The sequence below is a fragment of the Centruroides vittatus genome, unplaced genomic scaffold (genome assembly GCF_030686945.1).
Source record: "Centruroides vittatus isolate TY-2023 unplaced genomic scaffold, ASM3068694v2 scaffold_1014, whole genome shotgun sequence".
NCBI classification, from domain to species: Eukaryota; Metazoa; Arthropoda; class Arachnida; order Scorpiones; family Buthidae; genus Centruroides; species Centruroides vittatus.
Window position 1 is genome coordinate 95 of NW_027122665.1, and position 144,179 is coordinate 144,273.

General features: G+C 32.9%; 5 protein-coding genes across 8 annotated transcripts; 4 read left to right on the forward strand and 1 right to left on the reverse strand.

Annotated features, from left to right (window-relative positions):
• The first annotated feature begins 6,239 nt into the window (after positions 1–6,239).
• LOC136986133 (glypican-6-like) lies at positions 6,240–33,618 on the forward strand. The gene is made up of 9 exons (XM_067283600.1): positions 6,240–6,485; positions 18,039–18,197; positions 20,785–20,987; positions 21,691–21,879; positions 23,569–23,734; positions 26,453–26,583; positions 31,563–31,837; positions 31,921–32,096; positions 33,297–33,618. The coding sequence occupies exons 1-9, from the start codon at positions 6,326–6,328 to the stop codon at positions 33,500–33,502; spliced, it is 1,665 nt and encodes a 554-aa protein (XP_067139701.1). The 5' UTR covers positions 6,240–6,325; the 3' UTR covers positions 33,503–33,618.
• Positions 33,619–38,595: 4,977 nt separating this feature from the next.
• CSN6 (COP9 signalosome subunit 6) lies at positions 38,596–75,999 on the reverse strand. Its single transcript, XM_067283648.1, has 9 exons — positions 75,792–75,999; positions 66,838–66,969; positions 63,439–63,527; positions 63,317–63,379; positions 57,340–57,387; positions 57,107–57,221; positions 53,277–53,470; positions 51,699–51,767; positions 38,596–38,756 (listed from the first exon to the last, which is right to left on the reverse strand). The coding sequence occupies exons 1-9, from the start codon at positions 75,940–75,942 to the stop codon at positions 38,685–38,687; spliced, it is 933 nt and encodes a 310-aa protein (XP_067139749.1). The 5' UTR covers positions 75,943–75,999; the 3' UTR covers positions 38,596–38,684.
• Positions 76,000–76,217: 218 nt separating this feature from the next.
• Positions 76,218–90,830, forward strand: MED11 (mediator complex subunit 11). The gene is made up of 3 exons (XM_067283649.1): positions 76,218–76,324; positions 88,027–88,167; positions 90,548–90,830. Exons 1-3 carry the CDS (start codon positions 76,249–76,251, stop codon positions 90,712–90,714), a joined length of 384 nt encoding a protein of 127 aa, XP_067139750.1. The 5' UTR covers positions 76,218–76,248; the 3' UTR covers positions 90,715–90,830.
• Positions 90,831–102,342: 11,512 nt separating this feature from the next.
• On the forward strand, positions 102,343–103,591 carry LOC136986157 (uncharacterized). The gene is made up of 5 exons (XM_067283641.1): positions 102,343–102,524; positions 102,598–102,714; positions 102,797–102,957; positions 103,064–103,412; positions 103,514–103,591. The coding sequence occupies exons 1-5, from the start codon at positions 102,354–102,356 to the stop codon at positions 103,589–103,591; spliced, it is 876 nt and encodes a 291-aa protein (XP_067139742.1). The 5' UTR covers positions 102,343–102,353.
• A 2,335-nt stretch (positions 103,592–105,926) lies between these two features.
• LOC136986153 (profilin-like) lies at positions 105,927–135,090 on the forward strand. 4 transcript variants are annotated; one of them, XM_067283637.1, is made up of 4 exons: positions 105,927–106,161; positions 127,888–127,969; positions 134,052–134,149; positions 134,231–135,090. In XM_067283637.1, the coding sequence occupies exons 1-3, from the start codon at positions 106,039–106,041 to the stop codon at positions 134,147–134,149; spliced, it is 303 nt and encodes a 100-aa protein (XP_067139738.1). In that variant the 5' UTR covers positions 105,927–106,038; the 3' UTR covers positions 134,231–135,090. The 4 variants fall into 4 exon arrangements, with proteins under 4 accessions (XP_067139738.1, XP_067139737.1, XP_067139734.1 ...); XM_067283636.1 differs by having other exon boundaries at positions 105,928–106,161; positions 134,219–135,090; XM_067283633.1 differs by having other exon boundaries at positions 105,929–106,161; positions 127,888–128,062; positions 134,219–135,090.
• The last annotated feature ends 9,089 nt before the right edge of the window (positions 135,091–144,179 follow it).

Below are 144,179 nucleotides of genomic sequence, written 5' to 3' on the forward strand. Positions count from 1 at the left end.
AAGTTCACTTTTTTCTTATTTTGTGTTAAGATTGAAGAAATTTTACAAATAGAAAGTATAATTAACTCATAAACTGTCAGAATGCCGGAATGCATTTATATTTATTAATTTAAGCCTGCTTATTAGTTTTTTTTTGTTTATATGTCTCAAAAATAAATAATTGTTGAACTGCGGGCTTTGTAGTAATCCTCAATTGATACGTTCTGAAGTGATTCCAACAGAGGTTTTAAAAATTTGTATATATATATATATTTACAGAAATTTTGCGAAAAACAATTCCTTACTACCACCTGCAGTGAATTATCTGGCAGAGTGAGAGCTCTGTATTCTCGCGATTATTATGAGCACAATTGCAATTGAATAAAATAACAATGTGGAACGTTTAACCTTTACCATAATACTACACATTCTATCTTTTTCTCCTGGTTTCAATGACCGGCCAAATCCCAATTAATTTCAAATAAGTTATTGCAGCTTTTTTGACAACGCGATTTTCTCGCTCGGTGTTATCGCTGTGCTGTCTCGCGATCATAACACGATAAGAAATTTAATACTTTTGATTCTGATGAAACCGTGTTGTAGTTTACTTTGCTTTTTTACAGACACACTACGGTGACATTATTCAATACTTGGCAGATTATTCATTACTTTATTCAGTTGGGACGCTATTTACAAATTTAATACTTTCAATTTTGCAACAATTAAAATCTATGTTTATTACGTAGCAATACCATTTAGTAATTGTGACCCGAACATTTATTTGGCTATTTTATCAATATTTTTTTAATTATTAAAAACAAAATTATAGACTTCATTACTGTCAATACTAGTTGTTAAATTTAAAAGAAAACATTCCCCCGAGTGCAAAAACAATTTGTTAGTCATTTAACTCACTACTGACAGATAAGGGAGTTTTTGAAAACAAAGTAATAAAACGATTAGCACTTTGTTGTCGTTCAAAGTGGGGGACTAGTAGAATCTATTACTTTCGCGGGAGAAAATAAAAAAAGCTTTACTCCCCTAAAGTTGAAAGATAATACAATCCTGTAAAATTTAACAAATCTGATGTGAATAACTGAAATTAAAATTATTTATAAATTGTGCATATGTCACACTTCCTTTTGTGAATTTGTGAGCTGCGAGTTAACTCAAGGATTTTCCTGTAATCGCCTATTATCTACATTTATACTACGTTATAATTTATAATTTATTTTGTTCGTAACCAATCCCTTTAATCAAGAATGTCAGAATCATTTGTTTGGAAATATTTCGTTAAGGATTTGAAACAAGAATTTGCAACCTGTAATGAATGTAAAACACAGATAAAGTGTAAAGGTTTTTCAACAAGCGGCCTTATCAGACATCTGCGTAACAAGCATAATATTGACAAATTATCTGTCACTAGTACTAAGCGTACAGCCGAGGAAACTGGAGAAACTAGCAGTAAGCGATTAGCCTCTCAACAAACCTTACCATCGCTTTTTATTAAAAAAGAAACGTGTGAAGAAATAGTAACAAAACTTGCGACTTTAGATGGCATCTCTATCAACTCTATTACAAAAAGTGAGTTCATCAGAAAATCATTGACAGACAGAGGATACACTTTACCAAAAAATCCATCAGATGTAATGGATCTCATCCATTCGCATTACAAACAAATCAAACAACGATTATGTTCTGAAATTGATAGCCAAATAAATGGAGGATCAAGGTTTAGTTTATCCTTGGATGAATATACTTCACTAAACAATCGCCGGTATTTAAATATAAACATACACAAAAGTGACGGAACATTTTGGAACTTAGGAATGGTGAAGATTTCCAATGTTCTACCTGCAGAAACTGCTGTCCAAGTAATCAAAGAAAAGTTAAAAGAATTTCACATATCTTTAGAAAAACACGTGGTGGCTTGTGTTACTGATGGTGCAGCTGTAATGGTGAAATTTGGAAGGTTAATTGAATGTGAGCATCAGTTATGTTATGCACACGGAATTCATTTAGCGGTATGTGATGTTTTGTACCAAAAGTCAACCACTTCAGTAGCAGTCCCTCTTTCTGAAGAAATTCAAACTGAAGATGAAGAGCGCAATGACGATATTGAGAAAGATGAAGAAGACTTTAGTTATAGTATTGATTTTGAAAGTGTTTTGTGTGAGCGTTTGGCTGAAGATCCTTTCGATATAGATATTTCATTTGAATTACATGACACACTAGGTAATGAAATCGTCTGTTCTCAAATCATTAATAAGGTTAGAAAAATAGCAAAATTTTTTCGCAAATCACCTTTAAAGAATAACATCTTACAAAAATACGTTGAACAGGAACATGGGAAAAATTTGCACTTATTTCTGGATTCCAAAACCCGATGGAATAGCCTTTTAGCCATGTTAGAGCGATTTATTAAAATAAGATCATCCATATCGAAAGCAATCATTGACTGTAATAAAGATACGGACAATTTTGATCTTGACAAACAAGAAGTTACTGTAATTCGTGACATCGTGGCATCACTGCAGCCATTAAAAGCTGGAGCAGAAAAGCTTGGCAACAGAGGATCGACTTTACTTTCATCGGAAGGTATTTTTTCTTTTATTATAAATGAGTTAAATCAACTAAACACACCTTTTTCAAGAAGACTAAAAGAGTCGTTTATTCGACGCATAGCAGAGAGAAGAAATGTAAAACTGACTGGCCTCATACAATATCTCAATAGTGGAAAGAATTATGGAAAAGTTTCAACTTTCCCAAGTGAAAAAAGTTTGCCAGCCTTACCAACCAAGACTATGTTAATTTTATCAGCAAAACAGATGTTAGATCGTCTTTTTGAAGTATCTACTGATTCTACTTCCGGTGATACAGATCAACTACCAGATGTCGCAAGCTCATCTGCAATGACTTTAGCTGAAAAGCTTGATGCTGCTATCAAAGAAGCTGAGATAGACAGATCAAGAAAAGTGGACAACAAAAGCAGTACTGAAACGCGTCTCGAGAACGAAATAGAAATCTTTGAGGCTACAGGTGAAAAAACACACAACATCTGTCTTCTGTTAAATGCGTTAAAAACGATTCCACCCACATCGATTGAATCAGAAAGGGCATTCTCGGCAGCAGGACTTTTTATTACCAAATTAAGAACCAGATTGAGTGATCGGAGTATCGACCATCTTTGTTTCTTAAAATCTCATTATAAAAATTTACAGTAATATTTGTATTATGTTTTATTTAAATAAAAAATATCATTTTCTAAGTTAGAAGTTTGATCAAAGTTCAGTTTTTTTTCTTTAAATTTTTAACTCAATTCGTAGGCAATTTTTGTTATAAGCAGTTTCGAACAAACTTTAACAAATTTTTTTTTATTTGTGAATTTTCTACGTAATTCAAAGGTATTTTTAATACATATTTTACACATCATTATTAATACGATTTTGGAGGTTGTAGAACACTTAAATTACTTTAAAAAATGAAAAATAATGATATCATTCGATTTCAAGATATTTTTTATATTTTAAAAATAATTTATTATATCCCGGGATTCCCGGGAAACAGTTCACTTTTATCCCGGAATCCCGGGACAAGCAAAAGACCGGGAAATAAGAAACCCTATTTGTCATAGAATCGAGTTTGTTTCTCATTTCCCGGTATTTTGCTTGTCCCGGGATACGATTAATTATTTTCAAGATATACAAAATATCACGAAATCAAGTGATATGATTATTTTTAATTTTTTAAAGTAATTTAAAACGTTCCGCAACCTCCAAAATCATATTAATAATGCCGTGTAAGATATATATTAAAAATTTCCTTTGAATTACGTATACATTTTCACATATGGAAAAAAGTTTGCTAGAAACTGCATACAACAAAATGCTTTGAATTGAGTTGAAAATTTGAAAAAAAATTGAACTTAGATCTAACTTCTAACTTAAAAGGTAATTTTCGTTTTTTAAATAAAACATAATACGAAATATTATTGTAAATTTTTATAATAAGATTTTAAAAAGCAAAGATGGTCAATTCTCCAATCACACGATCTGGTTCTTATTTAATTAATAAAAAGTCTTGCTACCAAGCAGCGCCGGATTAAGCCTCTAGCGGGCCCTAGACAAAATTTAAATCGGGGCCCCATTTAAATAAGTTGCATCTAAACAAATCTTATATAAAGTGACATTAGCGTAGCTAGCATGGGTGACACCCGGTGCGGATATCGTAGTGTCACCCATAACTTTTTAACTCTTTTATAAAACACTGTTTTTTTTTTTTTAACTCTTTCCGCCCTGTGGGCACTAAGAGGGCCTCTTTTAGTAGGCCCATTATGGGTTCGGCCAGGCCCACAATGGGGCTGCCGGGTGGTGAGGGACGGGGCCCGACATATCCGAACGGACCACCCCCCGAAAAATTCCTGGGGATTTTTCGACCCGTTCGGATTCGATCCCGGGTCCCCCAGAGCGGTAGGCTACCACCTTGACCGCTCGGCCATCCGGCCTTTATATAAAACACTGTTGAATTGTAATATCTTCGCACTCGAGCAACTTGAACGCTATATCGAATATGCGATGTCGCGACGTATAGGTGTAGATTTAGAAAATAAATCATAACCATCCATACATCAGTACTACCACTTTGTAATGGCTAGTCGAGCGGAGCTTAGTAAGAATTGTTAAATACAGCTTTTTCTGTCCTATCGAATTTCGAATTCGAAACAGAGCAGTCTTCTGCACTGAAGCCGGGCCACTCCGGATTACGGGCTCTAGACATTCTCCAATCACACGATGTAGTTCTAATGAAAAATCTTGCTACCAAGAATTCCCTTGCCGATTCAATCGATGTGGGTGGAATCGTTTTTAATGCATTTAAGAGAAGACGGATGTTATGTGTTTTTTCAGATTGTATTACTGCTCTCTAGTATTCTCGATTTGTCTAACTCGGCTGGTTTAAAATGAAAAGATCGCTAAAAATTGAAAGTTAATTTTTACGTTATTTTTTTTTATTTCTTGTAAAAATTTCTGTAGCGTAACGTAAGAAACGAAATATTTTTAAATAATAGCTATGGGCGTCCGTCGTGGCCGTTTTTGGCATACACCCAAAATTAAATAATTTTGGGTTTTTTTCAATAATTAAATAAAAATTTATTGATATAGTTATTTGTCTCTAAGCTTTGGCTCTTGTAAAATTTTCGGCAGATGCCTGTGCAACCAGAAAAACGAAAAGCACATTCTTTGAGATAAATATTTTTGTGTGTGTGTGTGTGTGTGTGTTATTAATTACAATTTTCATCCATGTCATCACAAATGACCCCCATTTCTTTACGGGTAATCATTCTTATTAGTAATTTTATGCAAATCTGAAGACAAAGGAAATGTTAGCAATCGAATGGCAAAATGGGCCGTTAAAATGTTCAAAAGGAGAAAAATACAAATAAATAATCTTTGTCCGGAAACAATTAACTTAAAATATCTCAGACTCTTGCTGATAGCCAATAACTTTTACAGAAAAATAAAATTCAAGAGCAAAGTTTTGGTTTGGACCGAAAGGATTGAGTCGCGTTTTGATCAGAAAATCGAGTTTTTCTGTCAATTAATTGTTTTTACTAGTAACATGCAGATATGCCTGGTTTTGCCTTGCCCAGCCGAAAAGTAAAAAGGCTAAACGTTAAAATGAAAACCACATTACAGGTTTGCTTATTTTAGCCTATTATTGTTAAGTTATAACTAAATATCAAGATCAAGGGGAAGAGCGAGTATTCACGTTTCATACAAGTCTGTATTTTGCTCAGAGTACCATGAAAAATGTGGTACCGATCGGGCAAAGAACTCGAATTATTAAGAAAGATGAAATCGAGGAAGTGATGGACTCCTTAGGTACTGTACAGTAGTTTTGTTATAAGGTCCTGTGTGTGTATGTGTTTTATGAGTTTATCATAAAGCCACTTATTCTTTCGGAGGTGCAAAATGTATACATTTTACACGTTCACTGAAGTTTTAAACGCATATTATCGTCTTTTCTATGAAATTTGAGGTCTCAATGGCTGTCTACTGTGCCTATTGATTTGGTGCAATCAGTCAAAAACCGTACTGGGTGCAGGAAACGATGCAACTTCCGACTGCGCGATTGGTCCGAATGATACAAACGTGGTTTTTTTCAAATCCACGAATTAAAAGTCGCGTACGTAACCCGATACGACGAGTGCCAGTTGACGAGTCCAAGGCCTCTTACTTGAATTGAAGCTTCCTACATTCGTCGCTAGATGGCGCAGTGCAGGTAGCGGGTAGAGAAATCTCACGCTTTGGATGTTGACGAGCGTGGAGATATTTGGAATGTGTTTAAAATGTGTTCGTACGCTTTGCATTATTTATATTTATGTTGTCTCTTAATGAATTATTTATATTTTACCGTTCGGAGTTACGAACAGAACTGCTCTGTCATAAAGTATATATACGATCCTAAGGATCTTCCCAGTCAAGATATACCTGAGAAACCCATTCCAGGTAACCTTTATTTACTATTTTCTTTTTATCGAATGACAACGATGCGTGCAAGCAAGAAATGAGAATAAATATAAAAGAAAAATATCTCGTATTTAAAAAAAAAAATCATTAATTATGTATGAATTTAGTTTGACATAAATCACTTACGGCATTAAAAATAATTTTACCGTGTCGATTCGTTTTAATTCAGCAAACGTTATGGTAAAATTGCAGTTCCGAATGAGAAGTTTGGGTTAGATGTAAACTCCGAACGGGGAGTTTTCCACCCCACAAAATTGTAGACTGCCCCGTACGAGCGAAATATCAAAAGAACCGTACCCGTACGTGCAACCTCTTGCCAGATGTTTGCCTCTGAAGGTAGGTTTTTACCGCGTACCGGCGTACTCCCTATTCTTCGTTCTCAGGGCTCGCCGTCGCTCGCACTTCGGTACCTGCACCGCCTAAACTATATAACGTCGAGTATTCTGCGAACGGTCGAGCGGGCTACTCGAAGCCGGTTCGGTTGCGTGGGGTAAATAGTTAAATGTGATAATTTTAGTGGAATGTTGCAACTCCTGATTACGTGCAACGTAAAAGTAACTGATTTTGTGAAGAGTTCGTATAGAGGTATGGTTCCTTTGACTGTTTTACTCCTATGGATACGGTCTACGGCTCTGATAAAGTTCCGACCGTCTCGTTCGGAGATGTGATTGTACTGAAGTTCGAACCCCACTAAATGACTGAAAATCTTACAGAGGATCGTGCGTAGACTGTCTGTTCCTTTGACTTTTTTACTTCTATGGATGTGGTTACGGTTCCGGTGAGGTCTCGATCGCCTGTATTTTGTACTCGTATCTGTATGCAAATTCTCAAAAATTGATTTCTGCCCAAAACTTGTTAAATGTGTCATAAATTGAAGCTATATTTATTATCTACACATTGAAAGTTAAAATATTAATTAGTGTTTAAGTATATCCTGTTATCAAATTCATTAAAAATTTATTGTGATGATTTAGGTAGAAATGTGGCTATGTATAAAGATGATATTGACCTTTGTCCTACAAGTTATGCTTATATAAACAAAAGAATTATGGTCTAGATGCATGTGCCTAGCTTTGTCATTGGTTTACAGCAGTGGTTCCCAAAGTATGTGCTCCGGCACCACAAAATGTTATAAAATTTTTATACTGTTAGAACTTAATATACTTGTTAGAATTTGTATAATGTAGTTGTTAGAATTTGACATAGGACACCTTGGGAAAATCTGTATTTAGCAAGGGTGCCGAGAATCAAAAAAGTTTGGGAACCACTGGTTTACAGTGAAATGGATAAGTGCCACAGATAATAAAGCTAGATTTTCTAACCTTCTATATTTAAATGTTTAAAGAAAAATACTAAATTTGTTAGTTATTGGGATAACTTTACTACAGAAAGATATAGTATATTCTTGGTAATAAAACACAGTATAAAAAAAACCTCATTGACAAGTTTCTTGTTGTTATGCATTATAAATAACGTTACCTTACCCTCCAAAAAATTATATATCATTCAACTGTTTGAGAATCTAATAGCATAGGATCCTAGTATTTCTTGCTTAACTGCTAAAAGAATTTGTTCTGTTTTTGCTACTTTAACTCCTTTATCATTTACTTTACTGCCAATCAATGTGCTGTGTGAAGAAGCTTTAGGGGCAGACTTATGAAATCATTTTTTGTCAGTTAGATTAATGTATTATAATTTTCTGAATTGAAAAAAAATTAATTTTATTAGAAGAATAATTAATATCCTTATAAACAAAACTTTCGACATCAAAGAGTCTTTAATTTTTAATGTTAAGAAAATAAATGCAACTTATGTGAATCACTCTGTCAACATACTGAAACATCATCTCTTTTGAGAAAACGTTTTTTTTTTTAACTCACAAGAAGCCAAAGAAGATTATTTTAATTAAAACTTAGCATTTAAATAATTCTTTTCGAGTTTCTAGGGGAGGGCAGCTGCCCCCTCCTGCCCCCTTGATGCCCTTACTTAAGTATACTGCTTAAGAAACAACAGAGCTTATATTTCTTGGAGTATGAGACACTAAGCCCTTGCAGGTTCCATTTGAAGACACAAATCCAAAAATAATTTGTATATAATTTTTTCCCGATAATTATATTTTTACTGATATGTTTAAATATAAATGTTTTAATATTTTGAAATGTAAAGAATAATACTGAACTAAACTCAATGCAATAAGACACTTTATTTCTCCAACAATGGTTTTATTTTTGGATGTCTTAAACATCCATCTTCATATAAAAATGGTTATTGAATACAGTTTAAATGTAATTAAAAATGAAGGTTCTAAATTAATTACATTTAAATTTATATTTAAAGATATTAAATGTAATTACATTTAAACGTGTAGAATGTACGATACATTCTATTAGCGTAAATTCATTTTACTGTATATGTTATACTGCACTACAAGAAACTCGAGGATATGTCAACTAGACACGGTTTGACCTCGATTGATAAAACACAAAACATTTAATACTTTTAATTAGAAATAATAATCTAATTTTGTCATTGGTTGCTGCAGAAGTATAGAAACCTGCACACAATAAGGCAAAAGGACACATTTGACATAGGTTTCCTGGTTATGTGTAAGCTTTTGTAGCATGTTTAATGTTTTATTTTCTCATATAATTAAAAGAATTTGAATTTCTTTTTGCCCGAAGTTTCATGTACAGTACCTTTCCATAATCCTGACATTTATCATTGTAATTTTTATATAGTAAAATTTTTTAGTAATTTTTATCAAATTAATTTATAGTGAATCTCCAATAATCTGAATGACTCCAGACTGAGCCCTGATAAACCTTTACAAAAACCAGTTATAAGAGAGAAAAGCATTTATAAGTCTCATTTAATAGTATTAATGTATTTAATCTTATATGTACCGGTAATCATTAGTGAAGATTGTTTTCTAATTTATTAATGTCCATCTGTATGTCCATCCATCCATTCTTTATTAATCTTAAGAATGGAGAGGGATACCTTATATAAGATATAGCATTCCTATGTTTCCGATACAATATTACTTCTTGTGAGATGTTAAATTTCAAAGCCCATCCTAGCATTTAGTACTTTGTTATTTCACAGCAAACTGGATCAGAGGCCTGTGTGCTGATAATTTCAGCTAGTTTTTTGTTAGATGCGGGAATTGAAGATATGACATGCTGTATATATGCAGATATCTCTTCTGCTAATTCATTCTCTTCGACTGCTTTCGCTGGGCTCCTGAACAGAGTGTTTGCGACTATTAATTCTTTACTTGGAGTATTGTATATTGATATTGCATCAAATGCATGTTGATCCTTTATAGTCTAGATGTTAGTGTTACGGCTAACGGGAATCTTAGCCAAGTACAAGTTCAGGGTTGTCGATACTCGAGAGTCCATACCCCAAGGTTCGAATCTATTCTGGGGTATATGTTCGTTCTTGCTCCGCACTCATCAATGTCCTAACAACAAGGGACCAAGTAACAAACTGTCTGAACCTACCGGTTCCTCTCGTACCGTGCAGGATTACTATCGCAACGACTTCCGTTGCCGCGGCTAGGGGTCTTCCGCCTTAGGGGTGTTTAGTCATAATCCCACGAACAATAGGTTTGCACCACTAGCCACTCGAAGAAGCACATGTACCAAGTGTCCGTTACAGTTAGACTATCCAAATCTTTTTGTCTGAGGTTTAAGGTCAGTCTCTATAGATATGGTTTTTCCTACAATAAAATTGATAATCTGTTACAAGACCATGCTATGACCAAAGCTTCCTTTTTGATCTATGTATAGCATCTTTCACTGGAAGACAAGTTTCTTGAAGCATATTCTATGGGCCTGTATTTTCCATTTTCTTGTTTCTGTAAAAGTACACTACTTAGTCCCATTGAAGAAACATCAACCAATACATTTGTTTCCTTGGATACATCGCATAGTGCTAAGACAGGAGGTCTTGACATTTCCTTAATTTTTGTAAATGCCCCATCCTGGGTGTCATTCACTCCACGTATTTTCGTAACAGTTTGTAAAGAAGCTGAGACACAGTTGCTAAATTTGGCACAAACTTAGCTAGAAAATTTACCATACCCAAAAATCTTTTCAGGTCAGATGTGTTGTATGGCTTAGGTAATCCACTATTGCCTGAATTAATGTTTTATTAGGAACAATTCCCTCCTTAGAAACAACACAATCCAGCACTCTCTCTCTCTCTCCCTGCATGCCATATCAGAACATCCTGACTAGGGATTGCAATCCAGCTGGATTTTTGCTGGATTGAAATCATTCCAGCTGGATCCAGCGCGGATGTATTTTTGCTGCAATAAAGTGTTATCTGTCTGTCTATCCTGCAATTTATGTTTTTTTTTTTTTTTTTTAATGAAATGAAAACATTTTAAAAAAATACTTAAGAAGCTTTTATTATTTAGACTGGTCACTATAAATCAGTAAAACTTCTTACACATGTAGGTAGTAAACTTAAGTTTGGTTCGGTTTAACACTTGAGATAGAGATAATTAACTTTAAATGTTTAGTTAGATTATAATTATAATGCAATCTTTAAGTTAAATAATAGCAAAGGTAATTCTACTAATTAATTTATATTAATATATTATAATAATGTAAAGATGGATAATCAGTGGCTAAGTGACTATCAGTCTTACCAGTTTTCATATATAGGCTCTACATATTAGTCTGTAGTTATTTATCAGTCCAGCAAAATTTAATAAAATAATAACGTTTTCAATCGTTTTTAACGATCTTCCTCGGTTACAAAAAAAAATAGAACATTAAATATAGAACATAAAATGTGTTCGGAATAAATATAAAAATTAACGGAAAACGCCCAAACGGACAAAATATAGATAAATAAACAAAATAAATAGCGGAAAAAATATATACAGGGTGTTTTTTTTTAAACTGACGGTACTCAGAAACGTCTGTAGAGCAATCTAACAGCCGGACTGTCGCCAAATTTGGGAGAGTGACTAAGGATGACATGGAAAAGAGATAGAATTTAGGTACTACTTTTTTTCTTCGCGGAATCTTCCGCGAAGAAAAAAGTAGTATTTAAATTCGCCAGTAGAGGAGGATTTGGCGCTGTTGTAGCGAAAAAGCTACCAGCACTTCACTGAAGAAAGGGTCATCAGTCGCTTTTTTCCACTTGCATGGCCGCCTCGCTCCTCGGATCTAACCCCATGTTACTTTTTCCTGTGGGGTTACTTAAAGTCCAAGGTCTATCTTGGTAGTGTCCCAAACTTGATGACTTTGAAGGACAACATTTCTCGAACTGTGATGAACATTCCTGCGGACATGTTACGTTCGGCCATAGAGAACACGGTGTTCAGGATGCAATGAGTTGTCCAGCAGGACGGTGATCACATTGAAGAAGGGAGAAGGTTATTTGCTGATTAATTAAACTTTCGTTATTACACTGAAACCGCTGTCCGATTATTCATTCCGTGTGTTTGTTAATTGCAGCTGGATTTCATGCAGATTCTTAGCTGTTTTGCTACAACAGCGCCAAATCCACCCCTACCGGCAAATTTGGGTACTACTTTTTTCTTCGCGGAATCTCTTTCCCATGTCGTCCTTAGTCACTCTCCCAAATTTGGCGACAGTCCGGCTGTTAGATTGCTCTACAGATGTCTCTGAGTACCGTCAGTTTAAAAAAAAAAAACACCCTGTATATAAAATCCAACGAAACCAGCATTGTCCATGTTAATAACAGCATCTCTATGGTTTATACAACCAGTTGTCATGTGCGCCTTGCAGATTTCCAATCTCTAAAGATGTTTGACCGTTTGCCTATTCGTCGTCGTTTTTATAATTGCCGCTTGATCCCATTGGACGTTAACATCCTTCTGTCTTGCGTATGATGCCAGCGCAGTGTTGTCAAGGTTCTTACTGATTGTATATTTGTGCTCTTGAGCCTTTGTTTTAAACTGCGCATCGTTGCACCCACATAAACAAGCTTGGAATTGAAACGTTGGTTGTGTAAAGGCACCGAATATATACCCGTTGTTGAATTCCGATCCTCTTTCTTTTTATCGTTTCTTAAAAGTTTGAAAACAGTGGAATTACGTCGGTATACAATACGAAAATTATCAGACCTGGCAGTACATCTATGTATCTTGTTTTAAAAAAATGGGATGTAATTAAGCACTATTATTTTTATATTTATTCCAAACACATTTTATGTTCTATAGTTAATGTTGTATTTTTTTGTAACTGAGGAAGATCGTTAAAAGCGAATACGTTATTATTTTATTAAATTTTGCTGGATTGATTAAGGTATAGTTTATTTATAAGTAATTTAATTATTAGTGTTAGTAAAGTAGTGAGTAAGTAATTAGTAGCAGTCTAGTAGTTAGCAAAGCGGCAACGCGATGACGTAGACTTTTGCGCAATTATTTAGAAAGTTAATTGAGTATTTGCGGATCCGCAGCGCTGGATCCAGCACCAAGTGCTGGATCCAGCAGGCCGAAGAATGCGCTGGATCCAGCTGGATTGCTGGATGAGGGATCCAGCAATTGCAATCCCTAATCCTGATGTCAGCGAGCACCTGGCACAGGTTAATAAGTGGTTAGTAACGCGCCAAGGTGTATCCTGGGGAAAGTTACAATCAGAGTGGTTCCCCATTGCTTTCTCTGGAGCGCAGTGTTACGCGAGGGAAAAGAATGCCTTCCGGGAGGTCTTGTAAAATCCAGCACTAGTATAGACGTTTTTCTAAATTCACATTTTTCAGAATTGAGTGTTCACCCTGCACTCTACATTTTCTGTAACACTGCTTCAAGACATTTATCATGTTCCTGCATATTACCACCATAAATTATGACATCATCATAATGGCATATGACTCCCTTGACTCCAGTAATTGATTTACATTTATGGCATATGGCACTGTTTACTTTAATTTGATATCAAACATTCACTTAGTGTTACCCAGACCAATAAATTATTTTGAAAACTTGTATTATCCAAATGTCCTATCTTGGGATGTAACTGAAAATAACTGTCGAACAAGTCTCAGTTTCTCTGAAGCACGGAAACTTAATAGTACTTAGCCTCAGATACAACAAAGAAGGCTTTTGTCACAGTCTTATTCTTTGCACTTACTTTGACTGAGATTATTCCAGTAGCATTCAACTTGGTTCCACCTGTACCTACATTAAACAAATGTAGGTATGGGTTTCTTAGATTGTCTTAGCCTTCCCGGGAAAACATGTTTTTATATGTAGTCTCTGGCAGAACACTCACATCAGTTTCAGTATCCATTTTTATAGGGCCGGATTTACCAATCCAGGGACCCTGGGCACAAATTTGGTAGGGGTCCCCCCTTTAAGAGTAGGCAAATTTGATGATTTAGAAAGTTTACACAAAATACTGTACTTTCAATTAGATTTGAACTAGGAAGTTGTAAATTTCATTTAAAAATAAGGTTATTGTAAACATACATATATTTTATAGCGTAAAACTAATTATTTTAATTTAACTGAAAAATACCTATGTGAAATTTTTTCCCGAAATTTTCCGATGTTTCATAGGTTTTTTCCTGGGTTTGGTTTTCTCTGCCTGTTGCCCTCATGATTAGGCCACACTACACTGTCGCGGTAATAGAAAAAAAATTATGTTTAAACATAATTTTTTTTAGTTTTGTGGGGGCCCTGGGCACAGGCCCCAAATGCCCTTATGTAAATCTGGCCCTGCACCTTTAATAGTTGTATTCAGAATTTTCATCTTAGTCTGCCATCTCTCCATTATTCCAATCATGCACTTCTCCCACAAAATTCTTCAGAACCTTATTGTAAATATCCACTACATGGACATTTTTCATTTTTCTCCAGAGACACACACTGGTGTAATGCTTGCATTTACGACATGTTGCATCTCTTGCTGAACACTTTGCTTTTTCATGCACTTCTGTACGACTCAGTTCAGTTACAGCTCGGTTATTTTTATTGAGTAAAATACCAAAAAAAGGTACGACTGCATCATTTACACAACACAACTTGTTTGTATGTACATAGTTTGTTACCACTTATTTCCCTCCTCAATCTTATGTTTAGGCTGCCTGCTACTTAGAGTTTATAGCATTCACAGTATAAGAGAGAGATCTATCTAGTTTCTCCAAGAGATTTTTATCCATAAGCAAACACAAAACCCGATAAATTTGTAAAGCCAAACAACCACCGGATTACATCAGGCTACTTTAGATTTTTATCTGCAGTACCTACCATAAGTTGATTCCACACAGCCTAATCAACAAAATCTGGCAGGAAATTGCAATTTTGAGCTCTTGAATGCAGATGTCACAAAATCTTCTACACTTTCCCCCTCCTCCTGTTTACAAGTGTGGAAGCAGTTTTGCTCATATATAACATTCTTTGAAGGCACAAAGTGCTTTCAAAACTTTGATAATTCTTAATACAAAGAGATTGCTATTAGCCTTTGGTATAATTAAATTAATTAAAAATCTACTAATGTGAGGTAGATAATAAGGACTTTCATACCAGTGATAATAAGCACAAACACCCAGGTGTCAATGGAGTACATTTAATAAAACAAAAAGGGATGTACATTAAAATCAATTACATGAGTAATTAACATGAAATAACCAAAATGCATTTCGGACTATCGAACTAGTCCCTCTTCAGTTGGTATCTCCTCTCTTCCCAACTGAAGAGGGACTATTCCTATAGTCTAAAATGCATTTTGGTTATTTCATGTTAATTACTCATGTAATTGATTTTAATGTACATCCCTTTTTGTTTTATTAAATGTACTCCAATTTGTACTATAATAAGTACAAATTGGACTTATTAATAATGTACTTTGTACATTATGATAACAGATATGTATCACAGGTATGATAAGTCCTTATTATCTACCTCACATTACTAGATTTTTAATTAATTTAATTTGATAATACTGTTAGGAAACTTGCCTCCTTGACATCAGTAGGTTTAAACGAATGAAACACTTGTTCTGCCTGTGGTCCCATTAAATAGGTAAGAGAATTAATCTGTTCCAAATCCAGCCTGGCAGATAAACAACTGACTGAACAAAACCTCTGGAAGTAGAGGTTCAATCGCTCCCAGTCACATACTCTGAACATAAATCGTCAGACACAGAAATCTGGTATAGAGCATGTCCAATCTCCCTTCACCCTGTCACCATGTGATGTTTGTCGTATCAACTGTCAAGTTCAATATTTTAGAAATGATCTTTAATCTCTAAATACAAGTAGATTCAACATAATTAAGTTAACAAATCCAACTCTCAGGTTTACCGTCTCGGCTGCCTGGATGTCTTTCTGCCAAAACGTCCTAGCCTCTCACCCCTTCATCTCTACAACATTACATGAAGAGTGTGACTAAGGTTAGTTGCGCACACAGTTTTCTTTATTGAAACAAAACTTAATGTTTTTTTGAGATGTAGAGATTGAAAGAAACTGAATTTTGAAAAAAAATCCAAGTAATTCCTAATGATAAGATAGAAGTTGTATTTCAGGAAGCTTTGAATGTTTTGTGAGAGTTTGGAAAAGCCATTATTAAATAAAAACTCCCAATATGATAGTAAATACTTTGTTATACTACAACATCATAAATTTTTATTTTATTACAGAATGAAAAATCTGCTCTGATACAACAGAAATTGATGTAATTATAGTTTAGATTAAGCATTATATTCAGAAGATAAATGCTTTTTAAAATGTAATTACAGATTAGTCTTAGAGTCTTTAGATCAGCAGTTCGTAACCTTTTTAGTGGTCAGCACCCCTTGAATATGAAAATAAGCTCTTGCACCCCCTTAAAAAATGTGTGTATATTTTTTATTTAAGAAAAAAACATTTATTGCATAAACAAATGCCTGTGTTTATTTACAATATATATTACTACTAGCTGACCCGGCCACGCGTTGTTGTGGCTCAAAATGTATCTATTATAAATGTATAACACTTCCCCTGTGGGGGGAATTTCAAAAAATCCCTTCTTAGTGTACATTCTCTTGACGTACAGTACCTATTAAAACGCAATCAAACCCGCGTGCAAAATAGTATAAATAGAAGCCGAGTTCTTCACAGTAAGCCTTAATCCTGTCCCTTTCCCTGCTGAGGAATATCGAAAAATCCCTTTTTAGTGTATATTCTGTTGACGTAGCCTATTAAAACGCAATTAAAAACGCAAAAAACCGCATGCAAAATAGTATAAATAGAAGCCGAGTTCTTCACAGTAAGCCTTAATCCTGTCCCTCTCTCCCCAGTGGGGGGAATTTCGACATGTATATTATATAAAAACACGTGTGTATTCGAATGCAATGTTGGTGTCAAAATTTCAAAGGAATCGGTAGGAACAAACGAACGTTATATTTTATTTATATAGATAGATAGAAAATGATCTGCTTTAGTCAATTCTCACAGCAAAACATAATGCCTCACAGAAAAGCAAACTTAGGTCGTCGGAAGTTAGTGCCATCTGTTGGACATAAAAGCCTTAATCCATATATAAATATATTTTTGAAAGGGGGGAAATGGTGGTCTTCACATATGCCAGAAACCTTTGCGGGAATGTATTAAACAACTTCCCAAAGTTTCATGGCAATCGGATAAATGGTGTGGTAATGCATGAAGGACAGACAGACATACATTCGTTTTATATATATAGATATAACAATAAAAAGCAATATTTAAATTTTAATGGCTAGGTTGTTGTTTTTTATTCATAATAATTCTATTAAAATGCTCTTTTTTGAAAGAGCCACGCATAAATCATCAGATGCATTTAAGCGATTTCTGGCTTTTGTTTTGATGTGCAAAAGTGCTGAAAATCCCATTTCACAATGGTAGATGGTGGCAAATGGTAAAAGTGTCTTTAGTGTTGCTTTTGCCAGTTGTGGATAAGCTTCTAACTGTTTATACCAGAACTGTACTAAGTCTAGTTTTTCAAACTTCATTTCCATATGCACATTAGCTATTTTTTTTTTTTTTCTTTTTAATTTTTGAAATTTCTCTCACACTCCTGAGGGTGCACACACCCCATGTTAAGAACTACTGCTTTAGAGGCACTAAGAGAGCCTTTTTGGCAAACCCATTATAGATTTGGCTAGGTCCGCAACAGGTGGCTGGATGGTGACAAACGGGACTTATCCGGTGGACTACTGCTCATAAAAGTCCTGGAATTTTTTGATTTGATCCAGGTCCCCAGAGCAGTAGGTTGCCGACTTAGTCGCTCGGGCATCTGACCATCAGTAATTAGAAATTAGAAAACATTAAAATTTATAATCGGGAATTATATTGAAAGTTTGAGACTCTACAATTAATTTTTGTCAGAATATCAAGTATAAAGAATGGTTTTATGTTCTTCATATTTGTTATTCCATCATTTGTGTAATTAAAAATTTTTTATTTTTTAAACTATAGAGAAAACTGATAGATAAAGATTGATTTGATATTGTACTAAAAAAATATTTTAACTTAGAAACTGTTTTAATTAAAAAAAAAATAAATTGCACTTAATATATTTTATTGTCATAGGTTATCAGCTGAAAATATGCACTCAGGAATTAAGTTGCTGTACAAATAACATGGAATACAAACTTGCTACGTTAGCTCGAATCAAATTTGACCAAAAATTCAAGAAAATTATCACAAAACTGAAGAATTTATTTATTGAACAGACGTACGAAGTCGATGGTGAGGATTTGTATTTTTGATTTTCTGTTGTATCTATGCATTTCTATTTTTTATTTTGTATTATGTAATAAAATAGAATAGTATATATAAATATATCTTTTTCTATTGTATCATTTAGTTTATTTTAGCCAAGACAAGTTTTACAGATCATTGACTTTATTGATGTTTTACATAAAGATAAAAAAAATACACTTTACTCTTGCTAATCCAGCCATTCCATGCTCAGAGGGATGCCAGATTACCAAGCGTAACCTGTAAGCTCCAAGAAGAATCGCTACTCTTCGGTACTGATTCTTCTTGGAGCTGGCAGGCAAATAATACGGTTCACCGATGTGCAATACTGTACATAAATGAAGCCCAGGTAAGCAGAGAAAAGGACCTGACATGATTAACATTTTTGTGGAAATGGAAGTGTATACAATAGTTGTCACACTAGAATTGGTTTTCTGATAAATGAGAGGTTAGATTATTAAGGTCTGGATTAGCAAAAGTGTACATAATACAAATTAATGGTCAATAATCAATAAATTAAAACCACTAAAAAACCTAGTACCCAGCTGAGTAAAAGAAATAAGTGCGAACATTTTTGCCCGTGTCGAAAGGGCATCATCGGGCAAACTAATCCCCCGTTGTTTCAGCAGCTGGGAAATTAGTTTGCCCGATGATGCCCATTCAACACTGGCAAAAACATTAGCACTTACTTCTTTTACTCTGCTGGATGTTAGGTTTTTTTTTTTTAGTGGTATTAATTCAAGTATACCCAGTTTTTGAGTGATAGTATTCTTAATCAATAAAGTTTTTACATTAGAAATTTATCGTAATTTTCTAAAGTTTATATCAGAATATATTAATACTACTACTCAGACGTCTGAAATGCAGTACAGTTTTAATTCTCAAATGTTTTTGATCATCTTAAATAACCTTCTTTGGGACAGAAATAAACAAATTTCAATTTACAAAGAACAAAAGCTGAAATGTCTTCTGGAACAAGTTGAAATTTGTTTTTTTCTGTTGCAAAGAAGGTCGTTTGAGACAACCAAAAGCGTTTGGAAATGAACTTTCTAGTAATTTATGAAATCACTTTTACAATTTTTTGAATTTGTAAGATTTAAAAATTATTTGGTTTAATAGTAATTCAATTCTGTTACCATTTGTTATACAGGCAACTCCTGCTTATAGATTGTCTTTTAGTTTTTGGCATCCAAACTACATATAATGGATGTATTTCTCAATATGATATTTTTTGGCTGATATCTTTCTAAGAAAACTTTATATTTATGTTTATTTTCACACGTTTAAAAAAAAACAATGTGTGGTTTCAATTATATTGATATGATATGATTAAACGCAGCGGCGTAGCTAGCATGGGTGGCACCCGGTGCGGATATCGTTGTGTCACTCTTTTTAATTCTTTTATAAAACACTATTGAATCGTATTATCTTCGCACTCGAGCAACTCGAATGCTATATTGAAAATGCGATGTCGCGACGTATAAGTTTAGATTTACAAAATAAATCATAACCATACATCAGTACTGCCACCTATAAAAATTCACAAAACTGTAGTGATTCCATAACTGCCCCTTGTAAACATTTTAATCTGGAGTAATTATTTATTTCATAGCTTACGTGCATTTATAAATTATCACAATTTATAAATTAAATTACAGTAGAGCATTGATTATCCGACCCCCGATTAACCGACTTATCGGTTAACCGACCGCGTTCTAGTCGGCAAATTCAAATGTCCGCTAGTGATGTGGCGCTACAATATTTGGTTATGTCTTGGCTACTTTAATATTATTTTTGTTAAATTTTTGCATGTTTTAGCTGGCAGCACTGGCTCGACCATGAAAGGGAGGCTAGTATTTAAACCAGGTCTAATACACTATACTAATAATGTATTTTTTCTTTTCGGTTATCTGACTTTTCAGTTATCCGACCAACTCCAGTCCCCAATTAAATCGGATAATCGATGCTCTACTGTATTTAATATAGATAACTTGGTTAAAATGGCTTCAAGTCTAAGTGATTTATCGTTGAAAACATTGTGATGGTTTGTTTCAGTTTTTATTTTTTCCACGGTCGAGTGTCACCCCTAAATGGGTGACACCCGGTGCGGGCCACCCCCACTGCCCCCTATAGCTACACCACTGATTAAACGCTGGAGTTTTTTGTTCTATTACAGTTAATTTGGACAATAAAATCAAGAAACATTCCATATTTTTTCAAAATTTATGGAAAGCCTACTTTATTGAAGTAATATTAATAAATCCTGCATTCCTTGGCACTTTCGTATTGATAAAATTTATTTTCGGGGGCACAAACATAAACAGTTCTCAAAGTCTTTGAAAGCTGGTTTGGAATTTTAAAAACATTATGCATTATTCCAAAATTTTCTCTTTAAATTAACCTTGTGTAGAGAATTTATTGATCTTTCATGTTTATTAACGTAATTTGACTTTTTAAATATTAAATAAATTAATATATCAAGTACACCCTACACATTTTATATAAGTAATATATTTTAGAATAATATATATATATATATTTTATCAGTAATGTTTGAAAATTAATTTGATTACAGAATTTTTTAGAGAACTACTTAAAACCTCCAAGAGAGACTTTCATGAAATGTTTTTGAGGACTTATGGCTTAATTTATGATACAAATTCATATATATTTCAAGATATGTTTGAAGATCTTGAAAGGTATTACATGACGGGGAGAATAAACTTAGATAAAGCTATGGTACATTTCTTTCAAAGATTATACAAAAAGATGTTTCAGGTGAGTTTTTATTAAAATTAATTCTAAATATGTTTAGAAATGAACTTACTTTTATTATTTATTTACCAGTTGTTTGTTCAGTTTACCCGTAACAAACTAAAATTGAGTTTTACCTGGCGTAGTTCTGCAATCCTTTGTTAGCCTAATATTTTAGACTGAAGCTTGGTACGCCAAGTTTATCTTATGTTCGACAAATCCAATTGAAGAAATTAGTACTTCTCGACTTCTGGTTGGACTTTCTCATCCGAGTCGAGATGAACTAATTTCCTCGTTAACTTTAAATAATTTTTGGCCGGCATCGCCGACGTAATGCTAAAATTTATAAAGTTGTATTACATTGATGATGCTAACTGGAAATTATTTACAGTTAACGAAGAAAGTAGTACATCTGAACTTAAAGTAAGATAAACTCAATGTATTCAGCTTCAGTTCAGAACATTAAGCTATTGAAGGATTGTAAAACTATGCTAGGTAAACTAGGGATTCTTGCATGGTAAATTAGAATTTTAAAATTTAAAATACATTAGTTCCAGATTTAAGGAATAATTTTTTTATTGGGATTTTAAATAAAAAGCTCAGATTATTTCTTGTGAAATTACATCACTAGATTTCTTGGTAATATCTCAATATCATATAAGTTATTTAGAAAAGAAGTTTAATTATTAAATCTTATAATTGCTAAAATGTTTATTTTCAATTTTAGGTGTTAAATAGTCAATATCAGTTTAGCGAGTCATATCTAAAATGTATTGGTGCATATATGGATGATATGAAACCTTTCGGAGACATTCCAGACAAATTAACTGTAGAAGTCAAGAAATCTTTCATCGCAATTCGAGCCTTTGTTCAAGCATTAAGAATAGGACACGAAGTAGCAAAGAACATGTTAAAAGTAAATATTCAAATTATCAAAATTTTCTCTTAATATAATAGATGATTAGATATTGTTACTTATTGCTGTATTTAGCAAAAATATTGGTTAATAAATATCCAAAGACTTAAAAATTTATTCACTCTTTTATTGAAATTTTAAATTTAAATGAAAAATTTGTTTTACTAGTTAAATAAACAGAATATCAAATTAACAGTATGCAAACCATTTAAGTCTCCAAAGTATACTTATATCAAACAATTATACTTATAATGTCTATATCCACCTTTGAAGGAAAAATTAATGCAAAGAATTTTAAATTTAAAAACAGACATATGTTATTTAAACACATGTAGGAGGGAAGAAATACAATTGTCGACATTGCAACTGCCATATGGCATTCAATAATGTTGTATGTGGTTAGTTATACAGTAATTGTCAGTTTATATAAATATTGTATTTTTATTTATTAGATTTTTTTATATGTGTTTTAATTATAATACCTTGATGTTGAAAGTATATATGAATCTGACTGAAGAGGATTGTCGAATAAGCCAAAATGCATTCTGGGACATCATGCGTTAATGAATAAAAATATGGGTGTTTGATGAATCCGTACTCATAACAATAAGGCGAATGAGGCTCATAGTTATTGTGAGAAGCCGGAGGTTACAGGTTAAAACTGTCAAGCCTTCTTGCGGCATTGGGACGGCTAGGCCCGCTCACTGTGTCGGGGGATGGCTATGTAAATTATAGGAGATAAGAAATCGGGAAATTTTTGTCTCTTGTCAAGACCTGACACCAGTTAAGATAATTATTCGCATCTTAACTCGTGATTAGAAAGATGCTTGATTACACATCACATAGGAGGGGTTCGAGGATCGAGTGGGGAGAGTTGTAGATAAGTCGGTAGGGGTCCAATTTCAGAAGAATGACAAGTCAATAGACAGGTTAATAAATATCAAAAAGTTTAATAAACAAAAATAAAGTAAGGATGGATTACAAAGGATTAAATATATCTAGTTCAACAAACTAGCTACTATATCTACATCGACTGAGAGAGAGCATTTACATAAATTAGTTCAAGCATAATACCTGTTTCCGTTCGATGGATCTTTCGGTGATAGGTGATGAGTGTTGATGAGAGGGTCGAGGTCCGAAGACAGACGAGGGCTTAGCCTACTAGCTTCTAGGAGTGTCCATTCTGAGATTGAGATCTATGTCCTTTTTATCTTGGGACCCTTTTAATCAGGTGGCTGCTTTTTATCCATATGACAGGATATTCATCCTGACTCAAGTTGACAGCTGTTCATCAAAATGGGTGATAAAATCTCGCCCCGGGAAGCCGATAGTGGAAAAAGGGAAGTTTGATTTCCCTTTTTCTTGTTTTTTCTCACCAACATACAAAAATGTGTCATTTTAACAAACAAAATAATATTTTAGTTTTTGCATTATTTAATAAATTTGTTCCCTGTCTCCAGAATCTCATGTTATTTATTACTAATTAATTGATAATACAGATTAGAAGCTTATATTGAAGAAGAAGAGAAACCTATCCTGTTCACAACTGCAAATTAAATAAGATGATATTAAATTTTCAAGTCAAAATTTTTGCATCATATAATAGTGAATGTTGAAACATAAATATTATCCAAAATATATAAAAAGTTATTTATATTAATTGCATTTACATTTTTGATACTATTTCAGGCAGAATTAGCTCTCGAATGCAGTAAAGCTTTAATGAAAATGACCCACTGTTCTCATTGTCAAGGACTTCCATATTTAAAACCTTGTGGTAATTATTGTTTGCATGTAATGAAAGGTTGTCTTACTTATCACATGGAAATACACTTAAGCTGGAATGAATATATAGGTATGTTATTGGAAATTATTATTATATTTATGATAAGACTTGTGTTTTTCATTTAATGCACTTAATATATTTATTTTTGTAAACAAATAATTGGAATAATGTGATTTTACCAGTTGCAGATCTAGGTGAAGAAAGTATAAGAAATTTTTTAACACAAATAGACAGTATCATCTCCTTAACTTTGGATATAAACATTGGACTTATTGAGATCTCTTGTGTCCACTCATGATGAAAGAACCTTACCTTGCCGACAATGACATATGATAGGAAATCAGATTATCCTCCAGTTACAAAGCATGTAGTCAATCTAACAAATTTTTGTAAAACTGACTCCATGCTCCAATCTGTCAGATATTTTATTGCCTCAAAGTGTTTCACTTTAATAGTGTAGATCAGAGATTCTCAAATGTGACTGCCAACTCAATTCTGCATGATTCTCCAATCTGTGGAGCCAGTTTATAACTTTCTGATGAAATATCATTAAAATTGCCGTTTTGGACAGTTTTCAACTGAATTTCATCCAGAATAGTACTATCTTAAATGTGAAGTAAATGTGGAAACTATTGCAAGAGATTATTATTATGTATTCCCATAGTGTGACTACAAGTCATTTTCTGTAGCCACGGAAAAGTGTTTTCCGAGAATTCCTGGTCCAGTTAATATTGTGAGATGTTAAGTTAGTTTCTAATGGGTCATGGGCAGAAATAATATACCCTTATAAACAAAATACAAGTTTATTAAAAACAACAAAACACATACAGAAATACTCCACAAGACCCAGGATATCAGCCAATGGAATTTCAACCGTACAATAATGCACCCCGACAAACTTATCTTGGACTATGACTAATAACTAAGAATAACAAACTCAAAACTGACAATATGCAACCATAATATTAATATATTTTATCTTATCCTATATATTAATATTAGACTAAAATTAAAAATTATTACCAAAACTAAAGCTAGTACAAAATCAACCAGTACCGGGAGATGGCAACTTAGACAATACCATGAGAACAGTTCTGGATGACAACAGGTAGAAACGTCCTTTAGCCAGAGAAGTATTTGCACCAAAAAAAGACAAATTGAAATCTGGAATACCAAGCAGAAAGATAGAATCTCCTTTCCCAGTTTACTTATCTAGTTCTTGAAGGTGATCCTTTGTCTTTATCCTCCATGTGTCGGTTATGGCTCCAAAGACCTTAACATAACATGCTTTCTTTCGACGGCCTTCTTCTCTGGCCCATCAAAGTCTTCTCTTTCTAAAAGAGGGAACTCACCTTTGACTTGGCTCATCTCTTGTCCAAAAGTAAAGTTCTCCTTCCTCCACTTCCTGGGACTACTTTCAAAACTTATCTGACTGATCCTTCCCAATTGGACAGGAAGTGGGGAAACTTCAGAGTTAAAATTACACAAAGAAACATGAATAGACAAGCTATTCCAAGACCATAAATATATGGAGTAGACAAAAAATATATATATATATATATATATATATATATATATAAGTAAAATAAAATACAAGGCGTACTGCCACAATATGAAAAAAATCTAGCCGAAAGAAATCTGCTAAACATAAGATCTATTTCAATTGAAGAGATCGTCTGTCTTATGTTGTTAGATTTTATAAAATTAAAATTAATTCACATTTTTCTTTGACATTAATGTTTTTCACTTACTGTTTACAATGTTAATATTTATTAATGAATAATTGATGTGTATGCATATTATTTTAATTTACTGATATAAAAATGCATTCATAAAGATTTTATATTTACTTTTTCTCAGATAGACAGTCTGTTACATTGCTTAATTTGATTTAAAGGATACCTAGCCTATGGTTAATAGATGTAGTTATTTACCAAACCACAACAGTTACTTCAATTGTTAAATATTTTTCTTACTACAATGAATTGCTAGTAACAAAACTGATGTTCTGTTCTCATTTTTATAAAAGTGTCCAGAATTTTGGTAATGCCAGTGGAACTGTCTGTGTTACATAAAATCAATTAATTTTTTTACTTTATGTACTCCTTTCTACACACTAACATTTTTCCTATCATTTTGACGTCTTTTGGCTGGTGTCCAAGCCACCGCATGACATACTGGGAAAATTTCCTATCACCCAAGTCCTTTGATGGAAGCCATGACCAAACGAATGATAATTGCAAAGTGACAAATCTAGACTGTAGGCCGGGTGAACCAGAATTTCCCAATCAAGTCTGTCAATCATTGCCACCACGTGCAGCTGTGTGCTCTGACACCAGCAGAAAGACTTCTATTCTGTAGGTGTAGCATTGTTGCCAAAACAATGGAAGAAGTATCAATCTGTGGATTGGGAGTACCTAGAGAAAGAAACATAAATTGGAACTATCAATATATTACACATACAGTTCCATCTCCTTTTTTGAAATTCTGGACAGAAGTTGAACCATTCTTGTATTAATATTTATCACCATTTAATTTTGTATTTATTTTCTGGAAACTGAAACATATAATTGAAAAATCAAATTGTTTTCAATTATAAATATCAATAATAAATTTTATTACTATTTTTTTTTTTTCTTTCAATATAAGTTACTTATTGATTCATTACATTTCCTAAGAGATTATCATCTTAACAGTAATTTTCTATGAAAAAAAAATTATACAATTGTGAATTTGTAATTATTTTCATTTAAGAAATGCTAATATATAATTTAAATTATTCTTTAGAGTTGTTATTAATGCTGGCGACACGTCTGGAGAATTCATTTAACATAGAATCGGTGGTTGATCCGATAGACATCAAAATATCGGATGCTATTATGAATTTTCAAGAAAATGGAGCAGTTGTTTCTCGAACGGTAGGTTATTATGTTATACGGAGTGTACCAAAAGTTCTTTAAGTTTTGAAAATTATTTCCTAACATGTTGAAAAAAGTGACAGAAGAGAGCATCACTGATTTACATGCGATGATCTTCAAAGTGTTTTAGGTGGGTAACTGTAGTATAGTCCACTGTAAAGTGGAAAATGTGACCATGTCAAATATAGTGCTTAATCCAAAACAGAAAGTTACACATTTGAAAGGCTTATTTTGACACAAAATCTGGTTAAAGTTTACCTAGGGAACCCCAATGGCCGCGCTTCCGGTCGCCATTTTGTTTGCTGTACTACGCACGCGTACTATGTTCAAAAAATTATGCAAATTAGTTAGTATGTATAATTTTTTGAAAAAATAATAATTACATTAATAAAAAATAAATGTTTTAAGATTGTTTTATATTTCATAGCTAGCTGAATTTGCAAAATAAACTGTTATTCACATGTTTGACGCTCTGTCATACATTTCCTTTCTGTTTTTTTTCTCGCTTTTCCTTGATTTGCGATCCCTATCGCTGATGTTTCTCTTTTTACTTGATATTTTTACACATTTTTTAGTTTCGCCACACGAATATGCCTTACTTTTTTTTTTCCCTTCTTACACTCGCCGCTTTGTGAAGCAGCTGGAACGGACTCCGGTTCTTTCCATTTCGGCTTGATTTCGGCACGTTGCATCACGAAAAGTAGACGGAATAAAAACTTACCTATTTACTATTAAAAATAGCAGAAAGTAGCATTTTTTCTTCAAAAATGTTTAACTGGTGGGGAAAAAACCACTCGCAGCAGTCGAACCGTCACGAAAAACAAAAAATTTGCATACAATAGCATTATTTAAAAATTGCGCCACCTACACCGAATTTCTAACATCACCTGCCGTCGAGATTACCGGAAGCGCGGCCATTGGGGTTCCTTAGGTAAACTTTAACCCAAAATCTTACTAACAGTACATGAAGATTTTGAAGAAAAATTTCCAAACGATAAAACACTAAGTAATTCTACTTTGAATGAACATGTTTGAAACCTCTGTGCATCCTGAATCGATTTTTTGATCACTACATCATTTTTGGCCATCTCAATCCCCAGACTTAACTTCACCATATAGCTTTTTTATGAGGCTGTCTAAAAGATACAGTTCATGTAAATAATTTCTGCAATTTGGATGACTTTAAACACAACATTTCAGTAAGCATAGTGGATGTTGTGCCAACAGTATTAGGATGCATGAGTAGGAACGTATGTCGTCAAGTGATCTCCATTTCCAGATGGAAGATGGACGCTCCCAGCATCAATTTTAAAATTTTTGATTCTAGCTAATGTTTATATATGTGCTTTGTTCATTTGCACTTTGTATGCAGATCATGTTTTATTAACAAAAAAAATTTGACAGATCAAATAAAGGAACTTTTGGTACACCCTGCATAATTATTTTAAAAGTTAAAAATAATGTATTATTGTAGGAATTATAGATATTGTAAAAAATGGAAATGATATTAGATTTAAAAGAGAATTTTTTAATACATAAATATGGGAATAATAATTAAATAACTTTTGAAAAAATTAAGATTAGACTCTTAATGGAATATAGTATGATTTATTATATGAGTTGACATTTTGGTTTACGGGTGGTTGACTTAAAATAATGTTAGCTTCTGACTGACTGGTCGTAAGCTGGATGCTTGTATATTTTTACTGTTTTCTTTGCATTTTATGTATATTTTTTCTCTCTCTCTACACGTATTCAACCACTTTCTTAGTTAACCAATTTTACAACCTTTTTATTATCTTTTCTGAACATTTTGTAGATATTTTTTATTACAATATTTTAACTGTTTTTTGTCATTTTTACATTTTATAGGTTAAAACCAAATCTTGTGCACACTTTAATTGGTTTAATATTTGTAAAACATACAAAAAATAGAAAATCTTTTAATGACTGTTTATGCTTGTCTATGGATCTTTGATGTTGTCATCAACAGCAGCACTTGAGATAGCCAGAGGGTTTTCAGACAGAAATTTCATGATACGGCTAAAAAGTATCTTTACATATTGTTTGATGTTCAGATGTATTCCCTCAAAATGTGTGAGAAGTTTATTTAGTTGAGAAAAACCTTCTAATAACCTCTTAGTGATAAATTCCTTCCATGCACTAGCAATGCTTTTGATACATTTAAAAATATTGTACACTTTCCAAAATTCTTGCAATGATAGTTCTAGGTTGGCATCTGTTGTGGCTATTGCTTTGGCAAAGATGGTGGAGATAGTTCAGTTTAAATGTGGTAATCAAACATTGTCCATGGACTGAATGAATGGAATTACATTTGGCAGCAAATAAACTACTTTTTCATCATGATGGAAGTTGTCTAAATGAAGTGGATGTTTAAATGCATTATCTAAGAGCAATAAATTTTGAAAGAAATTTCTAAGTAATATTCATGAATTTGAAGTGTAAATCAATTCAAGAATCAGTCTTCAAATGATGCTGCATTATCCATACTTTAAGGTTGGAATGGAAATAGATGGGCAGCGTATATTTGTTCACATTCTTGAATGCACATTGGTCCCTCAAGAATGTGAACACTCAGAATGATAAATTAGAAAATGCTTTGGCTTAAACCCCTGATGATCCCATCAAGCAGCGCATTGACTGTGGTTGCCCGGCATCAAATTAACTTGAATTTGTTTCTCTTTGCCATGCTTCTCATTAAATGAATAAAGATCAACACAGTTCCTATTTTTCAGACTTCATGAGTAGCCTGTATTTATTTATATTCTTATTTTTTAATGGCTCGATTACAATATTAAAACGGTGATTTAAACAATATCTGATTTTTCATTGGGGAAATTAGCTCATTGTATCTAAATTACCAAATCTTTAAGACTGAATACCAGTATTAAATAAGTACTCACTTTTTGAACCTTTGTATCCGGTACTTTTTTACCCTCCAGAAAACAAACGGGAATTAGTATACATTGGCTCCACTAAACGTTCCATCCAACAGAGGCTCAAGGAGCACAGATACGATATAAACCATGCTCGTTACACCACCGCCTTATCCACCTACGCCACCAATCCAGAGATTTACGCAGACCTATCCAATGCCAGATTGATAAATAGAGCCTTTCAGACAGAAGATGTCAGGGCCCTCGAAGCCCTTGAAATATACAGGGCCGGCCGTGCAGGGAAATGTATAAACTCTAAAGACGGCAACGCACTTTCATACGCCTGGCGTTACGTATGCGAAGAACAAGAAGACGATGACACTACGTAGCGCACGCATATATTCGAAAATTATATTCGAATTTATTTTAAAGCTAAATGTTCCTCGAAGAATAATTCAAATTATTGGGAAGCCAGTTTCTGTTGTTTTTTTGTTCTTTTAACCTGAAGCAGACCTCGAGCGAGGCCGAAAACATTTGTTTTCTGGAGGGTAAAAAAGTACCGGATACAAAGGTTCAAAAAGTGAGTACTCATTGTATCTAAGTTTATGCAGTGGTAGTATTCTTAAACTTTACTGCACCAGGATATCATATTGAATTATTATTAGATAATTAAATTAATTATTGGATTTTTAAATTGTTTTTCATTGTACGGATAATAAGAGGGTTCTTTAACGTGGCTTGGATGGCAAGGATGGATCCAAATGTATTTGAACTGGGTTATTTGTGAAAATTCCTGAGGATTCGACTGGAGCTTGGGATGCTCAAAACAGAAAGCTGATGCATTTATTATCATGATATTGATCCTAATCTGATCATTTAATTAACAATTCGAGATTTTGGTCTATAATAAAAGTGGGTAATCTTTTTTAGTGATGTCTCTAGGATTGGCATGAGCCAAAATGTTTTTGCTTTCAATGATATGTATTTATCGTTTTTAGAACTATTAAAAGGGTACATAATGAAAAAATTGTCATAAACAGGTTTGTGTTAGGTAATATTTATACACATTTGTTCTTTGAATTTATTAATTTTATTGATTGATTTTATTAATAAAGAAAACAAAAATTTATCTCAAAATTTAACCTAAATTTAAGATGTTATGTTTATCATATATACTATCTTGAAAATGACTGAGCTTCCAAAGATATTTAATACTAGCTGACCCGGCCACGCGTTGTTGTGGCTCAAAATGTATCTATTATAAATGTGTAACACTTCCCCGTGGGGGGGAATTTCAAAAAATCCCTTTTTAGTGTATATTCTGTTGACGTCACCTATTAAAACGCAATTAAAAACGCAAAAAACCGCAGGTAAAATAGTATAAATAGAAGCCAAGTTCTTCACGGTAAGCCTTAATCCTGTCCCTTTCCCCGCTGGGGAATATCGAAAAATCCCTTTTTAGTGTATATTCTGTTGACGTCACCTATTAAAACGCAAAAAACCGCAGGTAAAATAGTATAAATAGAAGCAGAGTTCTTCACGGTAAGCCTTAATCCCGTCCATCTCCTCCCCGTAGGGAGAATTTCGACATGTATATTATACAAAAACACGTGCATATTCGAATGCAACGTTGTGTCAAAATTTCAAAGGAATCTGTAGGAACAAACAAACGTTGTATTTTATTTGTATAGATAGGTAGAAAATGATCTGCTTAGATCCATTCTCACAGAAAAGCATAATGCCTCACAGAAAAGCAAACTTAGGTCGTCTGAAGTTAGCGCCATCTGTTGGACATAAAAGCCTTAATCCATATACAAATATATTTTTGAAAGGGGGGAAATGGAGATCTTCACATATGCCACAAACCTTCGCGGGAATGTATTAAACAACTTCTCAAAGTTTCATGGCAATCGGATAAATGGTGTGGTAATGCATGAAGGACAAACACACACACACACACACACACACACACACACACACACACACAGACATACATTCGTTTTTATATATATAGATAATACGTTTCTAATTGTACAAAGAGATTTATTATTATTATACAATTAAAAATGTTTTTTTTTATAGTTATTCGAACATTGCGGAAAACCGAAATTAAAAAAACGGAGTGCAGAAGAAAATCTCAAATTTAAAACTATAAAACTAATTAATCAAGATAATAAAACCCACACTTCCCAAGCAAATAAAAATAATTTGGATTATTTAATACAAGTCATTAAGAAGAGAGTTAAACAGCACAGAAAATTTTGGATAGAATTACCGCAGAAGATGTGCAAAAGTTACAGGGCAGTAAATTACACGCACCAAAGGAAAAGCTGTTGGAACGGATTGGAAAAAGCGAGGTTGGTGGACTTTCGATTTCTAAAAATTTGGTTTTATTTCTGGGAAAGAGTATTAAAGAAAAGCTCGTAACTATTTTTGATAGATACGAGGGCGGCTTGAATACGGACGAAATTGTGGAACCCAAATACAGGCCCGAGATATCCGTTAATGTGTCTCGGCAGGATAATATCGTCAATCGTCAGATCATACGACTGAAATTAATATCCACTAAAATGAAACAGGCATTCAACGGACTGGATATTAACTGGGAAGATTCGGGTAAATATTATTTCAATTATATATTTTTCTAAATTGCCAATAAATTCCAAATTTATATAAAAGCAAAGTATTTTTTACAGAAACCGATATGTGCACTTGCATAATTTACTCGTATCAAATAATTTTAGTAAAATAAATTTTATTTTGGCAAATTGTCATTACTAAGAAATTAAATTATCGTAGAATCTAAATAGCATATATTTGTTAGATTTATTTGGATAGTAAAATAATTTCACATGCAAATTGCAATAAATTCTTCTTTACAAAAAGCTTAATCCCAAATATAAAATTTTACTATAAAGGTGGCTCCACACCAAATGTGTGGAGCCTTTATGGTAAAACAACTTTGCTTGACAAATATTTGGTATTTGCTATATCCCGCTCCTTGTCGGTATAGTGTGCCAAAACAAAGGAATGAATCTTGGACAAATATTGGTAGTTCCTACAACAAAACACTTCACAAATAACAAATCATACGTGTGTATACAGGGTGAGTTTTTTATCTTGAGACAATGAATTGGATCTCATTATTTTGGGAAAAAGGGTATAGACAAAAGTTGTAGGATTTCAAAGGGTGACCTTGGCCTTGACTTTCAAGGTCATTTGAGGGTCAAGTCTGTCTTTTTCGATGGAAACACATATTTTTGACCCAAGCAATGGAAAGAGGGGGAAATTTCACAACCGGATATACCTTTGACCTTATGGTCTAGGTCAAAGGTCAAGATTATTTTAAGGTTTAAATTATAAGCTTTTTCTAATGGGAAACCATACTTTTTATTACTGGAATAGGCAGGGAGGTAAAATATGTTAACAATGTTTTGAAATTCATTCGAATTTAAAAACATTGTTAACGTATTTTTGTAAATTGTTACCGCTGTGCTCTATGCCAATTCTGTATAATTATGTAATTTCCCGTTTATAATCTGAGGGTATAATTTTTTTTACCGACAATGCAAGTTCCTGTCTTGGTTTATTTACTTTCTCGGTGTACAGGGGATGAAATGGCACAATCTTAAGGACATTTAATAATTAAAAGAATTGGCCACGCTTTATCTGTGGCCAAGACTTCAAGTAAAATGGTTCCAGGAGAAAAAATTGCTGCAGATTACACCTATAACTGAGTCAAAGCTTATTTTTAAAACATAATTCGTGGATTATGGCAGTAAATTACACTACAAATGTCAAACTTGTCTATTGTAGAATTTGAATTGAATTCGGGAGGAAGCGGAAACAGGGACGACGTCATCGACGAAGAACGCGAAGATGTTTCAGACGATTCGGACATTGCTTATTTCGATTTTCCGGATCCGGTTTTCTGGTCGACGCCGAAATCGATCCGTTCAGGCACCCCGGTTAACCGGGAGTCCACACTTTTAATCATCATTTTCGTCATATTTTTTATTTAACAATTTTGTGTTGAAAACTTGTAAAATGTAAAATGTTGTAAATGTTTTTATTATTATTATTTAATTGGATCCTTTATTTACATATTTTATAATAAAATTATTTTTAAACCAATCGACTACCAGCTTTTTGTCTTTGATTAGGGACTTCGGATACCCTGTATCAAAGTTGCCCGCAATACAACAATGACGAATGATGCGCGTTTTGTAACGTTCGTAACAATACCGAGAAATCAAACCCAGAACCTCAATACAATTTACGGTCGAGTCTGTTGAACTTTGACCTACATCTGCTTCCGGAAGATGCTGCCACCACTGTCCGAGTTACGTGGAAGACCTCGGTATTCGCAACCGAGGATTACGGATACAAATTTCGATTAAATTTACCTATGGTAGTCAAAATGGCAGCTCGTCTCTGATTCCAGCAAACAGAAGAAAGGAAATAGTGGGGACACACGTTCTAACCTAACCTATTCTAATAATTTGGTTAAAAATAATTATGATAACTTATTAGACTTTAGGTTAGGTTAGAACGTGCATCCCCACTGTTTCCTTTCTTCTGTTTGCTGGAATCAGAGATGAGCTGCCATTTTGACTACCATAGGTAAATTTAACCCAAATTACTAACGTGAAGAAATCCCGGAAACTCCAAGTGACCGATCCTTTGGCCAGGCCCAACCTTCCACCAACTAGCAGTGTTCGGTAGTTTTATCCACTCAGCCACCGATGGGTCTCGTAATTAGGAAATTAAAAAACGAAGCAAACAAAGTCAACTTGTGATGTTATCATTAGTTTTGATGACAAAATGGCAGAAAGTATCGTAACACTGCAAAACATTGCATTGTTTTAAATTGGTTTTATAGTGACGAGTTAACAGTTTTTCGGGATGGCGATTATCTCTCAGCCGGGCTTCCGCGGAACAACGTCAATAAAATGGCAATGACGGAGCAGGCCGGAAATCTGTCAAACATGAAGAAAATGACCCGAGAAACCTCGACAAAACACGGGGCCGTAAATAAAAGGAAGGAAATTTTTACTTTTTTGTATGAATCCATAATTCGATCGTACCCGTTCCGGCATATCACGTGGAAACATATGTAGCACTACCTATGGACACGTAAAATTTGTTGGTCTTTTGCACGAACATAGCTAGAGGGAAAAAATCTAGCAATGAGTTCCGTAACCTTTCCAGCTTTTATGAGTTTTAATTTAAAAATAGCATTTGTATTATTAATGAAAATAAATAACTAAAATTGTATGTGGCACCATCTTTTATGAGATTTTGTTATAAAAATTTTATATATTTTTAATTATAAAATAGCAAAAGATTTAATTTTGAGGATAGAGCTGAGTATTTCTAAAACACTGTAAATGCTAACAACAAGTAAAATCTTCGTTAAGTCCGACCCCTTGCAAGATACGACACATGATCATCTTCTATCTCTCCATCCCCTTGACCTTTCACAACCAAAATATATAGCATCAATGCCCTTTATATACTTGCTACCCAGTGGCGTAGTGAGGGGGTGCAAGGGAGTGTATCATGTCCTGGGAGCCACTCGCAGAGGGGCACCCAAATGGTCTCCAAGACAAACTATATGTGTTTCTGGAGAAGGGAGGGGGCGCCAATAGTGTTGTGCCCCGGGTGCCAGTTATGTTCGCTACGCCACTGCTGCTACCGTGCTAAATTTTGTTTCTTTATCTTCATCCCGTCCTGATATATTGAGATGATTATTAAATTAATATTTAGATGCAAAAAGCTTACAACTATATTCAAACGAAGCTTAAAATAATATTTTTGATTTATTTCTTTTTTGTTTTGTATTAAATACCAAAACATACCGATTGGCCAAAGTGTATTTTTAAATAATGAATGGAGAAAATTAATGCATAAGTATAATTGCTATTTATTTGTTTATGCAACAAATTTTAATTGATTCATTCGGGTTCAAAAACCAACGTGTTTTTGTGCAGATTGGCCAGATTTACGAGGAATTTTTCTGTATTTTAGAAGTGTTTCGGTAACAAGTAAGAATCGAAATAAAATTTTCAACGTTGCATTGTGTATTTCTCGGTCCATTCTTTCTCTTCGTTATATCTTTCTCTGTCGGTCTCGTGTAATTTGGCGGCATGAACATTTAAAGAGAAGACACCTCTTTCGTAAGGACTATTGGGTGAACCCGTTTCGGTGGCTTGCCACTTGAACATGTTGTCTTCGATAGTTCCCGCCGAACAACGATCTGGCGGATGTCGATCGATTCCCTATTAACTCGCTTCAGAGCCATTGCATTTGACATTTTTTTCTTGCCATCCGAAGAGGTGTTAAAACAATGAAAAACTAATTCGTTCTTAAATAATTAATTAATTATTGTTGTTATGACAATGACAAAACTTTAACCTAAATTTAGTATTTTAATGATAATTAAATTATCATTTTAAATTATAAATTTTGAAATTTTCAAAAATCAGATATGACTTTTAATCTTAAAAACCCACGATTTAAAGTATTTTTTGGCATAAAATATTTTCAGAATTGAAAATTTTTCACATTTTAAAAATAATGCCATATTTTCTTCTTAAAAAATTATATATGTGAAGTCACGTTTCGCTAATTAAAACAAGACACTGTTCTACAGAGGATTTTTTGTTCTTAAATGAAAATAAGTGTTTTTGAAGCAATTTGGTATGAGAAATGCACATCTTAAATCTTACTTATAAGTATATTAAGGCATAATTTTACTCAAATTTACAAAACGTTTGGTAGAGCAATTGACAATAAGAAATTCTGAGCCGTTTCAGATGTTGCGTTACTAGACTGCACGATGTTAATTGCAATTTCAGTACTTTCGAGATGTATAAATCACATTGACAGTGAGAATAAAGAGAGTAGCGGTGAGGAATTTCTTTTGTCTCCCGAAAATACACCGGCAACAAAAATTTTGGTCGCGTCATCTGTTATCAAATCAATATACAGTATTTAAAAGACATTTTATATTTTTAACTGTTAAAAAATAAAAAAACCTTAATTTTGAGGATAGGGATGAGTTTTATAAAAATTGTAAATGTTAATGACGAGTAAAATCTTAAGTCCAAACCTACTGGAGATATACACAACATCCATTCTTCCTACCTCTTCCTCAACCTTTAACCACCAAAATTTAACAGCATCGATCCACCTAATAAACAAATCTCCATGCAAAATTTCAGAAATCTTTGACAAAAGCCTTCGGAGTTATTAAAAAACATTTAACTGCCTACCTAGTGACTATTAACTTGACGGCTGGATGGCCGGGCGGTCAAGCTAGCAGCCTACCGCTCTGGGAGACCCGAAATCGAAAAATCCCCAGGAATTTTTCGGGGATGGACCGTCCAGATATATCGGTCCCAGTCCTTAACCACCGGGCCACTCCATTGTGGGCCTGGCCAAACCCATAATGGGCTTGTTAAAAAGAGGCCCTCTTAGTGCCCAGGTCAGAAAGAGACAAAAGAAAAGTGACTATTAACTCATAGCGAATACCCAGTTTTGAAGTGTGGAAATTGGCGACCCACATGGCTACATCCCTGCATTAGAGAAAGTAGAATGACACGATCACTTTATTTTCTATATATGGCTAGAAAACAGGTCGACATTATAAAAGTATAATTGGAAATGCTGTAAATTGGTGCATTGGTAGAATGGCAGGTGGCCGTGGTTTGGTTCCTGACCGATGCATTTTTTTTTTTTTTGTGTCAAACATATCATAATTAAATAATTTAAATGTTTTAAGCTCATATAATCTTTTAATGATACATTGTTTGAAATAATGTTTTTGAAGGGAAGACGAAAACAATATAGAATAGGAATACAAATTAAATACAAGTAAATGCTTCTTCATTATCATCTATATTTGAGTTTGGCTTTTTTAACTCTTTCTGTCCCATGTGTACTAAGAAGGCTACTTTTTTGACAGCCCATTACGGGTAGTCTGGAATGGGATCCAACTTATCTGGATGGACCGCCCCCGAAAAATTCCTGGTGGTTTTCGACCCTTCTGTATCTGATGTTTGGTCTCCGGAGTGGTAAGCTGTTACCTTAATTGCTTGGCCATCTGGCCATCACTGTGTATATTAGAAAACAAACACACTGATAGCATAATGTGGGGCAGAGGCCTTAGCAATTCAACAGGCCCTTCATCTGAGTCATCTCGGAAGACCAATGGTGATTATCTCAGATAGCCGATCAGTGCTCCAAGCACTGCTAACGGTCTCTCACAAGTTATTGCCCCTCATGATAGATCTGGCAGCAACAATAGCAGCTGCAATGACACCTCTCGCCATTGGGTGGACGCCAGGCCATGCGGGGATCCCAGACAATGAGGCAGCAGATAAGGCAGCAAGAACAGGTACAATCATTGGCACTATACGATGCCCGCTACAGCCGAAAGACATCTCCTGAGAGACAAGGCAGTCAATCATCCAACACCTAACAGATGCCTGGACACCAATCCTGCACAGAAAGGGATGTGATCACCTATGCCCCTTCAACAACTGGCCCTACCACCACACCTCATCCCGACACCTGGAAACCCTACTGGCCAGTCTCTGAACAGACACGGCTCCACTGAACACATTCCTGCACCTTCGGCGCCTTGCAGACTCACCAGCGTGCCCTAACTGCGGCAGAGGAAACAACACAACACTTCTGGCTCAATTACCCCCACTACAACGGACCCTTGGCAGGGCCCTGTCTCTAAACATTGATCTGATCCGCTCATTAACCCCGATCTACTGGCTGACAACAATATCAATACAAGCATGTGGCTTTCTTGGAACAATACATCAGACAAACGGGCCGTCTGAACTAACCAACAGGCGACAGCACGTTGGAGGCTGGAATCTCCAGATAGACCCAAGACAGCATAATATACATGTTCAATGACCAGTAATGCATATTAATAGTAATAGAACATTACTTATGTGTCACAAGTATTAAGAGGGTTGATTAGAGAGCCCTTATAGTGCTATGTTATGGTTCAATGTATCACCAATACTTTACCAAATTCTTAATTTGGGTCTTTGAAATCAGCTTTGAGGGGCCAGAATAAAATGACAAAATGTAATTTTTTCAAAATTTTATTTTGAATATTTACATTAAGAGCGTAATTTATAAATAACAGCAATAACGAATTTCCTTTTACATTCGAGACTAAAAGAATAATCCTCTCATTCTTCGACCCATGCCCTGTCTGTCGTAAAGAACGTTGAATTTATTCACAAACTGCAAAAGAGAATATCTTATATTAGTAACCAAAATTATGTTTTAAAATAAATTGAAAGCCTGGTGCATATATTTGCCTTTTAAACATAAGGTGTTGCTGTGGTGCAGGAACACCATCACATACAGTATATCACTGAATGTACAACCATCAACGTACAAAGTACCGAAAGGTTGGAGTTGTATTTACCGTTGCAGCATCGTAGGTTTAAAATGCAAACTGCACGAAAGACAGACATACGTAACATAATATCACCAGAGATGGGTGCAGAACTCCATTTGACTTATGGTATCCCACATCTTAATCCTGGCCCTGCAGCAACACCAAATGTTTAAAACCAGACCTAAATTGCTTTTTTTAAAGTTAATGAAATTATATTTCTCTTAAAAAAATAAAACCAATGACTTGGATATAAAAATTTGTTCTCGTGCTTTAAATTTTTAACTGCAAATGAAGGAATTCAGATTAATTGGGAAAGGGCAAATGAATTTACTGTTAGTTTTGTCACTATTTAAAGAATTGATGTTTCTGATATAGTCTTACTTGTGATTTATTTTTAGTTTGTGTAGTGTTTGTAGCTTGGTAGTAATGTCTATTATAATTACGTCTAATAGCTGTAGTTTTTACTTCTAAATCTTCCTGTTTAGCTAACAATATTCTGTGGTAAAATTCTTCGTTACAATGGCAAGTAATGCATTTTGTACCCAGACAAGCAATTATTTATTGAGACATCACGATGCCAGGCTGTAATTTTTAATCATATTTTTAATTTATTTAATTTAAAATATATGCTCTCCACCTCAAATTAGCAGTGGCTTGCCCCCGTACATCATACTTTTCCTTTAATAATAGAGTCGTGCTGACGTCTATCTAACATCTGCAGGAAATATTTGAATTGAAATAATGTGACTTTTGGTTTGCTTCAGAAGTTCATATATAGTTAATCAGGGCCTGCTGCCCCTAAGGTTTCCACATCTGGTCTCGTCTTTCATATATTTAACTCCCTTTGAGATTAAGGAAATACACAGCCAGACGGACGACGGTGGGAATTTATAGGTCTACAATTCTTTCAAATTGCAACCAAAAAGTAGTAAATATTAGCTTGAATAGAAATGCGTGTGAATTTGCTCTACTTTGTAACACTGTATTGACTAAAACACATCTATATATATAATCGAGACGAGTTAATAATAAAATAATAATAATAACTACTAAATGTGATACCGGCTCGGACGTCACCCGGGTTAACAAGGTCCGCGTTCGTGGGTTAGGCAGAGGCTCACGTTCGAAAAATAGGCCACAGTCTCCCTTGGTTACCGGTGGCGAAAGCAGCACCGGCCCAAGCATGGCTACTGCAATGCCCTCAACAGATGTGAGGAATCAACCCAGCCTTGGTGTTTCTGTGGCAATGCATCCACAGACCACAAAGGCTGGAAAACCACGCCAACTGATGAAATGGACAGTAGAAATGAACGAGTTTATCATCCGTAATTATTACACCATAACAAAACTCGAAACAAACATGACAGCATACAGACAACAACTACACCATAAATTCACACAACAATATCCTCACCTCACTGTTACCGAACAAAGGGTTGTTGATCAAAAAAGAACAATTATACACAACAACCTTATCTCACAAACAACACTTGAACTTATCAAACAACAGGTTGCTGATCAAATACATCAACAGACAGAAACATCTAACATTAATGAAGATCATGTAACCTGTCAGGATAATCCAGCAACAAGCATTGATAATAACACACATACAACAATTACCACTAATGATACTACAGACACTTCCTCATCCATCACTGATAACATAGACTTGGATTTAGTTAATACGCTCTCACTTATATTTCAGGAAACACTCACTAAATATACAGGTACAGATCCCACACAACGACCACGAATACCAAAAATCAACACGTCAAAGGAAGTAGGAAAAACACTAAATTATGTAAACACTCACTTACTACCACACTACATTCATTCAATTTCTACACTCGCAGACATTCATACATTAGTTTATGCTGGGGCAGTCACAGTAGTGACACACCATGGACTGAAAGTACAATCACAGACAAATACACAGAAAACACAATTCTATCACAAGCCTGCCTGGCAGAGAAGAATAGAAACACAAATAAATGACATTAGACAGCAATTAGGCAGGCTGACACAATACACTAAAAACAACATAACACCCAAATTAAGGAAACAGCTCAAAAACATTTTCAAGAAAATAAAAACACACACAAAACATGAACATCACAACACACGCATTACAGAATACATTGATACACTAAAACAAAAACTTGCTGCCAAAGCACGTAGACTCAAACGATACAAAACATGTACACTACGAAAACAACAAAATAAATTATTTACAAACAATGAAAAACTCTTTTACAGACAAATTAATAACAAAGCAAACACTGATACACAGCACAGTGGCACACCAACAGAAGAAGAACTCACAACATATTGGTCTTCTCTTTGGTCCAGTGCTGTCACGCACAATGCTGATGCAGGCTGGATCGAGGAGGAGAACAGAAACTTACACAACATACCAACTATGCCCTGTGCTGAAATAAACATACATGATTTCCAATACACTGTTAACAGAGCACACAACTGGAAGACACCTGGTGTAGACAACATTCACAATTTCTGGTACAAAAAGTTTACATCACTGCATCAGGAACTAGCTAAACATCTAACACACATCATCATCAATCCACAAGACATGCCAAATTTTCTTACTCAGGGCATCACCTACATAAAACCTAAAAACAACAATATCACAGACCCCACACAATACAGACCAATTACATGTCTTCCAACACTGTACAAATTATTGACATCCTGTATCGCAAACAAAATATACAAACATATTGAAGAACACGACATTCTAACGGAACAGCAAAAAGGTTGCCGTAGAAATCACAGGGGATGCAAAGAACAGTTACTCATAGATTCAGTCATTCTACGGCAAGCACACAAACAACACAGAAACATACACATGGCATATATAGACTACAGAAAAGCATTCGACAGTGTTCCACACAGTTGGCTGCTACATATTCTACACATGTACAAAATACATCCATCACTCATTACATTCTTCCAAAACACCATGCAGCACTGGAGAACAACACTACATCTCAGGGTTAGTAACACTTCCATACAAACAAACCAAATTTTTATTAGGCGAAGAATTTTTCAAGGAGATTCCTTGAGTCCTCTCTGGTTCTGCTTAGCCCTGAACCCATTATCCAACATGTTAAACAACACGCAATATGGTTACAATATCAGACACGAAAAAACAACACAGTTTACACTGTCACATCTCATGTACATGGATGACATAAAACTTTATGCATCCACACAAAAACAACTTCATCAACTCCTACAAATCACACATTCATACACCAAGGACATACAAATGGAATTTGGCCTAAATAAATGCAAAACAGTTCACATAGAAAAAGGAATCCTGAAGAAAGAAGATTTTGCACTTGGAAATGGAGACGTTATTGAATCCATGGAAGAGGGCGAGTTCTACAAGTATTTAGGATTCCAACAGGCCAAACTAACAGAACATACACAAATAAAGCAAAGATTAATTAAAGAATACCAAAGTAGGTTAAATGCTATTCTCAGAACACAGTTAAATGCAAAACACACAGTTAAAGCAATAAACACATATGTCATTCCAGTACTCACATATTCTTTTGGAGTTATACATTGGACTCACACAGATCTTGAGCAACTCCAAAGGAAAACAAGAACTACACTTACTAAGCATAAACAACATCATCCTAAATCCGCCACAGAAAGATTAACCCTTCCACGTAAAGATGGCAGACGTGGCCTGATTGACATAGTTAACCTTCACTACAAACAAATACAGTCACTGCGAGAGTTTTTCTACAAAAACAAGAAACATCACAATTACATAAAGCAGTAACTCTAGCAGACTCAAATAACACACCATTAAACTTACACTCACATCATATGGACACAACACAACATATAAAAAGCATAGACACCATTAAGCAATCGTGGGCTCGAAAGGCACTCCATGGCAGGCATCCTTACGACCTGGCCCAGGATTTTGTTGACAAAACTGCGTCAAACAGCTGGTTAGCTCGGGGATGCCTCTTTGGGGAGACGGAAGGATTCATGATTGCCATACAGGATCAGGTCATAAATACTAAAAACTACAGAAAACACATACTCAAAGATGCAACACTCACAAATGACACATGCAGAAAATGTCACATCTATGCCAGAAACTATACAACACATCACCTCTGGTTGCAAGCTCTTGGCACAGACAGATTATTTACACAGACATAATCAAGTAGCAAATATAATACACCAAGAGCTTGCAAAGAAACACAAATTAGTAGACATCCACGAACCATACTACAAATACATTCCACAGACAGTATTGGAAAACAACACGCACAAAATGTACTACGACAGAGCCATAATCACAGATAAAACAATTTACCACAACAGACCAGACATCACACTCATTGACAAACACAATAAAATCACATACATTATAGACATATCCATTCCAAACACTCACAATATACAAAACGCATGCACTGAAAAAATTAGCAAGTACACAGAACTCGCCCAGGAAATAAGGCATCTGTGGAGGATGGATAGGGTGCTTATTGTACCTGTTGTTCTCTCCTCTACAGGTGTCATACCACACACACTACACAAAAGCCTGGGCACATTACAATTGAATAGAAACATATACATCACACTACAGAAGGCCACTATATTGAATACATGTCATATTGTGAGAAAATTCCTGAATACAGACACACACACTGATACACTTCTTTAATTTCTGTTTTGGTTACTATGCCTTGACTTTGGTCCGGCATAGTACATAGCCACCAGTGTTAACCGAGTATATCTCACTTAACCCAACACAATAATAATAATCAGCGCAGAGCCCAAACGGTTAGGAGTTGAAAGTTGAAATTTGGTACACAGTTAGGGTACATCACGAAAACGCACACTAAGAAGGGATTTTTCGAAATTCTTCTCCACGGGGGAGAGGGACAGGATTAAAGCTTCTATATACATTATCGAGACGTGCCTAAACGGTTAGGAGTTGAAAGTTGAAATTTGGTACGCAGTTAGGGTACGTCACGAGAACGCACACTAAGAAGGGATTTTTCGAAATTCCTCCCCACGGGGGAGAGGGACAGGATTAAGTCTTAACACTTCCATCAACAATGGAAGTGTTAAGTAACAATGGAAGTGTGAAGCAACAATGGAAGTATGAAGTAATAATGGAAGTGTCAACAATGGAAGTGTTAACAATGGAAGTGTTACGTAACAATGGAAATGTTAAGAGCCCAAACGGTTAAGAGTAGAAAGTTTGAAATTTGGTACATAGTTACGGTACGTCACAAAAACGCACACTAAGAAGGGATTTTTCGAAATTTCTCCCCACGGGGAGAGGGACAGGATTAAGGCTTAACACTTCCATCAACAATGGAAGTGTTAAGTATCAATAGAAGTGTTAAGTAACAATGGAGAACAAGAGATGGCGACGTGCAAGATTTACGGGCGCTGGAGGGGAAAAAAAAGTAATATGTTAGAACATATTCGATTTTCAAATTTAAACAGATTAATTCGGTTTTTCTCGACTTTTCTTCTTTAGAACATTCGATGAAAATCGAACGATATAATCAGAACACGTCGTGAAAATCGAACAATATTACAATATTCGATTTTCAAATTCGACCTTTTATTAAAAATATTTAGTTTGTTGATGAAATTACTCTTTTTCTTCTGTGACTATAACGTAATAATCTTAATCTTCGCTATCATTACTTTTGCCCGAGCAACGCCGGGCCTATCTGCTAGTTACACATATATGAGTTGTAATTATAAGGTTTGATCAAAAACAACGCGCATAGCTTTCAAAGTAAGTGAAAAATGGAACTTGTTAAGCTATATGATTTGATTACTATTAGTGATGGTATTTAATGGGTGACCAAAATCCAAGGAAAACTTGAGGTAATGCTGTATTCATTTGGTGCAAACTGGGGTTCATTTTGTGTGTGTGTGTGTATGTGTGAAGAGCAGATGGTGTTCTTTTGTAATGATATAGAAAGTAAAGTTTTACAGTGAGAAAAGATTGAATTTGTTTTCTTCATTTCTGATAAGAGGCCATCCATAAATTACGTAAGGTATTTTGGGGTGAGTGGGGGTCTAGGATTTCTTACTCAGGGGTAGGGGGTAATGGATCTTGTCTTATGTAATATTCTTATTTTTATTTTTTAATCTTGCTGAGTGGTGGCGTTTTGAATTTGGCTTTAATTTGGCAGTTTCTATTAAGAATGCTCATTATAATAACGTCATCTTGTGTGACGTGATAGAATAACAACACTAGCAGACTCATGCTGTACACATTTTTTATCATGGGAGAAAGGCCGTGTGGTGGTTTCTCTCTCTCTTTTTTTTTATTAGAATAAGTGAACCACTCCTATGGGTGTATAACACTAAGAATACATAAACCAAAATACATGATACAAAGTAAACATAAAATTAGTATTCGGGTTTTAGTGAAAACTAAAATGTAAAACTAGAAATTAGAAATTATAATCTTTTCTTCCATATATTTTGAACATAATTTTAAAAAGCATCAAACAGTAGCTTCTGAATAAGCATGTCAAGTGGACATACTTGATAGATCATATGGTTGACGGTATCAAGGTTTTCTGTAGAGAAATAGCAAGAGGCAGTTTCTGCCTGGTTATACATCGCCAGGTAGCTTCTAAAATTACCATGCTCAGTAAGAAGTTGAGCAGTAGCAAATATTAAATCTTTAAATGGCAATGAGAACTTGCATTCAACACTAGGAAAATAAAGTCTTGTTATTCTACCAGTTTTACTGCTCAATCATTGTTGATTCCACTCTTGCATAGCATTGTCATGAATATAATTTTTAAGGCTGCTACATGAGAGAGGGATGTGAGTGTAGTCCAAGTCAGTGTCCTTTTCAGCTGACTTAGCCTCAAAGTCGGCTTTTTCATTTCCTAGTATGCCAGTATGGCCAGGAACAAATATAAAAGTTATCTTATTTACAAGATTTTTAATATGGTGCTGGATATGTGTGATTTTATTGCTATTGCAATTGGGATTTAATAGAGCTTTTAGGACAGACTGAGAATCACTGTAAATGTTGATAGACAGAGTTTTGTTTGGTAGTGAAGTGGCCCACTGAACAGCTTGGTAGACAGCATTCTTCTTCAGCTTGATATGTGGGGGTATCTGTACCTTCTAACATATTTTGGGCAAAATATGTCAGTTTGGAGGAAGATACAGATACTTGAGCCGACATGAAGGGGGCTTTTGGACCCATCTATGTAGATATTAATGTCTGCATGTTTATCCATGGAGAAAGCAGATGACACCAAATGTACCCTGGGGATAACCTTGTTTACAGGGTGATCAGAGATAGTAAGGTAATTGCAATGTGGTAGCATATGAATAGTTGTAGATAGGAGGAGATCGTTGTTGAGCCTTGATGGTTGTAGTTCTGATGTAGTAGTTTAGAACCTTTCCTACAATACATAGTGGCAAAGGAAGGAGCTCTGCAAGTATCAGAGAGGCATTAGTAGAAACAGTTCTGCAGCACTTTGAAATTCCGATGGCAAGCTGTCTTTGAAAAAAGAGTAATTTACTTGCTACTGAATTTTTACTAGTTACATGATCCCAGCTAGAGGCCGCATAAAGTAACATTGGTTGTATTGCCCCATTATATAGAGTTTTACAAGCTTTATGATTTAGTTCCCAGGTGCATCTAGCACATTTTAGCAGCATGTAGTTTATTTTCTTGGCCTTAGCCAAGATATAATCAATATGGTAACAGAATGTGATTTCTCTCTATTCTCTCTTGTTTTATTTTGTATGACGTTTCTGTTTACACATGCACTAGCTAGTCGATCTGTCAAAGTATTTTGCGTCCTTTTGTGAAAATTAAAATTAATATAAAAATGAATATTATGACATTGATTAATGATGATGATAATAAAAAGATTGTTAATAATTAAAAAATAAAGTTCTTAAAATAAATTGTTCATTCGAATTCATTAAATTTTTATATTTTTAAATTTGTTCACATAGTCTTTTATAAATAATAGTACATATTAATTAACTAATAATTATGGACCTAAGGCTTTTAGGATTTCATAAATTTTGTTAAAATCTTTCTATAAAATCATGCCTAAATATTATGTAAGATAGGAAAGGGGGGGGATCAAAGAAAATATTACGGTTTCTTACACAGGGGTGGGTGGGGGTCGAGAATGGCCGAAATCACCTTACATACTTTATGGATGGCCCCTAAAACAAGAAACTCAATAATCATCAATTGTGAGTTGACTGTTATTGAGTTTGTCTCGAAACTTTTCCTTTTGAGACTTTGAAGTATTTGTAATTTTTCTTTATTGATGTAATTTTTAAGATGAAATGAATGAAGAGTAACACATCAGTGTGAGATTGTTTTAAACTTGAAAAGGCTACAATTAATATCATTTTTCTATCATTCTACTTGGAGCATTATCTCCAAAGATCCCTTGCTAATAGTAGTACCGTGTGCTTTGAATGATTTAGATACTTTAAAGGTAGTTGAACTTCCATAAAAGACAACGAAAGACCAACATTACCTCTGTTTCTTTTAGAAGACAAAAGTGATCAGTTTGTAAATTTATCTACATTAGTGTTTGATTAGTTTCATGTAAAATAATTTTTATAAATAAAAAATTTATGCTGCTAGTCCAGATAATTTTGAACCTGGTATTCAATCATTAGTCAATAACTTGTGGTTTTTGAAAATTTTCTTTGCTTACTTCAACATTATATTTATTGTCGCCACTACATTCTAGTTGGGATTTTTCTCCTAAAGATTTGTCGAGCATTCCTAAATTGTTTTATGATCTTTCCTCAAAGCATCAAAAAGAGATATTGCATTCGTCAAAACACTGATTGAGTTTGCACTGCATTATCTTTGCATTGTTAAATTAATTATACCTCTTGCTTATCATAAATAAGAGAAAAATTTATGTATTATAACTGGTAATTTCTAACACAGTAAACAATAAACAGATTCGGTTATAGTAAGAATATGTAGTCTGTTACAAATTACAATTGTTGTAACTTCTGAATGAAAAAAAGGTTTTGATACAATCAGTTAGGAAACAATGTGTTAATTTATTAAAAATAAACACAACTACTCAATACACAAAACTGTCAAAAATATACACAAAATTGTTTGAATAGTTTATTGAATTGTGTTTATTCTAGTAAATTAACACCATGAAACTGAGTTGCTTAACTGATTATCTTTATACTGGTGTGGACCATTATTTTGCAATTGGTATCAGGAGTATGTAAAAGTTTCTGCTGCTTCCACTACAGTGCCATATAGTGGTACATGCCAGTAGTTACATCCCTACATGACACTAGCAAAAATATCCGTGGACAGGTAAAGGGTGTCTCTCAGTGATCCTGTTACATGACAATGCCAGACACATCATTACTACCATAAAAACAACCGTTGATCAGTTAAAAGAGAGGTTTTACCATACACAGCTTACTTCCTCAGACTTTCAACTGTTTTGATCTATGCAACATTGTCTAGTCCAACAGTGGTTCACCACACTTGCAGATTTTGAAAATTTCACCTCTGCATTCTTTGGCTTAAAACCTGAATCCGCCTATCGTGGGGAATTCATTTGTTGCCCGAAAAATGGCAAAAGATCATTGATGTTAATGGCCAATGTTATGATGAATAAATGTGTTCTGGTTTCCTGATAGTTCATGTCTCATTTCTCCTAACAGCAAAAATTTTTGCATATCCCTGATATATTAATATACAGTAACATATATAATTCAAAAATGTATGTTGTAACAATGAGATCATTACCAAGTTTACAAAATGTTTATGTGTTTTTCTAATTTAATAGGAAGCCATCAGATATACTTTCTCTTAAGTAGAGAACAATCTTGGTAGTCTGTTTGCTAGTTAGACACTTCCAGTAATTTGATGCTAGATGACCTGGTATTACAGGCATTATTGCCAAATCGTAGGCAACCTTCCCACTACTTCAAACTCCCGACTTCACTAAATTTGAATGCTTTCCCACTAAATGCAGAACATTATTGAGTTCAAATGTTCAAACTAGGGTAAAATATTAGACTGTTAGGCTCAATATCACGAGCTACTCAAAAAAAGTACAGTATCTTTAATATAACACTGTGTAAATATAAAAATCAGTCCCCCCAAAGTTTCCTACCAAAAATGCCATACTCCCACCAAGTTCAGCAGGAATCCACTAACGTGACAACACTGATTACTGGCAAAAGCAACATACTTAGAAGTTTTGATTGGTAGGACAACTCGTGTTTGCTGCATGATTATCAGTCAACTTCACTGTCAAATTCATTTATGCCATTGAATTCAATTTACTTCCAATAATCTGACAATCTCCTTCATCTGACACCATTCCAGCCTCATCAAGATTACCAAGATTGTACCGAAATTTTTTTTGGTCAATTCCAATTTTAAAAAATTGTCAACAAACAAGTATTTTTTTTCTAAATTTAACCTGTAAATTAATCAAATTTTATTTTTAAAACTTTTATAACAACATTTATTTTTAAACTTTTAATATTTGATTAAATGTGGATATTAAAATGGCTAACACATTTAATAAATACAGTAAAACCAGGTTATTTAAAACTAAAGGGACCAAAAACACTACTTCAAATTATCCAAACTTTTTTCAAATCAAAGATTTTTGTAACTCTCAAATAAAATTATGACACTATCTTATATAATTTTACCCATTTGTTTACAGATGCTTTAATATTACAAGTTATTACTTACTAATTTAAGCTATTTTGACAAAACTGTCAGTTGGCATGTACTTAATGAAAACAATGAAAACTTAACCAAATTACATTCAAAGCAACACTTGAAAATAATGTATGAAAGAAGCTTAAGTGCTTCAATAATTTCAAATTTCATCTAGAGGATCAAAGGCTAGTTCTATGAAGAATTCACAATCTTGAGTTTGAGATTATGAAAATCATGTTATCTGATTAAAACAAGCTCTATCAATGGGTAAAGCTATAAGTATACATTCTATTGGTGAATACGCACGTATTTAATAGACTTTGGAATTATTGAAACACACGATTTTTTTGAAAAATGTCCAAAATAATTAAATGCCAAACAGATTTCTTCCATAAAAATTTAAAAAATCTTTCTTCATTCGCAACATGTACAATGACCTTGAATGGACGTCCATCAAGTCAAAAATGTATAATTGCTAAAACCAACACCGAAACAGTCACTTGGACATGGAAACTTTCTTATAAACATGTAATATGATGGAAGATTTCAAATTAAATGATATTTTTGCAGGTCACTGGACCAAATAATGACTTCAAATTTCACTGTACACATATTTCGAATTATCCAAACTAAAATACAGTGCAACCACGTATATCTGGATCCCATTAACCCAGATTATAAAACACAATCCCTGTCTCAGAAAGATAGACATACAGAAAACCTATAAATTCAAAAAATCAAAGAACTCTTAATTAAATTCTTACCTGAATGTAACAAGGATAGACTTGTTTCCTATGAAATGGCCTATGATGTTCATTGTTATGCATTCCAAGGATGTGTACTTTGAATTTACTTAATATTTTCTTGAACATTTTCTAATCCTTTAAGATTTTTCAATTTTAAAAAACTGTTACTTTCCCGTTGAATAAAAATGTTGTTCTTTTCATGGCAGTCAACATGTTAATTAAGTTTATTGTTTGTAACCTCGCCAGTTATTCTTCACTCAACAGCCTAAAACCTGTTTTGCTGAGTTTCACTCATCTTCAAACATTTGTGAAATAAAGTAAACACTGTGAAAATGTCGTCTAAAGAAAAGTGGTTGTTATGTGGGAGAAGACTACAGAAATATAAAGTAAAAAGTCTATAAACTGTGTTATTTACGTCATTAACGATTTTTCTGAATTTTCAGCCACCTGGTACCATCAAAATCCTATTCTCTTGGCCAAGAACTAGACTGGACTTCAAATTATCCGATATCAAAATAACAAGGTTTTACTGTATTGTTCAACTCTTTTTAACCGCTTGCCGTCCGGACCCGAGTTAACTCGGGCAAGTTTCATAGCGTTACAAACAAAACGGTACTTTTGGCCCGGAAAAATTTTTTTTTTTTTTTGCATCTTTGGAATGTTTTCTAAGTCTCCAAATTTTTTGAAAAATTTTTACCCGCGCGAAAAAATTTTATTGCGATTTTAATTAACCTTTAATGACGCACGATTAACGCTCAATTGTTTTTTTATGGGATTTTTTTATAAAACTTCATTCATCCTTCTAAAGTTCTAGAGCGCCGATTTTACTTCGGTAAAGTTATTTAAAGCTATTTTCTGTTGTCAAAAACAACATCCAATAGTTTTTAATTTTTTTAATTAATAGATTTTATTATATATACGTTTAATTAAGTCGGGGGGGTCGGAAATTTCAATTAAAATCGTAATTTTAAAAAAATATTTAGAAATATACCGCCATCTAGTATTCACCCTACTTTTTACCCTTCTCCTCCTGAGAGTTTCATGAGAATGTCCCGCGAAAGAGGACACCAGCTGTTCTCAAGGTCATCCAGCTGTGTAAACAATGACTCATCGGTGTCAGATTTCGCGCTAAGGCGAGAAAAAGGAAATTGTACTTTGAAGCTTTTTCTTCAAAATTAACACATTTCTTTCGTTTTTTTTCAGTTTTAAGTATTTTTTATTGATTTTTATATAGAGTTCTAATTAATTAATACATTAAGAGGTTAAAGATATTTAAATTCACGTACCTGATTAATTGTATTGCATCCTTTTGTTAAGGTGCCTAAGTAGGTCATTAGTCCTACATCGTTGCATTGCTAAATGTGAAGAAAAATTTAATTAGTGATTTGTCTGTTCGAAAGCAGAAATTATTATAAATACTATTTATTTATTTAACTAGATTAAAATTTAAACCTTGCTATCTTAAAATATAATTATTAATGTGAGAATCAAACAAAACAAAAAAACAACCCAATGATGATCTCATCAGAAGCCTGGATATATTGACTTTCTGACCTGAGAGTGTCAACTTACATTTTCTCAGAGACAATTGAGACACCTTATAACACCTTTTTTTGACTCACTCATCTCCAGGCAATTTCACCTTTGAATACAATGAAGAATAGCCAATTTTAGTCAGTCATCACTATTCTCCAAGTGATTGGAATTAATGTTTGTGTGTGCCTTCCTACCCAGTTGGATTTGTGTTAGTGTGCTTCATCTGAATTTCTGTTTGAGTGCTATTCCACATGAATTGTCTGAAGCTTTGTCTCCTCAAGAACTATTTTTCCGACATCAAAGACTGATTTCCTGCACTCTTTCATGGGGGAATTCAGATTCGTAAGGTACCGAAATTTGTAAACTCTCTTCTCTTTGTGATAAGCATAACCTTATGCATAACCTGCTTGGTGTCAGGAATTTCTGAGTGTAATCACCTACATTCAGCAATAACAAGGTCCTAAGAGTAATAAGAATCACAAAGCAAGTGTCCTGGCCTTCATGAGAATAATATAATTTTGTTAAAAGTTATTAATGCTTAGTACATTTGGCTTTCAACTTGTAAGGAACAACATAACATTCAACAAGTTGACTAAAATTTTGCAAGTAAAAGCACACCTCAAACATACTGAAACCTCCACAGAAGGGACAAATAGTTTCAAAAAGAGAGGAAAAAATTGCCATAATTTGTTTGAAACCCACCAGTGTCCAAGTGGATAAACCACTGAACTCCTGTAATCAATCCCAGGTTTGCACCTGACCAACAGGCTAGCCATATGGAATTTTCTTGGTTTTCTCCACAAGTCTAACCGTTCACCTAAATAAGGCCAGCTTCCCGCAAAAGTCCTCTCAAGAGTCACCCTGTTTGCAGATTGCCCTCGCATCATGTTGCCTTCTTCCATCAAACAAACTTTGCTTCAATGATTAGAGTCTAATCTAATTATAACCCAAAAGAATCTAGACACAGTCAAAAAAACAATTCTTTATAAAACATATTAAATTAAAAGCAATTAAAGAAACTAATTTATAGTGAATGCTAATAATTTTGCTTGCTTAATAATTTTTTGTATATTTGATGTAATCTTTAAAATGTTAATAGAGTAAGTTTAAAGTAAGTGCCAAACATTCATTTATCTCATAAAATATTATAGACTGTTTATATCAGTGAAGATTATTTTAAAAATATATATTTGATTGTATATTTGATGTAATCATATTTTATTCAATCTTTCCACTGAGAAGATTGAATAAAATATGATTTATTTGAAATATTTCAATATTAAATTTTAAAATAATTATAGGATTAGCTGAAAAAATCAAATTCTTACATTATAAAACTCAGCTCTGAAATTGTCTGAATTTAGAACAGGAAGACGATGACTCAAACTGTAAGCTTCTCTCAGTATATCGTGATTAGGAGACAATCTACCAGATTTCACTGCACGAACATAATCCAGTATTAGTCGGACACGTCCATGAAGCATTTTTATTGCACTGTGTTGAGCCTGAAGATGTTCGGCAACTGTCATCGAGAAAACAAATAATTAATCAAAATTATTATTAACATACTTAAATTAGTTTGTTAATTTTTTTTTATAATTACACAATACAGTATCAGCTTATTGTAATCACTCTACTTCTCTATTATGATTAACTGATTGATAATTTTAAATGAGATAGGTAATAAGCTGTAATAAAATAATACAAATCTAGTTTTACATTAATAAATCTTCAACTTATACAGTTAAAAGCTGTTTAAATTGAAAATTTATTAATTGTAATTATTATTTGTTAATAATAATTCATCCAGTGTTTGGCACCTGTTTTTTGCAAAGTTGTCGTTAATGACAGCTAGCATATAACAGATAACAAATTCCAGGAATCTAAAGTTCTAAACTAATGTACTGCAAGCAAATAATTAAAATGATTAATGTTTAGTGCTTAAAAAACTCGTTAAGACTGATAGGGATTGCATGTTATCAGCTACTCGTTGATGCTGAATTTTTAGCGCAAGAAACATTCACAGCTTAAAAATGTTCTTCAAATTTGCTTAGGTTATGTCTAATTTTCAGATCCATATACACGCTCAAAAGATGTTTAATCACATTATTAAAGTGGCTCCTTATATGTTTATTAGTATTTTGGTCTCGTCATATGCTAAAAATACTTGTTTATTTGAAGATAACGATAACAATAACAATAACCAAAGCTTTCAGAGAAAATGCGAGGCCTAGGGCAACTAATATTTTAGAGGCCCTTCAAAATTTAAAATAAAATTATGGACAAGAAAATAAAGTCAATGGTATTTAATATTTTTTGGATTATTACATTTAATTATTTTACAGAAGCTTTGTGCTCTTTAACATTAGCAAATTCACTGATTATTTCAGAATAGTCTAAATTATGCACTATCTGGTAATTAATGTTGGGTGTTTCTAGTCCACTTAGTTGTTGCTGACACATTGTCAATCGTAGATAGTTTTTAATTCTTTTCAGAACACTAAATTCGAAGCACTATCGTTATATTGGGAAATATGTTTACAAATCCCATGTTGATAATTTCTTTAAGTAATTCTGCCAGTTTCGTGCTTAGTTTAAAATTAGATTTGTAAACATGCTTCAGCAGTATTAGTTCTTCTACAATTTCGTCACTTATTTCATTTTTATATTTCTCTAGCAATAATTTTGCCCTCAAAACTATATTCTCTTTATCCATTTCATTAAATTTCCATAAAACTTCAAAAACTTGAAAATTAAAGAAATTGCTATTATTGAATGATAATTTCATTAAAAATATTTAAATGAAAATATTCTTCAGCAGATTTTTGGCCTTTTAATTGATTTATTTCAAATTCTGGAGTGATTTCATTTTCGGTTGCAATTTTTTTACATTTATCAAGAACGGACTTCCATGTTTTCTTAAGTTGTTCTATAGCTTTAATTAGGTTTTCAATATTATCTTTTTTTACACCCAATGTTGCTTTACGAGATTCGATAATGAGATTCATTTGATGTAATAACACTAGTATTTCCAGCCAAACTGTAGACATAAGAACACATTGAAATTGTATTTTTTAAAAAGCAAGAATCTGCATATGTGCATCAATAGGAAGTCACAAAGATTTCAAATTTCGAGCCACTGGATTCACAGCTTCTAGCCTTGCTGTCCATCTTGTTTTTGAAATATCATGTAAGGAATTGCATGCTGAACATTTTTTTAAAACCTCCCATCCAAAAAGATGGGACTTTCACTAAAAAATTTTAAAATTTGGGGACAGTACCAAAAAAGTTATTGCTTCTTTGCAAGATTCTGCTGAATCCACTCCGACAAGATTTAAAGTATGGTTTCCACAACCAGAGAATGTAAAATTGCTATTTTCTCGCAAAAGAACTGCTTGCACACCATTATACTTTCCTACCATATTGGCTCCGTTATCATAGCCTTGTCTATCACAGTCTTCTCACTGTTCAGTTTTTAAAACTCAATTTTAAAAACTGAACAGGTGTCATTCTCTGCTTTTATGCCCTTTTTGCTGGGGGGTGAGATTCAGTGATGGAAAAAGAGGTAACTTTTGAGAGTGGGTAGTGATTGGCCAGAAGAACATCCCCTCCAGCCAGGGGTTGGTCAGGGTGATATACTTCTAGCCAGGAAGACTCTGGATACCATCATCTCTTCTAGGAACTGTTACTTCCTTGATTGGATCAGAGGACATCAGGGTGTCTTTGGAAAGAAGACTGACACTTTTGAAAAGGTGGCTGTTGTTGCTGCCTTTAGTCTTTTGTGTATGATATCCTTCCATCAATTACCATGAAAAACAAATCTGGGACAAGTGGCAGCAAAGGTGGGAATCTGAAATTTGTACAAAGAATCAAGTTCCTTGTGAAAGATCACAAGGCATTTTATTCCAGATATCAAGGAGTATATGTAGAAGTGCTGGTTTTGGCCAACACAAAGTCGTGCAGTTCATATCTAAACAGGGATGCTTTAATTTATTTCTTTATACAGAAGAATACCGCATTATGTCTGTTTGGGAGTGTCCTGACTGTGTCCGGCACATCTTTGACTGTTCAATGCTGTCAGATATTAAACAGACTCTTAGCATCTACTCAATTTGACTAATCTAAATTTCACAATCCTGTTCGTTGAACCATCTCAAAAAAAGACATGTTTCAAAATTTAATTGAGCTTATAAAACTAACATTTGCATGTGAACTCATCACAACTACTTTATTATTTGTCAACCTTTCCCCAAAGAGTAGTGTGATGTTTACATTTATGTTTTGTGTCTTGTTTTTTTACTTGTGTGTTATGTATGTGCTATCAGTTTGCATTTGTTAACTTGCACATTCTTGGTTCAAATGTATTTAATTTCTCATATTGTATCTATGCTCATGCATTTGTAAGTTATTGTGTTCCTCATTGTAAACCTCTGTACTCTACCTGGTTATGCACAAGTGATACTGGAAGAAAAATAAAGGTATATACGTAAGGTAAGCAAATACATCAAAATACATCAACACAAGATATTATTAGGAATAAAAATAAACTGCTATTTAAAGAGAAAAATTAGATTAAATGAAATATAATAATATTGATGCTTGAAATGGCATCAAATATGAGACGCGTGCATATTGTTATATGAATATAAAGGATAGATTATACAGAAGTATAGCGTATCCTTTCATTTTTCATAATTCATATTTTTTGTGCATAACTATGTTTCATATTCACTATTTTTGCCCTCTAATTTAATACATTTAAATGTAGCATAATTAATATATTAAAAAATGGCTAAATTTGTTTTAATATTTTACAAAATGTTTTCAACATTTTAATATTTTTGTAATCATGAAAACTGTACAAATTCTCTTGTAATTTACAGAATATTTTTCCTTTTAAATATTAAAAACAATATTAGTATTTATTTAGAAAAATTAATTGAACTGATAAATGGAAAAATATTTAATACTTAAATATTTACTTAAAATGCTTAATAAATTACATATATTTATTTACGTGCAAAAAATCGTATTATAAATTAGAATAAAACAATAGATTTAACTAACAAAAAATTAACTAATTTATTCTAATTTTTAATACAACTTATTAATTAATTCATTAAATATATGAATAAATCAAATTCTAATTTAATTCTACCTAATGAACTTTCTCCAGCCTCTCCGGCAGACATTCGAGCAATATGGTCAAGACCAATTCTTTCGGCTTCTTCGGTAGCTAAAGTATACGGTAATTCGACGAATAATATTGTTGCCTGTAAAGTATAATTTTAAAAACTTCAAATCGTAAAAAAAATGACTAAAATTTCATGTAATTTATCCATTATTTTATTAATACTTAGCTTTATAATGAATATAATATTTAAAACGTACCTCTCCATTCACTAAATCAATAACCGATTCATACATGTTTACAGGTAACTATAAAAAAAAATATATTTTAAAATTAATATAGAAATATTTTTATATTATTATTGACAACATAAAAATGATCTTACAAAGTTCTAATAATGAATTGATTAAAAAATAAATAAAACAGTTTATATCATCAATGAAAGCTTTAAGTGTAATAAATAATAATCACTGTTCTTGTTTATTTGCATGTTATATTGTCTGTATGATAGAAATGAAAAAACATCAATATGCTCCATCTAACTATTTAATTTGTAAGAAATTTATTATTTATATTAAAGAATTATAAAAAAAATTGGAATTAGAATTAAATGTTCTTAACTTCAGTATCTCTAATGGCCACACTCAAAACCAAGAAGCAGAGTTAAGGTGGCTCCACATCAAATGCTAAGCAAACATTTGGCCTATACTGAGTAATGTGGATGACTTACTCGTGACTAATATTCAATACTTGCCATTTCCTGCTCCTTGTTGGTGTATTGTACTGAATCAAAGGAGACAAATAGGCAAATAACAAATGTATGGGGCTAACAAGCATTCACTTATTAAAAATAAAACGAATAGTAATTGATTAACTCCTAACACTGTTAATTGTCAATACAGCCGTAAATGAGCAACCTATTATATTTTACTTCTTTACTGCATCCTTTAAATTAATACATTCACAATTAAGGAAATTCAGATCATTTTTCATGAAATTTTAAGAAATAAAAGTATTAAAATGGAAACGCTTCATATCTTGTTAAAATCAACTTTGTGAAATTTAATATTTTTTTGTTAAATATTAACATCTATCTTCTAAAAATGCAAGACATAAAAATGAAAGTTTTCTTTGATACATGGAAAAATAAATAAATAAATCATTTCTTTGTAGAAATGATTTATTTATTTTTTTATGAAATTCATGATTATATTCGTTGTTCAGTAATGCATATGAGCATCTCTCCCTGAATTCTGGGAATTTATACAGTTAAAAAAAATTGTCATCTCAACAACAAAAGTTATGACAAAGTAATTTTGAAATAAAATCATCATAAAATGGCACGTATGAAAACTATAATTTATCTATTAAGTCAAAATTTGAATATAGATAAAACAACAATTAACATTAAATTTGCTATAAAAAAAAGTGTTAAATATATCATTTATCAGAACATAGAGGTCTTCCAAAAAGAATGCTACCATTTGAAATTATTGTAATTATGTTAATTATTATCCGAAACATCATAATGTATGTTAAAACATTGGAAAACTATCAATGTGTACACCTTATGTCCCACGGCACACACATGACCATACTCAAATTCCTCCTATGTTTACTAAGGCATATCAGTCATCACTCTTTCCATGGCAACCATAGAATTATGGCTCCTGCAGATTACTCGTGTTACACAATGATGAGTGAGTCAGACTTTCTGACATAGGTTTTTGCCTTCAGAAAACAAATTGTTTTCTCTATTCAGAGTCACCATTTTCATTTATGATGCTTCCTACTGATAGCACACCACTAGAAGTTTGAATATAGATGGGAGACGAAACTCGAACAGTTACTCTATCAATTGATACATGTTGTATACCTTTCAGATAATAATTAACATACATAGAGTAATTTTAAATGTTAGTATTCATTTTGAAAGACCTTGTATTCCCAGATATTCTAATAGTTTTACATTGATAACAGCATTTTAAAAATCATTATTAAAAACAATATATTGTATATTAGATATTAATAAATCATTATTAATGTTTATTTTAGACTTGATCTACAGTGTCAGAGTTTGTGTACTGTTTGTTTTGCTGCCTCTTGTTGAAATATTCAAAATGCTATTTATGGTAAAAAGTGTTATTTTTTGTTGACATAAAGAATAACCATCTTTTGTGCTTTAATCATAAGACAGATTATTTGTTTAATAATTTGTTAAACAGTAATTGTTGTCAGATCTGTTTTCTTAATATATAACAATTACAAATGATAAATTTTTTTATGCAGTATTTATTTTGATATGGTTTTCCTGATTTAACATCATGGCTGTACTGCATGAAAAACATTTTGGTTAGGTTTGCACTACTGTTTCAATTGATTTCTTATACAGTTATAACACCAACTTCATAAAGTTACAATTAGAAAAATGCTGAGGTTATTTTCTTAAATCAAGCCAATATCCATTCAATCCATCCAGATAGCAAAGTTGGGAATTGAGGTAATTTGATGGTTTGATAACATTTAGTTCTGCATGAAAATTATCTTTAGCTTTTGTTTCATCAAGAATGAATAGCTCAACTATCAATTGATGCTTGCCAGTCATCTGCCATTCTTAACACCAGCATAAACCCATTACATTTCAGCAAGATAATACAAGCATCCATTTTAGTTGCATTACATGAAAGTGGTTTCAGAATAATAATATTGAGATTCTGGATTGGGCAGCATACTCTCTAGACTTCAATCTGATGGAAAAATCTCTGGGAATACTTGTGAGAGAAACATACACAGATAATCATTATTTTACATCAGTCAGGCCTAGGAGTGCTATTTCCCCTTTGAAAAAGTGAGAAAAGTGAGTTGAAATACAGAAAAAGTGAATAAAAAGTGAGTGCAATAGTGACAAAACAAAGTGAAAACACAGAAGGAAAACTCAGCAAAATAGCGTAAAAATTGTTATTTTCTTTTTATTCTGTTATGGTTAAACACATTTTAAAAATTTCTGTATATACTGTAATAGAGTAGCCACTCGTTATATCGCGTTTTTTTGGTCCCCTAAATTTTAAAAGCATTTGAGTCAATTAATTTTAAATTACCAATTACCACTGAATTTCTATTTGCAACAAAATACGAGAAAGAGCTAAATATGCAGAACAGGTGGATAGATCGATTGTCATTTGTTTCCTTTTGATATAAAAGTTGTTTATTTATTAGTTTTAAGTACAGTCTCCTCATTTACAAGTTTCTGTGAATTCGAAATTTCATACATTTATGTGAATTGACGCTATTCGCGTCAATTCACATAAAGGTGTGAAATTTCGAATTCACCGCATAACGTGTAAGGAAAAGATCTCTCTAATTCTGAACGAAAACTTCTAAAATTTTTATACAGTAGTAACTTCATTTTGCTTTTTAGAGAATTTTTACTCTGTAATTTTATAAGTTTTGATGTTCTATTATATATTCAATATTCATTTTTTTTAAATTTTCAATTACAGCATTTATAATTTTTATTGAAAAATATAAACTACACGAATTTCTAATAAGCGATTTATATAGTACTGTATAATAAAATCGCAATTGATGTTTTGTTTTTATATCGACAGTATTTGTCTTTCAATGTCATTGTTAAAGAAACAATGCTAAATGGGCATTCATGGTTTCGATGTTTACGTAAACGTCAACTTAATTCGATATAACCTACGAATAAAATTCAGGATTGAAAAACTAAGCTTATTTTATATCAGAAACACTTGCTGATGAAAGAACAGAGATTCCATAGCATGTATAATCTGTTTAGTAAAAGCCCAGAATTTTTATTACTCGGTTATATCGCGTTTTTTTTTCTGTTTCCCGATAACCAGTGGCTTCTGTATTTCCAGTAAACCATGAATACTTGAAATGTCTTTGGCTTCTGTAAATAATCAGTCATGAAAGATGATGTTCTTTTATTAAGATTATTCTGCATGTTATCAACTTCCTTCTATTTCGCTTCCTCTTGCTTTTGAACACTTAACACTAATAAGCATCACACGTGCTGCTTGTACTTCATTCATGTTCTTGCTGTTAATAGCCTTCTCCAGTTTTTTTGTTTGCTGCTTCTAACAAAACTTAGACTGTCGCATGTATTTCATTTTCTTCTACATTTTTCTGGTTTAAACTCAGTTGCCGTTCCATAATCTTCATGTTACGAACAGCTTTCTTTTGTTGTTCTTCAAAACATTTCTGTGCTCTTTTTTCCGTTTCTCTTATTCTTTTAACTTCTTTTCATTTTCCAATCGTTCTTGATAATTTCTATGCACCGAGGAAGCTAATTTCAGTCGTCCTTTGCAATAGGTACAAGGTGTGGGCTTTGGTCATACATGTTTAGTCCCTCCTTAACAATCAAAAGTGAATTAAGCATTCTTTCCAACACTGATGCTCTATCAGGAGAAAGTGCCCGGCATAAAATTGATCCTCTCATTCATGGGAACGGGATTTTCGATGCTGATTTCACTAATTTGGCTATTCTCGGATATTTATCATTATCAGAAACTGTTTATTTTTTAATGCTTCGAGATGTGTAAATATTGATTTCCAAATAAAATAATAAATCTGAAATAAATATACTCCAAATAATATAAGTAAAATAATATTTTATTAATGATTTCATAAATAACAAAAAACTTTTTCCTGCAGATGAATAAAAACCAACATCGTTGCAAAGTTGTTAACCTTTGGGAAGCCTGTGAAAATCTTTCTCACAAGCAATTACGTGTTGTACTTTTTACAACACTTCGAATATTTTAATTTATTTGGTAAATTTTATATGTAAATATGAATTTACATTTTCGTTTACTTTTTTAGTCTCTCAATTAATGCACAATTATAATCGGCATAAGAGAAGATTAAAAAATGGATATTTCACAAGCAAAGTAATCACACATTTTATGAAAATAACACTTACTATATGGAATAATTATACTTGTAGTCAATTTAAACATACATTTATGGGAAGATGTAGATGTGATTTAACGTTAACAATATGCTATGAAATCATTAAAGTAATTTTATTAAACTCAAGTTTATGAAATTATTTAAAGATAAATCAAGTAAAAAAATATTTTTGTAAACGACAACTCCATAACCCGATTGTTAATTAAAACCAAATAATCTGCCAAATTATTGGGCTATAACCAGGATAACTAAATGGTCAGAAACGAAATCTTTTTTAGTGGTAGGAGGTTACGCTACTATCTCGTGTTAATTTTAATAATTATATATTTTGAATTTAAAAGCGGCAGCAGTGTTGTCAGCTTGAGAGATTAATCCCTCTGCGTAATGTGCTTTCCCCTGCAAAAGGACTTTAGTGATTTTCTTAGAAAACAGCCAAAACTGCAGGGATGCTTAGAATACTTATTTTTAAACTCTGTAGAAGGAAATGCAATTCGGATAAGGTAGATTTTGGCGAATAATGAAAATATGGCATGAGTACATAACTTTACTCAACACTGGCTTCTGAATTTGTAATGAGAGGGATTTTTTAAGTGCATAAAAGATTTTTTTAAATACGTTAAATAAATTTTTGTTTTCTATAACCTAACGACACTGAGCGGGCAGTTGCAATTTTGAGTCTGCTCAGGGCCGCGTATTTTCTTCTAAAAAATTCTATTCTGATAGTCCGATAATTCGGCAATTCGTTTGGCTTTAAAATTATTTTTGGTTTGCCCCACATCTTAATTAAGCACGTGAAAATGACCAAAAAAGTGAGAAAAGTGAGAAAATGACCTGAAAAGTGAGAAAAGTGAGGATACTTCAGAAAAGTGAGTACAAGTGAGAAAAGTGAGCGACTCCGAGGCCTGCATCAGTTGAATACCTAAAAACAGCATTTCTGCAAGCCTGGGAAGCAGTAGATGTAAAGATCTTTAAAAAATCTTATTTATTTAAGTTAGTCAACAGAATAACAAATAAAAATGAGCACCTAATCAATTACTAATACTAATGTTTCGTGACTTTTATGTCCTTTGTTTCTAATGTTGAAAACAGACTTACAGTGTCTGTGTTTATGTAAAAATATAAATCAATTATGATTAAAATGAGCAAACAATTTAATACTTTTTTGTTGACAATTAATTATCAGTGATTTAATATGCCTAGTCTGCTTGTAATTTGCATTTTTCAAAAGTGCTATATTTATGTTGAGTACTGTATTATTATTATTATTTTATAGGTCAACATTAAGGAACACATTCTTACCTCAGTATGTCGTCCTTGTGGATTTAATTTTAAAAATACGGGACTTTCATTTATTACACAAACCTGAAATAATTAACTCATTCAATCTCTTGTGTTTATTAAATAATTTTTTTAAAACTTACCTGTTTATGAACTTTAATATCTGATTCGTTGGGTGCATCTCCAGTCGTATACCATCCCAAAAAGTCTAAGTCACTAAATACTTGTTTAACTGAAATGCAAATTTAATACAAATTAAGGTGTGCCCATGAAATATTTTTTTAAACATTCTAAACAGCCAATACAATGCTTTATTGTGACATCATAGATACATTATGAATATAATTTTTAATAACTAAAACTACGTTTACACATCCAAACATTAAATTTATCAATGAATTGTCAAGAATGTTAAAAAATGGTGTCCATAAAGTTTATAGAATTTTTAACAAATAAATTACTAGTATGATAGTTTAATAGTTATTCTAACTTCATTGATCAGTTGACTTCCCATTCAGTCTGATAACATCAAATACACAATGTTCCATTGAAGTAATTAGTTTTTGGAGAGTTTTTTCATATACACTATTCTGATATTTCACAGTTTGCAATTTCAAGTCTCCTACACAGTAATATTGTTTTCCATTTGCATATACCTGCTTAAACAATATTCGCCACAGCATTTTTTGATAGTCTTCTGACTTCTGTTCACCACCAGTGAATACTATTGGAGATTTAACACGATATCCGAAAGATGCCCAAACCGTGACACTTTCACCTCTTTTCTGCCTACTGTAAAATTCTTAGGTTCTTTTCTCGAGTCATGCCAATAACTAGCCCAACCATCGAGCCTGCATAAGTTCCATTTCTTTTCATCATTAAACAAGACTTCTTTCTGTTCTTCCATCTACGTGTTCTCTTGCCCAATTCCTTTCTGCAATAATGCATTCTGGCTTTAGAGGTGTTTGTTTAGTCATTTTAGTATAACCTAGATGTTCAGTTGCCTTCAACTTGTTATTATGTGCTTTAGACACCTTGTCTTAAAAAGCATTAGTTGCTTTTCTTATAGAATAGCCATTATTCATAACTGTTTGCAAAATACATCAATAATCTCTAGATGTCATCACCTTTAGTCTACCACATCTAAGTTATCATTCCAATTTTCACCTTTCTGAGGTATCTGATGTGTTCACAAAGAAGATGTTTTCAATGCTTTAGCAATATCATACACCTTATTTCCTTCAAACTTCATTTTTCAAAGTTTTATAACTTCCTCATTGAACTATTTCAGTTGACATATTTGTATCAGTCAGACATATTTGTAATCAAATAAACTTATTTATAAAATACTGATTTTAGATGAGATAAATGTTCTAATAGACGATTCTAGAATGATTTTAAATGTTGAAAATAGTTTTATATTTATTTTTAAAAGTTTATTTGCTAAGTTATGACAAAATTCCATAAACTTTTTGGACACACGATTTTTTTAAAAAAATATTTATTATTTAAAATACTTCATTTGCAGCACTTAAATATATTTTTAATATATTACTCGTACCTTTCATAAAGTAGTGTCAAAATTCTTGTTGTTTGAGATGCTACAGTTTAGTGCCTTACTTGATTTAGTGCCAATTTAAGATAAATTAAATTACAAGCATAATAAATTTTCATAAAGTAATTGACACCTCAGTGTTGCAGTGTTACTAACATGATTTTTAATTAACTCGCTAGTACTTTTGATAGCTTACAGCCACCATCTTCAGGCAAAAAAGAAATTAAATATGATTAATTTTCAAAGATTTGATTTTTGAATTATGTAAGGCTTTTATGATCAATAAACTTTCTTAAATGGAATTGAACAGAATATTATACTAAGTTAGTTTGAATTTAACAGCACATTATACTATGTTAGTTTGAATTGAACAGAACATTATACTATGTTAGTTTGAATTGAACAGAACATTATACTATGTTAGTTTGAATTGAACAGCACATTATACTATGTTAGTTTGAATTGAACAGAACATTATACTAAGTTAGTTTGGATTTTAAAAAAAACTATACTACATTAGTTTGAATGTAAAAGATCATTATACTAAGTTTGTTTGAATTGAACAGAACATTATACTATGTTAGTTTGAATTGAACAGAACATTATACTAAGTTAGTTTGGATTTTAAACAAACATTATACTATGTTAGTTTGAATTGAACAGAACATTATACTATGTTAGTTTGAATTGAACAGAACATACTATACTACAGTTAGTTTGGATTTTAAAAAAAACTATACTACATTAGTTTGAATGTAAAAGATCATTATACTAAGTTTGTTTGAATTGAACAGAACATTATACTATGTTAGTTTGAATTGAACAGAACATCTATACTTACATTAGTTTGAATGTAAAAGATCATTATACTAAGTTTAGTTTGAATTGAACAGAACATTATACTAAGTTAGTTTGGATTTTAAAAAAAACTATACTACATTAGTTTGAATGTAAAAGATCATTATACTAAGTTTGTTTGAATTGAACAGAACATTATACTATGTTGTTTGGATTTTAAAAAAAGCTTATACTAAGTTAGTTTGAATTGTAAAGATCATTATACTAAGTGTTAGTTTGAATTGAACAGAACATTATACTATGTTAGTTTGGATTTAAAAAAAAGCTATACTACATTAGTTTGAATGTAAAAGATCATTATACTAAGTTTGTTTGAATTGAACAGAGTATTTACTATGTTGAATTTGTAAATAATACACTATGAGTATTTTAATACATAAAACTCTTAAATAAATGTTTCTAGTATTTAATGATTGATTAAATTCCATTTCACATATATTTTTAGAATTAGAAACTTATTTTGTTTTAAATGAATATTTGTATTAAATTGTGGTATTCATTTTGTTTTCTAGTAAAACAGATTAATAATATTAAATCTTATGTAATTTATAAAATATTAAACAATGCTAAATTAATAATATCAAGTACAATTATTTATATGAGTACAGAATTCGTAATCTTTTGAATCAATCACTAATAACCATAACATTTATTCTACAGCATATACACAAATATATATATTTCCTATTTAGTTTTGCTGGAATAAAAATGAAAAATTTCATGAATACTTTTCAAATCTGCCATCATTAAACAATACACATAACTGCTGATTTGTAATGAAAATCAGGTCTGGCATTTTAAGTTGAACATAAGTTATTTACAAATTAAAATACAGTAATAAAACTTTTTACAAAATTAATTTTGACAATCTGAAAAAGCTTTTCTCAATTTATGACAACAATGTATCTAAATGTTAAACATTGTATACTCTTCTGTCATAGTATTTACACTTTTAAAATCTGTATATAGTGTCTATTTTTCGGCCATTTTAGTCACCACAGGATAAAGAAAACACACAGCAATATTTTCTTATCAATAAATTATAAATTTTATAATCTGATAATGTTTTTGAATATTCTACATAACATTTATATTTTCTAATTTTAATATTAAAAATAAAATTACTTACATTGTTGCTCTTTTAAATTATAATAATCTTTATCGATAACAATATCGTCCTCTATTCTATCAAATACTAATTCAAATGAGTTCATTATTTCGAGGTTTCGTCCTTTTTGTTTACCGATTAAGGCGCCGATAACTGAAATTTCAAAAATCATATTGATAAATTCAAATTATTTCAATTTAAATATAAAAAAACCTCTTACATTTTATATTATATTTTTAATAAGAAATTGGCCAAATAACAATAAAATTATTTGTTAACACATTCAGGTTTAACTCATTAATACTGTATAAAAAAAAAATCTTTCAAATGGCATGATTTTGACAATTAAATACAACAATAATATATTATTAAATTATAGTCAGGGTAGTTTAGAATCCACTTTCCTATTAAGTTTTATTTAATCATAATATGGATAGCATTTTAATAACAAGATTACATCATTTTGTCAGGTAATCACTGTAGTCAATTGGCTGAATTAATCAATGCACTTTTAACAGTGAATGAAGTTTAAATAATACTAACATCCAGTTATCATCGGGTCTGCACATTGTCAGTTAACTGAGTCAAAACCATTAGCACTATTTAAATTTAACTCACTGACAGGTGCATTGACTAAGCTTTTCCCAAACTTTTCGTACAATGAAATACTTCACAAATCCTGAAATTTTAACAACATCTTGGCTACTTTGTAGAATATGTATTTATAAATACAGGAAATCTTCATTAGTTTGAAATTCAAGGGATGAAATAATTGAGACTTCGAATTATCCGATATACATATTTCTGTACAATGTGCCAAATGGCAAGTAACTGACATAATTTATTAAGGAAATGGAATACGACTACATATACAGAATGCTATTTCATTAATTAATAATAATAACAACAATATGAATAAATTGCAGGTAAACAGCACGTGTCCAGCAAGAACCTCACAGGTTGTCAGATAGGTTTTATAAAAAGTAAAGCATAATTCTTTGAAATGTAGCCCAAATTATTTTTAAAGTGGTCCAAAAAGTAGTAAATCACCCAAATGCAGAACCCTAGAGCCTGCAAATATCTCAATCTGTTACTCTAGCCCAATCTCACAATCCCAAAACCCAGCCATATTTTATGAGATAAGAGGGAAAAATGTTATTTCACAGGTAAGTTGACACTCTGACCCCCATATTCACAAACATGAAATAGTTAGAATTAGAATTAGGGTTAAATCTCGAGTTAACCAATCACTGTTTGCTTTACTTTTAGTACATGAATGCTTATTGGTTAACTTTTAACTTTAACTTTAACTCATGTTGGCAAATATGGGGGTAAATGTATTACTGTAAAAGCAAAGCCATGTTAACTGGATTAGCGTTGTGCTCGGTCTATTGTTCTCTTACTGTATGTAGGCACTTCGATCTAAATGAATGAGTTAACATACACACGATGCAGTTTGAACAGTATTATCACTTTGAATTTTGGAGTAGCCATATTTTGGTGTCTTTGAGTTATAAATTCTGTTGATATCAAACACAATATTAGAAGCCAAATTCTCATATCTGGTGTAGTGTTGAGTCTGTTCCTATACTTTGATTTGGTTAATAATTTGAAAATCTTGCTTTGCATAAATACTGTATGTCATTGTAAAAGGAAGCAGAAGAATAGCTAGTTTTGAAGTCAAGAAGACCAATAACTCACTATCAAGTTCAAAAAGCCTAAATAGTGATTTTCCTCTGAATAGCCATTTTACTTCAGTATGTAATAAAAGTGCATAATACCATTTCATCACACAAAATTTTAAGTAATCTGGATTGAAGTTGTGAAGGTTCGAATATAAGAATAACGAGATTCGATTAAAATTTTTATTTTATTTGCCAACCGATTTTCGACAGTTAGGGTTAAATCAAACACAGAAACAAAAAACGGAAAAACACCGACAAATTTTCTCGTAAAAATTAATCATAAACTATCAGTTCCCACGGTAATACTTCCTTGTAGAAGATGAGTTAACTGTTGAAAAATAATTATATCATGTAATTCACCATTGGTCAAAAAGGACTTCCACCCTTGACGTACTTCACAAAAATCTCGAACCCGAGATCCCGAAATAAAAGGAAAAACGAACGAAGATGACGCAGAGAGAGAGAGATAGACAGAGTTTCGACAACTGTCAAGTGTGTGTGTGCCGTGGATTATCATCTCCCGCTGTTGAAGCCGTCCATTTCATCTATCTACAGTCCATTGACTCTTATTTTCAAGCGAACTCTCGTTCCTCGGACTTTGTGCAAATCTCAGGATCACAAATCTCCGGATCACTAAGGTATTTATCCTGCTCGCGATGTTTTGTAAACTCTCTCTCTCCGTTCACTCGAGACGCGGTTTAATAATTCGATTCGATGATATAAATACTTCCAAATACGTTAATTGATGTATTCCCTATTAATCACAAAATAAACGGGTATTTTTGTTTAATATTAGAAGAGTGTGCGTTTCTTCCTCCATTACCCTCATCATCGGCATCTTATGCTTCGGAAAAAACGCGTATCTATCCGCGAGAAGTTTGATAGATTGGTGTCAGTTCCTGACGTAAACCGGATCTTACGATCCCAAATCCGTAACTAATCATTGACCGCTCGAGCCTTAATCATCCTTTCGACAACCGAGGTCGGACCTCAAGGTCATTTTACTTCAGTATGTAATAAAAGTGCATAATACCATTTCATCACACAAAATTTTAAGTAATCTGGATTGAAGTGGTCGAGATTTTACATAGTCAATAATTTTTATGGCTTCATTCAAAAAAAGTTTTTAAATATGCAGGAATTTTTTTTTTCATTACTAGTGCTTGTCTACACAAAACACAATGAGCTCTTGTAGGTACTTGCAGAATATGTGATTCAGCTCCATTCAGCTTTCCTACCATTGCTTGATCATCATCTGTACAAATATCAATACACTTCTCTCAACCAATTTCCTGTTTTGTAATTATTAATACAGTTGAATATATCTTCTCTGGTAGTTTATTTCTTGTAAATATTCACACTTAAGTAAATCTTTTTCAATACTTTTATCAAATATGTAACAAAAATACACTAGAAATACAGCGAGCCCTGCAACATCTGAAGATTCATCCGTTTGCAATGCATATTTGCTGCAAAGTCTTAAGCCGATAAACTAGCTCTTGCTCTATGTCAGCAGAAAGATATTTGATGTGGAAGTGTTATTTAATAATTGGCTCTATTGTTTTAGCAGCTTGCTTGTTTAACATACATGATACAATGTTTTTCAAACAAAGCTTAATAAGCATCTCTCCCCAATTGTATGTGTTTTATCATTAAGTGTAGTGAAGTAACTCATGCAAAAACCTGCCTTGGTTGCATTTTCATTTTCAGTTTGAGCAATTGTAATCATTTTAAGTTTAGATTTCTCAAGCAAGTTATGTCATCTCTTTAAAAAATGTATCTTTTCCTTTAAAATTAGCATGCTACATTTCAAAGTGTCTACAGTTTATCTGGAGTAAAGGAACTATTTGCTAGTATTTTATTACATAAAATACACATTGCATTTGGTGCATCTATATTGCCAAGATGCATAAATCCAAAATTTATATAACTTTCATTGTATTTCCATTTTACGTCTAAAATTACTAGTTCTTTAATATTATATTCCGAAGAAACCAGCTTGTAATTACATTTCTTCTCTAATTGTAGATGTGTCAGCAGAAGTACTTGCCCCCTCCTCCTGTTAAAGTTTGCATTTTTAACCAGGAATCCGTGGGTAATTTTTGAATAATATTTAAATTCTTATATTTATCAGAGCTATAATAGAAACAAACATAACTGTGGTATAAAGGTAACTTTAGTATTAAAAAATAAGATTAAAAATGAGAAATGTCGAATAATATAAAAGTAAATGAATAATACAAAATACTAAAAATAACTGCAATATTCAAAACTAAAGGTGAATTGTAACAACACTTATAAGAAAAGTAGTAAACCATATCAAATAATGTAAAAGCAATTGTAATAAGAATGATTTGATAAAATGTTCAGCAATAAACATCAAGCAGTTCAAAATAAATCAGGTATATCATTCAAATATAATATAAAATGAAACATAAAACAGTTGAATGCACTAATCCTAAATAGGGAATACAGTGGTTAACAAACAAATTGGTTAACGAACACTTTTGCGAAAGATTTTTATGTTCGGACAACAAACACAAGAAGAAGCGAGGCAAAATAATGAATACCGATTGGTCTTTCCTTGTCTTCGGGCAACAATTCAAAACTTTTTGGAGTGCAGAAATCGTCGACATCAACGGTCAATCCAGTATATACTGATCGGATAGTTTTCCTCTGAACTTTGAAACTCTCCCTTGTAATTCTAGCCTTTTATTTTTCTGACAGAAACAATTCTTTTATAGTATTTGCAAGACTGTCGGGCAGGCACTCATTACGTTTTGTGTTGGTTTTTATTTTTGAAAGGTGAGAGTATAATAGCAAAGGTAGAGAGTGGGCAGAAGATGTCTGATGTTGCTGGGCAGTATGGCTTGAACAAGTCTACAGTAGGCTGCAGTTCAATCTTATCTAAGAAAGATACAGTACAATGAAGAAGATTCAAGCAGCTTAAGGAGTAACAAAAATCACATCTGAGAAATAAAGAACATTGAAGAGCTCATAATGAAGAGCTCATAATGGAACCTAAAACTGATTCGACGATAGACAAACGCCAAGAACTCTTGAATGAAGAACACCAAGAAACTCGGCAAGATATGTTTTTCTCTGAAAAATATGATTAATGCCAATATCTGCTATTAAAAATCTTTTGAAAAAGTGGGAGGATGTCAGAACAACCGTCTTAGAATGGCATCCAAACCAGGTTGAGGTTAATAGGCTTAGTGATCTCTACAATTACACTGCTATTAATTACTTCTGGAAAATCCTGAAGAGAGAAAAGCAATTGACATTAAACAGATTCTTTAACCCCCACAAACAGAAAAAACATGACTAATAAAAATGCAAGACTACATATATATATTACCGTATTAGCCTGAATATAACGCAACCCCAAATTTAATGCGACTCCAAAATTTTCATAAAGATATTTAGAAAAAAATAATAATACTCATAAAAGAATTCAAAGAAAGTAAAATTCAATCAGATAAGCATTTATTTAGGTATTTATAGCTAATAACACAGGTTACATTCATGTCAATAAAATTAAGTAATGTAAAACAAAATTAATATTACGTAAGTAACAACAAAAAATGGAAATGTTTATTCAGAATCTGAACTGTTTTCAGAATGAGAACTCATTGATGTCACATCGGTATCATCAGTATTTTCATTCACGCTTTCAGTCTCCCACAAAATGTCATCTTCTGTCCCATTTAAATCATTGGAAATGCAGCATTTACGTATTTACGTTTTACGTATCAAATTACATTAAATTCGACACAAATAAAGCATTTTTGTCAATATAGAAATATTTTACATTGTTTAAAAGTAGAGAAAATAAAGAAAAGAAAGATGTAATAATAATTTTTCAAGCAAAGCCAAAAATTTCACAATTTTAAGATAAAAAATGGCATCTGTGAGAGCCCACGTGACTAAAAGGCGGTCGAAAAATCACGTGACTAATGAACTTCGAACAAGCGGAGACATAGTCTTACTATAGTAGCGCTATGCAAACAAAAGCACAGGCCTACTAACTAGATCACATGGTTGTTTTGAAGTGGTCGGTCGAGCTAGGTCTGACGTTCAGTCGCGTTTCAATCTCTGTAGGAAAATGTCCTTGTTTATATTACATTCCATTACTTAAACCCCGAATTTAGCACGAGTCGATTTTTTAACTGAAAATAAATGGTGCGAAAAATATCGCGTTATATTTGGGCTAATACGGTATGTATTTTTATTATTATATATAAATAAATGTAGTAAGAAAGTATATATTTTTTATTTTTTGAAGTCTCCAGAATGAATTAATCAACGAATTCCCATAAAAACCTATGGTAAATCGATAATCGGTTAACGAACAAAGTCTTGGAGCAGGTTATGTTCATTAACCGATCACCCACTGTACTTATAATAGGAAAAAATGTTCCAGTAAATCATCAGAAACTTTAGTAATGGGCACATTTCAATGTGCATCAAATAGCATATCAGTGAACCAGGATGTACTAAATTGTGTTCTGATGTTCATCAGTGCAGAGACCCACAAACACCACACTCGTCAGACTGCGAATTTGGAGAGATCCAACAAAGCAATACGGTTGCCTCCACAATTATAATAATACCACTTATACTACTGATCTAGGTTAAAATGCACCTAGGTAGTCCAAGATGGCGGATGGCGACGGGGAAATTTTTTCTACCCTATATTCTAGACGGCGACGGGGAATTTTTTTTTCTACCCTACATTATAGACGGCCACGGGAAGATTATTTCTACCCTGTGTTCTATAATAAGAATACTAAAAAGTACAAATAACAAAAAATAAGATAACTTACTTTGTTACTGAGCTTTTCCCCCCTTTCCACATTTCTCGTCAACTGACCTTGACTCTTCGGTACGTGACGAGGCAGGCTGCTCTTCTTTTCCCTTTCGTTTTAACACCTTTCTCTCTTTTTTCCCCACCTTTGTCTTGTGTTTTCCTTTGCTTTTTTTTTTGTTTTCTTTCTTGCTGACATTAGGTGCGGGAGCAACCAGAAAATAGTCTCCGGTTCTTTCCAACTAGGTATTATTCCGTAACCGGGATGTATTCGACCAGTCTATGCATATCTCTTTAGAAATACCCGAGGAAATTGCCGAATTACTCGTCGTGCACTCTAAACCAATATAGTGCCATACGAATGTCAAAAGATTCATTCATGACATATTGCCACATTTCCCTTTGAACGTTCCTTCAAAAGCCGAACTATTCCGCCAGCATTTTTGGCAACGCATCATGCACGATTTTGGGTCGCCGCAATAACTCAATTTTCATGTTTGGCCACATTTCTGGCAAACTCCCTTGATGTGTTGGAAACCCAGTTTTACGGCAAATCTCGGTCCGCCATCAATTCTTTCGTCTAATCCTAGTTCGGAAGACTCTGCTTCGATTAACTGATAAAAACATCGCCCAGTACACTTTTTCCGAAATTCATCCAATTCTAAATCGCAATTCGACACAACTAACTTGTGAAACATATCTATCCAAAAATTGCAAAAATCGCTCAGCCAATTTTTTCCCAATAAATAAATTCCAATCGCTTAAATTCACAAGGAAAATTATTATTATTATTATTATTATTATTATTAATTACCTTATAATAGAAAAAAAATTCCAAAAGTATCCAAACGTCGAAATAATATCTTTTCGCACAATACAACATGCATACTCCACTTTTGGGAAAAAACAAAATTTGCATAATTGCCGATCAATCACGTCAAAGCACCCTCTACGAATTTCAACACTTGATAACGAAATCCTCGTTCGAGATTATCATAGGAGGAGTTCGAATCGCCTCCGATAATCTTGCGACTCTGTTTCGAGGTTACAGGGAACAAGCGCCCAGGTCGAACATAGGGTAGAAAAAATTTCCCCGTTGCCGTGTAGAATGCAGGGAAAAAGAATTTCCCCGTCGCCGACTTCGCTACTACTACAGGTAACATTAACCGACGAGCCGCTACCTTGGACTACCTAGGTGCATTTTAACCCTGATCTGTATTAACACAAAATAAGTCTGCAAACATCAATACAGCCCCATTTGCTTCTGCCATCTTGTTAGACTGCCACACATTCTGGTAAAAGCTTGTTAAACCATTCACAAATGCATCAGTTATGGCTGAGACTAACACACACATGACTGTACCCAACATTTTTGAATTACATATAGTTTTGACAATTAGACAATTAAGAATTTCCAAACAGACCCTAGCTCAGTCCGCAGACTAACTGTCACATGCTTGTGGATCACTGGTGATCCACAGACAGTCAAGTTTTTACAATCCTAAAACCTAGTCTACCTCATACTTACACTCTGATCTTGTTTGTGATAGTTATACAAGTTGTTTTAAATTTGCATATAGATGTGCTCAATTATATGGTGTTTGTTGCGTGCTGGTATAATTTGATTGCATTTGTAATTTATGTTTCCACAGATTTTGTACGTGAGATTTAAGTTTCTGTATGTGATTTTTTTCAAAATAAATTACAATTATGGATATCTGTTGGTGTACTTGCAAACTGTAAACCTTATTATAATGTTGCATGGTAAATATAAAAGATTCGACTTGAAGAGAATTTCTTCAGAAGTGAAATTCACCGTGAAAATGGGTCTTTTGCCCTCCAGACATATTTGTGAGAAGTGTAATAGAAAGCAATCCTCGAAATTGCAGATCCAAAACATCCAATTTATCATTGTTGTAAATTTTACTTATCTATTTCTATTTTTTCATAGTTTAAGCACAGCCCACACAACCATGCCAGTTTTTAGTAGTACACTCAACTGTTTACAGAGTACCTGATGCTATATACATGCGTGCTGAAGTGAGAGCAATAGCTGAGCACCGAAGCACACGAACACTTGCGGAGTGTCAATCAAGGCAATTGTTCACCTTGACCAATGCAGAGCATGGCGAATAGGAATATCTGATCTTTGGAGGTGAATATCTTGTAAAGGGTTCCTTTTGACTTTTTTGCTCGATTCTGGGAGGTGGGAAACCCCTCGTTCAGAGTTAACATCCCACCGTAATCTCAGCAAGAAAGCTCAGAGGGTAGTCTCGTATCCACGTTATCTTTTAACCCAGGTCCCCCCCTTCGTAGACCGGAAGTGGCTTGTGACGTAGGGGAAGCGTTAGGAATGTAAAAAATGTGATGGTTTCCCGCGTAAGTTACGTATGATATCATAAATAGTTTATGTACCTATCTTATTCAGTAATACAACCTAATACAGTTTTAATCATCAATAAAGAGCTAAATTGGCATACCTTGTTGCTGAGATCCAGCTTGAGCTTTAATTCTAGTCCAGTGCTCGGAGATATTCATAATAACAAGCGGATGAAGCGATACGGATACGCTTCCGGACGCTCCAGAAGCTGCCATAACGTTTTTTGTCGGACCTTCTACTTCCATCGCCATTTCTTAAAAGATTTCCCACAAAACTTTCCGTTCTAACAATCAATAACGACCAGCCGACTAAAAATTTGTTTTCCAACAAAAGACTCGAGCGCCACTTAACAGAGTAATTGAGAAACTGTATATTGGCCAAACGGAAAATGTTTTCGAAGTAAAATAGATCATATTTTATAATTAAATATATAATAAAATTTAATGCGAATTATTAATATAAACTTTAAAACATATTTTTGATTAATTTTTCATTTACGCGTTAATTTAATAAAACCGTATTTAAACTCGTCGCTAGGTGTCGCTTGAAAATTAAAAATGTCTGCGCCTATGGATAGATTGAAACAGTTGGAATCGATAGAAAAAGATATTGCCAGTGCTTTGCAGAGTGGAGGTAGAAGATTGCTTATTAATTTATAATTATACTAAGTGACCGATTAAATTTAAGACTGTTTCAGTATAAAACTCCTCTTATATATTTAAAGTATAAGCCAAGAAAATAAAATTCACACGGGGTCAATCATTTAAATGTAAAAATGTTATTTTAATTAGTATTAAACGTATCACGTTAGCTATTAAAGATATCTACGCTGTTATAATTTATATTTCACCATTAAAAGTTAAATTGAGCGTCACGTGACCATGTGACTAGATTTATTAAATAAGTTTTCTTTAAATTTCAGGTATTTAGTGGCTGTTTTTTCCCACTATATTTCTAAAACGTTCCATGATTTCCAGAGTTATTTTATGGATGAGATTGCAGATGTGAATGTTGCTTTTGGGACCTTAACAGAGCTGTAGAGCATGCCCATTGGAGCAAAAAAACTCAAAGAAACCATACTTGTACTGTACATGTGATCCTTTGCGAGGTATTTGCCTCCAAAGGTCAGTTTTTTCATGTGTTATAGTCTGTCTATGGAAGGAATCAACTTGAGAGCAGCAGACATGATGTTTCGGTTAAACGAATCGGCACATTTTGCTTAATATGTCAGGCAATGTGTGAAATTTATTTTATTTTTCCTCACTAGATGGCAGAATGGCTTTTCCATTAATTTTGTTAATTTTTTATAGCATAACTGTATAGAATCATACATTTAACAACAGAACGTGAAGCTTTCGTAACACTGTTTATAATGGCACTGATGTGTTTAACAAATGAGGAAGTAACTTGCCACAACTAAGTCATCGATGGCTGATGCTCATTGGTCAATATCAAGTCGATTCTTTCTATAGACAGACTATAGTACTAATATAAAGTTGAGTGACAGGTGGTGCATAGTACTGTTTCAAGGTAAAAACTGCTTTAAGTCAATAGAAGTTAATGCATTTATTTTTTATGTTAAAGGCATTGATTACTGTGCCTAAAACATAACTTGCAAATGTGACATTTGCAAACAAGATGGCAACCAGAACTGGCACCATTAGGATTCCACGTTTGAAGCTGAATATCTCATAAAGGGTTGCATGTCAGATTTCTTTTTATTCTTTACCAATAAATATCATTAGAATAACTGACCACTATGCTGGGCTGTCTGTTAAACATGCAATAGGCTTGTGAAGTGCCCAACACAACTCTCTACAGCACCTGGAAGTAGGCTGATTTTGGGGGGCTATGTCTTGTGAAGGGTCACATATAGAGGTTCCTATACTCGAATAAAATGCTCAGAGTTTTAAAACAATACTACTCAGACACCTTATACCTCTGAGAAATTATTAATTTAATTATGCAAACGTTTTCCACCTGTTCCACAGGTCATCTTCAAGCAATTTCTTACTTCTGGAATGTTATCTCGTGCAGGTTCGAATATATATGAGCACGATATTTCAAAATTTTTTAAAAAACCGTTGGAACATTCCATGTAAAATTTAAAATATAAACAATAATAAAAACATTAATAAAATTGATTCAATAAACATATTGATCCGCTAAATAATAATTTAAGGGACGTAAACTAACATAATATATATCTATATTTTTATAGGGGATGAGGATATGCTATATGCTTGATTAAATGGGGTGTTTGTCAATCATGAATTTCCACGCAGTTGGCAAATTCGTTGCGTCTTTATAGTTCAAACATCTACCTGTTGTCCCTGATTTGTATATTTCAAATTTTTCCATGGTTAATGCTAACGATGGTGAGCGTACTTGTTGGATAACTTTGGCTTCATTCCAATTAATTACTGATCCCTCAGTTTGTGCCATTTTTGATAAGGTGGTAGTGCAGTGCCCTTTACTGATGTCATACATATGTTCTTTTAGTCTTTTGTTTAAGCCTCTGTTAGTGACTCCTATGTATTCTTTATTCAGGTCCAATTGATCATTTTCGTATGGGATTTTATAGACCCCAGAGCATTCATCCGCTTTTGTGCTATCTTTGTCGTTCCTGAGGACACTGTAGATGGTGGGTGCGCGCTTATAAATCAGCTTTGCATTCTTACATTTGGCTATTTCCTTCATTATCGTGGACAATCCTTCTCTGTACGTGAATTTAGTTATTTCCCCGTTTGCATTCCCTTTCGGTTTCTTTTTATTAGGTGTTATGTAAGAGTTTATTAGGTTTTCGACTATTGATTTTTTAAATCCTAGGGTTTTTGCAATGGTTCTAATTCTATTCAACTCTTGTATTCTGTCATACACGTTGGAGCAATAGGCAAATGCTCTTCTAATAATGGCCCTAAACGCCGATAGTTTGTAAGTGGGCGGATCGTTTGATGTGGAGGGAATGTATAGTGGGTCATGCGTGGGTTTGATATATACTTTCGTAGATAAGGAACCTTCTTTAAATGTAACACTGATATCCAAAAAATGTACTTCTGTTGTGCTGAGCTGTTCCAGTTTTAGCATCAGGCCATGGTTATTCGAATTCATCGCATTCAAAAAATGTTGTATCTTTTCGTCTTTTTTCCATACAATTAGTATGTCGTCGACGTATCGTTTGTATAAAACGATATCATCTTTAAATGTTCTAATAGTAGTTTGCTCCAACTTACGTATCACCAATTCACACAGTAGCCCAGACATTGGGCTGCCCATGGGCACACCTTTCTTTTGCTTATAAATCTTGCCATCGAAAGCGAACACTGAATGGTAACATATTAGGTCAGCCAGTAGTTTCATGTCTTCGGGGTAGGCTGTTACCCTTGGGTCTAACGTGCTGAGGGTGTCCACCAAAGCTTGAAAACATGCATCCAGTTTAATTGATGGATATAGATTTTCGAAATCCATAACTGAAGCAATTTCTTCTTCTACTAAAGATATGTTTTGGAGATCGTTAACCACGTTCAACGGGTTCTTTGTGACATATTGGTTATTCTCAATGTGCTCGGACAAATATCTATGTAGGTTCTTTTCTAGTTTGTAAGTTGGTCCTTTGTGCTTTTCAACCACTGGTCTAATCTGCTTTTTATCTTTATGCGTTTTAGCGAATCCGAAGAGTCTCGGTACACTTGGGCCTGTTACACTTGTTCCTTTGAGAAATGGAAGTATTTTGGTGATTGGTGATTTCTGTAATTTTTTGACCTTCCTGTCTAGGTTATCAATTATATTATGATCCACCCTTTCGCATTCTGTATTTCTTATATATTCTTCCAGTGTGTTGACATAATGTCGCTTATCCATTATTACTAAATGTTTGCTTTTGTCTGCTCGTGTCAATATTAAGTTGTTGTCGGCCAACCACCGTTTCGTGCGCTTAATTTGTTTCACCTCTGTTTGCCTTGGTCTTTGGTTCATGCTCTTAAGGGTTGTTTTCCAACGAAAATAGTCTTTGTTCCCTTCTTCCATGCCTCTGATTCCTCTTTCAATTTCTGCCATGGTGTTTTTCCAGTCTTTGGTATTGTCCAGGGCATAGTTGGGGCCTTTTTCTAGTACGCTTTTAACATCCGGTGGAATCGATATCTGGTGCCATAATATATACGGAACTGGCTTTTCCTTTGTAATCTTCTTTATTTGCTTGGCACATAACCAACTAAATTTTTTCTTATACTTCATTCTTAATTTATGTTGTAGTTTGTCCGTTAATTTGGTAACACCCGCGTTGATATCCACAAGCACACTGCGGTCCTGTACATTTATTTGATTCTCTAGTTGAATAATTTTATTTAGAGTTTTATACCTTATATTCTTGGTGTGTCTGACTGACCTATTTAAGCAAATCTCTTGTATTCTTCTTCTTACTGATTTGCATTCTTCTGGCAGTTTGATCCGAAATATTGACATCGGGTACACCCCATTTAATTTGCATTCCTTCAGGAATTCCAACTTGGTATCCATTCTTATCATTTTAACTGCTATCTTCCTGTAGCTCCTATACAATGCGGCCGGTGATGCCATTTCTATACTCGAATAAAATGCTCAGAGTTTTAAAACAATACTACTCAGACACCTTATACCTCTGAGAAATTATTAATTTAATTATGCAAACGTTTTCCACCTGTTCCACAGGTCATCTTCAAGCAATTTCTTACTTCTGGAATGTTATCTCGTGCAGGTTCGAATATATATGAGCACGATATTTCAAAATTTTTAAAAAACCGTTGGAACATTCCATGTAAAATTTAAAATATAAACAATAATAAAAACATTAATAAAATTGATTCAATAAACATATTGATCCGCTAAATAATAATTTAAGGGACGTAAACTAACATAATATATATCTATATTTTTATAGGGGATGAGGATATGCTATATGCTTGATTAAATGGGGTGTTTGTCAATCATGAATTTCCACGCAGTTGGCAAATTCGTTGCGTCTTTATAGTTCAAACATCTACCTGTTGTCCCTGATTTGTATATTTCAAATTTTTCCATGGTTAATGCTAACGATGGTGAGCGTACTTGTTGGATAACTTTGGCTTCATTCCAATTAATTACTGATCCCTCAGTTTGTGCCATTTTTGATAAGGTGGTAGTGCAGTGCCCTTTACTGATGTCATACATATGTTCTTTTAGTCTTTTGTTTAAGCCTCTGTTAGTGACTCCTATGTATTCTTTATTCAGGTCCAATTGATCATTTTCGTATGGGATTTTATAGACCCCAGAGCATTCATCCGCTTTTGTGCTATCTTTGTCGTTCCTGAGGACACTGTAGATGGTGGGTGCGCGCTTATAAATCAGCTTTGCATTCTTACATTTGGCTATTTCCTTCATTATCGTGGACAATCCTTCTCTGTACGTGAATTTAGTTATTTCCCCGTTTGCATTCCCTTTCGGTTTCTTTTTATTAGGTGTTATGTAAGAGTTTATTAGGTTATCGACTAATGATTTTTTAAATCCTAGGGTTTTTGCAATGGTTCTAATTCTATTCAACTCTTGTATTCTGTCATACACGTTGGAGCAATAGGCAAATGCTCTTCTAATAATGGCCCTAAACGCCGATAGTTTGTAAGTGGGCGGATCGTTTGATGTGGAGGGAATGTATAGTGGGTCATGCGTGGGTTTGATATATACTTTCGTAAATAAGGAACCTTCTTTAAATGTAACACTGATATCCAAAAAATGTACTTCTGTTGTGCTGAGCTGTTCCAGTTTTAGCATCAGGCCATGGTTATTCGAATTCATCGCATTCAAAAAATGTAGTAACTTTTCGTTTTCCATAGGATATCTAGTATGTTACATTTAAAGAAGGTTCCTTATCTACGAAAGTATATATCAAACCCACGCATGACCCACTATACATTCCCTCCACATCAAACGATCCGCCCACTTACAAACTATCGGCGTTTAGGGCCATTATTAGAAGAGCATTTGCCTATTGCTCCAACGTGTATGACAGAATACAAGAGTTGAATAGAATTAGAACCATTGCAAAAACCCTAGGATTTAAAAAATCATTAGTCGATAACCTAATAAACTCTTACATAACACCTAATAAAAAGAAACCGAAAGGGAATGCAAACGGGGAAATAACTAAATTCACGTACAGAGAAGGATTGTCCACGATAATGAAGGAAATAGCCAAATGTAAGAATGCAAAGCTGATTTATAAGCGCGCACCCACCATCTACAGTGTCCCTCAGGAACGACAAAGATAGCACAAAAGCGGATGAATGCTCTGGGGTCTATAAAATCCCATACGAAAATGATCAATTGGACCTGAATAAAGAATACATAGGAGTCACTAACAGAGGCTTAAACAAAAGACTAAAAGAACATATGTATGACATCAGTAAAGGGCACTGCACTACCACCTTATCAAAAATGGCACAAACTGAGGGATCAGTAATTAATTGGAATGAAGCCAAAGTTATCCAACAAGTACGCTCACCATCGTTAGCATTAACCATGGAAAAATTTGAAATATACAAATCAGGGACAACAGGTAGATGTTTGAACTATAAAGACGCAACGAATTTGCCAACTGCGTGGAAATTCATGATTGACAAACACCCCATTTAATCAAGCATATAGCATATCCTCATCCCCTATAAAAATATAGATATATATTATGTTAGTTTACGTCCCTTAAATTATTATTTAGCGGATCAATATGTTTATTGAATCAATTTTATTAATGTTTTTATTATTGTTTATATTTTAAATTTTACATGGAATGTTCCAACGGTTTTTTAAAAATTTTGAAATATCGTGCTCATATATATTCGAACCTGCATGAGATAACATTCCAGAAGTAAGAAATTGCTTGAAGATGACCTGTGGAACAGGTGGAAAACGTTTGCATAATTAAATTAATAATTTCTCAGAGGTATAAGGTGTCTGAGTAGTATTATAGAGGTTCCTTTGAATTTTTCAATCCTATGGGCATGCTCTACAGTTATGTTAAGGTCCCAACAGTGTCATTCACATTTGCAATTGTATCATTTTATTTTAGCTGTTATCAACTTTAATACGATATCTATAATTGTTATGTAATTCAGATAATAATCTCATTCAATTCCCAAGAATAGAAATAATAGCCACCTTCTAATAGTAAGCATATTCTAATAAACAGCACAGGTGCAAGTTGACAAGTTACAGTGTGCTATTTATTAGAATAAATAAGATATGTATAAGAAACAGTTTATTTTTGCTAGAAAATATTGCACGGTATTAACCACATGCTCCAAGTATATAGTAGTGAATATAGTAGAGAGTCGTCAATCGGAACCCTGGTAATCGGAACGATTTTCAGTCGGACTGTGTCGTGCCGAATTGAACGTTTTTGATACTAGATTTACTTCTAAAGTATAATTTTCAACGATACGATAGCCTCGATTATTATTATAAAAATTTTCGTTAGGCATAAAATCGACGTAAATTTAACACGAAGCGACACGCAACGGAGAAAAATTTGAACATCGGACAGGTTAATATATTTTTTCGTACATAATTGGTAATCGGAACAAATGACTAATCTGAACCACCCCAGTCCCCAATTGATTCCAATTTTCGACTCTCTACTGTAATCTCATGTTGGCAATATGCCATGTGTTATATATGCATTTTTTAGTTTTCTCTCATACAGAGGATAACATTAAATTTAAACATTATTTTAGGATAAAGTTCAATTTTGATGTTTATAAGTTATTTGGCACTACAAGAAACAAATTTTAGAAAGTCAATCTCTCAGAAGGTCATTGCTGGGCTTGTGATCTCTTTTGATTTTTTTGCTTGTGTAAGGATGACATACAATTTTAACTGGGTATCAACGACCTCTGGCAAGCGTAAAATATTGCTTTATGATTCTACTAGTACTGTTTATAAGTTATTTTAATGTTTGTGAAATTGGAATAATAATTGCAATTAATTTAACATGATAAATCATTTTTGATATTTGGATGAAAGATTGATATAACTAAAATAACTTATTTAATGAATTTTTCAACTGATTATTTAAGTTCACAAAAGCCACAGAAATTTAATATCTATTAAAACTGTTTTAACAAAGGTTTTGTGGAACTAAGTGGGCCGTTTTAATCATACCCATCGTGGGTTTGGCCAGGCCCATGATGGATGCAGTTAGGTAGTGACAGACAGAGTCTGAAATATCTGAGACAGACTATTCCTGAAAAATTCCTGAAATGCTTATCCAGATTTACATAACAGAATTTTATATTATTTTGGATATAAGTTATTTTACATTGTTGTCAATGTTGATCATTAGTCAGGCAACTTCATGTCAAAGGTGAACAATAGAATAAGTATCAATATATCTATTGTTGAGAAAATTACAGACCAGCAGAGAGCCATTGTAAAGGCCAAAATGCATACCAGGATTTAAAGTAGTGAATAGAGACTTTTGTAGTGTGTGATTAGATTTAACTTTCCTGGCACCAGCATTTAAAACTGTTTGTAGTATTATCTGTTATAATATTTTATTTAAAAAAACTTTTTATGTAATTAATTATTATAAAATGGGAAAAAGTTTAATTTTGAGGGTAGAAGTTTTATAGAAAATTGTAAAATTCTATTAACAAGTAAAATCTTCGTTAAGTCCGACCCACTCAAGATGACACACAATTCCCCTATATTTCTCAACTTCCTTGACCTTTAACCACCAAAATTTAATAGCATCAATCCCCCTAATACACAAACCTCCCTGCAAAATTTCAGAAATTTTCAACAAAAAACATGGGAATTATTAAACTTCAGAATGGGTGAACAAAATCAGGTTCCCCAGACACTAACATCCATATATACAGATAAACCCCTAATTTTTTTGCATTTCTTGACATTTCAAAAATATTTGTAAATGTTCATTTTAAATATTTTTATAGAAATATTAGAGCCCATTTGCCATATAATTTATATAACAAAAACAAAATATTTTTTTGATAATAAAATTTAGAAAATAATTGATTAATCTATATGTTCTAATATATTAAAGCAGTGGTTCTTGTACTTTTTAAAGTTGTACGCTTTTAATTATAAAAATTTTTAACAGAACACTTAAAGCAAAAAGTCTAGATGATGACACAAGCCTGAATTCATAAATAAACCTTAAAATTAGCAATATTTTGAAAGATATTTGAAGAACTTAAGCTTGATAATAGTCTAACCTGGAACCACACAGTATATATATAAGGTGTTTTCACTGTTTTTATAGAACTTAAGCTATAGTTTAGGAATAGAGAGGTTGCAGCCAACGTTTTCATCACAAAAACGTGAACGTCAGACATTCAGTGCCGCCATCCTGTAAGCCTAGAAGTTCAACAATGGCATTTGGAACATCGAGCATGATTCCACTGACATTCCATATGCCATTGTCAAACTTCTATGCTTACAGGATGGCGGCGCTGAATGTCTGACATTTACTTTTTTGCGATGAAAACGTTGGCCACAACCTCTCTGATAATACAGGGTGTCCAAAAACTTACTGAGCAGTGAGAAATTTGTAGTGACATTGAAGTTATACATATGGTATTGCACACAAGATTTGTCATATTCAATGACCTTTTAATTTTTATATCTAAACCTTGTTTGGTGTTTGAATATTTCTGTTAGTATTTGTAATTGAATGTCAAACCTGATGAATATCATTAAATATGACCAAAAAATTAGTTTTTCCCAGTTTAATAATTTATCTACATTCCAGCTGTTACAGACTGTTTTGTTTAATAAACCTTTCTGCTGCTATACAAGGTTGTATGTAGATGATTAAGTGATCTATTGAAGCAATTACTGTATGAATTATTGGGCTATACTATGTGAAATTGCTGATTCCAACCAGTTAATTAAAAAAGTAAATAGTAGAGTTGATATAAAGTATAGTTTTAATTGTGCTATTTGGAATTTATAGCATTATTTCTTGTTTTTTTTATTGAGTGATTGTTGGGGTGCAATTTTTCAGATTGCAGACCTATACATTTCCACTGTCATCCATCCGTCTGTCTGTCTTTCATTGATCTTGAGAACGGAGTCAGATAGATGAAAACTAACACCAGATATGAAAGGTTTGGGGCCAAAGGTATTGATTAACCACATAATATATCATTTAATACATCATTGGGGAAAAAATATGAATGCTAATGGTGTATATTAGTGTTGTAAGTTTGATTGAATAAAACATCTTGCTGGTCAATGTAACTATCCCATATGACCTAAACATTATACTGAAAGAAATGTAGAAACTCAACAAATACAAAGATCTAGAAATAGAGATTAATATATGATGGAATGTGACAATGAGAATTATCCTAGTAGTAATGAGTACACTAGGAACACTTACTAGATTTTATGAATACCTTCAGATACTCCTTGGTCAATCATCGGCCAAAGAGGTGCTGAAAATCATGATGATGGTAGACTGCTTCTATCTCTTACTGAGATCTGAATATGCCATAGCTGCCATTTGACAACTTTGTGGCATAATTTATTACATATAGTAATGATAATAAATGGTAAAATAATACCCATTATCTGGAAGAGCTACCTTGAGTCAAAACAAGTTTAGGGTGGTAATTTGACAAGAATAATTGTACTAGCAGTTGTAGTAGTGAGAATAATTGTATAAGCAGTAAATAATCGTTGTTAACAGCACAATTGTTGATTTTACAAAGAAAATTGCATATAGACTTTGTCTAATAAGAGCTTGAGTCCAACTGCTTAGCTCTTATTTACTGTAAAGAATATATTTGCTAAAATTGAAAGATAGCTTCTAAATAGTTTTTGGAGAATCATTTTATAGAAAGAGAGAATTACTAGAAATTTCAACAGATTGTTCTAAAGGAAAAATTTGAATTCAAATGTAGTTGTTGTAAAAATGCATGTTCCATCAGGAGCCAAAGAGTTTAACAGGACTACAATGTTTGATTGATGGGAAGTCTGGATGAAGCCTGTTAGACTCTTTGGCAACTTCACACCAGCTCTGGGTCTCCATGTCAAAATAACTTGAATTTATATCTCCTTATTTGGCACCTGTAAAAGAAATAAACTAATTTTGAAATAAATCCTAAGGTTCCAACTACTGTTCCTGGTATTTTGAAAGCATTTTCCAGATAATCATTGAAATGAATCTAAAATAAAATATCAAATATACAGGGTGTATCAGAATGACGTTTTAAAAATTTGGGGGATTGTAGAAGATGAAATTTTGAACGTTTTGATATAAGAAACCCATAGCCGGAAATGTGATATAAAGTTTCTCACTTTGCACTTTGCGGTCAGTATGCTGAATGAAACAGCAGAATACAGTATTTATGACAAGTTTTATTGACAAAACAGTAGAGTACAATCAAACTGTACAACGAATCAGTGACTGCACTACTTTAGAGTAAATGTTCTGACGACCACCAAATTTGTTACATCATACGCAACGACGAACCATGTTTTGTCTGACTCTCTGTAAGATGCCACGCTCCCCTCTGATGGTATTAAATGCTGTAAAGATGCACTCTGTAAGCTCACGAACTGTTCCTACAGGTGTTGCGTTCACAAGGGACTTTACATAACTTCGTAGGAAGAAGTCAAGAACAATAACATGCCGTCAATGGACGGAAGGGTAGCTACCAAAGTGAAGGGCGGTCAAGCACTTCCTACCACTGTAGAAACTTTATATCACATTTCCGGCTATGGATTCCTTATATCAAAATGTTCAAAATTTCATCCTCTACAATCCCTCAAATTTTTAAGATGTCATTCTGATACACCCTGTATATGTAGTAAGACTGTGATGACAATGTATAAATTCAAATTAAAAGTAAAAGTATGAACCAATTTCAATTAGTTAATATGTATGAAATAAAATTTAAAATATAATCAACGCCATCTTATTACAAGGCTATAATTTTCTGCAAGTTAAGCATAGTCTTGGTTTAAAATGTTAAATATGTAATTAAATGCATTTAAATGTGAATGCTCCTCGATAGAAACATGAATCCAAATTCAAACAAATTTAAATTAATGAAAATCTATGCATATATTAACAATATTTTAATTATAACGAATGTAAAAATAGTTTTAAATTTAATGCTTCTATCTTATTATTAAGTCATTCTATGATGTAATTTAAACTTTTTTTGCATTTGATATCAAATCATTGTAGTTTATAGTAACAAATAAAAAATATTTTTAATTATTTTTTTTTGTTATTCAACACTTTATTGCAGTTTTATTTGAAATATGTTTCTAATTTTTTATTCTGTCTTAAAAAGGTCAAGCTATATTAGAATTAAGTAAGGAGAAACCGAGTATGAAGCAAGTCGATACTCATACATCTACATTTTTAAAAACATTGGAAAATGTTGAAAATAGTCTTTCGAAACACATCACTTATCTTACGCAAGTATCTACAGGTAAGTTTGACTTTTTTTCTTCTGTTCTCAGATACGGTAATATAAAATTGCAATTCTTCAATATACTTAATTTCCAGACAAACATTTTTGATCAACTAATAAGGTCATCTTCAGGTCTGAACATTCCAAAATTGGAATGTAATTAAGAACAGTGATGTATTACAAAAAGGATAGAAAACATTCAAAACATAAATACTGTATTGTGAGGCACATTCAATTTAAAAATTATCATTTAAATTACAAGAGAAAAAGTGTACACTCAAATAACATCAATAACTAACAGCTATCAATTGTAGATAATACATTACATTGGTGCTGAGTATGGGTATAATATAAGAAGGAAAGAAAAAACATTCTAAACATAATTATGTATAAAAATTATCTTTTAAAATATATTTAAAGAGAATTAGTTTACAACTGAATTCCAATTTTGGAATGTTAAAGACCACCCAAAGGTGATCTTAGTAGTAGATTGAAAGAATTCTCTGAAAATTAAGTTTATAAAAATTCTTTACTTGTGATTTAAGGTTTTTATGGTGTAATTATTGTATATATCAATCCAGTCTGATGTAGAAGTTGAATTTTGTTCAATGTGAGCATTCTGTTGCTTATCACAAACCAAATTGATAACCAATTTTCACTTGTACTTTTCATAGCAAATCTTTATCTATGACATTTTACTATCGTAATGATTTGTCTTAATTCTAGAAAATTATGTTGCTGAGTTGGCTTCTTGTTTAAGGACAAATTGCTTAAATCATCATACCTCACTCTGCAACTTCTTTTGCTGTCTACTCCTTCAAATTTTTATCTTCTTTTTTTGTTAATACAGTTAATAATAATAATTAATAAATAAATCTGATGAGCCAATATCAATCTACATGCAATTTCCATAGATAAGATCTATTTAACAGTGCGCAAATTAATTCCAAACTATTTTCAACCAACTCTAAAAATGTCTTATTGACTTCTGGAGTCCCTGTTCTAGAGATACATGAATGTAGGCCATCCTTGTCATGCCATGTATCATCAGAGTTGTAATATCTGTAGAAACTTATTGAGGAAAATGTAACATAATTCAATTAACAGCATGATGTTGCATCTGAAACATGATCCATATTGAATGTTTATCATTTTAAGATTTAAAACTTTAGAATTATTCTAGTATGTGATGTATGCCACATAATTGCAGACTTTCTCATATTTTTCTCAATTAAGAACACCTCAACTTTTGACAGATGTACTGTCCCCATTAAACTCCCTGCCTGATACTGTCCTCAGGGCAGACCACTGCAGTCATCATGCAACTGAGTTTAGGGCTAGAACAATGGACACAAACATCTGCTCTCTTCTTCACTGAGTCGGTAACCAACTTTTGCCAAACTTCACTTTGTTCAGCCATTCAACTTTTCACAACTGTGTTCAAAACCTTTTTAACCAATCATGTTCTAACTCAGTTTGTGTCACATAATATGATGCACACAATAGTTTGCTTCGGTTAGTGTTCATTTCATTTGTTCACAGTGCAAAGTTTAGTTACTCAGAAACTAAACTTTGCACTGTGTTACTCAGAAACTAAACTGTGCAACTTCATTTGTTCACAGTTCATATGCAAAGTTTAGTTACTCAGAAACTTTGCATGTGAACCACTGTAACAGATAAATGCAAATTGAATAACACTAAGAAACAAATGTTCTATAATGTAGCATAATCTAATACAGTGTTCAGGACTATCATTTTCTGTTATTTATATTAAAATATTGCCAGTTGGCAATTTTGTCACTATGCAGAGTGACCCTTGTAATATAAATAGTAATTTGATAAGAATGATATACATTCACATGCTTATTAACTAGTTAAATGCTCTCTGAAAGGAGACTGGAGTTCATATCCATTTCATGGCTGTTCTGAGCCAATGTGAACCTAGCTTAAAAAATGACTAATTATTTCTTTTAAATATATATTTTAGTAGAGTATTATTTTATATTTTAATCAACTAGTTTATTGTTTATTTAAAAGTATAATATGAAGATAGATGGTGAAATCAAAAGACAAACGGAAAAAAAATCTCATAATGTTGTACACCATAAATTTAAATATAGATACCGGTATTATCTTTAAAGTCAATCTTTAATTTTTTAAAATATTTTTGGAGAATTATTCTTTCAAATATTGAAAGTAAGAAAAGAAAATGGGGACTATTTTATAATTTACGTTTTAAATTTTCTTAAATAAGAGATTTGTTTATTGATATTTATTGACATTTAAGAGAACAACATGTAAAATGTTTATAAAGTGATTAAAACTGCTGTTAGAGAACTAGTATTATTCATATAAAATATTTATTTACTAGTGAATAAAGATTATAAAATTTTTCCAGGACAAGCTCATGAAGGTTCTAGTTACGCCACTCAGAAAGTGATGCATATGGCATGGCACAGATTGGAGCACGCGCGATCCAGACTCACCGATTTAGAAAGAATTAAAAATCAACATCAACAAGCCAGCAGACAATCGGCATTACGACAGCAACCCCTAAACACGTGAAGGAATATATTTTTTCTATTTAAGGCACAAAGACTTTTGATTTTTTTACAGAAAATTTTAAAATCTGAATAACTTTTAAATTTGAAATATGCAAATAAAGTTTTTTCAAATGTTAATTTAATTATTGTTTATTCAAATAACTTTCACATTTGCTATTTTCTTATAATGCTTGTGTAGAGTGCTCAATATTCAATTATCCATGTTGGTTATATTTAATTTAAATCAATCTCCTCACTCCCAATTCATATCTTAAAAATATAAATAAACGTCTAATTAGTTTAATTTACATTTTATCACATAAAAGACAAATCTTCTTCATTAGTTTTGGAGCATACAAAAATATTTTAGAGTTATTATCAGTTTTTATAGTAGAAAACTCATCCCTAGACAATAATAATTTCTTGTAATCTGTAAAATACTTGGAGTCTACATAGTTTTACAGTTTGATTTGATGCCGAGCCTTGAACCATAAATATATATATATATATATCACATGACGCATTACCCCAATTGATTCAACTTTGATATCTCACTACTGGAGCACTAATAAGAAATCCATAGTCGAATGCTGAATATGAATATTACATTTCTAAAAGTTATTGACTTAGGGGACAGTTTTTTTCTTAGAAAACTTTGTGTCTTTTTTATTTACAAAACGTTATGTTGGCTAATAATGTAATTTTATGTTATGCCTCTTAGAACAGTTTTTAACTAAAAACCAAGACCATAAAATCAATTTTTTTTATAAACCTTTAATGCTATACATTTTAGTTGATACATATCCTTCTTCAGGCCAAAAAATGTTCTAAAAATGTACAGCTAAAAAATGTTATAAGAGGCATAACATAAAATTACATGTTATTAGCCAACATTATCTTTTTTTATTAAAAGAAAACAAGTTTTCTATGAATTTTACATAGACTCTGCATTGTTTTTGTTCATTAATCAGCATATTAATAGAAGAGATTTAAATGATGAATCAATTTTTTATACACATTGAATTAAAAGACAGAATACTCTTGATTCCAAGAGATGACGACTCTTGGAATCTCTCACCATGCACATCTCACTTTAAGCTGTTGAGAGATTCATTCTTATTCGCTGCAGGTATCTCAAATTGTTTTTTATAAACCAACAAATACCTTTGTTAATTAGTACAAACATTTCAAATGAAAATTTTGTAAAAAATGGCACCTATCAAATCACGATAATGTTGTTCTTTCAAGACTTCTGTAATGTAATCATATCTTTTCTATGTAATATTTTACAAAACTGAATATATACTCATGGATGGTCATAATACCTAGAAACATAGATGAATAGACCTAATAGTAATAAATTGTTTACTGATATATTACTTTATATATGTTCAATGCTCATTGAAAATTACAATGAACATGGTTTGTCAAGGCAGCTTTTCCATCATTTTAGGCTGACACTTTCCAACTTTATGGCCATTCTGAACATACATAAAGCTGCTAATATATTTAAAAAAAATTCTTTAACTCAGTCCTGTGGACACTAAGAAGGCCTCTGTACATGCTCTTAGTGAACTCAAGTGGGCCCACATTCATAATGGCCTGTTGTTGTAAAAGGGTATGACATATCTGGGCCAAGTCATCTCACAAAATTTCTAAGTCAATCTGAGTCATTCTGAACTAACAGCAAATAAAATCTTTAAGACTGCTATTTATTAATAAAGAAACATTTTATGTATTTCATTTCAAAGAAAAAATGGCAAAAGGAGCCTGCTTTACCTGAGTCATATATCAAGCATTTGATATCCCTGGTCGCTATGTTCCCATTTGATGGTATCATATATTAAAAGAAGAAGTTGCAAATTTAAATAACTCAAGAAAAAGCAACTAAATGGAAAATAAATTGAAATCAAAAGAGGCAATAGTCCTAGCATTAACAAACATTGATAGAGAATTCTAAATTGGAAGGCTGGATGTCCGAGACAGTTAAGGCGTCTGCCTGCTTCTTTGGGGAACCTCCAAAGGAGTTTTTCATGGGTGGTCAGGTCCTGTCACTTACCACAAGGCCATCCCATTGTGGAACTAGCTGAATCCATACTGAGCTTGCTAAGAAACAGGACTTCTTAGTGCCTACAGGGTGGAATGAGTTAAAAACGAAAAAAACCTACTATTAATAATAATAATCAGCTATCTCTGTAATGCAAAAACTGATGAGCACAATTCAATTCATACACCAAATTGACAAATTCAGGAACCAAATTACCAAATAGACATTCCAAACATTCCTGCAGTTATCTTCAATCTAGATATCATCTGGTGGCATAAGGGTATTATTCCCAATCCTCTGTCTCTGTTATTGCAAAAAGAATAAAACTGCAATGTCCCCCAAGTAGTCATATCCATTTCATAATGTCTGTATTTGCATATCAATTTACTGATATTATCTAGAAATACAATCAGTGTTTATCCTAGAGTGAATACACTATATAATTTGGGCACTAGGAGTCAAAGCAATTCTCTGCTGTGGCTTATTGGGAACAGCGCACACCTGTTGCCAAATAGATAGAAATCACAGAACACTGATAGTTTGTCGAGGGCTTGCACCTCACCAGTGGATTGGGAATGCAGACTTTTCAAGGTTTTCTTCGGGTATCTTGCACCTAAATAGGCATCAGTTTCTCATAAAGTTTTGCCTGGAGAGAGACCCATGTGTGCGCATCACCATATCCCATCAATCCTACAATTAATGGGAACAGAAGAGAGATTATCCAACATAGAGACTACTGTCTCCCAGATGATGGCCCTACGTCTTATATCAAAAACGATTTCCACATAAGTAAATTTAACATGTCTTTGCAAACATGGCAACTGAGAAGACACAACAAATTTTCGTGCACCATTTTAGTTTCATTTTCTTAAGAGGCTCAAGAAGGGTAATTCTAAAATTTTTGATATTAATCTTTTATCCGTATGATGCATGTGATGATGACTACTATAATCAGAGCCGTACAAAATAGTTTTGGTGCCAGGGGCAAACCTCATACCTGGTGCTCAATTCAACATTATTTAAGAAGAAAATTCTACGGGCTTTTAATTCTAAGAACTCATTTTGGAGCTCCCAAAGCTCCAAAATGAGTTCTTAGAATTAAATGGTTGTTGCCCAGGGCACATGCCCACTCTGACCACCCTTAGTTATGCCTCTAACTGCAATTAATGTATTTTAAAGTTAAGTAACCCAATCAGGGTATCTAGATACGAGTTGTGCAAGTAGCGACATTGAACTGTCAGGTGTCACTAACGCATTTAGTCAATGGGAACAGAGACTGTCGTAGAAAACCCAAAAATTAAATAAATAAATAAAAATTTATTGATGTAATTATTTGTCTGCAAACTTTGCCTCCCTCCTGGAAAGTTTTCTGCAGATTTCATATGATAGTGGGTACATTCCAGTATGCATCAAACAGCGCATAGGTGAACCGCGATGTTCACCGGTGTAGCAATGGATGCGCATCGCACTCATCGTGGATATGGTGGAACTCCGATGAAACAATATGGCCGCCTCCATGGTTATATTTAGCGACTTTATAAGATAATGATAAAAATGGATTAAGACGGTTAGCATGTAATCTTATTCAATCCTGTACGTTGTAATTAATTAAATATAAGATTATTTGACGATGATTTAAATTCTTTTTAATAATATGTATAATTGAAATACATGGGTTGTGTAGCAAGTAGAAGACCGCTTGAAAATGGAGTATGAGACGTTGTTTTTGTATAGAGAGAATTTCTTTTAGGCTACATAGAAACAGTAGCAGTAATGATCATCATTTTTACTATTCATCTGTATTAATCCAAAATTATTTTGACAAAATAAGTCTGCAAATACCAATAGAACGCTGTTTGCTTCCGCCATCTTGTTTGCCAGACATTCCAGTAGAAGCTTGTTAAACTGTTCGCCGATACATTGGTTGTGACTGAGACTGATGCATACTAGAATGGACCTATTGTCAACACTTCCGTGTTGTTATTCGCATAACCCGAGACTAAACATAGGGTGCGTTCTTTTATTCCTCCGCGTAACTCCTCGCGAGCGACATCCGTTTAAAAATTCCAGCGGAACGCGTTCCTAAATTCCAGTGGGAGTGCGCCGTCGAACGGCAAAAACGGCCGTTTGTAGCAGTAGTTTATGGTGGAAAGCAAAACGGCGTCCTCCATGGCTCAGATAGTTTCGTTTCGGGGTCCATTATGTGGTTTTATGAATGAAAATTTAGAAGTTGTGAAAGCGCATGTTAGTGCACGCGGCGATGTGTCTTTTCGAATTTTTTTCCAATGGTAGCCAGCATTCTAATTTTTTTCGTGGCTATTTTGAATGCTCTTTCAACAAATAATCCATTTTATGGTTAAATTTTACAATTGGGACCATTATTTTGCCTTTAAAAGCTCATATTTTAGAATTATAGATTCCTCCATCACCATACTATCGATAGTGCGGGCGCTGCCGTCTTTCTTTCTTTCACCGTCGTTCCTAAATACCTACAAACAGCAGCGCACTCCCGTAGTAGCGGCGACGCGAAACGACCGCTATTAAAGAACGCACCCATACAGAGGTGAAAAAAACCGATCGCAGCGCTCTAACGGGAATAATGTAAAACAAACTTATTCCTAGAATTCGATTTAAAAGATTCGTCCAGTCACCAGTGCTGTAACTAGGGCGGTGCCTAGGCACAGGGCGTAGACCCTGGGGGGCGTAGAAATGACCTGGACCAAGTTTTATATCATAGTTTTGGGGCGTAGTTACAGAAGCTCGCACCGGCCGCATAAAAGACTAGTTACGACGCTGCCAGTCACATCGCGTTTATCAACGAAAATTTCTAATCGTAAGCGGAATCGTATTGCAGGTGTTACGTTTCCTGCTTAAGCTGGATTTACATTCGTGTGTAGCTTACAACTTAATGACGTCGATTTGACGTCATACTACGCTGCCCAAAGCTTCCAGTAGATGGATGTGAACATCACTTTTGCTAGACGCTACAGGAAGAACTTAAATCCAACTTTACGTATTTCCCGAACCAAAAGCAATTCGTCCTTTTGAAAAATAGAAAATTGTCGTATGGCGCCAAGGCCTTATTTACATATTTATCATTGGGAACATGGACGTTGATTTGTCGATTAATACCAATGGCCGATATTGATACTTAATATAGAGTTAATGAAGAGAGTTGACTCTCTTCCCACCCCTAATGCCCTTTCTTTATACTATTGTAATTCCGAAAAAATGCATTATGTTTTTGGTGATGTAATTTTGACTATTATTCAGCGGAATTTTCAAGCATAGAGGACGCAGCTCTCCCTCAAACCCCCCAGTAGTTTCGCGTCTGTCTTAAAGGAGTAACTGCGAGAGCGAAGATAATGGCAATTCGCGGAAACAATCACAGAACGATCGGATCTTCGACATTTAATCGACTAGGGGACGAGAGGAAGCGGTATCCTCTTCCGGACTCGGCCTTCCGCCGACGGAAGTCCGGGAAGAGGCACGACCTCCTGGTTAAATCGAATTTAAATTCTCGCGTTTAGCGTCTGACGAAAATTGAAATGACGGCTTCAGATTATAAGAATATGGAAACGGTATCTCAAAGACGACATTTTGGGATTTAATGGTGAAAAAACGGCTGTTTTCGTTAATTTCTGAGGCAAGAAACTATTAACCGTAGAAAAATCTAACGCTGTTTCTGCTAAAGGTGGGTAGCTCCAAGTCAGAACTAACCACTTTAGTAGGAACTAACTACCTTGAGATTAATGTGATTTCGTGTGTCACTTCCGCTATTAAGTTTCCACATTCGAAGTAATGATGTTTTCCATTTGTAATCCATTCAGTGAAACATATTCTAAGCAGTTCGGAGGAACGGTTCGAGAAGCAAAACTGGATTATCCCCTCATTTCCTACTATCCCACAGAATGGTTGAAGGTTCGGTTTGGCAACACAATATATGGACGATCTACCAAAGGGAATCCTCCCCATTTAGATGTTACACACATGAAGAAAACCCGGAAAATTCCATGTGTCCAAGGCGTTGGTCTGATTGGTCTGACGCAAACCCGCGACTAACTACCAGTGTTCAAAGGTTTTATCCACTCGGTAACTGCCAGGGTTGTATTAACCCATGGCTAGGTCCCTAGGAGTTCAGGTAATTCGGGCCCCCTCTGGCATTTATAATGCAAAATTTTAAATAATTTATTATACATTTAGTTTATTTTTTATATTTTTTTGTTGAGAGTTTTGTGTATTTGTTTCTGTCTGTCTGTAACAAATATTTTAAAAAACAATATTTGTTACAGACAGATAGATGTCCGAACAATTAATGTGACTGCTCTGGGAAACCCGAGATCGAATCCGAACGGGTCAATGAACACAGGAATTTTTGGAGGATGATCTGCTCCGGATATAACGAATCCCGTCCCTCACCATCCGACCGCCCCATTGTGGGTCTGGCCTAACCCGTAATGGACTTGTTCTACAGGCTCTCTTGATGCCCGATGGGAGGAAAGAATTAAAAAACAGAAAATAAATATTTGTTATAAATTATAGAACGTTCTTTCGGAGTCCAAAGAGATCTTTGATCCTATCTCTTTAATGAGAAATTGCGTAGTGGGGAACTTTTCCTTGGGTGGTCCGTCCTGGATATGTCAGGTCCCGTTCTTCACCACCCGGTCACCGAACCCACGGTTTTTGCATAACAGAAAGGCCCTTTTGATAATCACAGAACGGAAAGAGTAAACAATCAAATATAAATATTCTTTATATTTTGCTTCTCCGCCAATTACAATTACGGTAGTATGTTTCCATTTGGAAAATACACAATAATGTTTTATTAAATTAACATTTTAAAAAATTTTATTTAATAAATTTTTCCAGTTTACGATTAGAATTTTAATCCCATTAGGACACGACTTAGATATAAATATGACTGCCATTATTTAATCACTACTGCAGTGGTTTCCAACCTGTGGGGCGCGCCCCCTAGGGGGGGGCGCCAAGCTGTTGCAAGGGGGCATGCTGCTCAACCATCGCATTAAATTTTTATAATGTTGTATTAATTATATATTCTTTTTTTGTATTTTTGTAAGATTTGTTTTTATTACATTTAAAATTATTATTTCTTATAATAAATAATTATTTTTTTTATATATATTTTTACATAATATTGTATATTATTTTGTAGCCCATTAAATAAATTATAATATCAGTTGAGTATTTATGAAATTAGATTGTTAGAAAAATTAGGGGGGCACAACAATTTTTTTTGTTTAAAGGGGGGCGCAGGTACAAAAAGGTTGGAAACCACTGCACTACTGGTTTAAAATAGATAAGTAAAGCGGCACTAAAGCTATAACATCCAGTTTTATTTGATTTTTGAATGTACTGAACATTTCTAGTTTTCTACGTCACATTCTTTTCTAGTGTCTTCTTGGCTTGAACGAACTATACAAGAAAATTCGAGCATTAAGTTTTTAAATGTCAGCCAGTGCGTATTTATTTCGATCAGACACAAAGTAAAGCTAACTGAAAAGTGCCTAATTTAACACTTTTTGATTTAAATTTATAAACGATCCTAAGGCTTTCAACATCTTTTCGCGAAGCATTGTCTTCTTAATTGAATAATGGCGACTAACAATATGTAATAAAGATAACACGTATTGTACGTATTATATCAATACCATCATGTTTTATATTTTATTTTCTATTATTTTTTTTATTTTAAGGATATATTAACGGAGATGTTCTTTTCTTTATATAGAAACTAAAAATAAATAAATAAACGCCGCTCTGCTCTAGTAAAAAAGCGTTTCATGTAGAAAATACATTACGTTTAGAATTTTTAAGACAGGTAAGAGTAAGGGGTTGGCGGGAAGGGGGGGGAACCCCCCCAAATTGTAGACCCCCCCTGTGCGATCAAATAATGTCTAATGAACCACACCCCTACGGGCGACCCTTCGCGAGATATAGCCCCCCCAAAATCGGGCCGCGCGATGATCGCGGCGCGCGTCGCTCTGCTAACGCGCGTCGCACTGCAAACGCGCGTCGCTCTGCTAACTCGCGGCGAAGACTCGCTTTTAAGTATGTAGCACACACGACTAGCGTACGTCATTTCCGGTCACGTGACTTCGCTTTCGTACCTATGGTGTCTCGTACGAGGTACCAGTCACGTGACTCCTATATAACTTTTTAAAATATACATGTTTAGGTAAAATGGAATATACAAAATAGTTTATTTATAGTATAATTAACTTTTATATAATAATTTAATAAATAGTAAAAAGTGATGATTAATTTTAATTAAATAGTAATATTTTTCATGTAAGAAATGTTAATACTATTTATTTCCACTTCAGAATCTATCCTGATATGTCATCTATGCTAGTAATAAAAACTTCACTACCGACAGTAAATTAAAGAAATGTGATGGCAACGACCAAGACGATCTTCTCGAAATAGTTGTTGAACTATACTGTATATCAATAAGAGAAAAAACCACCATTTGTTTGACGATAGACGATAGAGTTTACAAGACGGGAAAAGACGATGTTTCTCATCCCTCTTTGGCTACACGTGACACGTGGCCGCAACAAATGTATATTAAAATCTAAACAAAAGTGCAATAAATTGCCTCGATCGTCGTCGAGCGCGACATTTGATATAAACAATATCAAGACTGTTTACTATTTTGTAGAAATTATTGTCAGTTAGATGCTAATTGATGGGTGAGAGCTGTCATCAGACAAACTTCCCGATTGCACGTGGTCCGTACTAGCTAGATCTAGACACTAGCCCGACTAACAGGTGCGCGTACAAATCATCGACAGTATGACAGTTCTCACTCCTCAAAAATGGTATAAAAGGGGCTCGCACCCAATTGTCGGGGCGGCGTCCGAACAAGCTGACAACGGCTGGTCAACACCATCAACTCCGTTCACTCTACGCATCTAGGCAAAGACGAACAGCGAGGTAAACTTAGATTTATTTACTTAAAACCTTTCTCTCTCTCCCCCTCCATTGACCGCGAGTTAGTTATATCTAATTCGGAAATTAAAAAGGGATTAGTTCCCTTAAATGCCTCGAATGCCGACATCTCTCCTCCAACGTCCTATTTTATATTTCTCTTTGTATGTTACCATTTAGTTAATGTTTTCATTAAATTTATTTGATAAATTAAGTGGGTGATTACTTGTATATCGCCGACACCTTATCGACTTATCCGCGGGTTAAGCTTTGATGCTTAACCCCCGATACTCACAGAAAGAAAGAATCGTTTATTAAAAAGAAACGAATAAAACTTTACAATATATGGAAATCGTATTTTAAAAATTGTAATAACAATAGAATATTTTAAAAAGTGTGTACATGATTTCTTTTAAATCTGTTTTTATGTAAAACTTAATTTGTATGTATTATTAAAAATCTTTATTTTTGGATTAAAAGAAAGTTGTTTGATGGTTAGTGGATTTTTCTTATTTATTTGTCAATCCATCACAAAGAACCAGCCGAAAAGAAAGGTGAGGAGCTGCTAATTCATTTTAAGATACTGTATATAAAATTAATATGGGTATGTGTTAGATAAAAGAGTATAGATTACGTTTATTACTGATCACATGTGATTTTGTTTGAGAGAACTAATCGTGCGTTCATTAAATTAATACTTTATTTTGATCAAAAGTTACTGGCGGGACATGAACATATATACATAGATAAATTCGAACTATCCGATCAATTTTCTCTCGCGCCAAAACAAGTTATTTTTACGCGGATTAAGCGATCATTCATAATTTTTTCGTTTTCATTTGTATTTAAAGAGTGATGTATAGGCCTATTGATATTTGTAATTGCGAAATAATTTTGGTAGCTTTTTTGCAACGCGAAGGATTGATTTCAGATATAGAAAAACGTGCGCAATGCAGAAACGAGTATAAGTTTGTGAAAAATAGACAAAATATTTTCCGTGTACAATTTGCATTAAATTTTATGGAAAAAAAGCCCAATATTTCGGACCTACCTAACCTAACCTATCCAATGGTCGGATGCCGAGCGGTCAAGGAGTGCATTTTTTTATTCCTTTGCGCCAGCGGCATATGTTTAAGTTTAAACATTCTTGCGGAACGCGTTCCTAAATTCCTGTCGGAGTGGGTGCCGACTACTGCTACAAGCGGCCATCTTTGCCGCTTGTAGCAGTAGTTTATGGTGGAAAGCAACATGGAGTTCTCCTTGCGCGGACAGTTTCGTTTCGGGGTCCATTACGTGGTTTTATGAATGAAAATTTAGAAGTTGTGAATGCGCAAGTTAGTAAACGCCGTGATGTAAGTATCTTCTCGAATTTTTTCGAATGGACCCGAAAATCTCCATGAAATTATTCGGGAGGTGGCCCTTCAGGATATGTCAGGTCCCGTTCCTCATCAACCCGATCGCCCCGTTGTGGGCATGGTCAAACTTATAATGGGCTTGCTAAAAGAGGCCCCTCTTAGTGCCCACGGGGCGGAAATAGTTAGAAAAAACCCTTATCCTTACCCAACGCAACTTACTAAGTCTCTTAAGTTCAAAATGAAGACTCTGAAGTTAAAAATGAGTCACCCAGCCCACAAATGACTCTCTTTGACAAGATAAAATTGACATCAATTGGAAATACATCTTAAAAAATTTCAGATATATTTTTTTCCTAATGTTAACTTTAAGAATTTCATTAGTAACTTATTTCATTAGCAAAAGTGCATAGATACAAAATAATTCATATTTATGTTTGGGCTACAAATAGTTCAATTCGGCTATTTTTAAAGCACAACTGTTACTTTATAATCCAGATCTGGCAACATTGTATATCAGTCCTTATCATTTCAAACATGCCTTTGAACATGATGCCAGAACAAATTTCGGAGAATCCCGTCGTGGATACCGAAGAGATTTTTAATCGATTAACTTGTTTTAATTTTGCAGCGTACTTCCCCAACGAACTTGCCGCCGAGAAATTTTGCCACATGGTGGGACTTGTGCCCCATCCGGACCTGACCGGCTTTGTACCGTCGTGTTCTAAGTGTGGAGGTAAAATTTCCTTGATTTCCTCCTGTACAAAAGTGCCGTACGCAAGTATCTGTTAGCTAATTCAATTTGTCGTATTTTTCAGGCGCGATGAGGAAAGAGCCGGCACCAGCGGAGAGGTTTGGATTTGTCTACCGCTGCGAAAAACTATCGCAAAGAAAAAAAATGCGTAGGCGGACAGGTGGCTTTGTCTGGCGGCCCATGTGCAGTGGTAGCCTCTCTTGTACAAAGAATACATTTTTTGAAGGCGCTCAGCTTTCTGCTCAAGAGGTATAATATCGTTGCAGTATGCCATATTTTGGATATATTATATTTTTCGTATTTCTTCTTTCTTTGTTCCTTTGTTCTTTTGTCTTTCGCCATTCTGGAATGATCCTGTTTAACCCTACCCTTGGGAGTTGATGACTCACATCTAAGACAATAGAAAGTAAGTAGCCGTAAGGGGTTTAACAGGGTCGGGGGAGAACACCCACAAAATCGGCGGTTTCACGTCACGTTACGTGTTTCTCTAATTCGATCGTAAAGATGATGTATGTTTTGAGATAATTTATTTTTTTTGTATTTAACAGGTGCTTATGATTATATTCTCATGGGTCCTGAAGCTGCCGGTCACCGACGCCGCCTCACAATGCGGCGTGTCACGTCAAACAGCGGTAGACTGGTATAACTTCTGCCGGGAAATTGCGGAGATTTTCGTCTCGAACAATCAAAATCACCAGCTTGGCGGTAAAGGCCTGCACGTCGAGGTGACGATCGATCCAAGTTTCTGACTTCGCCGATATACCGTCTATGTCTATATACATATGTTTTTCTTTTCAGATTGATGAAACTTTTACTAGAAGAAGAAAGTACAACCGCGGGCGCATAACCAAAGGCACCCAAATAACTATATTTGGTGCCTATTGTCGGGAAACGAAAGAAGTTATGTACTGGCATGTAAGTAGTAACGAAACATTATTTCCTGTTATTATTTACTTTTAGTGGAAGTTTTGTGTTATATTTTCTCGTATTCTTTCAGGTGGAGAACAAAAGCAGGCGCGTTCTTTGGAGCTACATGTCCAGATACATAGCTCCTGGTTCCATAGTGCTTTCCGACAGCGCGCCCCAATATCGCGGCTGTACGACGATGGGCTTCTCGGAACATAAGACCGTGAATCACAGCCAGCAGGGCCCCGGGAGGTAAGGAGGATGATACTGTGCTATGTGTTAAGTGAAAAAAAAAGAAATGAATGAGCGTTTTGAGAAGGATACCGAAAAGTGACATTTTTCTTTTTTCTTCTCGTAGATTCGTCAACAGCGAAGATTCTGAGGCCCACACTCAAAACATCGAGTGTAGACATCGCTGGCTGAAGAGGTCCATCAAGTCCCTCCGCACGGACAGGAGCTTGCAGAGTTACACGTGCAGCTACGTATACAGAACGCGGTTCCTGTCTAAGTTGCCAACAACAGCGGCAAAATTCCGGCAGTTTGTTGAGCATATCGCAGCCGTCTACCCAGGTCCCGGTCGCCAGGGTCTCCAACTCCTGACGATCGGTGTGCCCGCGGACCAAGATCTGCCGCCTGACGAGCCATATAGCGATATCCACGTGCCCGACAGCGACGAAGAGGAACAGCTGGAGGATGAAGACCGCCCAGTGAGTAGTGAAGCTTGTGTACCGAAGCTTGTGTAGTGAAGTGCGCGTGACCGAAGGATACTTCTTTGCGGATTTGAAACCTGGATTATGTGATTTTTCAGGCATCGGACGCAACCAACACCTTTGTCGTCGACCAGAAAGATCAAGCGGAAGCTGGGACCAGCGGCTGTGCATCGTAACCAAGATGTCGCCAGATAGCGAGAGGACAGCGCCTCCTCTTGCGGGAGACGCAGGGGAGGCGCTGTGAGGGTGAGTGTCTGTTTTCTTCTCTTTTTACATCGGCAGTTAAGCTTAGTTCATACTGAGCGTGATTCGTTGGCGAATGCGAAAAGCAGAGCGAATAACACGTCAGACATGACGTCGTTTCCGGCGAATTTTACCATTTCGTGAATCGCTTCGAAGTTCGGAACAGTTGAGGTTTTTCGTTAGCGAAAAAATTTCGCCACCACTCGTATTCCCGCTAGTTGTCACGTGGTTCTTGTTTTCAAGATGGCTACAGAAACTTCCTAAGCAATAGAGTAAATGTTGTAATTACGGAATTTTAATATTCCTCTCACCCAGCATCGTTTTCTTTTCGACGTATCTTTCTTTCTCAATAAATAAACAAACGTGGTTAACGACGGAATATCGGAAACGGCCATTTTGTTTTTCGACATGTTTTTGCTTGCTTGCAAATGATAGGCTGGGTAAAAATCGGGTACTTTTCGCATTGGCTTTCGATATTCGCTCAGTGTGAACTAAACTATAAGTCGGATTTGAAACTTGGATTATAAGTTTTCAGACAACATCGGGCGCCATCAGCACTTTCGTCAACGATCCCCAGGACCGGGCCGAGGCGGGAACCAGCGACCTCTCGATCACATCACGAAGAGGCTATGCGTCGCAAGCTAGCGAAAAGACGTCGCGGGATACGCAAGAGGAGTTGCTTTTGAAGGTTAGTGTAGAATCTGTTTTTTTCGCCTTTTACATCGGCAGTTAGAATGTGTGATTCTTTTCGGTTAGCAGCGCGCCAGTCAATTGACGTGATCTAACTTACGTGTATTGGGTTCATAATCAGTTCAGAGAGAATTACCCAAATGGGTAAGCCGGAAATGGTTAGTGAGTTTACGAGCGGTTACAGTCGCGCGCGATACTCAGCAGAGCGACGCGCGTCGCGACCTCGCGCGCGATACTCAGCAGAGCGACGCGCGTCGCGACCTCGCGCGCAACCCGATTTTGAGGGTAAATAAAAATGCGTATTATTTTCGTTAAAGTTGGTAAAGTTATTTATTAATAATTATCGACGTTATTAAAATATTAATATAGCAATAAATGGTTGGTACTCAAAACTAACGAATAAATTATTGCTTTAAGTAATCTTTATAACGGAAACTAAAATCGTATCAATATTTTAATTTATTTTATTATATTATATACTATAATTAATATTAATGATCGAAATATAGGACTTTACGGAATGTTTTGTTTAGTTTAGTTTAGTTACTTTAGATGTTTAGTTTAAGTCGTTCCGATCGCTTACTTTACTCACATCGGTCGCCTAAGTGGTATTAAAGGTGGCAACGAGGTTACTCTCGCTCGTTTATATTGATTTCGTTTCGATGATTAATTGGTAAGGAGAGGGCGAGAACCGACCCAAATTGTAGACCCCCTGTGCGATGAAACAAACAAATTTTTGGTATATGTAGGTGTCACGTGACCGGAAGTGACGTAGGTATAGCCCTCACCACCCGATCGGCCGATCGCGCGCGGCCCGATTTTGGGGGGGCTATATCTCGCGAAGGGTCGCCCGTAGGGGTGTGGTTCATTAGACATTATTTGATCGCACAGGGCCGCTCTGCAATCTTGGGGGAAAGCGTTCCCCCCCCATGTAGAAAATACATTACGTTTAGAATTTTTAAAATAGACACGATAAAAATGTAATAAAATATATTTTATTTTTTAAAATAATTTTTCCTTTATTTTACTCTCGATAAAATGGTAATTTTCGGAATGATTATTAGGATATAGAATCGATGTCGATTGATATAATGGTTGGACCATTACGTCATACTCGATTAACTCACTGGACGTTTCGCATCCGATGCGGTATTACTCTTCCAAAAATCGAGTTCCAAATTAATACTTTTTAGAAATAAACGGAATTAGTTTATCTCATCATAAATATTACAAAATCACTATAAAATTATCCATTTTATAATATTTCGTTTTAATTATATGTTATCAATAAACGAATAAACGTTTAAATAATTAAAAATAATAATTTAAAAGAGAATTAAACTCTGTATAATTATTAATACATTTTACATTTATAGCACAAATAGTAAAAGTAAAAGTATTTTTTAAAACGACGATTTGAAATCTTGAAAATAATCATAATATTTCGTTTTAAATTAACACGCAAATTTAACGCGTTTAAATATTTTTTAAATTTATTTAACACGCTCACGAGTAAAAAATTAAGCGACTTTTGGCTAATTTTAAATAAAAGTAACAAGCGATAAAAACCGGCGGATGAATACCGCCTTCCCACACTCTTAATCAGACGACAGATCGTCACAGCCGGCGTTTACTCGCAGGGAGGTTCGCTGTTTGCGTGTACGTTTAATCGTTAATTTAGTCCGATATCATGTCTTGGCAAGCTTACGTCGACAATCAAATTTGTGCACAAGTATCCTGCAGATTAGCAGTAATTGCCGGTTTACAAGATGGTGCCATTTGGGCTAAATTCGAAAAAGATATACCCAAACCGGTGAGTCAGATTTAAGCCTAACCTCGTTACTCGCTTAAATCGTGTTAACCGTTCTCCCCTATCCGCTCCCGTCCCCCGATTATTTAATTTATTCGCGAATAATCGCTTGTAAGAAAGTATATTCTGTTATATTTATCTCCTAATTTCGTTCGTGTACGCCCTTTTACAGAACCGGTCAAAGTTTCTATTTGGCTTGAGGGTAGAACCGTAGATAAGTCGGCCAAATTTCTAAAAATCGAAGTAAATCTAAATTACTAACAATTCTCTAACTGTTAAAGTAAATGTAAATCGATGTCTTTCTTTCTGTATTAAATTTTAAGGTTATCGGAGTATAAAAATCGCTACAGGTAATCTTTTTGTTGTAAAAAACCTGTATATCGCGGACAAAATAAATTTTCCATTTAAATCTCGATTAAAATACGGTCGATTTAAGTGATCACATGAGGTTTGTATTATATTTGACAATTTAAAATAAAATGCTTGTTTCCTGCATGTGGAGGCAAACTGCTCTTCCCAAAAATACTTTTTTAAAGGTAAACTTAAACACAGGTCTACATTTTTAAGTGCTTTGAACAAATCATCATGTGTTTTTCTACTGAGATGATTTTATATTACATACTGAAAAGCCTTTAACAATATTAAAAACTTTAAAGGAGCATTGTATCTTGAACGTATTGAGTAAAGAATTGTCCGTGGCAAACTGCAAAACTGATTTTTAGAAAATGGGATTTGCAAATTGGATCAACTTCTAATTGTCTACCAAAAATCTGCCATGTTACTTAACTGTTTCAAATTTTGCATCTGTTTTATGCTCCCAAATAGAATGTGTTGAATAGGAATGAGCTATTATTGAAAAACTGCAAAATTTAGAGTTAGCAGCAAGTGGTTATGACCACGATATACTTGTCACTTGTTTGGTTGAAATTGTTTGTTCACTATAAGTTTAGAAATAGTTCATTTCAAAACGTTACGTTGAAAGGGCTCTGAATAAAATCAATTTTTCCTTTGTTTCAAATCAGATGTGGAATTCATTCTCTGAATGACTTGCATTCTGTGAAGAAAATCAATTATAAACTGTTATATAAATGTCCAGTTTCTGGTAGGAGTTTTAAAAAAAAATTGATTTTAATCTATAATAATAATAGCAGTATCTTAAATGAATTGATTTATAATGTTGAAACATCCGACCTCATAAAAAATCTACAATGGATTTGTGGAGTATTTGTAGTTCTCTTGTAATGAAGAAAGTGATTTTACAAAATACACATTAATGTGATTATAAAATTTTTCCACGAATATTTATAGTATTAATACTATTTTATTAATATGAAATTTAAATTTTGTATTTTCTCGTAAATGTGCATTCTTACAATAACGATTTTAGCTTGGTTAATAGTTAAGTAAATGTACACGATTATACATAATACAATTTTAAATTTCATATTGTAATTATAGTAAATTATTTTTATTCTTTTTTTTAAAGCTTGGAGAACTATTTGCAGATCGTAATTTGTTTTGGGAAGGTTTATAAAGTAATTGAATGTTACAGAAAAATAAATTTGGATTTTAATTATTATAAAAAAACTTAGTATTATAAATCTGCCTGATCAGCATTTTCTTAAATGTTTGTACAATTGATAGTATAATTTCTAATTAAATTGGTAGTAATTAAGTTGCATATAAAATTATATTTCTAGAATAAAGGTTTTAAGTTTGAAACTTAGAAATAATGATTATAATATAATTCAGTTATAACAACCTTAACTTTCAATTAAATATGGTCAATAAATTTAATGTCATTAGGTAAGACCTGTTTTAACAAATTTTGAGTCATGAGTGGTCTTTATGAAACTAAACTTGTCCAATTAGTATTAACTTGAAAGTTTTATGTTGTCAATGTTTGAATTTAACAAAAAATTGCAAATTAAGGTATATTATGTTCATTTGTGCTAAAGTGAGGGGGAAATGGAGAATCACAATTTTTAAAGAAGCATTCAAACAAGTAATTTATCTGGATTAATCAAAGTTGAACTTTTTAAAGTTTTCATTCAAAAAATTAAATTCTATTGCTAATAGATGAACACATTAAAGAATTTTGAATAAAACTAGTATTTGCTAAATTCCTGAGGTCAAGTTCAACTGGTAATGTATGGATAAAATTGTCATTCCATAATAAGTTCTTAATGTTTGCTTATGTTAAATGACAAACTTGCCAAGTTCTGTCTGATTCATGTCACTTATTGTAATCATAATTTAAGTGTGTGTAAAGATATAATTTATTTATGACTATTGAATTGATAGAATCTTATCAGTGGTGTGTCAGCTATTGTTGAAATGCAACATTGAGGAACTGAGTCATTTTTTCTGTAAACAGGTCTTGTCTTGTGACCATTTATAACTAAGAAATAAGTATTCGAAGAAAATATTTTTGTCAGTTCATTTAGCTGTTAAGATTCACTCACCTAAACATCAAATTGCAATGAAAGGAATTGACGTACTGCAGAAAATAGGACTTGTTCAAACAATTAGATTATCTAAAGTATTAAGTAATCTGATTAAAGTTAGCAACTGCAAATTGGAATAAATTTTTTTATTGTATATTACTTAGCACAATTTTTTAGTGTATGCCATTTTTGATCTCATAACACCATTTTTTTGGTATTAATGGTTAATATTTACTAGGTAATTTAAAATGTTCCGGGATAATTTACATGTTTTAGTAGTATAAAAATTTAATATCGATAATCATAAATGTTGATAGTTTTAAGTTGTGAGCAATGTTAGAAACATAGGGAGAAGAAAGATAAGAAAAAAAAAGATAAACTCTGCTTTTAGAAAGTAGTAGAGCTTTGTTTGCCATGTATTCAGGAAATAGATTTTAAATGATTCACATAAGTTCACTCAGTTAATTTTACAGTAATTAGATATTTGTTTCTTTAACTGAATATTTAAATCAAAAGGGTTTTTAATGCTGGATGGAAAAGATACTTTAGCAAAATTGTCTAATATCCTGAATCAACTAATAAATTTTTCCTAGTGTACTTTTTCTTTGGGTATTTCTATAATTGCTAGTTTTAAATAAAATTTAAAGTAAAATAGTACTAAGGTTAAACACATTGGTAAGACATGTTATTTCTTCCTTTGTTTTTAATAACATGCTACTATAAACTGAGACAAATCTTTCAAACAAATTTATATGGTAATTGGAAAATTTTTTGCCATATTCAGATCCATAATGAGAACAAAAAATCCAGAATAAGGAGAATAAAATTATTTGCCAAATTCAGAGTCAAAAAGAAGGCTGTATTCAATCCTATGAGTCCTATGAGTTTAAAAATGATGCAACAATATCATTTTACTGCCCCAAAAAGTCAGATGACTGCTCACTACAATACATTCAACAGTGAGATAGCACAGGAGAAAAACCCAGTTTCATAATAATCAATGTAAACCTGGACCAAATAGTTTCCACATACATAATGACCAGACATTGGCCACTAGTAACTTTTTAGTAACAGATAGTATATTGAACACACATTTACAAAAATATTAACTCCTGATTAACAAATCATTTCCATATAATCAGCAAAAGCAGTTTTACAAAGAAACAAATCAGACATCTATGAGAATATTTAAAAAAAACTATGCTAGATTTATTCATCTTAGAAAGGAAACACTTATGTTCTGTCCATAAAAATGTAACCCATTTTTAGTAATGTGCAATAAATGTGCAAAGCTGTAAAATACCTGTTTAATTTTAAATTCAGATTAAATTGTTTTTAGGTTAATGTTTTGTTTCTTCTATTAAGTTGTTATTAAGTAACATAAGATTTTATACAGTTGTACATTTTGTTTCTTGTAAATAGTAGCTAATACAAAATAGTAATCTTAATAATCAGCCTAAATGTAAACACTCAAAAGCTGTAACTGTTGATTAAAAATACTTCCCCCTCACACTTCAGCATAAATTTGCACTGGACTCTTGTGGTATTTAGCATAGACATTTTTATGCTACTCTAAGTATTAAAACTAATACTTATTTAACAAGAACAAATTAGGCTAAACTGGAATGTTAGCATGTGAAAAGGTACTACAAGAATTTAACTTGTTTTTAAATGTGAATGGAAAAGTCTGAAATGATTTGTAAATGATACTTGAAAAGTTTCTAAAATCTGTTTGTTAGAATACTGTTCTCTTATTCATACACCGCAAAGTTCTAAATAATAAAAACTTGTATTTTAATCAATAAATAATAGGTTCGTATGGCTTTGTAACATTTTAGTTATTCAGTAAATCAAATCGAGTATGGATGTCGTCTGATGTTTTCAGTAATGAAATCTGATATCAGACATTCTACTACATTATAATGTAATTTATTGAGATATGAAGTGTGGATAAACTATACTTCATGTGTCTTTCAATACATTTTTTAGCTAATATTTGTTAATGGAATATTCTTAATATTGTGAGGGATAATCATCTTTTGTCCCAAATAAAATTAGAAAATGTCAATCATGGGAAACTATATAGTGTCAACAAAGGAGGCAGTTCATCACGAGTGATGTTACTGTTGATATGCTTACCCAGCATTGTATCATACCAAGATCTATAAATGATAGCCAAACAAATTTTCATATTAATGGTCAAGAAGTCAGAGGCATTAAAAATGTTACTTTATTTCTTGTTTGTAAGCTTTTGTCTGGTTTTCTACCCAAATGCAGACGACTTTATCAAATGAGCTTATTCAGCCAATTACAGAAATCAGGTTTAAGCCACAGCCATTATTAAATCCTTGCTTCCTTAAAATTGTTTTAAAAGATTTATTACCAGTTTGATATGCAGGTTAAAGCTACGGGTAGGCTCTGCTAGAGGCAAGCCAAAATCATGGCATAAATACTTGAATTAAGGAACTGAACAAATCACTTGATTTAAATTTCCCATTCAGAACTTGGATTTAGGTTTTTGTCATACAATAGCCAGCATTTAATTCTGGAATTTTAATAAACAAGGTTTCCATCTAAGATTCTATAAATAACTGTTAGATGAGAGAGATACTAATTCTTTGTAAAAACATGAAGCAATCAAAAAGTTGTCATAACAAGCTGAGCTGTTCTTAGACCAAGAACACACATGCATAAAATTGTGTGGCAGAAAACTGAATCAGAATTCAACTTTCAGTTCAGTTTGTTTTATGCTTTTATGCCATAACACACACGTAAAAATTCTGGCCGAATAGGAAACACCACTGCCACTAACAGTGCTAATTTTATTTTTTCCTCTCAGATATCTATCTATCCCTTTGTACCTTCCATTTTTTTTTCTCCACTTCCTTTGCTATAATATAGAAAATTTAAATTAATACACTTGTTCTTTAATTTGAATTTGGAATACGTGTGATCTAAATACTAGGTCTATATATCAATTCTACTAGACCTACCTGTTTGAAATTTTGCACTTATAGCCATCCATAAACGTTTAAATACAGTGTCTTTATACATGACACTGATATGGTTGAACAGATTCAATAAACTCTTATTTCATTTATTTTTCGTTCTTTTGAGACTGTCACAATTATAGGGTTAACCCTCATTGCTGCCATTATTAGAATAAAAATCATGTATCTACTTTGACATCACAAAAAAAAAAAGACTTCTCTTTGTTGGAGGAATTTTGGTGTAAAAAGTAGACATGCTCTACTCTTTTTTTCAGTTTCTGTTTTATGCTAGATTTTACACCAAATTTTATGCGTGTGTGTGTTCCTAGCCTTATGGGGAAAATAATAATCTTGAATTTTCTACCTTTTTTCTATTTATTGAATTTGTCAAACCCTTCTTTTTCCCTCTTGCTTGGTGAGCCTTAATTCTATTAATTAAAACCATTTTCTATTTCAAAAAATTTTTTACCGACTTTTTACTTCATGTGCATTCATAATCTCCCATTTTCTGATATCACAAAATGCCAATTGGTTAAAGCCAAAGTATTAGAAAAGAGCAACTGTAACAGCATTCATTAAGCCATTTGTGGCTGCTATTCGTGAGAAGCAATTTAAGCCGTATTAGTGACACTAATTTTAGTCTTGATCTTTAGGCTTGTCAATCGTCATTTCTGTAATCAGCCCATTAAGTTGACATTGACACATCTTTTTCTGTTTCTAAATGCTTTTTGACCTTTTCCATTAACTTCTGAAAAAATTTCTACACTCTTACCTTCAATACTGATGCCATCTTAAATATCATTCTAGATTAGATAGATGTTTTGAGATTGAGAAATTTTGAATAGTGGAAAATTTAAGAATTAAGGATTTTTATTTAAAAAAAAGTAACTCTTAATGACAGTATTTTAGGGAAATTTATTTTGAATCTGTAACTTACAAAAAATTGATGTTTTAAAAATAATTTCAATAGCAAAATAGCAGAGGATGAAATAATAATGACTACTTAATTAGTTGGTGGAACCCGATCTCAGGGTGCGACTATGCAGACGCAAATTTAGAGCGAGCGAGAGGTTGCGAGCGATTTCGTTTTCGCAAAGGAAAACCATGCACAAGCGAGAAGCGAGAAATAACGCTGGCGAGAGCGAATTTCTGGTTCTCGCACATATCTGACAGGTTTTGATATTTATCGCGTCTTGCCTCTTGCTACATATTCTTGCTTGCTCGTGTCTGCATAGTCGTACCCTCAGGGTCGTCAGATGGCTTAGGAGGGCAAGTAGTGGAGTGGAGATGTTGAGAGTAAATCGATAGGTGTGTCAGTTACCGAGGAGTAGACAGGTTTAAACATAACAAACAAGTGTTTTTTATATATCTAAATACTAGAACTAAATACAAAGCATAAAATATATGTATTTTGAGCTAGTTACACGGACCCTACTAATTTGCACGATGAATTTTTATGCGTAACACGTCGCATCATGAGTTGTGTTTCTGAAGAGAGAGCTTACAATCGTTCTAATTAAAATACCTTGAATAGAGAACCAATTTGTCAACCTTGAGGCATTTCGAGTTGTGTAGGTCTTCATATGGAGATAGGAAGTTGAATCGGTCGCTTCTTAGAGAAGTCTGTTGAGGGTGGAGAGATGAGAGACTTCTTGCATGGAGGTCTAGGAATATGTCAAGCTTTGGGTCCTCTTCTATAGCAGTGTCAGCGTCAAAATAGGTCTGGCAATGTCTGGTCCTGGCTATGTCTGCCTAGGGTATGGAGAAAGGGGAGCCTTGGTGGAGTTTGCCATATATGGCGTCTAATGATAGCGTCCACTCTGACTTGAGTTCTCTCCTCCCTTTTATCAATTTAGCTTGGAAAAAATATTCACGTGATCGACTGTTTGGATGACGAATTTGCGGGTGTGAGGTGAAGGGTGTAGCTGACGTTATGATGTCGTCCAACTGCAGCTGTCGTGTCCATATTTGGTTCAAGACTTGTATGCTTTCCTCTATTTAGACATAGTTTCTCCTCCTTTTAACACTGTGTTGTTTATCATTTAGTACTCAGATGTTATATTTCTCAGCCAGTTGTTGATAGTATGGGTGATATTCAATCTGTTTCCTGTACGATGATTTCTTTACAATTGCAATGGCGAAAGAGGCTTAAGATTCTTAATTTTATGTAAAATTACGCCTGGATCTCACAATTAAGCAAATAAAATTAGGATTACAGAAATTCTGGTTTTACTAACCATAGTATTAAAAGGCTATCATAAAATTAATTATTAAACAATTATTTATAATGGAGCATATTACAGAAAAATTGAAATTAACAAATTAACTGGATCTAGTGTCTTGATTTCTGAAACTGTTAGCACCTTAACACAATGAAGAAATGACAAGGACAATAATTAATCAGATGGTTTTAACATTGCAAACATTTATTGTGGTTTAAATTTCTGTAGACAGTCAACAAGTGTGTCAATAATGATATCCCATTGTTCATTTATGTATCAAGTTGCATTTACTGTTTGATCATGTAATTTATACAAGCACTGTCACTGTACTAACAAGGGAACTGTCGGAGTGTCATCTAATAGATTTTAATAAAATTTAGTTAATAATTACGTTAAAAGTATACAAACTCTATATTAAATTTGTAATGTTTACTAAAAGTGTTAACACAAATATGCAAATTTTTAGTAGTGAAGAGGTCACGGAGGAAGACAGCGCTATTACATTTATGAATGAATTCTAGTTTTCGAAAATGGGAGAATTAAATGTAAATATTCAAAACATTATAGCAGAATTTAAACGTTTTGTGATAATGTTTGGCCTACAGAAAATATTTGTAGGCCTAATATTTCAGACGTTGATAAACAGGTAGCCAAACTGCTTTTTAATGCATTTAGTGATATTTTAAGTAGTTATGCAAGTAGAGATGACGAAGAGTTTTGTCAGATGGAAAATAATAATTTGATTATAGATAGGCCTATTTCAGATAATAAAATAACACGTCTGCTTCTAGAGAAAGAAACTGATAACGCAGACACTGACTGTGAATCAGGATATTCAGATGATGAAAAATTCGATAAGAATATAATCTCAACAAAACGAAAAGAAGAAATTCTTAACTTGCATAAGAAACACCCAAAATGGAAATTGCACACATTACAGCGGAAAGGAGCTAAAGAATTAAAACGTTTTAGTGATTTATATAAATGGGAAAAAAAAATTTAAATCTCGAAAGCATAGAATTGAAACGTTAAAAATCATTAAAGAACATACTAAACAAATGTTTGACGAAGCTCGAGGCAGCTATAAAATTGTTAAAGGAAATCAATTAAAAATATGGGCATTACAGAAATTTCTTCAACTGAATAGTTCAATTAAGTTTACCGCTAGTGATTCTTGGGTTGCAAAATTTAAAAAAGAATATAGATTAGTATCTCGAAAGATTACAAAACTTGTAAATAAAACAGAAATAGTGAACGAAAAGGATAATTAGTAAAAGCTGCGCAATTTCAAACAACAGTAAAAAATTTATTGTAGTCTTATTCACGTAACTTCATATTCAATACAGATCAGTGTGGTTTTTCATACGAAATGATTTCACCAAGAACACTTTCATATAAAGGAGAAAAAAACACTATTGGATTTGCACATTCTCCAAGTAATAAAGTAACGCATTCCTACACTGTTCAATATTTAATTAATGCTAACGGACAAGTTGTAGGTAATGTATTTATTTGCTTACAAGAGGCTCGTGGAACCTTTGGACGTAGAGTTCAAGCATTGCTGTTCAATGCCCCAATCGTAACTGTTACAGCTAGCTCATCTGGCAAATTATCTACAGCAATTATTACAAACTATGTAAAAGACGTATTATCTCCAAATATACAGAAAACTCTTTATTAATAATTGACTCGTGGAGTGGACAAACAAATACTAATATTTATAATACAGTATTTCAAACATCTACAAATCAAAATTCATGCGAAATATTAATTATTCTACCAAAGTGTACGTCTATATGCCAACCTTTAGATGTCGGATTTCATAAACAATTAAAACTTTTAGCTAAAGAAATTTTAAATGCTATACAATTATTCTGTAATGATTCTTCGATGAAATTGTTTTGGACAACTAGAAATGGCATTATAAAATTACATTCGATTCTTCATCATCAATTATCTGCGCCAATATTTAATAATTTGATTAAACATGCATGGTTCGCTTCTGGACTCATAAATGAAAAGTGTCAATTCTTAAATGTAAAACAAGTTTGTTTTTCTTTTTTAAACACTGACAGTTTAAATTGTGTCGAGAGTAATTGCGAAAATCTTCGATTTGTTAAATGTGCACGATGCCAACAGATTCTGTTATCTTGCTTTGTTGAAAAATATCATGTAAATAGTTGTCCATCTAATAATTTGTGAATATAATAACTTTTAAATATATCTATTAAAATGTATTTATTTATTACGTTTCGGTTGTTTTCTTTATATTTATTCTATCAATACTTTTATATTAAATTTCATTGTTAAATTAGTATATATATCTAATCTTTTATAATATTTGAGTTATTTCTTCTTCTACTCTGTAAATGTAATACAGTGATACCTCTGTTTTCGTAGTGTTTAATACTAAAAAAATTAAGAAATTAATATAAAATGAGTATAAAAAAACTAATACAATGGTCTCCGAAACAGATCACCATCTAACTGTTTTTGATTGATCGAAATTAATAACTGTTCGGCCTCTTCAATTGTTTGCGGTCTCTGTTTCATTAGCACATTTACGCCTTTCGCTACATTAGCCTCCTTTTTGCTTCCTTTTTCGCCACAACGAAACTTATCGTGGATGATGACTTCCCGAAAAGTACAGTACATGCGACCGATTTCAGCAATTTTAATGCCAGTCACGTATTTTTTAATGATTTCCTTCAACTCGATCGTGTTCCTGGCCTTGTTCGAAGGGCTACTGGCTCTGGAAACTTTCTTTGGTCCCACGATGGAACTAAAAAGAATGGAAGCAATGGAATTGTTTGGCTAGACGCGCGGAGTAATGCTCGTACAGCAAAAAACACCGCCACGACGACTTGTGAGCAGAAAAATGCGTGGGTCGCTCTTTGTTTTCGCAAAATTAGCAACGAGATCATGTGGCACGCCGACGAAATCCTAGGCAAATTTTTTGCAAAAAATCGACGAAAACCAAAGTCAATGAAAATCGAGGTATTACTGTATCTTCCTCCACGACCCTTTCACTACTAAAAATTTTCATATTTGTGTTAAACTACTATAAAATAGTACGACATTTGATTGCTATTAATCCTGATTAACACTTTTAGTAAACATTACAAGTTTAATATAGAGTTTGTATACTTTTAACGTAATTAAACTAAATTTTATTAATTCTTCTCCCATTTTCGAAAATTCCAGAATTTATTCTAAATGTAATATCGCCGTCTTCCTGCGCGACCCTTTCACTTCTAAAAATTTTCATATTTGTGTTAAACTACTATAAAATAGTACGACATTTGATTGCTAATAACTCTGATTAACACTGACAAATTTCTAGTATTCACTAAGAGTTTGTATACTTTTAACGTAATTATTAACTAAATTTTATTAAAATCTATTAGATGACACTCCGACAGTTCCCTTGTAAGTGTAATTTGCAAAAATTGAAATATGAAATGCTTTTTGATTGTCTTTTTCCCTCAAATTATAGTTAAAAAAGTAAATTAACATAACCTAAAAACCAGACATTATCACTTGTCTGGCAAACATTTTCATTAGCTTTTCAATGGAAGTTTGACAGGTGACAATTTTGCTGGTCTTATGAGTTAGTATATTAACCATCGTTTAGCAGTTGTAATATATAAAGACAATTTACTAATTAGATAAGTACTTTATACATTAAAGAGTTTGCAAGTTCATGCTTATGATTAGATTACCTATAATCAGTCAAATATTGTATAAATAAAAAAAAAATAAATACTGCATACATGTGAATAGAATTAACCCCTTTTTTAAATCAGAAATTTAATATTTCTGAATTGATTATTAAAACACACTAAGTGTTTTTATTAAAATAAATGCTCTTAGAGTAGTTTATATTGTTAGAATGATTCAAATGAGAATTTTTTTCATAGATATGAAACTTCTGTCATATGCTACACTATTTAGAGATTTAAGATAACACTTCCGAAAGTAAATTAGTTAATTCAGAACAAAATTTCTGAAATGTTTAATCTTCAATTTCTCCAAAAATTTGTACGAGGTATCCAAAAATTCCAATCATATCATTTTAAATCAAATATTGGTTTCAGTGACAAAGGTTATTGCTGTATCAAGCATAAAATTGGCCTAAAGCCAATCTATTAAATAAATTTTACCTCAAAAATGCCTAATTAACATCCTGCTGTGCCAGTAAGAAAGCTGCTCATGGGAGAAAATGAACCAAAGTAGCTAAAATTTTGACTAAAACATGGATAATATGACTTTTTTTCAGGAAGTTACCTTGTTAACTGGTCTATGCATCAAGTAAGCAATGCAGGAAAGACATGTGGGTAAATATGGAGTAATTTTATGGACTGAGACCAAGTTTTGTAGGAACACTGTATGAAATAATAATACAAATCTAATCTACTGCTAACTCTCACTTTGAACCAAATCATTGGCAATAGTCTGTGTGGGATTTGGAAAGAAAAAGGTCATATGATGGTTTTTCTGTAGGGAAACTCCTGCAGAACACAGATATGCAATGATACTATACAACACTGAATGTTTCTTGATGACATGCCTCTGTAAGAACAGTGCCATCTGGTTTCAACATGAGTGCCTCCCACTGATAACAGTAGGTGGCACTCTTTGGGGCACTCACGTTGTCACTCTAATTTCAATAGTATCGTCCTCAAATTTTTTGTGCAACTTGTGTATCAACTATGCAGATTTGTCCCCTGACTACCCTGGGCCTAATTCCAATAAACCTTTTTCTGTGAAGGTATATAGATTATGATGATACTTTTTCACATGAGTAACAAGTTAAGTAGAAAATAGTATGAACAGTTTTCATCTATCATATAATGCAGTGTTCCGCAACCGGTGTGCTGCAGCACACTGATGTGCCGTCACAAGCTGAAAGGTGTGACGCGAACTTTTTCATATTCTATTAATTGTCAAGTTTTATTTGTTTTATCACAGTTGCTGTGTTTGTTATGCTTGTATTTCATTCTTTGTCACAGAACTGATGAAATAAGATGATGATTGTTTATTCTTTATTACAAGCCACGCATTTTTATGTATTCTAAGAGAATTAAATGTAAAATAAATTTGCTCACAGGTGTTTGTCTGTTTAATAATAAGAAGAAAAAGGATGATGATGATAATAATAATAATAGGTTAGTGGCACTATGTAATTCTATTAATAGTATCATTTCATCCGTATTTTAGGGTAATAACATTTTGGTGTGCTGTGTTGAGTCATGGGTGTGCCGCAAGTAGATAAATGTTGCGGAACACTGATATAATGTTAGCTAATGGCAGAAGAGATTAGGTGAGGTTCCCAACTTATTTTAATTGTGAAACCCATTGAGAGTTTTGAAACTTGAAAGTGGTTACTATTATAAATAATAAATCAAGAGATCTAAAAATTTAACATACAAAAAAATTAATAATGGAAAAGCAAATAATTCAAACTGGCAATTAATGCAAAGGACTAATTTTGCAGATGATTTTCAGTGGATATGGTGGGAACTCGGCTAGTACGAATCTCTTGCATTTAATCTCTTCCAAATTGCTAAACAAGAATACTCAAATATTGCTTTCTCCCTGGCAACTGTTTTTCTGATGGAAATGAGCACTTCAGAAGTGTAGGTTTAAGATGTGGTTCAGTCAAGCTATTTTTAAGATGTGTTGTCAAAACTTAGTTCACAAAGTTGTGCTATAAAATGGGCCATGCTACAAAGAGTGTTGCATTGTGTGCTATGTAGTATTTTTCTTATTGAAACCAATAAACCAGTTTTTATTTATTAAAAACAGAGTTTTATTGATCTTTTTTATGTATAGTTTTAGAAAATTTGTCTAGTTTTACAGTATTTGCAAATTTAGAAATGTATACATATTAGGGGAGCCTTGATCATTTACACAAAAATTTAGATTTATTCTATTATTCACAAATTGATGGATTTGTGAATAATAGAATTTGTAGATACAGTCCAACCCTTCATTCACTTTATTCCATTTGCTTATTCCTAAAGGCCCAGCTTTTGCTTGCATCATTCAATCCCCTCATTTGCCCCTTGGCTCAACCAGCTAACCCATTGCTTTGTCTAGCTCCACTATTTCTTTTTCTATTTTTTTCATGATTTTAAACTAAGTATCTTACATTTTGTGTGTGTTTATATACTGTATAATAATAGTTTAAGAGAATAGCAAATAATTCTGGGATAAAAAATGAATTAAACATTATGTATCCATGTTCCAGTTGTCAGAAGGATATTGCTTTTTTCATTTTTAGGGAAATTATATGGTTTAATTCAAGGTTGCTTTTAGTATTTTGTATATTATACTATTGTGCATACACCAATAGCACACCCTATTGGTATATGAATTTATGAAAAATGATGACTTTTCTGATTTTGTATGAGAAATTTGAAAAATATTAGGCACAAATACTTACAGGTTTCCTATGCACCTGGAAAGTTGGATTTTCATTAGTGTTCAGAAAGTCATGGAATGTCAGGGAATTTGTTAAAAATTGTCAGTCAGGGAATAATATGCTTTATGCTTTCTTGGCTGCCTTGCTGATTTTTTTGCTGACAATATGCCTGACTAAGTGTAGCTGTCTACAGGCAGCAAGAAGTAATGTGATGCAATACCAACTTATGAAAAGGGGTGCAGAATATTTTCATGATCCCGAATTTCTCCCATGCTTACACACAATTTTCCTAAAAATTTACAATGTACACAAAATGATAAAAAAATTTAATGGTGGTATTGAAATTAAAATGAAAAATAAATTATTTTTTATTTTAATAATTTTGATTGCATGACAAAGCAACTTTTGATTTTTTTTCCAATTTATTAATATATTATAAAGTTCAGGAAATTTATTAAGATTAAATTTAATAAATATATACTTCTGTACAATTATATTGAATTTATTAATAATTAATTTTTTCTTTTCAAGCCATGTAGACTTATGGTTAGATTAATAACAGAATTTTAATAAAACATTTTATTTTTAATTTTAATATTTCAGCAATTATATATAACTGTTAATTAGAAAAAATAACTAATTAAAATATTGGAGAAGCAAAACATGTGCATAGGAAGTCAAATGCTGTTTTATTTCATCAATGTGCCATACTGTAAGGCAGGACTGTAAGAGACGAGGGTCAGGGAATTTGTACAAAGTTGGTCAGGGAAAGTCGTGGAAATTAAAACAAAAATTTGAGTAGGAACTGTGTACTTAGTTTTAAGAGTTTATATTAAACATGGGATATAAATATCCCATCTTTAAACTGAGCACTTGATTGCACATTCAAATGCTCTGAAATGCACACTCATGCACATCATTCTATGAAATGAGTCATGTCAAGCTGACTAATGCGAATACAAATTGATGGCATGACCTGAAGTTCAGTAGAGTAATTGTTAAATAAATATTAATGTTATTAATACTAATGAGAACTTGATTCATCTGATCTTATAGAAAATGTAATGTAGCTATAAAATTCTATATAAAAGCTTATTTTTGAAGTTACCCTTAAATCTGAGTGTGGCTATAGCTTTCCATTGTGTTAATAGTACATGAATTGCTAATGATAGGGTTTTCAACAAAAATTGAAATATGGGAGGAAGAAATTGAATTTTTAGAGTAGTTAAATTGAAAAATTTTTTAAATGTACAACTTTAAATTAATGACTAGCTGTCCAATTTATCATTACGAGTCAGGGAGGCAGAGTCCACCAAATTATTCAGTGATAGTGTGATTTAAATTTTAGTTTTTAATCTAAATATCATAAATCAACCAAACTTGGTCTGTCAACAAATAAATAGTGCAGAGAGAGAGACAGGAACACATGCTGTTGGTTATTTGCACTAGTTGGTGCACTGGTTTGTTCCTAGGTTAGGTTAGGTTAATTTTTTCCCTTAATCATTTTTTCTTGTATTTTCCTTGCTTATTTTGTGTGTGTGTGTGTATATATATATATTAAAAATCTTTGAAATTAATAATATAAATCTATGTACTATTTTTGTTTTAATTATAAATGCATCTCTATTTTTTTATTCTTAGTAGCTATGATTTAATAAAATGTATACAAATGAAATGAATTGCCAAGAGTATTATATTGCTAAGTAAATGATTAGAAACATTGATTTGTCAAGATGTAGGTAGTTATGGCACCACCTTGTGATAGTTTTAATAATTATAATTTAGACTTTCTGGAAGAAAAGATTAGTCCAATAATTTGGCAGTTTTTTGTTTGGTTTGAATTAGAAATCAAGTTTAGAGACATTTATATATAAATGTTGTATTGTAATTACATATTTTGAATGTCATGATATTCTTTATAACCTTGCTGATTAATATTGTAAACATGTATAAACAAATTATGCAAGATAAGTATTTGTTAAAATTCTGATTTTTGTGTATTAATCTAAACTTCCTTAACCCGACTCCATTTTTTTTTGTTTGTGTTGGTTATGTTGTTTTCAATTTAAAGCTTTAAATTTTAAAACAAAGCTTAATTAAATAAGTACTTTTACATCTGTCAATAAAACCAGTTTCCAGTAATTAGTCTTTCCTTCTCTGCTTCATGTTATCAATCATTGACATAGGTGAGTTTCAAAGTGATTACAACAAGCAGATTCTACTGTATATAGAAACGTAAATTGGACTTGTGCAAGAATGTGCAGATCTGTTAAGTGATTATAAAAGTCTAAAGTTGCAGTACTGTAAAAGATGAAGAGATTGAGTTATTTTTCATAAATTTAAATGAATTGGAAATAAAGGTTTACTATCCAATGCTTTGTATTGTCACTATCTAAATTACACGTGTATGCCTGTGTGAAATCTTTCTTTCAGATGAAAGATTTGATAATTTGATCACTGACGACCTTCTGAATTAGATGATCAATTCTATATTTGTTTTTAATTAGTTCAAAAATATTACTTTTCTCCCCCTTAGATTGTTTGTTTTTTTTTCTTTTTTTGAACTTAAATTTTTTACTTGCTTCATTTATTTAAGTTTTTATTTAAAAAAATTCTTTTTTTACTTAGACACATTTAATTCCTGTTCTTTTTAATACAAGTAAATCATACAATTGTTTTAAATTGAGGACTTTAAACCTATTTGAAATTGCTATCTGTTTTGTAAAGTTATCTGAATTTTTTTATCAGTAAAATTTGATTTTAAACATTTTTCTTTTCTTAAGCATTTAAGTTTAATAATAGAATTATTTGAAATTAAAAAATGGCATTTTTATTTTAAAACTATAAATTGTTTCAAGAAATGGTTTAGTAAAGCCTTTCCAGAATTTACAGGAAGGAAATTTAGATAGGAAATACTTATCTAGCACATGCAGAGTTATGAAAAGTGAATGTCCTGTGTTTTTATATAAAACTATGTAATGAAAACTTTAAACAATTTTAATTATACTTTTATTATACTTTGTCCCGCTTCGGGCCGATACTTTTCTTCCAGAACCTAAGTTATTAAAATTATTATTAAATGTAGCAAGAGATGCTTCCTAACACCTACCTCTTGTGCCAAATTATTTAGAATTTAATTAGTAGTAGTAGTAATGGTAGTATAACCCAATATAATTAGGCAATTGTTTTTGGCTTTAATGTGTGAAATTTGGTTATCTTAAATCAACATCTAGTCAGTTATCCATTTCCTATACTTTTACAGAAGTAATTGATATTTTCAGAAATTAAGACTGAAATTGCAGAAAATACTTTGAATTAAGAAAAACATCTATTTATTTTAATTCAATGTTAATGTATAATTTGAATATTTATCAACTTTAATTTTTGAATGCATGTTGTAAATTGAGTTTAGATTTTATTGTTCACTGTTCATTATAATTAAGACAGAATCTTTGACATTTTTTTTATATTTAGATTTGAAATATTAAATTAAAAATAGAGAAATCTTTGTTCTAATTTAAATAAATAAAACTAAGAAATTGATTGTTTTCTAATTTTAATGTTAGTTTTTTAAAAACTCCTGTAATTTAAGTAATTTTCAAAATTCATGATTAAAATAATTCGTTTGTTGACATTTGAAGAACAAATATTAGTAATCTAATCAGTTTAGTCATCAACAGTCTGATTTTGCTTTACATTTCACTCATAATATTCATTTCTATGTTATCAGTTGAAAATTTATCAGTTATTTTCTGAATATTTTCTTAAATTTGATATAAAATATCATTCTAAAATTGCTTATTTTTTACAATAGCAATAGTGGATCCTAATCTGTTAGTGGATTTTTTTTTCTTTGAAATTTTAAATCATTAACTGATTAAACTCTGCTTTTAATTTTATCATTGTAAAAAATGATTATCACCAATTATTATTGGAATTGAAAGACAATATTTTAACTTTTGTGTAAAGATATTTTCACATACCAGTTAATTTGTCTGAATTATACTTTATACAAATTTTTGTAACTGAAAAAAATTAATATTTTAAGTCAATATTTTAAACAATTGTAATATTAATACTAACTTCAAATTAACTTAAGACTTATCAATAGTTTTTTCATCAAAATTACTTATCTTCTGATAAGATGTACTGTACTGAACAGGGTGTTTCCAATACAACATCTAGTTTTTTGAAATTTAAAAAATGATTTTTGTATTTTAACTGTGTAAAAGATGATACAAATTTTAAATGTCATGGCAATGGAATTCTCTAAAGCCACCATAATAAAATCTAATCAGAAAATACAGGAAGCAATTAATCCAAATTATTTTAAATTTTGATTATATTTAAAGTAAAAACAAGCATAGATCAAAGTGACTTGGCTACTTCTCAATGTATTAAAACTGAAATGTTATCTGAATATACTAATTTTAATTTGAGGTTAAAGGGTGTTTTTAAATAGGAATATGAAATATTTAATTATTCATATTCAATTATAGCATCAGAACAATTTACATTTTAAATTGGTCTAAGCAAAGTAAGGATAAAATTATAATTTTATTATTTAAAACGGTTTCTTTATCTAGAATTTAGATATAATGTAAAGAATTTTTTTATTCTCATAGGTAGTGTCATGTATAGTTGTAAAATTTACTTTTTGCTTAAAACATGCTATATAGTGGAACTTAACAAGCACCTCTCATAACAAGTAATTCACATAATGGGCAAAACAAATTGTAAAAAATGGCTTATGTGAAATGTCACTTGTTAAGTGAGTGACAAGAGGGGAAGTCCTGGATTGTGCCCATACTACATCAGTCTGTGTTTAGCACTTGTTCTGCTATCATCTTAGTCCATAGTCCATTATATAGTAAACATGCCAAATGATATGCCAATTATGTATTAAATATATGATTTGACTGTCATGCCAATATTTACTAATGAAATAACTCAAGACAATCCTAATTACAGTAAAAGCTAAATTAATCAATGCACCTTTTTTTTATAGTAGCTAGTTTATTAACTTTAACAAAGATGAACATCAATGTTGTGTTTTCGAGTGATGTCGTGAAGTTGTTTCTATAGTAACAATAACAATTTGTATTTGTATTCATCATAAAAAATTAAAAGATCAGAACAAAGTTGGATAAAAATGCCACAAATTATCTTAAGTAACTACAGGAATTTCCACATATCCTGTAGCATGTGGAAATCAGTCATTGCTCTAAGGAACTGTTGCAAGATGGATAGATGGAACAATTCTGAAATAGCTGTGACAGCACCTGATCTACTGTAGTCTGGAACGAATGGAGAATGAGCAAATATGTAATATGATATTGTCACAATACCAGGCTGCAAGTTTTAATTGTATTTTTTAATTAAAATATATGCTCTCCACTTTTAAATTAGTAGTTTTGCCCCTGTACATCATGCTTTTTCTTCAGCAATCAAGTTGTGCCAGTCATCTAACTCCTAGGGAAAATTTTTGAATTGAAATAATGTAACTTCCAGTTTGCATTGGAAGTTCATATATAGTTACTTGGGGTCTCCTGTCTTTAAGCTTTCCATATTTGGTCTCAGCTTTCATCTAACTCCGTTCTCAAGATTAAGGAAGGACAGACAGTGGGAATTCATAGGTCTACAATTTTTTCCAAATTGCAGCCTAATAAAGAATCCCAGTTCCTCTTGCAATTTTTACTAGAGGGTTGAAAATACTGGAGCATCCCTCCTATTTACCCTGTAAAATTTTGATTTTGTTGCAAAGATCAAGGAGAATCCTTACATGGAAAAAATTGATTTCATGCCAAAGATGAGATTATGTGGTTTTGATCAAAGTAATGTGTCCAGAAAAATATTCTGGACACACGTTACTGACTCGAAATTCTTGAATGTAATCTTATTCCAGATAGACTAAGACTACATTCAAGGATTTAGCAAGAAATTTTAAATAATGGAGAAACTACATAGAACTCTTGCCTAATTGATTTGAATAATAAAATGCATTTTTCTAAAATTGTTACTGAGACTTAATTGACAGACTTCATAAAAGTAGTCTTAAGATCAAACTAGTGCATCTTTTAAACATTATGCTTTAAAGATAATTTTCATAAAGTCCTTTAGAAAATTTTAGAGATGGGCTTTAGAAGATTTTAAATTGTCTGTAAGAACTCTGGTTTTAAAGATACTGTTTTTTGGTTGTCATAATTTTGCAGTTTGTTTACTGTATTAATAATGAAATAACACTAGATTCATTCATTCTTGAGCTATAACCTGATTAAACATATGTAATTTGGGTTAAAGGTAAGCAATTAAGTTACCATCATTAAATTTTATAATTAAATTTAGAACATTCTGGACGAAAAGATTGAAGTGGGAATTAAACCTTTTTTGTTACAATTAAAACTTAATACACAATTTTAATAGGCACTCTTGTAGGAAAACGAGTAATACAATATTTCTTAACATCTTGATATAACCCATAATCTCTTTTGGATAATATAAGGATTGCTTTATTCAGATGTAAAATGCACTTGTTTCAGGTTTATCTCAATGTTAGATTTGACACATCAAATTAGTGACTTCTAGTGCCATGAATCTTACTATGGAGTCATTTAATGATTTTATTTGACCAATATTTGTACTAGAAAATATTTGAGACAAAGTTAGTTTGATCTCATTTAAGTTGTGCAGCACTCTCTCTCAAGAAATATTGCATTTCTGATTCTTTAAACCAGTGTTTCTCAACCTTTTTCTACTTGTGGCACACTCACGACTCAACACGGCACACCAAAATGTTATTCCCCTCAAACTTATATGATACTATTAATAAATTATGTAATGCCACTAACCTAGTATTATTAAACAGACATCAATGTCTGTGAGCAAATTTATTTTACATATAATTTCTTAGAATACATAAAAATGTGTGATTTTTCTAATAAAGAATAAACAGACATCTTATTTCTTCAGTGCTGTGGCAGAGAATGAAATACAAGCATAAGAAACATAACTGTTATGTTTCTTATGCTTGTATTTCATTCTCTGCCACATATTATTCAAAAGTATTCAAAATATATAAATAAAACTTAGAATTAACAAAATATGTAAAAGTTCACGCCATACCTTTTCACCATGTGATTGCACACCACTCACACCGGTTGTGGAACACTGCTTTAAACAATGAGCATGATTGCATGTGAACATGGATTCAGTCTTTTGTATAGTTTTCGTATACTAAAATCATAGGTGTATAATGAATAAAACTAAATACTCTGGAATGTGACTGAAAATTACCATTGATTCAGAATCTAAAATGGGAAGTGAAGGTTTCAGATTTTGAAGCCGTGGAAGACAATATATAACTTGCAATAAATACTGAAATCTTCTGTTGACACAAGTTTGTCTTGTCTATTTAAGAATTCATGGGTGAGGTTGTAGAAATTAAGATTACTTTGATTCTTTGGAGTCTTCAACTAGATACAGTATCTTCTGTTTAAATTAATGCAGTATATTTGAAAAATTGGTAATATTTGGTTAGTTTGTCAGAATAGTTAGTTGCATGTTTAAATTGTTGATTGATTTTTTACAAATTTAATATTTCTAGATATTAATTGTAAAATTAATTTATTGTATTTATTTTATAGGTGACACAACAAGAATTGAAATTAATTGCTGACACTATGAGGACCAATCCTAATTCCTTTACAGAATCTGGGATTCGTTTAGGTGAAGATAAGTATTATTGTCTGCATGCAGAGAATTCGCTTCTTAGAGGAAGGAAAGGAAGTTCTGCTTTAATTGTTGTTGCAACTAATACATGTAAATATAATTTTATTATTAAAACTTGCAAGTTAGCATTTTGATTCTATAAATTTTTACTTCAGAATGAACTTAAACTATTTTAAACTTATACTGAACTTATGATTTTGTAACAACTGTTTGGATTATAATTGTTGCTTGACATATAATAATCTAACTATAAAGTGCTGTTAGGGAAGTGTATGCAGTTTTATCACTAAATCTGATTTGACATTTAAGTTCTTAATGTTAAATTTAGTATTGCATGTTATAATATCCATAATTTCCTAATAATTTCTTTAGCTCTTTATGCATTGACAGTTTGCATGTTTCTAATATAATTTGCTATCATTGTCAGTTTTGGTTTTGCATAATGTCAATGCAATTACCATCTTTACATTAGGTAAGTTTTTTTGAATAAAATGAACTTTTACACTATTTTGTCAGTATGAATTCCATGCAAAAAGTTTACATTTGAGTTTTGTTTATATAAATCATAAGTTTTTCAAAAATTTGATAACATTTAGATTTTGTTCATAAAAAATTAAAACTTTACACCAAAAATATATTTATTTTTATGTATGAAATAAGGTATGGAGTAATGCATACAAATATTGGAAAATGCTAATGAAATTTCATATATGCTGTATATATAACTGAAAACAGTAAACTATAAACTGTCATACTAGGTATAATCAAATTTCTTAACAGTGAAACATGTTTTTGCTTCGTTTATATATAGCGCACAAAGGCTTGCATTATAATTTATTACCATTACAGTAGTCTATTTCTTTAGTTTTGCTTTATATTTTAAAAATCTTAATAGAATGAATGCAGATGAGTTTAAAATACAGGTATCACTTGCTTAACCCATGATTTGATGTGTGTAATTAATTGCAGCAATCCCTTTATATATGCAGCAGAAGTTTTAATTAACATTGCTTTAATATCTGTCTTTACTTAACAGATATTGTATTTGATGTAATTTTGATTAATTTCTCAATGTTACTGCATATAATCATGTTAATCAAGGGATACCTGTATAGTGAATTTACTTATTGTAATTACTTTGGAACTTACTGTATACTGATCTCAATGAGCAGGAATATGTAAATAAGACTGTAATGAGTGGCTAGTCTGGTTTCACTGACTGATAACATTCAAGATGTTCGGATTAATTACAATTAATAATTGTTTTCCAGCTGGTTTTTTCAGTACTATTAACTAGCATCTTTTTTAATTGAAATAAGAGATGGCAGCAACTTAAACTGCCATATAGCAAGCATTTAATATTAAAAGTACTGGTTAAACATGCAATTATGCATCATCAGCCACATACTGAGGCAAACAGTTTGGACACATTTTTGCCTATTTACTTGAAGGTAACTCTAACCAAACAGCTTGCCATGAGCAAGGATTTTTTATTTATTTAGTCTGATAAAATTAAACTGAACATTATCTGCTTTCAATAAGTGAAATCTACTGCAATGTATTGAATATTATAAATTTAGTAAAATAAATTGGAGAATCATCAATTATCCTAGCTCCATACTATGGCATAGTAACCATAAATTTTTTTTCTTAAATTTTAAATGTTGCAGAGTTTTGCTTTGCAGAGAACACAAATGTATCAAATTCTCAAATAATTTGAAACAATTAAAAAATTTGACATGAAATGATATTCATATTTTAAATTTTCAATATTAATTCTGCAATACCGTATTTTACGGACTATAAGATGCATTTTTTTTCTTCAAAATTCAGGTGCATCTTATAGTCTGTAGCGTCTTATAGTCCGTAAAATACGGTACCTGTTTTGGATTCAACAAACTGTTCAAAAATAAAGTAAAAAAAAATTAAATTCTTTTAGTTTAAAATCCCTGTATTGTGGCTATAACTTCGATATAAAGTACTGTTGTCCCTTGATAGTCAGACGTTTTGTAATCCAACATGCTCAGTAGTCTGCTGCTCCTCCCGTCAAGGTCACTGTAGTCCTCGTCTTCAAAGTGTGAGCACAGTATGTAATGTACATATTTACATATGTACATAATTAATCTACCTATGTTGTAGCATTTAGTTATAATGTTTATAAATTTATAAATTATTGCACGTACTGTATTATTTATGCCTATACATACTGTATGTACATTTATTGGCTTCCATATTTCTTTTAATAAACATGTTTTAGTTAACCGAAATGGGTGTTTCATTTCCATATTCACCTAGGCAGCATTTTACTCATAACATGCAGGAATATTATAGGCTACTGCTAGCAAAACAATGCCAAACATGTAATCACTTTTGGTAATCCGACACCCCTTTGGTCCCATACCTGTCGGATTATCAAGCGACAACTGTATTTCACAATATGTTCTTGTTAAATGGAAGCAAGTATTTAAATATTTCAAAATATAATTCGACATTTAATAAAAGCTACAGAAGCAATTCTAACGTATAGGTTAAAACTATTCTAGTAATTGTTTTCTAGAACATGATATAAATTTTATTGGATATACAATAGCTTAGAATTGCAGAGAGTTAGAAATTGGGTTTAACTTTTTCAATTTCTTTAATTCAGCAATGCTACATATTCACTATTAGACAAGAATTACATAAAATTCATTTAATAAATTTGAATGGATGCAAAGCTTTTAATATACCTGCTAGAGTAATTTGTGTAAGTGAACCTAAGTGTTTCAAAATAAATTTCCACTATATTATATATCAGGGATGTCCAACCTTTGTTTATCTGGGCCACATTGAAAGAATCATAAGTATCTTGTATATATTTGTGGCACAATCCTTAAATATACTTGTATATTTAAGGATTGGGCCACATGTCTAGATTATAGTAATAAGTATTAAAACTTTATCAGGAAAAAGGATATTTAAAAAAATTACTTCTACAGACACTTTCAATTTTTACTTAGAAATAGATAAATTCATTTATTATAAAGGAGACAAACAAAAATTTATTTGAATAACACACACATTTGTTTTATTTGGGTCTCTAATTAATAAAAAAAACAATGAAACACCATTTCAAAGTGTATTTTTATTTGACTAATATATTTATAAATATGTAATCCAAAAAGTAGCCAATGTGCCAAATGATATTTTTTATGCCAAATTGAAAAAAGGGTAGCCAGATTTGGCACACAGTAGCCAAATCTTGCAACACTGGAAGGAATACTAAATAAAGCTGGAGTTGGAACTCAAAGGATTACACCCAAATGCAAGGACAAAAGAAAAAGAAGTGAGGAGGGTTGGAAAATTAAGGGTCAATATTTGCATAACAGAAGGTCTATTTAACCTTTCTTACTACTTTTTATCTTTTGGCCTTTCTCTTCATACCCTGAATTTGGGTCTATAATCTTTTGAGCACAACTCCAGCTTTATTTAGTATTCCTTCCTCATTTATGCATTTTCAAATATTTGAAAACATTTCCTTTCCACTCAAAAATAAAATATGTACAAAGGTTTATGCCTTTGTGAAACTTCTTTTTGAGTTTATGCCGTTGACTGTTATCAGTCAGTGAAACCAGACTAGCCACTCATTAGTCTTATTTACATATTCCTGCTCATTGATATCAGTATACAGTAAGTTTCAAAGTAATTACAATAACATTTTTTCATTTCCATAAACAATATACTCTGCTTCAGTTCATAGCCAACTAATATCATCAATTTACTTTTCAGATAAAGTTTCTTATTTTTAGGACAATGGTCAAACTTAGTCAAAAATGGTGGCATGACTTTATTTCACAACATAAGCAAATCAAACTATTACCACAAACTGTGACATGGCAATTGGCCAGATTTGTCAATGTTAAAGATGTTTGGAAATGATGCATATATGCTTATCAATAAACAGTTTGTAAGAAACTTGATCTGAAAAGTAAATTGATGGTATTAGTTGGCTATGAACTGAAGCAGAGTATATTGTTTATGGAAATGAAACATGAAGTTCATGTAGCATTGCATGTGAAAATACAGTAGTCGTTTATCCGAATCCCAGTTATCTGAATTGTCTGTTATCCGAATGCTTTCCAGTTGGACTGTGTCGTGCTGAATCGAACTTTTTTGATACTAGATTTACTTCTAAAGTATAATTTTTATGTTTTTATATTTAATATATTTTTGTTTGTACAAAATTAAGAAATAATTTTTAACGATACAATAGCCTTGATTATTATTATAAAAATTTTTGTTAGGCTTAAAATCGACAAAAATTCAACGCGAAGCGACACACAACGGAGAAAAATTTCAACATTGGATAGGTTAAAATATTTTTTCGTACATAGTCGGTTATCCGAACAACCCCAGTCCCCAATTGATTCGGATAAACGACTCTCTACTCTACATGAAAAAGTTGCGACTACAATAACATTAAACAGAAGTGAAGTCAGCACGAAGATGATATGAGCTGGTTCATCAACTAAGCAAGTCAACCACACCTAAAAAATAGTTGCGAGTTATCTGCTGATGGCTGCAGGCTGTTTGGAAACATTTGAAGAAGTGAGTCATTAGACTGGAAGTAGTAGGAGATGGCAATAAAGGATGAGCTTAGTTCACTAGAGAAAAAAGAAACATGGGAGCTTGTCAATTCTGAAATGATCAGTCAAACCTATTAAACACAGATCGGTTCTGCATATAAAAATAAAAGCTCTGTAGTATTGAATGTTAGAGCAGTGGTGTGCAAACTATTTTAATTTCTGACCCCCCCCCATTCTGTGTAAAATTTTGTCGCGACCACTATCCAGGGACAAAATTTTACACGACGGGGGGGTCAATTTTTTTTTAATCAACATAGTTCAAGTGAAATTCTTTCTGGGATTTGTGCTTATGTTTCTCCTTTATTAGAGGTCTGAATAAAAAACACAATTTTGTGAAACAATGATTATATTTATACATATGATTACAAGTATTTTTCATTAAATAAAGTTTTTTAAATCATAACAATTGAATATGAGCTATGCACTTGCGAAGAGCTCATGATTGCTTCTATGTTCAGATCTGTATTGGAAATTGCAAGCCATAAGTCATTGTCTGTGTTAGGTACAGATGATGACTTATGGCTTGCAATTTTCAATATTAGGTACTAATACAGACGATTGTTTTTGTAAAAAAAAATAGTTCTATTTTTATATAATTTCATTTCACTATTTTACTGATACTTGTTGAAGAAAAGGTCTTATATTTTTTTGTCAAATAAATTTCTTTGAATTTGGCGACCCCAAAAAATTTTCTTGCAACCCATGGTTTGCGCACCACTACTGCAGAGCAAGACTCAGAGGACAGCTTCATAAAACTGATTTTTTGACAAAACTGCTTTCAAAAGAAACTTTTTAATAATCCCAATAAAATTTTGAAATTGTAAATCTAATTTTGTAAAATTTTTTTTGCTGTTTATCTCTTTTGTTTATTGTAATTGGAGACATCTTGGCAAGTGGGAGTGTTGATGTGAATGCACTTTAATCTCTTCCTGCATCACATTGCTGCATGTGGTTGGTGCTGTTTTCAACTGTTGTCAAAAGGATCATGCACAGAATATAACAATCAAAATTTTTCAATGGAACTGAACTTCTGTAGAGAGAAGACCTCTCTACAGAATTCTCAGTATATAATTTAACATCAAATGCTGCACATTTGTTCCAATACAACTGAACAGTAAAAAATTTTTATCATCAGCAAAGTTTTCATTTACTTAAGCTATTTTATGGGATTTTGCAAGATTGTTCATAATGAGATAAAATTGTGTAAAGTGAAATTTTTCGTAAAACTAAGAAATTTGTCAGTTAGAAATGAGTCTTAAAGTTGTAAGTTGGGTATGGAATGATTTGCAGTTTTGCAATATTGCTTTTTGAAGAATTTGATTTTTGTATGATGTAAGCATCAATTGAAACCTACTTTGTAATAGTTAAATTTTGGTGGTTTTTAGTTTAATTTGCTGTATTTAAATTTTTTTGTATTTTTTTTTCTGAATGCTTAAAATAACTCTTATTTATAGGTTTGCTTGTTGCTGCAACCACAGATGGCTTTCCTCCAGGACAACTGAACGCAGTTGTCGAGAAGCTAGGTGATTATTTGCGGTCAAATAATTATTAGGTAAGTCAAGTCGAATATAAATTTAAACTCTTAACTTTTTGTTATAAGAAATGATGTGATATTTATTAGGTGTCTTACCAGATTTGACTCACCCCCTGTGTACAATGAATCTTCCATTTTCCATGAGGATTTTGGCTGTGGTTGTTCAAGAGAAGGGGCACAAACTTCCACAAGTCAACTGAATAAATTGATTGGCCACTTTGTATTTGCCATTAAATTTATTGTGTAAACCCTTTGTAAACAAATTTTTTGTAGAAATAATTTTGTTCCTGTGACATAAAGAAATGAAAATCGTAAATGATCTTTTTAGTACTTAAGTCCTTATTTTATTCCTTAAACATTTTGGCTTGTACCGAGTGGTGAAGGTAAATATTCTGTTTGTATATTTTCTTTTAATGGGAACATTTTGTGATAAGGGGGGTGATCTATGTAGCATTGTTACTTGTAATATGAAAGCACTTATAGCCATCATTGCCAGATTTAATAATTAGTATTTCATTGAAATTCTTAATGCTGTTTAATATTATCAAACTCATAAAAAAAAAAAAAATAGATAAATGTGGTAAAAATTTGCAATAATCTTGTATACCTTAAATGTCTGAAATAAGTTTCTGTATCAACAATTAGATCTTGTAGCTCTTAAATGTATTTGAATCAACTGTTATGAATAGACCATAAATAATTTATGGCCAGTACATTAGTTGAAATTTTGTACAAATTAATGTGCCTATGTAAACTTTATTCATGTGGATATTTAAATGCTAATACCGATATCTAAAGCAAATATGTTTAAATTTTGTTTGCTTTATTTTTGTACCTAAATATACTATGTGCCAATAGGCTGAATGATGGTTTAGTTGATTGCATGGCTATTTTGGGCTATTATGTACTGTCAGTGCACCCTCTCTTGGGTTCTGCAATAAAGTCATTCCACTACTTAAGGTGTCTTTAGATAGCTTATTAAACTTGTCTCTTACTTGATGATTCAGGTTAACTGTTACAATTGCTATATTTAAAAAGTCACACCGCCCATAACACATCCCAGGGGGGAGGCCAAACCTTGTCACAATAGGAGCCATATATTGCTTATCAGAAATATGCGGCCACATTTTCTATTAGTGTATGTATGTAAAGTTTATAAACAGACTATATAAGTAGGCACCATGGGAACCAGTTATACTGCATTCTCACACAATCCATGACTCACTTTGATCTCAGTTTACCCACAGTCTCGATTGCAACCATCGCCAGTCAAATGTAGAGCAGACTGCCTGTTCGCATAGGCAGTTCACTTGAGAAGAACCTGGCTATTGCATGCAATGATGAAACTGACATAACTACTGTCACAAACACCAACCAGAAAAAAAATGGAAGTTTTCTTTAGAAATAAATACTTTTTCTTGCCATATATCTAATAATAGTCAATCTCATCATCTCCAAGTATTTTTTTTATTTCTGTTGATAGCCCAACATGTGTTCTGCAGCCATTTTGTTTCTTCTCATACGCTAAGAATTGTGGGAACTCTTATGACTGAATCTAGTTTCAAAAAACTTACGTCAATCGCAATTGAACCTCGTTTCACTCAAGATGGAAATGGTTGAGAGGTCACACCATGGCACAGTCGCTGATCTTAATCACAATCTGGATTGAAATGCTCAGTGCGGGCCGGATAGAAGGGTCGGGTAGCTATATTGCAATATCACAAGGTAGCCACCTCTTGATATTACAATGTAAAATGCTGAAAGTACGGTACCTACATGCCTTCAGATAAAATCATCTTGTTTTTCACTACCTGTTACTGTGTGTGGAATAGGAATAATGTAATCTTATTGAATTGTTGAACAATATTCTAGATTATTTACTGGTCATCTTAACTCATAAAAGTAATTATTTTTTTCTTAAATTTTTAATTTTTATTTGCTGAACATTTCTAAAGACGCAAAACTTAAATGTGTAATTAAAACTAATCTTGACAGTATTATATTTAAAATTAGAATATTTATATTTTATGGTTGATTGTTAAAAATCATTTATAGCTGTATTCACTGTTTCAAATTGAGAATCTTTTAATCAAATTTCGAATTCTAAGTTCATAATTATTTTGAATACAAAAAATAATTTAACATTGGGTAAAGAAATTGACAAAAAAACAACTAATTTCAATAGTAATATTAGAAATAGTTGCAAAATATAATACTGCATTTATTTTCAAATAACATTTGGTTGTTTATTGCAAGTATTGGATTTATTGTACACACAAGGATTTAGACCAGTGTTTCTCAACAGGGGTGATATTTCCATGTTGGGGGCGATTAGTAACAATTTATATTTTGGGGGGCAAAAAACAATTTTCTGGGGGCGATATAGTAAAACATTATATTAAGAATAATTAGATATTTTATTCATTATATCGTACAATAATTAAACAAATAGCATTCCTATAATCTTCTTCCTTCCACTTTTAACCCTTTTCTGTCCTGTGGCAGGAATTATAATATTCGGGTGTCCTGATTAGCCGATTGACACAATTTTTTTTCGAAGTGAAGGGGGCGATACTATGTAACAATTTTATCGAAGGGGGCGATGATTCATTAGAGGGTGAGAAACACTGATTTAGACAGTATGCACCACTGAACAGCTCGCTTGCTTGTACAGAGGTATACAGTAAAACCCTGAACTTAGGTGGGATCGAGAGATAACCGCATATCGCATAAGTCTGGATATAATTTTGCATATAAATACATAAAAATTATTTTTAATTGGGGCCGGAGACTAAAGAAAACAATAATTTAGAAAAAACTGTTTAATAAAATCTTAGATAATACAATTTAATATAATAATAGTATAACAAATTATTATATTAAAATTGTAAACCGAAGTTATTTTGATGTAGAAGGCTTCATAAAATCTAACATACGTCTGATGGCTCAAAGATTTTTTTCTCCCGCAAAATTTCCTCATAGCATGCTAATAATTTTTTTATTTCTCATTTTGTAGAAGAAATGCGCTCTTTGTTGTAGTCTATATTTTCTAAAATTTGTAACCCCTTTTCAATTGAACTGAGGTCTTCTGTCAAGTTTTCACAGCTTCAAGAATTTTTTCTTCACCTTTTTATAATTGTTCTGACTGTCGATTCTGGTAGATCAAACTTCTTTACCAATTCACAAATTTTCATTTTTGTATTGAAGTCTTTAATAATAACTTTACATTCCAAAGATAAAGTTTTTCTTGTTTGATACAGAAGAATCAGTTCTACTTTGTTTGGATGACATAGTAGTCTCTCAATTCTCCGTAGATATAACAAACACAAAATAAATTGTAGCTATGCATCGATTCTGTGCAACACGTCCAAACACGTAAGCTGAACAATAGTGGGGGGAGTGAGTAATCAAGAGTTGCATGGCGCTCGAAGAAAAGACGAATTGTCGAGATTTGAAAATCGCGTAACTCTGGCTTCGCGTAAATCGGGGTATTACTGTATCTGCCTCCATTTGTACAGTGGTGCCCACTCTCCCTCAATATAAGTATTTCCACTATTTGTTTTTATTTGAAGAAACCAAATACATTCACATTTTAAGAAACAATGTTATTCAAGAATTATATTATGCAATTATTTCATTACAAAAACATGATTTTTCTTCCATTTAAACTAAAGCAAATAAAGGTAAATTTTATATTGGAGGTCTGATGACTGTGTAATTGTTTGATGTAGATATATTGTTTTACACAATTCAACCACTGCCATAACTTGTGATTTGAGAATTAACTTGTCAGTAGCATGAAGTTGAATTGTAATTAAGATTCTAGAGTGAAATCTATAAGCATGGCAAAAATAAATTTTAACAGGACACTCAGATTTATATGGATGATGGAATGTGGCAATAAGAGTTGTACATTGGTGAAGCTTTAAATATAGCACTTGAATTTTTGAGACCTTTACTGCCACCTGATCTGTTTTATCACATTTCTTTATATGGATTTGAAATTTTGTAATTGATTTTCTTAGACTTCATAAATTAAAATTTGGATTATGATCCAGGCCCTATGATTAGTTTTCTTTTTGTTGGGTCTCTATGTTGGAAGTCTCAAACTTTTGTGAAAAAATGTTCTTTACAAACTATTACAGGTTACTACAAATGTAGATTTCCTTGATACTGTGATGGCTTCATACAGCCAAATCTAATCTTTTGTGGGCATGCATGTTTGGTGGGATCAATTTTGCACTATTTTATTACAGAAATATAAAGGCAGGTATCAATGAAATGTTTTCTAGGAATTTTGAGTATATTTTCTGAATGAATATTGCAAAATTTAATCTTTATCAGAAAAGAATGAAATACAAATCATAATGAATTTTGGTATATAAACAATATTTTATCATTGAAAGGAAGTACTTTGAACAGTAGTGCACTTGGGGGCAAGGGACCTGGCCTCAAAAGAAAACAATTTTACAAAAATCTTTTTCCTAATTAAAATTCATTTTTTACTTATATACTCTGGTGTCTTCTGTTTCTATGCTACTTATGAATTAACAGTTACATAAGGTGAAAATTTTGTTGAATTCACATTAATCTATTATTCTGTTCATTCAACTCTGTCCCCAAAAATAAATCCTGAGTGCAACACTGGTTTCAAGACCAAATGTATTGGTATAAAACAATACACAAATGTTTGACCTCACTAAACGTGTGCTTTTGATTATACTGTAAATATGCAAATGTAAAAAGTAAGAAAACAGTTGGGAGATTAATACTTGAAACTATCACTTCAAAGAATTTGCTGATCATACAGTAAAGTACAGTATAGACTTAGTAAAGTATTGCATTAAATAAATTAAATATGGCTTTTTTATCTGTAGAATAAATGTAGACAGTGACTGGGAATTTCACCTGTCCAGGCTCTTTTCATGCCATAGCCACTACATATAATTTAACTACTAAAATTACCACTCGGTGGTGATTATTAAATTGGCAATAAAAATCCTAGTTGCTTATTTCGCCATTTGTCGTGAAATCGAATCAAAGAATGCTTTAGGAAAAACAGCAGAATGTCGAACTCCTGTACACCACAACCAAGGACTCATTCTTTTATTCCTTCACATATTTCGTGTGCAGCATTCTTTTAAAAATTCCTGCGGAATGTGTTCCCATATTCCGTCGTCGGACTGCAAAAATGAGTGTCTGTAGTGGTATTTTATGGTGAAAAGAAACATGACCTTTGTGGCTCAGATAGTTGTTTCACTGTCCATTATGCAGTTTTATGAATGAAAATTTAGAAGTTGTGAAAGCGCACGTTAATGCATACAGTGATATACGTGTCATCTCAATTTTCCGAATGGTAGCCAGCATTCTAAGTTTATCATGGCTACTTAGGTTATCTTGCTAACAACATTCAATTTGATGATAATTTTACAAATGGAATCCTTTTAACTTTTATTTCCAAAAACGCCTATTTTAAAAATTATAGTTTACGATACTGTCGATAGGTCTGGGTGCCGCCATCCTTTATGCCTACAGATAGCATCGCTGCTATCTGTAACTAATATTTGAACATATTTTTTTTTTAACAGTAGATCACTTTAAAAATTAGAGGGGCTCCATTATTCTTGCATTGCATTATTATTAATTTGTCCTCTATAACCAAGCAAATTGTAATGCTGAGAGTTCTAAATAGAGTTGTCAACTTTGAAATTTCAGTCATTTTTTAAAAAACGAAGGTTAGAAGTGCGAATGGAATAGGAGTACAAACAGATACACCGAAAGAGAAGAACGTGGAGACTTGTCCAGTTAAAATATTTTGCTGGATAATTCAGAGAACTAAATTCGGAGTCCCGATAAACGCCATGCAATTTATTTAGCCCAGTCAGATTTTTTTTTTTTTTTTTGATAATTTGAAAGAATAAAGGCGGCTGCGGTCATAGTATTCAAAAGGAGAATGACAATCACCTGGAGCGTGTGCGGAACGAGTTTTTACCGAATAAAAATTAGAGACGAGTGGAATCGAAGTCTCATAGCTTGAAATAAACCACTTTCACTCCTGTAACGTTTTCGCGAAATGCAAATTCATCGAAGAGAGGCGCAATAAAGTTATCGCCGCCGTAGATTCGGGTTCGAGTTCGTTTCCGATCGGATTCTTGAAATTTTGTTAGGTGGTCGAGTTTCGTTTCCGATACACTTGCTCAAAAAGTTTTCTCAGCGCCCGAAATAACAGTTTTTTTATTTCGTTATTGTTATAGCATCGAAATCCTTTAATTAACCCATATATGTCTAATGTTCCGTATGTATTAGGGTTAAAAGTTGTTTCAACCTGCTTTGAACAATGAATTTTTAATTAATAGTTATTTTTGAGTGGGCACAGTTATAGATGACAATTTGTGGTTTATTAGCAGCGAATTTTTGATTGAAATAGCGAGATTTTTGATTTGGCTGATTGTGGTGTTTCCTTGAAAAGGTAACTTAAATAAAAATTTGATACTGTTACTACCAAATTTATAACATATACTCAAATCTTCTAGCTTTTAGTGCAAAACATTTCTTAATCTTGTATAAAATTTAACAGCAAAGAAAAGTTAGGTGTCCTATTTAAAGAACATTAGGCATCTACAATGCTACTTAGCTTTGATTTCGGCCTTCGTAAAGCGTTGTCTACGTTAAAGGAAGATGAAATTGATTCTGCATAAATTATTCTATTACTTCTTACAAATACGTGCAGCAATGTGACTGATTAAGATGAGAATATTACATATATAAATAATTTACCAGCGAGTGAAATGAAAAGTGATGTGGAAATAAACTACCAAAATCAAGAACTTAAAGATTGTATTCCTGAAGATTAAGTATCTTAGTAAACCTGCGTGCCGAAATTGAGAAAAAGCGAAAAAGAAAAAACAATTAATGGCCTGTATGAATAAAAACGAAGAAAATGCTAATAAGCAGAAGGGAAAAGTGCTTTCAACCTGCTATGAAGCAAATGCTTTTCTTCTGGTTTGAATAATGATTACCTTTTATTTCCGAGCAAATGCTTTTGGCAAGCAGCCGGATGGCCGAGCGGTCAAGGTTAGCAGCCTACCGCCCTGGGGGACCCGGGATCGAATCCGGACGGGTCGAGAAATCTCCAGGAATTTTTCGGGGGGTGGTCCGTCCGGATATGTCGGTCCCCGTCCCTCACCACCCGGCCGCCCCATTGTGGGCCTGGCCGAACCCATAATGGGCTTGCTATAAGAGGCCCTCTTAGTGCCCACTGGGCGGAGTAAAAAAAAAATGCTTTTGGCAAACGAATAAACTGTTCTCGACGTGCAGGGTATGGCACGTTTAATCAGTTAGAAAGCGGCATTTATTTGCCATAGCTGTTTTCCTTTTATGACATAATGATCTGTTGTAGGAAATTTTACCCAACGATCAGTCTGAGCTAGTATTTTTTCCACAACATTGCTCACAGTTCGTGACACTGTTGACTGCTTTACACCAAGAAGATAAGAGCAACCACAACCACATTTTTTGCAGTTAAGTCTACGTCTGAATTATAGGCATGTATTGCTTATAGATAATTCGAAGTAAACGCTTGCTTTTATTCATACGGAATACTTATTACTGGAGCAAAACCTTCGTTTAAAAGCATTTGTTTCATGCTCATAAGTTTAAGGTTTGCTTCTATTTTTATTCATACGGCTAAAAGGATTTCCTTCAAATTTTAAAAGAATAAAGAAACGCTTGTTTTTATTCCCGGGCTCATTATGCGAGATAAGACTTTCTTATTGATCATGTCTCCTCTGATGCCGAAGAAACTTCTTCAGGATTATAGAGGGTTATCGCTCCGCCCAACAAAACAATCGTCCGCCATATTGGTTACCGATTTCACTTACCTTGCTTGATCACTATTATGTCAACGTGAAAGAAAGGAATTTTACCAGGCTTTGCAGCCGATTTGAAAGGTAATGATTTGATAAATGTAATCAGAAAACTTATTTTATTGGATGGGATCCATACGAAATGAAACAAACGGATTTTTAATTCAACGATTTAACCACGTGGCCAACTATAGAACATAAAACCAAATAATTTACTGTGTCTAACAACTAACGCTGTCACACTGGATCAGATGAAGGCATACGAATTACTCGATGCTCATAATTATTTGACAAGCGGATTTATTCATCGTGATATTTTATCAAGAGCTGTTCGTAATAATTTAATTTTGCTTGTAGGAAAGGTACTGTACAGTAGGCATCTTCATGTGAGACTTTCCATTACTCATAACATAACTGCGTTAATATAAAGATTGGCACTTATGCAGTTTAGGGGGTACGGCTGTTTGAAAGGTTTTCTTCCATAAAATTAATCGATTCTAGACTAATTTGACTCGAACGTTTCCAAAACATGTATAATTTTTTAAGGAATAATCCATATAAAATGTGCCGTAAACAAAAAATTATAGGAATACTTACCAAGTGCGCACCGTTCGAAGACACCATTGCTTAAGCTTGTTTTCGTCGCGGAACGGCACATCGGACGGAGGACTCGTACGAAGCGTGTCACGTGATTACTCATCTCTGACGTGTTTCGTGGTAACTTATTACTCTTTTTGTGAAGAAGAGTATAAGTTACCACGAAACACGTCAGAGATGAGTAATCACGTGACACGCTTCGTACGCGTCCTCCGTCCGATGTGCCGTTCCGCGACGAAAACAAGCTTAAGCAATGGTGTCTTCGAACGGTGCGCACTTGGTAAGTATTCCTATAATTTTTTGTTTACGGCACATTTTATATGGATTATTCCTTAAAAAATTATACATGTTTTGGAAACGTTCGAGTCAAATTAGTCTAGAATCGATTGAAAGGTTTTCTTCCATAAAATTAAACAGCCGTACCCCCTAAACTGCACAGATGGGTTAATTTGGCGATGTTCAGCAGGTAGGACTTGCAGAAAGAAGATTTCTATACGCAAGGACTCGTTTTTTGAGCATAGCCATTTACCGATATCAAAGATTATACAATTGGCATACATGTGGGCGTTTGAGATCGGTAAACAGGACTTCATCAAGAGAGAACTGCGGATTTCTTCTGCCCACACAATTGTGGACTGGAAGCAATTATGTCGTGACATATGTCACGAGTGGTTTATCGAAAATCCAATTGTTATTGGAGGGCCTGGCCATATTGTAGAAATCGACGAAAGTATAATCGGGGTCGTCTCGTCAGAGAACAGTGGGTGTTCGGTGGATACGACGTGCAAACCAAAGAAAGTTTCATGGTCGCAGTCGATCAACGGAATGCATCCACTCTGCTGCCCATTTTACAGCAGTTTGTTTTACCGGGAACTACTATAGTTTCAGATTTGTGGGGTGCGTATAACGCCGTGGGTAACATGGGGTACCAACATCTCACTGTAAATCATTCAGTGAACTTTGTTAACCCCGTTACCCAAGCGACCACAAATCATGTGGAATGCATTTGGCAGAAGGCCAAGGAAAAAATAAGAGACGATATGGCACTCATCGTACAATGTTAGATAATTACTTAGCTGAATTTTTATGGAGGCAGAGATTTCAAACGGACTCATTTCACAATTTTGTTTGTCATGTGCGTCAGGTTTATCCTAACGCAGCTAATTAGTTGTAATAGTCTTATATTTGTAATGTGTAGTCGTATAGTTGTAATATAGTTGTAATAATCATCTTATTTAAGAAGTGATTACAACAAAGTGTTTGATTAATTCCGTATTATTTTTTATTTTATTTATGTGTTGTATTAGACATTATCATCCGTTACGAAGAGAAAATACTTAATATAACAAATTTTACAATCTACAAAAATATAACTATAATTATCAACCCATCTCGATTATAAGATTCTTAATTTAAAACGTAAAAAGAAACGATACAGTTTTTCTCGATACAACTCTTATATTCGAATAGAATTTCAATCCAGTTATTTGAGAAACTTGCAGTTCTTTTAATTTTATTAAACAAGTCTAATAGAGATTGATTAGATAAACTTTTAAAACATTGTATTCTAATCTGATCTATACCTG

Bases quoted from the DNA above. Each gene is read 5' to 3' on its own strand.
- LOC136986133 (XM_067283600.1), top strand. From the start codon at position 6,326: ATGTGTTCGTACGCTTTGCATTATTTATATTTATGTTGTCTCTTAATG. The intron at 31,838-31,920 runs GTTGGTGGACTT...TATTTTTGATAG, and splicing joins AACGGATTGGAAAAAGCGAG to ATACGAGGGCGGCTTGAATA. The intron at 32,097-33,296 runs GTAAATATTATT...TGTCTATTGTAG, and splicing joins TATTAACTGGGAAGATTCGG to AATTTGAATTGAATTCGGGA.
- LOC136986157 (XM_067283641.1), top strand. From the start codon at position 102,354: ATGATTATATTCTCATGGGTCCTGAAGCTGCCGGTCACCGACGCCGCC. The intron at 102,525-102,597 runs GTGACGATCGAT...TTTTCTTTTCAG, and splicing joins GTAAAGGCCTGCACGTCGAG to ATTGATGAAACTTTTACTAG. The intron at 102,715-102,796 runs GTAAGTAGTAAC...GTATTCTTTCAG, and splicing joins AAGAAGTTATGTACTGGCAT to GTGGAGAACAAAAGCAGGCG.
- MED11 (XM_067283649.1), top strand. From the start codon at position 76,249: ATGTCTGCGCCTATGGATAGATTGAAACAGTTGGAATCGATAGAAAAA. The intron at 76,325-88,026 runs GTAGAAGATTGC...TGTCTTAAAAAG, and splicing joins CAGTGCTTTGCAGAGTGGAG to GTCAAGCTATATTAGAATTA. The intron at 88,168-90,547 runs GTAAGTTTGACT...AAATTTTTCCAG, and splicing joins TCTTACGCAAGTATCTACAG to GACAAGCTCATGAAGGTTCT.
- CSN6 (XM_067283648.1), bottom strand. From the start codon at position 75,942: ATGGCGATGGAAGTAGAAGGTCCGACAAAAAACGTTATGGCAGCTTCT. The intron at 57,388-63,316 runs GTAAGAATGTGT...TTTTTTTTATAG, and splicing joins CACAAGGACGACATACTGAG to TTACCTGTAAACATGTATGA. The intron at 38,757-51,698 runs GTACGTGAATTT...TCTCTTTTGCAG, and splicing joins GATGCAATACAATTAATCAG to TTTGTGAATAAATTCAACGT.
- LOC136986153 (XM_067283633.1), top strand. From the start codon at position 106,039: ATGTCTTGGCAAGCTTACGTCGACAATCAAATTTGTGCACAAGTATCC. The intron at 106,162-127,887 runs GTGAGTCAGATT...TTTATTTTATAG, and splicing joins AAAAAGATATACCCAAACCG to GTGACACAACAAGAATTGAA. The intron at 128,063-134,051 runs GTAAATATAATT...TCTTATTTATAG, and splicing joins TGTTGTTGCAACTAATACAT to GTTTGCTTGTTGCTGCAACC.